At 40.4% G+C, this 144,179-nt stretch overlaps 3 protein-coding genes across 3 annotated transcripts in view; all 3 read right to left on the bottom strand.

The window, feature by feature from the left end:
• Positions 1-6,594, bottom strand: part of LOC309503287 (sacsin-like) — a 33,402-nt gene extending 26,808 nt beyond the window's left edge. Inside the window, 4 exon segments of the mRNA XM_082176012.1 lie at positions 4,569-4,680; positions 4,786-4,873; positions 5,127-5,180; positions 6,514-6,594. Of these exon segments, the coding sequence (XP_082032138.1) occupies positions 4,569-4,680; positions 4,786-4,873; positions 5,127-5,161 (235 nt within the window). The 5' untranslated portion in view covers positions 5,162-5,180; positions 6,514-6,594.
• Positions 6,595-12,259: 5,665 nt separating this feature from the next.
• Positions 12,260-46,482, bottom strand: LOC309503290 (sacsin-like). The gene is made up of 8 exons (XM_082176015.1): positions 46,232-46,482; positions 43,431-43,485; positions 41,895-41,982; positions 41,684-41,795; positions 33,877-34,023; positions 23,992-25,420; positions 23,803-23,891; positions 12,260-23,719 (listed from the first exon to the last, which is right to left on the bottom strand). The coding sequence occupies exons 2-8, from the start codon at positions 43,463-43,465 to the stop codon at positions 12,876-12,878; spliced, it is 12,744 nt and encodes a 4,247-aa protein (XP_082032141.1). The 5' UTR covers positions 43,466-43,485; positions 46,232-46,482; the 3' UTR covers positions 12,260-12,875.
• Positions 46,483-88,575: 42,093 nt separating this feature from the next.
• LOC309503286 (sacsin-like) lies at positions 88,576-132,065 on the bottom strand. Its single transcript, XM_082176011.1, has 8 exons — positions 132,047-132,065; positions 113,852-113,906; positions 112,128-112,215; positions 111,907-112,018; positions 107,184-107,330; positions 100,299-101,727; positions 100,125-100,213; positions 88,576-100,042 (listed from the first exon to the last, which is right to left on the bottom strand). Exons 2-8 carry the CDS (start codon positions 113,884-113,886, stop codon positions 89,049-89,051), a joined length of 12,894 nt encoding a protein of 4,297 aa, XP_082032137.1. The 5' UTR covers positions 113,887-113,906; positions 132,047-132,065; the 3' UTR covers positions 88,576-89,048.
• Between the last annotated feature and the right edge of the window lie 12,114 nt (positions 132,066-144,179).

The following is a 144,179-nucleotide window of genomic DNA, read 5'->3' as shown; positions in this document are numbered from 1 at the left end:
AAACTCTGACTGATTGCAATAGTGCGGCAGGCTACCCAGACAGCAACATAGTGTCGGCCCAGATCCGGCCCACATCTGGTACACTTGGATTCCACACGGTCCAGAACTGGGCCGGATCTGGGCCGATACTATTTTGCTGTCTGGGTACGCAATACTCGTTCCCTACTTTCAGGGAACCGAGGTTACTTTAGTAACAGAGTACGTTCCCTTTCGAGAACGGTCACTTCGTATTGCGCAGCAAATACGCAGTGGGGACGCAATGTAACACGCCGCACTATTAGCAACTGGCTCCATCCTACTGGAGCCTAGGGAAGCAACCCGAGGCTCACAGAAACAAGCCATGATAAAAAAACAACAACATAAGGGACAGGATAATTCCTGTCTGGTCTCATAATTAAGGGGGACTGGAGCACCTGAACCAGGCTCGCTCTTTAACATATAGTCCTAGGACAACTTGTGCTTATGGACAGTAAATATGTTAGACTGATAAGACCGGACACCGTCGGGTCTAATTATCATATTGAGAGGACTCGAGCCTGCAGGCAAGGAACCTCCATGTTATAAAATCTAACAAATGTGGACTGTGAGGACCAGCCGGCTGCCGCACGTCTTGAATCGGTACCCCACTAGACCAGGCCCATGAAGAGGCCATGCCTCTTGTAGAGTGGGCTCTAGCGCCTATGGGACAAGCCTGGCCCACCGAGGCGTATGCTAGAGAGATGGCGTCCACTATCCATCTAGTTAGTGCTAGCTAGCTATCCAAGGACTGTGGAGAGGTCCCAAGCCGGTATAGAAGGGGGCCTGGGAGGATTCATCCTCCTGGCTCCTTTGAGGAAACAAACGACGAGGTTGTTTCTCCCCAGTGAACGGCCAGCCACAGGAGCATGATAGGCTGCTATGGCTGCCACATATACTTTGAGCGTGGATGGGAAGCGACCCGCATCCAAGAGCTCTTGCAGGAAGGAGAGTACCACTGATACCTTGCATGACTGGGGTTCGAGGTCCCTAGCTGTGCACCAGCTTTTGAACACTGACCACTTCAGAGCATAGAGGTCCCTCCTCACTCACGCAGGCAAACGGGATGATCTGGCACCCTCGCCCCGACTTATGGGCCCTCCATGAAAAGGTCTTGAATACTATCACTGAGCCTAGAGCACTGAGGAGGTCCCTCCTCACTGGCACAGGGTAGGGGACTCTGTCCATCATCTGCGCCAGCTCTGGATACCACACCTGGGTTTTCCAGAGGGGGGCTACTAGGAGGACTGAGTATCCGCTCTCCCTGATCCGTTTGATGACCTGAGGGATCATTGAGACGGGAGGGAACGCATGTAGAGGGTGTCTGGGCCAGGGATGGGCCAGAGCGTCCCTGTTCTTCGAAAAGAACATTGCGCAATGAGTGTTGCTTTCCGAGGCAAAGAGGTCGACCTCTGCCTCGCCGAAAACACTCCATATCAGAAGAATCGTCTGTGGGTTGAGAGACCACTCGCCTGGGGGAGTGTTGTCTCGAGATAGCATGTCCGCACCCAAATTTTGGATGCCTGGGACATGAGCAGTTCTCAGAGAGCGCAGGTTGGCTTGTGCCCAAAGGAGGAGATTTCTGGCCATGACATACAGGTTGCCTGATCTGAAACCGCCCTGGCGATTTATGTAGGACACCACTGACATATTGTCCATGCGGACCAAGACGTGGTGTCCTCTGATGTCTGGCAGAAACGCTTTCAGGGCTAGGCAAACTGCTCTCATTCCCAGGCAGTTGATATGTAAGCTCTTCTCCGGGCTCAACCAGAGGCAGGAGACAGGCTTGCCCTCGAGCAGCGCCCCCCAACCTTAGTTGGAGGCGTCTGTGAAAACCACCTTCCTCCTGGAGGCCACACCCATGGTACCAACTGGTACCAGTTTTGGGCTTTTTTCAGGGAACCAGAGCTCTTATGCAGCTGTGGTTCACCGCAACGTGCAGGCGTCCTGACCGGCACGCATGGGCTGGCACACGACGCTTCAGCCAGTGCTGAAGGGGACGCATATGCAGTAATCCTAGATGGAGTACTGACGATGCCACGGCCATGAGACCGAGAAGCCTCTGAAGGAGGCTACCCTGCATGCACCTACCCTGAAGGAGGCTATCAGGCGGGGGCGGGGGGCTAATACTATCGCCCCTTTTGCTAGCAGATTTTGAACCTAGGTAAGAAGCACGTGAGTCACGTTGCTTCTCAACGAAGTCTCGACGACCACCTGAAATCGCGGGGGTCTGCAAGCGAATTGGAGTGAGTATCCTCGCTTTATAGTGTTCATAACTCAGTTCGACACATCGGGGATGGGGGCCAGGCCTCGGCCCTTGTGGCTAGGGTTTGAATTATAATTGGGGTTGAGCCGCCTAGCATAGGGGGACCTAATACCCGTGTGTTGTGTTTTGTGCACATATTCAGGCCCTGGCCCGGCTGGACAGAGATAGAGTGACAACTGGGGAGGGGCCGCTAGTGAAGGGGGGCCGAATACCCGGGGTTGTGTGTTTGAAACATACTCTTTGTGTGCTTTATTTGGGTCGCTGTAAAAACAGCATTTGTTTGTAGGGGAGCATGCAGTGCAACGGGCCCATTGACTACAGTAGAAAAATCTTCAGCCGCCTGAGCTAAACGGGGAGCTGGGAGACTTAGATGAGCTCTTTTCGAGGGTGGTCCGGCTGGAGCGAGACTCAGACCCTCTCTCTTTCCTCCTGCTGCTAGGAGGTCTTTGGTGGCTCAGGGTCCAACACAATGCTGGGTCGGGGGCCCTGGCACCGTGGCAGCTTGTAGTGCTTAGCTGGTCGCGAGCGACGATGGGTATCAGCTGCAGGGCAGGGCTGAGAAACCCGAGGAGCTAGTTTCGCTGGCTGAGAAGGCGGCGTGCTCTTGGGGCGGCTCGAAGCAGAACTGGAGCGTTTGGGCAAGAAGTGTCGCACAGCTTGGGACGACTTCTGCGCTTCATTTCTCGAGGAAAGGAGTTTCCCCACTGCGTATTAGCTACACAATATGAATTGACCGTTCTCGAAAGGGAACAAGATGTGTTTGACAAAATTACAAAAATATGCATGAATGATGTTTGACAGGAAATGCATCTCCACAGCGTTGTCACCGGCGTCAGTCACAAAATAAACATGTTTAGAAACCTAAAAGAACCTTTGTGAGGACAACTGGCAACATCAGGGGCCTATACCATGAAGCTGGTTCAGGTGGATAGCCAGGTATGTTTCAGTTTAGTTTTTGCCAACCCTGGGTTTTAGGCACCATGAAAGTGGTTTGGCTTTTAGCCGTGTTCATCGCCATAGTAACTTACGCTCCATGGCTAACCTGGTCCGGGACAGGTGATGTTCCAGGTAAGAGGTTGCAAACCAAACTTGGACCAATCAGCTATGAGCAAAGTGACACATGTCTGATGCGATAAAGTCACTCCACCTGTTTCTACTCCAAATTAAAGGTCACTACATAGCAAATGATTTTTAAAGACAAAATCGTCTGGCTTTTACTAATGCTTATTTAGAATAATAATTTTGTATGATTTAGATATTTTAATAATTATTAATCGATCACACATGTAAAATTTTAGTTGATCAATTATTATTACGCACAGTTTAAAGGAATACATATATAAAAGGTAATATAAATATGCTTTAGAATCAATAGATAAAGCTATAAAATGACTACATGTGAGCTTAAATGTTCAATTCTCTCTATAGCCTACCTCTATCAACTGTATAAACTAACTTCACGCTTACTTGCACTGATATAGCAAGACTTTTTTGTTGTTGTCGTGTTTCATATTTTCTTCTTGCTGTGTAAATTTGTTTAAATTCTTAATATTTTTCAATCTCGTAATATTCTGCAGAAGAGAGAAGTGAATCGCGCTGCTTCTCTCGCAATAAATGAATCTCAGTTTCACTCTTTCTCAGCATATGATTGGCTGTTCACTACTTATGTCACACTTAAACTCCTAAACTCAGGATCAAAGCCTGAGTTGACAGGGAAAGTTGATGATCAGCATCATGGTACCAACAAAGCCTGGTTGGATTGGTTTGGTTTTATCAACTCAAAACTAATCCTGTAACCCTGAGTTTGTTCAACTACCATCATGGTACAGGCCCCTGGTTCTTAAATTCTAAGATTAGAATCTTCAGACAACGACTGAGCACAAATAGAACCGACTCGGTGCGTTTGAGCTGATCAGCCGTCACGACCAAATTACACTCATAATCAGCCTGACAGTCGTGTAGTGTGTTCCCGGCTTACGCTTGAAAGACAATCTTTTTTAAATAATAATAATAATTTGTAAAATACATGCACATATCAGAATACATACTATATATAGAAACAAATATTGATCTCTGAAATAAGATTAATTGAAAAAATAAAACTCCTTCCCCATTTAAAAAACAGAAGGTAAGCAGCAAAACTCCTGAACTCTTCATGTGACATATGAATGAGGACAAATGCAAAACCCTAGACTGTAATATCCTTTGTTACGGGCTCTACAGTAATTTTATAAAGTTTAAGTCTAGTGTGATTTAAATCTGCTGTCAGTGTTAATGACACAAATACCTTGATACTTTCCGAGCTCTTCAGTCCACAGGCTCTGAGTCTCATAATGCCTCTCATCATGAATAAACACCACACGTGAAGCTCCTGCATCATCTGCATTCTGGATCAGCTCCTGGTACGTTACAGGATTAATATTAAACACAGATACAATGAGATATTTAAGATACCATTTAATAATGATGCAAAAGTATTCATGTTTAAACCTTTTTTAGCCTACCTTCAATATTTGTCCTCCATCTGGGTACCTTCTCAAAATTTCTTTCAAGTAATCAATGAATGGTGGAGATGTCGCACCAAATTTATTTCTGCATTAAACAATGTAAAGTTAATCACAAACTGCACAAAGCACATACAGAGCAAAATCAAGGTTCATTGTGTAATAGACTAAGAACAAAATTAGCTGAACTAATGCTAGAGTTTGCTTATTGGCTAATATTTTTTTTTTTCATTTTTTTTTTTCATAAATGTGCTTTATGTGATAACTCTCAATATAATTTACTAACATGCCACTCCATTATGGGCTTAAGCATAAAACATGCAGTGAATAAAACCACATACTTCTTTTTCTTCTTTTGCCTTGATGCTGAACTCATTATCCTTCTTTACATTCTCCTGTGTGGTAAAAAAAAGAAAAAAAAAGAATATATATATATATTTTTTTTTTTTTATTAATTTAGATTGAACTAAATGCTTATTTTCTGCTTTCTTTTCTTTCTTGAATTTCCTAATAGTGCACTCATTTCTGTTTTCTAAAAAAGTAGATTATACATGCATGTCAACTATAAACCATCAAATGAATGTCTATTTATTTAATGAATTTGAGTATAATTACTGAAGGTTAAAGGTTGCCCATTTTACCTGAATCCCACAGGCCCACTTTATCTAACACATTCAGCCAAAGTGGCTAACAAACATCATAAAATTTGGTTCTAGTTGTTGGAATTTAGTGATATAGTTAGATCTATGGCTGTGATTCTGTCTCCACCTCTCTCTCTCTCTCTCTCTCTCTCTCTCTCTCTCTCTCTCTCTCTCATCAATGGAGCTTGACTGTCCATCTACACCCTAAGCTCCACCCCTTAGATCCACAGAGCTCCACCCATTTGGCTCTGCCCCACTCACATACACACATTATTCAAATCATATGTTAGATCTCCTCGTTTTGAACAACTTTGCCTCAAGAACCACTGGTGTCTTTTTTATTTTATTTTATTTATTTATTTTATTTTAGATGTGGAAGTATTCATGTTTAAACCTTTTTTAGCCTACCTTCAATATTTGTCCTCCATCTGGGTACCTTCTCAAAATTTCTTTCAAGTAATCAATGAATGGTTGATGCCAATGAATGGTTTAAAAAAATACTAACTTTAGTGAACTAGTCTTCAGTACAAATCTTTTTAGAACTTTATAATGCATGTAAACATGCAAACACATGATAGTGCGATAGGTGGCGCTTTAACAGTTTTATAGTTTAAAAACGTTAATCTCTGATTTAGTGCTTATAGACTTCGCATCACTGATCTTCTGACATAATTCACACATCACCGACACGCATGCATATTTTACACGTCCCCTTTAAGGAGGAGTTAATGGGAGTTCGATTTTTCTGATGCATTTGGTTTAATAAAAAAACACAATTGTTGTTCTCACACTGCAATCCTGCCTCCGTGTACTTTTAATAGCGCTTGAACCCCTATGTGCAGCTTTGTTATATTTAATATTTTCCTTTTTTAAAGATGCTTTATAAAGAAATGTTTTCCAGAAGTAAAACTTAGAACAATTGTAGACTATAAAACATCTGTTATGTGAAATAGCTTAGTGCAAAATAAACTAAATTATTTTTATGATACATGCTATATAACAAAAAATGTATGTTATATTGTTAAGTTAAATTACATTGGTATTATATTTTATAAGTAACTTTAAAAACTTCTAAATTTCTACATACGGCTATCTCCTACCTTCAGTGGTCCCGATGCAGAGTGAACAGCGATCAGAATGAGTCTGATAATAAACCGCTCAGCGCGAGCAGATTCTCTAGGTTTCTGATAGAGTCTGATAAAGCCACCCATTGATTCTCTAGGTTTCTGTTCACTAGAAAGATCTTGTTTAGCGGAAACGAAACTTACACTCCTCCTTCACTCATTGTTCAAATCCATGAGTTGTCAAATAAACCAGTTTTCACTCAAAATAGCTCCGTTTTTAACTAAACCAGACACTTAAAGTAACTGCTGCAAACCAAAAACAGAAATAGGCCTAGTTAAGAGCTTAAACTGTTACGTACGTCACCATGGTACTGAGTTGTTAAAGTGTGTGCTTTTTAGGGGACACACTTTAACATTTAGGCTATCTTAAAGTTTTAGTTCACCTAAAAATGAAAATTCTTTTATCATTTACTCATCCTCATGAGTAAAAAAAAAAAAAAAAAAAAATATATATATATATATATATATATATAACACAAAACAAATTGATTTAAAAAAATAAATTCTGCTGCTCAATTTTACAGATGGGCCTAAAACAAATCATGGGCTTAACTCGAGCACCCACGGAAATGGCCACGCACCCATGTTCGTACCCACCATTGAGGTCCCCGAGGTCCAGACACACTAGGCACACCCTAAGAAAAATGTGGCTTGTCACTGCTCCCCTAGTGTCTGATTGCAGAAGAAATATGTTTTTCATTGAACATTGATGCAGATTTTGATACTACAAACAGATTTTGTGTGAAAATAAATCATAAAAGTGTTTTGTTTAAAAATCTTAGAAATGTATGAGGCGATGAGGGGATCTTCTACCCCACAGACACACGGGGTAAAACTAGCATTGATACCTTAGCTAAAACAATGTTTTTAATAATGTCTCAGTTAATACTTGTTCAAAACAATCACTGTTGCAAAGTTTGCACAATTTTCAGTTTATTTTGACAAAATAATATTTTTTTTTGTTCAATAAATAAACTGTCATTAAAATGTTTATTTTAAAAATACAGAAACAAAATTATTTAAAAAAGTAAAGATTCTTAAAAGCATTGAATGAGATCCCATAATAATTCAATAAAGCTTTACAGTAGTAACAAATAAATAATATTTTATTATAAATATATTTTTTAAATAGTTTCATCTTAAATATGGTGATTATCTCTAAGGTAGACACCCAACTGTGACGATATGCAGACTCAGAGAGAACAGATGTAAGTGAACAACGAGTTTATTTAAACAACACTGAGCAATGCAGGCCGGTGAATATAGAGGATGGCAATGCCATGGAGACCGGTGACCTAGGATGAATATGAACGTCTATTTCTGTCTTTCATAGAGCCAGTGAAGCAGACGGGAAGGATGGGCAGAAATATGGATAGCACACACCTCAATTGCCGGTGACAGGTGAGATCCACGGTGATATGGGATGTACACAGAGGCAGGGAGAGGAGGGAAAGGAACGCTGGAGAGAGGAGAGGAGAGGAGAGGAGAGGAGAGAACAGACAAAGACTGAGGCTGATGTGTGTGCTTATGTAGTGCATTGACTGGTGCGCTGATGGGTGGCAGGTGCAGGTGATCAGCTTCAAGGATCAGACACATTTTTCGGGGGTCCGAAAACCAGTCAGTGTCTGGTGTGACCACCATTTGCCTCACACAGTGCAACACATCTCCTTACATAGAGTTGATCAGATTGTTGGTCCACTCCTCTTCAATGGCTGCGTGAAGTTGCTGGATATTGGCAGGATCTGGAACACGCTGTCGTATACGCTGATCCAGAGCATCCCAAACATGCTCAATGGGTGACGTGTCCGGTGAGTATGCAGGCCATGCAAGAACTGGGATGTTTTCAGCTTCCAGGAATTGTGTACAGATCCTTGCAACATGGGGCTGTGCATTATCATGCTGCAACATGAGATGATGGTCGTGGATGAATGGCACAATGGGCCTCAGGATCTCGTAACCTACGCCTGCCCATACCATAACCCCACCATGGGCCACTCGATCCACAACGCTGACATCAGCAAACCGCTCACCCACACGACGCCATACACGCTGTCTGCCATCTGCCCTGTACAGTGAAAACCGGGATTCATCCGTGAAGAGAACACCTCTACAAAGTGCCAGACGCCATCGAATGTGAGCATTTGCCCACTCAAGTCGGTCGAGACTCCGATGAGGACGACAAGCATGCAGATGAGCTTCCCTGAGACGGTTTCTGACAGTTTGTGCAGAAATTCTTTGGTTATGCAAACCGATTGTTGCAGCAGCTGTCCGGGTGGCTGGTCTCAGACGATCTTGGAGGTGAAGATGCTGGATGTGGAGGTCCTGGGCTGGTGTGGTTACACGTCCTCTGCAGTTGTGAGGCCGGTTGGATGTACTGCCAAATTCTCTGAAACGCCTTTGGAGACGGCTTATGGTTTATGATTACCAGCTTATGATACCAAGTAATAAGTAAAGAAATATTATGACTTTTTAAAGGAGTAAAAAGCAACTTATTACACTTCCTGAGTAACCTGCCCAACACTGCCCAGGTGAAAAGGAAATATATTTAAATTGCACTTTTTTGGACATAAATTATACTATACTAAGTGCGTATTAAATGTATTATTTTGAAACTAATTCAGGTATATTAAGTGTATTTCAAGATATGCTTAAAATTTTTTTAAGCTATTTGCAATATATTTTAATATATTAAATTGTGCTAAAATGGAACCACTTCAAGTACATTTAGTGCATTTAAGCGTATTTCTTTACAGTTCATTTAACATATACTTTCATATGTCTTAAACTACAGTTAGAATTTATTTGAAGCTTCATTTTAACTTAATTCAAGAACATTTCAATAGTATTTCAGCTCATTAGAAATGTATTAGCATTACACTAATGGTTTATTATAAAGCTGTTTTATTCAGTATTCAAAATGGTATATTAAAAGTGCAAAAATAATTAAATATAATTGATGAAGGAACCGTATGTAAGATTGTGGCCAAAACTGGTACTGCAATCACTTTCAAATGACTGTAGAGCGGTGTATCCCCTCCCCCTCCCCCCCCTGACTCGAGGTTGCCAGATAGGCTGGCATTTTTTATCCGACACGTTTGTAGCTGCAGCTGTGGTAACTAGAGCAGAGCTGGCAACCCAGATGCCGAATCACTACTGACTTCGTGATTGGTAGATAGGTGGAGGGTGGAGCATCAGGCCAAAACACAACATGACAACATCAACATCAGTTGAGGGCTGCAACTTCACTTTTAAATGACAATATCCTGGCCGGACTACTGTTGTCAGTGATATAAGTATTTGAAATGAACATGATTTCTTAATGTCTAGTGACATATCAGGGCCATTTTATGATAAACTGAAATACATTTCTTACATACAGCTCCTTTAAGACAAACACTTTGAAATCAAGAAAACTTTAATATACTATCTTGTTGTGTACATTGCAAAATAAATACATAGGAGTACATTAAGCAGCATATATAATCTCTTGAACAAAATACATTATAATAAAGATCAGTGAAATGCCATGGCAGAGCTATATTTATATATTTTTTGTAGAACATTTCAGTTATACCTGTATTACTGAAAAGTACACTATGAATCTTTGGCTGAGTTGTTTACTTACTTTTTAATTAGTCTTCCCATTAAAGGCATCATTGTCTTCATTCAGGCCGATTCGAGAACGCGCATGAAAACAAGAGGCAAGATTTATCGCATGAACCAATCATACCCAATCATAACCGATCATATCCAATCAACGTGCAATGGAGGCATAGCCTCCTCTCCTGTGACTTTCCCCCATTCATTATCAATTACCCCCCCATAAACCACCGCACGCTTCACCGCCGCCTGTGGTGAAAATCCAGTTTTTAATGTTGTTTATGTGTCTATGTGGTGTTTTTAATATGCTTTAAGTCAAACCATGTGCAAATTCATAAGTCGACACCATTGCTGAGTATCAAAAAAACGGTCTGAACTCGCTGGTGTTTCTGACATCATAAACTACCTTGTAACCAATCAGATCAATGTGTGATCATCAATGAGTGGATCTCTGAGCTGCTGTGAGTGAGTGGAGGCGGGGCTCATAGAACCGCGCATACTAAATGAGGCAAGGGTGTCGAGTTACATTCAAGCTATTTTAAGGCATGAAGATTTTTTTTTCAAGGAAACAAATTTTAAATATGTAATTTAGGTGATAAAAGATGAGTTTTAAGGGATACAATTATTGACTACAGGAGGATTTTAAGTCAATGGAGCTCTGAGAAGGCAAGAGAGAAGACTCCCTCTGTAACTTCACCTGCGGTTGTCACTGTTGGACACTGTTACTTTATTAAAAACGAGTGACTTTTGGGCCCTATCATACACCCGGCACAATGCAGCCCCAGGCGCGACACAAGTGTTTTTTTTTGCTAGTTTCAGCCCAACGCAGTTATCATTTTCACGTCCTGCACCACGTTGTTTAAATAGCAAATGCATTTGCGCCCATCTGTTCACCCATGGGCTGCTGGTCTGAAAACGAGGTGTGTTCAGACGCATTGTTGGTGTGTTGCTATTTTGAGGAAACTGAAATAGACTGTGCCATTGACCAACTGAAACCTGGTCTAAAGTCAATGGCGCGGTCTTTTTTTTGTTATTTAAAGAGCGTGTTAGTAATAATGTGCACCTATAGGCAGGTCCACAAACAAACAAACTAGCCAAATATTGAAAATAAAAGGATTACAATGTAAGAGATTATTATTGTGTACATAAATAAATGGTGGAATCCAGCTTGTCCCGTAGATGGTCTATTTGCACGCTTTAACCTCGCGCACGAGCAGATCTGTTTCCTAGCCAGAGAAGCATTCAGTTTTTCCGCTTGCAAATTCCGCCATGTAAATAGCATCCGACATGGCGCGAGCGCAACTTGCTTTTAAAAGGAATGGGAGATGAGTCTATGGTTGGTTTATTTCACGTTACACCCAAAACACACCCATTACTCATTAAGAGAATAGGGACAACCCTTTTAGATCATGTGCCGGGTGCGCCGACCATTTTTCCTGTCGTAAACTAGCAAAAGTGGATTTGGATACTTGCGCCGTGCATTTTAGACCATGGGCTTAGATTGTTAAAATAGGGCCCTTACATTCCTTATTAAAATGTTTGATTCATGTGTGAGCTTTTAGACATGCAGGATAGAAATCAGGGTAATAACAGTGAATAGATGAAGAGTCTTATTCAGGTAACTGTATGGCCATTCATGACTAGTTAATCTTGTATTCCTGCAGAAGGTAACATTTCAGTCTCCTACATATTACTGATTCAAAATAAAAAAAATAAAAAATGTTTCCCTTACTTCGTTAAACATAACAGATGGGACCGGTATTTCAGGAAAAACTGACCACTGCAGATGAGGGCTTTTGATTTTTCTTTTCATTACTGTGTTAAAGAGTGATAATTGCTTGTATTTTCAGACGCACTGTACACTGCGTTGGCCAGCACTGTATAGACCACTTCTAACAATGCCAGCTTTCTTTTATTGCGCTCACTACGTAAACGATAGGCGATATGCCTGCTGTAATTATGTACAGAATTTGTTTAATAAGTTATTACTAAGACACCAGAAACATATGAATACGCTTGGCATGGTTTTTGCAGTGGCATGGAGGAAACCAGATGCTGCTCAAATCGAAGTTTCATTTCTTGATCAAACAGTAAGGAGAACAACATGAGTCACTATTCATGTAATATTATATATTGCAATAGACTCAAGAAATGGTTTTGCTGCAAAGATTGTAAAGCACATACAGCATCTGTATCGCAGGAGGATTGTGTGACTGGTAATGTTCATTTTATTTGTTTTTAATGTTTTTAATGTAATTTTATTTGCAGTTCTGTCATTTAGTGAATATTTAGTTTGACACAGCTTTTGACTTTTGTTAATATTTCTTTATAAAAACCATGCTTTTAAATGATTTACATTGAAATTTTATTCAAATGTCAATTATATTGCACATTTTGCAGACATGTTTATCTAAAGTAACTTACATTGCATTCAAGATATACATTAATTTGAATGCTTTCCTTGGGAATCAAACCCATAACATCGGCATTACTCTACTGTTTGCTTCAAGAATGCCCAGTATACAATAATATAAATGCTAAATATAACAGTAAGCAAGAAGAGAAGCAGACTTAGAATTATCAAAACATGATTACAAAGAGTTAAGAACTTTTGAGTGTGTATGGTAGCAGTACTAAACAGATTAAAAAAAGAATATCAGCATTGTTACTTGAAAAGATCCTCATGATCGTCTCAGTGGAACATAGTCTGTAATTTCAAGCTACTTCAAGAAATGTATTCCTCTATTTTTTCTAAAAGCTTTGTTGCAATATCCAGTGCACTTCTAGCATTACCGAAGCTGAACTGCTTGTTTGGAATGTGAGGAAGTGGGTGATAGTTCGGATACTGAGTTTTTTTGCCATCAGCACCAAGTTCAGTCAGTTGCCTCACAGTGTTTGGTAATGAAGTCAACTGTGGGCTGTAATGGGACACCTGCTGAGCAAGGCTAGTTATTGAGCAGTTGTTGGGATGCTCTCCACTTTTCCTGTACATTGCTGCTATCAGGGCTTTTTCCACAGCCTGATGCACCTTAAACAGACACCACTCTGAGCAATCTCCTCCAGTGTCATTGTGAGCTGCGCTGATGTCACATTGAGCCTGTTCATACCAGCGCTTTGCCTCTTCTGTGTTTGGCCTTGGTGTTTCTCTGTGGTATGACCAAAAGTTATAGTGTCTTCTAGAGTAGTTCTGATAGAACCTCTCGCGTCCCCTCCTGTGGCTTCGTGCCTCTGTGTTCCACGTGTCATAGAAATGTTGAAAGTCTCTACAGGTTGAGGATGTGCTATGTACAGTTTTCCCTTGTTGTAGTTCCTCAATTCTGTTTTGCAGGTATTTGAAAGCCTCATGGGCTAGTTCTTCGTTGCCTGGATTCTTGTCTGGATGCCACTGGAGGTAGAGACGTTTAAGGGCTTTTTGTTTGTCCTCATTTGACATATTCCAGATTTCATTTAAGCTTCTGTCAATTTCTCTTTTGATCTCTTCAAATGTCCCCAGAAAGACTCTTTTGGGTGGAGGCCTGGATGTCAAAAGACGTTCTATATCTGTGCAAGTGGACCCTGTTGACACAGTTGCCTTCTTTTCTCGTTTAAATTGGTAAAGGTCAAGAGAGCTTACTTCAATGAAGTCATCACTGCCAACTTGTATTTTATATCTTGCAGGACATTGTCTCAATTGTCCCAGTGAATTATCTAGTCGGTTGATAATAATGGCATAGAAATATTCACCAGATCCGTCCTTGCTGAAGCCAACATACTCTCCACTTTCAAAGTTGTTGAGGAAGTTCATATCAAGGCAGTCATGCCATTCTTCAGGTATGAGACATCCAGGTTTTGGTAAAGCACTGTGTCCTTCCTCGTGGCCACTGTTATGAATGCCATGATTTGCCAATTTTTTCTCAACATCCTCCATGTTATCACACAGAAGAAGATGCCCAAGGACTAGAAGGCTTGCGGTGGTCAGACAGTTCTTTAAAAGAGCATTGATTTCTGTAGTAAGACACACATTAACTTCATTGACTACTTTAGGGACCATGTCATCGTTGTGTTTCAAGAAGAAACTGCATCCATCTTTCTTTCTTTTTACATAAACATCTGTTTCAGCCTTACTACCTTCAAGTGGCTCATGGTTTAACAGAAGTTCAGTCTGAAGAGTTTTGCAACAGATAATTTGAATCTTAGAAAAGATTTCTTCACACTTTCTTGCAGCTTCAGACTGTGAAACCCCACCTTTGCTGTCTTCTCTGATGAGACAGACTAGACCATGAAGAAATGCAGCAGAAGACAAGTGTTTTTCAAACCAGCCCCTAAATTCACATCCCCCTTCATCACAATATTGGAAACTTGTTCCTTCCACATTTTCAGAAACTACATCCGAGAGAAATTTGGGGCGAACTTGCTGGGGAAGGAACTGCAACAATGTTTGATGTTCATAGTGATCATTTCCAAGATGACAGTGGTTTAATTTTTCCAGCAGTTTCAGCTTGGCTTCCAATGGACCCTCAAGTCTTGCAGGCTGGAAGACTGTGTCGTTGAAAAACAAAGTGATGGATTCATAGAGTCTTCCATCTGTTGATGGAAGATAAAGTGGGTTGTTTCGGAAACAGGTTTTGTTCTGTTCCTCTTTCAGCAGGCAAAACAGCTGTTGTACAACACGCTTCACAGCTTTCTGCTGATTTGCCTGAAGGCTTTCTTTGTCAGAGCTATCAGAATAGATTTCTTGAAGAACAGTGATATATTGATTGATGGTGGGCCTCTCCTTTACACCAATCTTCCTGAAGAAGTCTTCAAATTTCATATACTTTGATGGAATGCGGTACAAATAAGGCCTAAACTCAAGAGCATCATGTAGCACAAGTGCTGTCTGCTTTGACTTCACAAGTTTTGTCCCGTTTTCCACCAAGATAATGGGGAGGTCTGAGAACAGAGAGGCATCAAAATTTATTGACTGAAGGTATGCGTATGATTTGCTAAATACTGCGTTTCTTGTTTCCAACAATGTGTTAGTGTCACACTGAGACCTACAGATGTTTTTCAGATTAGCAGCTATTTGTCCAAGGGGTGGAGTCTCCAAGGCTCCGACATCCTTCATTTTCTTTATGAGATGTGAAGAGCAGAGTTCTGAAGGTAGGATTGGCATAGATGTCCATATCAGATAATGGTGATCAGTGTCTCTGTCAATCAATGATCCACTGATTGCAACAACCTCCCTCTCTTGAGCAAAGGCCTTGTGATAATCACAAAGTTTTTGCTGAATTTTCACTGGAAAGATGAATTTAATGTTAGCAACTCTGTTCAGTAATTTAGAGTTTTTGTCAATACTATTTGACAAAACAGTCCTAAACAGGAGATTTGATCTTTCCTCAAGAACATCCAGAGGACTGTTGCCTCTAGTTTCAGTTTCAATTTGTTTTGCAAACTGAATGATTTCCTCATCAGACACTTCATGTTTCAATCCAAGGTCATTTAAGAGACGATGTGCTTTAGTTTGTTTACCTTGGAAATTGTCCCAAAACTTTTCTGGCACAAATCTCTCTTTTGGAAGCATTACCCTGTAAAAGGATACACTGTCATCATAGAAGTATGAAGCCACCTGAAGAGAGCCATGGATGTCTCGAATAAATCTGACGTCTCTCAATGCAGAGACAATCCTGGGGTCCACTGATCTAAATTTCACTAACAATCGCATTAAATCAAGAAGCTTGGCCTCTTTCATCATGTGCACAGAAGGAAGAATAAACTGTACACAGAACTCCAGATCATCTAGAATCCGAATGCTTAGAATTTCTGACAATTCTAAGTTTATCCAGATGTGCTTGAGGAAAATACAGTCACATTCATCGACATGGTACAAGTTGGGAAAATCATTCTGATGTTTAGAATTTAGAATGAATATCATTCTGTGTAAGTCAATCCTTTCTCGTTTTCCAGTTATTGACTCAAACAGGGGCAAAGACTTGAGCATACCCACATGTCCACTCTTCTTTTTGGAATCTCTGATCCCATTCTGTAAGAAGCGTTGAAGATCTACACATTCATCTTTTGAGAGTTCCTCAAACTGGGAATGAGGTACATGATAAACCTGCCCCAAAACAGCACTGATGTCTCCTGTTTGCAGGAGCTCTGGATTCATATACTTTAAAAGTAAGTCTTTGAAATCAATGAAAAAGCTGATGTTTAATTTCATGAACCCCAGTTTTATGAGAATGGAAGCGATTTTTTCATCTGGCTTCAGAATCACTTTTGATATGTTTCCCAATATTTGTAAGAAATGTGTATTATTTTGACTGGGGCAAATGACTGGTAAAATAGGACTTTCATCAAAGTGCTTTTTTATCTCACTGTAGACATTCATCTTTTCATTTTGGTAGAATTTCTCTTGATCCTCAAAGAAGCTCCATAAAGTTTTCAGCCATTTGACCGTCTCTGTCTGCGCTTTGTACAGCTGACACCTTTGATCAGGTAATGACTGACTGAGCAGCTGCTCAAGTTCCGATTTCAAATATTCTGCTGCCATGGCAATTGTTAAGCCCTTAATAAACTTTCCCTTGAGTAAAATTTGAATGTGTTTTCCAATAACAGCAATATCTGCAAACTTTTCCTGGTTTCCTTGAAAAAGACTGCTAAATCTTGAAATCAGCTTTGGGCATTGAGAGTCAAAGACTCTTAACATCTGATCTTCTGTGAGAAGAAGAGGCAGTTCATTAAGGACATAAACATTTTTCTCATTGGCATTTGTCAAGCAGAAGCTCAAAAGTTGTGAACATCTTGTTTTGTTTTTGATCAAGGTCTGGTTGATGGGCAAAGGCAAACTACTAGTTGTCTGAGAAGGATCATTCAACGATCTTTGCTTCAAGAAGTCCATCACTGTTGAAGCGCTGACTTTTGTCACATTCACACCAGCTGATTTGAAATTCTCTTTTATTTCATTCATTTTCCAGGTGTTTGGCACTAATTTCATCCCGATGTCATCTAAAATTTGGAAAATTCCTTCATGGTCATCAGTTGAAAAATATGGACATTCTGCCGAATGTGGTTTAGATGGACTGCACCAGGTAACTGTGTATTTTTGTATTTTTGATGACTCAACAGAAACAGCGTGTACAGTGGGTATGACAGGAAGATCACGTTGGCTGATTGATCTATAGACCTCATGGATCATCTCATACCAGACTTTGTCTACTTTCTGTGAAATGCTTGGAAAGTAATTAAGGCAAGACGTCTCTAGCTGTGACTTGAGGAATACAAGAGCTGTAGGTGTATCCTTCTTTATGAATGAACACAGACATAACAGGAGATCTGCATAGAGAGGTGAAATTATGTTTACTTTTAGTGAATGGTTCCACTCTGTCTTCAGACTATCACCATCCTCTTTCCACAAGCCCCTTCTAGAAGAATCTACTTCAAAATTTGCATTCACATGAACTGGTAAACCAGTTTGTCCAGGTAAAGGTAAAGAACAAAATGTTCTGCCAGTAAATGTGTGGTTAAATGAGCTTTTACAACATGCAGCCAGAGCAGCTTGAGGAACTTGTAAATGTTCTTGCTTGGTTTTTCTCTCATGGATTTGTTTTGAGAAACCAAAGCACTCTGCAATGACCCACTGACTTTGTTCATTTTCAGATGAGATTTTCATGGTGTAGATGGTTTTGCAGGGTTCTGCTGTTCCTGACATCAGTGATTCTCGAACATGGCTGTTGAAGTTTTTCTTGCTTACCATGCTCATCTCTGTGTATGTCTTTTCAACTCCGAAAAGACATTTTGTTTGTGTTCCATCTTCACTTATTTCCAAGAACTGTATTTTTGTGACGTGTTTCAAGAAGAGAATTAGTCCTTCAGGATCTTCAATAAAGGCAGAGTAAAGTTCATTCATGTCACGGTCTGTGACTGTGTGTCTAGATATTTCAGATTTTTCTGCCATTTCCTCCGTCCTGAGAGGGAGCCTGAACATGGTTCCAGAATTGAGAGGAAACATTTCTGGAAGAAAGGTATGATAAACATCCTCAAAAGACTTTTTAAATTCATCTTCCATTGAATACATGCAGCCTGGGGACTGTTTTGTTACATTTTCCACGTATTTTAGATTTGGATCAAAAATGCAGAGCAATTTGTCCCCGGTCAGTAAAGATGGACAGTCTGTCAGATGATACACAGAATTGAAGCCAAGTCCATATTTTCCAGTTCTCCCTAAAGTGCCATGTTTTCCTCCTTTCCCCAGCTGCTGAATCCCCTGCAGATCATCATCAGAAAATGTTCTGTTGTTGTACACACAAAGAGCCGGGCCTTGAACCAGTTCCCATTCCTTTCCAAATATCTTTTCACTCTTATGTTTTCTTTTGTCCCACACAAAGTGTATTTCTGTTGCCTCTGCATCATCAGCATTTTGAATGAGCTCTTTCAGAATATCCTTTTTAGATGGATATGCATCAATTATATTTTTTATTCGGACAGTTAGTTTCTCAGTTTGTCCAAACTCTTTGGCATGAAGGGAAAACCCACGGACCAAATGATTCTTCAAAGTATGGTGTCTTGTTGTCATTACACCAAAATGACGGGCCACAGGCCGAGGTATCAGATCATGGACTAGCTTGACACCAGCTGAGACAGGCATCCATGGGCTGTCATTAAATCTCAGCTCTTTAGAAGATGTCAACACACCACTCTCATCAGGTATGAGACAGTTCGTAAGCTTTTCATCTTTGATTTTGTATAGCCCATTTATGAGTATTGCAACACACTTATGGAGGTCTGACATGGAAAGAGGATGAGATCCATTTAAAGCCTTGATTTCATCAAGTGCAGCAAGATATTGCTCTTTTGTGAATTGTTTGTTGACACCAAGGTAGTCCCAGAGCCTCTCAAATTTGGAGAAGAAGACTGGAAGCACATAGAGATATGGTTTCTCCTCAAAATGTTCACTTCTGGCCACTGACCTCACATTTACAAAGTGATCCTCAACAAAAATGAATGGAAACAATTTTGCATGACCAATAATAGGATTGGGATCTTTTTGTTCTAACAAGTAATTGTTGAAATATTTATAGCAAGACTGGGCAATCTTGAAGAGAGCCGTCTTTTTAATTGCATTTGATTGTTGGTGTGCTTTTAACAGCTGCTGAAGAACCGTCTCAACTGGTGGATTTGTCAGTACTCTCAATTTATGGAGAACTAGATCATAATTGTGTATTTGAAGGTTTGAATGATCAACTGTGAATTCTGTCATGCTTACTAAATTGTGAAAACTGTCACAGTAAATTTCTTCAGGTTTTTTAAGAACAGTGGCGTTCTTGTTTAGCTGAACTAAAGGAACTAAGGCAGGAAGGAATGGAATTTGAGACAGTGTGTGCCAGTGCAGAGAATTACCATCTTCTTTTATGGAGACTTTTATAAACTCCATGAGACACTGGAGACGTTTATAACATATAGATTGATCCTGTTGCCAAACACTGGATATCTTCCCTGCTCTTTCTATGATTTCCTCTAAAGGGAGGCGGTCACTCAGCATTCCCAAATCTGAAAGTCGTTGAATCCTTTTTGGTGAGAGAAAGTCATTTTCTGTTCCTTTAAGAAAGCGTCCTTCCTTAAGTCCATACAAACAAGCCATTTTACCTGTAGGATTTACAAGTTGCTTGATAAATTTAAGCTTCTTACAACTCTGTGTTGGAATACAAGGGTAACTTTTCAGTAGGTCATCAACAGCAGGATCATTCAAGTCAATGGCAGTCAGCACAAGAGTATTTCTGCTGTGTGTGTCCACAGAACTCAAGTTCTTCAAAACAATGTTGTAAAACTCAGGCCAGTTGATTGTTCTCTGTTTGATCTGTGGCTCAAAGCCACAATCAATGAAACTCTGTCTTACCCATGATGGGAGAGAAACAACACTGGAATATGAAGCTCCCAAGCTCAAGAACACTTTCATTGCAATGTCTCCAACTGTTTGGTTCTCCTCAATTTTTGGATTCAGAAATCTCACCTTGTCTATAGAACACCAATTTTGTCCATTGCTGAAAAGCTCCAGAGATTTGCCATTGGCATTCTGCACAACTGCTGAGTAGAATGACTCAACCATGGGTAAAAATGCTTTGCTTACTGTCTCTGTGTTAGGCCAGAATGTATGGAAGGAATAGTTTTGGATATGGCCATTTTGGGCCATTTTTTTCAGCTCAAGCAGTGTAGTGATGTAAGCAGAGGTTACTGCATCTATCAGTAAAGCTTTGTTCCACTCAGACTTCACTCCTTTTTCCCATAGACCTTTCCTATTTGATGTGACTGCAAAAGTTCCATTGACATGGACTGGAAGACCTGTCTCAATTGAGAGAGGAAGAAAGCAAAAAGCCTGGCCAAAGAGGCTTTCATCAGGAGACCATGCATTAGTTTTTGCCTCTCTATGCAAAGGAACAGCTATACCTCCAATTGGAAATGAAAACACAGGATCTTGTTCATTTCTTCTCTGGAACATTTGCAAAGACTCATGCATCCCAAAACATGAGTACAAAAGCCAGTATTGGGTGAAGGATTTCTCTGAGTGCTCCTGAACTATTTTAACAATGTGTGCTCTCTTGACATCAATCATTTTGGGGCATGTGATGTCATTATTTCTTAAGGTCTTCTCGATCTCTTGGAGAAGTGTGTCATTTGAGACAGGAAATGAATTCAAGACTTCTCTGGATATTTTGAGAGGAGTCTGAATCTGATCATTTTTTGGAGGAGTTAATGCGTTTTCAGCTACAGTTTGAAGGGACATAGATGTAATGCTCTTCAGAAATAGTAGGTGTGTTTGTGAATTGTCAGTCAAATGATTTTTAAAACTCCTAATTCGCTCTTCATTAAATACCTTTGAACTGATCTCTGACTTGTTGGCCTCCTCCTGAGTGCGAAATGGTAATTTAATCAAGGTGCCATTGTAAGCTTTCTTGCTGTTTTGCACTGACAAATCACAATCAAAAATTCCTTCATAAGATTTAAACTGTCCAGGAAACCTTTTGAACAGTCGTTCCTGGAATGGGTCAAGTCTAATTCCTGGGTTTCCTTTGCTGAGTATGTGCTTTTCCAAATGGGTGACATTTGGATCAAGTATGAGAAGGGTTTTCCCACTCAAAATCAAGGGAATATCACTCACATGGTAAACAGAATTAAATCCAAGCCCAAACTTTCCAATCATCTCAACTTTTTTTCCCTTTGATGCTGACCCCAGTTTGACAATGTTTCTCCAGTCTTCTTCTGTAAAAAGCTCGTTGTTGAAGATCCAAAGGCATGGTCCATTGCAGAGAGCCATTCCATGATCAAAGAGAGTTTCGGGGGGGTCTTTGTGTTTTCTGAAGTCAAGGAGGAATTTACATGTGGTTGCCCCAGCATCCTCAGCATTTTGTAGGAGTTCTTTGAAAATGTCACTTTCTTCATCATACTCTTTAAGAATGTTTTTAATTCTTTGAGTAATTGGTTCAGATTGCCCACATTGTTCTATACCAAATGACTCTTGCTCTGCTTGTATGAACTCTGGTTTTAAGATGCGAGTACTTAAGAATGGGACTTTCAACCATCTTGCAGTGATGGGTAAAACTTCTTCATGAATGACATAGAACTCCTCATTGTCTTGTTTCAGGTCATCAAGTCCTTCAGCACTGATGTCACAGAAGACTGTTTTGGACAAAGACTGCAGAGTAAAGTTTTGATTTTGTGCCATGACAGGCACAGGGGTACTGTCCTTTAAAAGCTTCCCATTCTTTCGCATCCAGTCAAGAATGGCAATTGACACTTTAAGTTCTGTCAAGTCTCTATAAGGAGGATACCTGCAGTCAATTCTTTGTTTTATGTCATGGAGTATGTCTTCAATCTCTTCATCGGACAGTGATTTCTTCACACCAAATTTTGATAGCAGGTTTTCATATTGCAAAAACTCTTCAGGCACTTTCTTGATGTAGGGGCTTAGATCCAATTCAGGTGGATAGGCTAAAACTATATCTCCTGGACAGACAAACTCACTTTTATTCCATATCCAGGGGATGCTTTTTGTGTCTATTAAATCTGTGAAATTTCTCATGTTGTCTTGCATGAATTTGTAAATACTGTGCAGCTCGGTTTTAAACTGAAAATCTGAATTTGGGTTGACCATTGATCTCAGTGCAGAGAGGTTCTCCAAGACTTTTTCAGCAGGAGGGGGTTCATAAAGTCCAAGATTTTTGCAGACATGTCCTGTTAGCTCAGAGGTAAGTGGCATTACATATCCAACAATTGAAGAATACTTTGAATCCCTTACTTCAGTCGGCTTATACAGACCTCTCTTAAGATTTCTACAAATTCTTCCATTCAAGAACTTTGGATTTTCACAGGGCACCCACTGCCTTTGCTTCAGCTCTTCTATCTGCGCCTTGGTGAATTTTGAAAGGAAATCATTCTCATTCAGGACTCGAACTAGAGTATGTGCTTTTTTGAATGCCTTATCAGGTGAGTGGACAAAAAGCTTTTCAGTATGATTTATGACTTGGAGTATGTTTTCTGTAGAAATTTCTTTTTGCTCTGTCTTTAGGCCAAGGCTTTTTAAACTTTGAAGCATTTCCTGGTTGTTTGCATAATAATGTGGGGGAAAGAATTCTGCCTCAAAAAGATCCTGAAATGTCCTATTTCTTGGATCAAAAACATCTGAGGCTTGTTTGTGTTCTCCATGAGTTGTCTCAATAAATTTGAGATTTTTAGTTTTCGTGAGCAGCTGCTTACTTTGTGTGAGTAGAATGCTACCATTATTCAATATCCAGATCATTACTGTCTGTTCCTCAGCTTTTTGGAAAGAGGCTGCCTCAATGCAGTCAACCAAATGAACAGCCACCTTAGCGGCATCCAAGAGTTCAATATTCAGAAGAGTCAAAAGTCTGCGATCAGCTTCATTTGCACACTGTACAATAGTCTCAGGCATTGGCAGATCATTTTGAATGGCTGGATTGGTAGTTGAAACAACTGCTTGCTTTGATTGAACTGCAACATATTTCCCAGACATCATTCTGAAGATTGGCAACATGGAAAGGAAGTTCTTTTCAGCATTTGATAAAGAGTCCAAAGAAGAGAGGTACACTTTCAACTCCTCTTTTTCCTGTGATGAAGCAGAGGCAATGCCTTTGATGACCTGATCTCTGTGTGAGTTCACAAAGACTTGTAGAACACTTCTTGGTAAAGCAGGAAGGACATACCTCTCAATGTCATGATGTCTAAGACACCCATCTCTTTTTATGACTGTACACCCCACCATCCTTAACACTTTCTGAACATGATCTGACAAGCTAGATGCTGTGCTACTCTGAAAAATCAAAGTTGTGTTAGTCTGCAACCTTGCTAACAATATAGAATTGCCTGAACTCTGTAGTGGCTCCAGTGGTATTAAAGGAATGTCAATAAAGTCATTTAACTCATTCCATTCAGTGCTAAGAAACTTCCAGAATTCAGACAACCAGCTCTTTGGTGGATGATGATCTTCTGCTATTTTCCATGTCACATAACCTTGGGTCACCTTCCAGTCCATGGGTAAGTGCTTCTTGGTGAGTGCAACAACATGATTTGCATTCAAATTGATTATGTTGTATGTGCCTGAAAAAATAGTGAGACCAAATTTCACAAACATTTATGATGTTAATGTCATATTATCATAAGCATATAAACAGATTTCTTACTCATTGTTGCTAGTTTCCTTAGCTGTTTAGTACAAACATGGCTCAGATCGTTGGGTATAAATCTTTCTTTACAAAATGGCAGCAATGTTCTAAACAAAGAAAAAAGAGATCATTAATACTTTGAAAACACAATATAAAAAAAATGAATAACAATTAAAGTAGGAAAGAGACAACTGTATCACACCTTACCTTGGAAACTTTCCACTGTCGATCAAAACAGTGTTCTGCCCTTCATTGCTAAATGAAGTGAAGGTTCCATCACTGAGAGGCAGAAGCTTAAGACCTTGTAGCTCTGTGTACTTCTCATCACTGAGAGCAAATTCAAGAAGAGAGTATTTGTCATCTTTACTGAGGTTTTCCTCCTCACATCTGTGAAGGACATCTCTAACATAAGATGGAGTCACCCATGTCAAGGTATCACTTTCAGGGAAGATTTCTTGAACATCATTCAAAATATTTTCTGGGACTGTGACCAGATTTTTTCCTTCAGTAATCAATAATCTTGACACTGCAGACATTGTGTCACTACATATATTGTTGACTGGAAAAACTGCATCTGAGGGGGACACCCAGATTTTCTCATCTCTGGCAAGGTGAAAGATCTTGTATTCAATTAGACCCCTCAGAGTATCTGTTGCAACTTCATGCCATCTGTCTTTATGTACAGTCTTGGATAGGTCAGGCCAAAGATTGTACACAGTGGCAGCAGGCAGGGTCGAGTTTCTGGATAACTGAATGGCATCCAGGATCATCATAAGATATACATGAGGAAGAATATCTTTTATAAGTAGCTCATTCCACTTTGCAGACTCGTCATTCTTCTGATCCTCCTCTTGCCACTTAATGAACCTCCGATTATCTGTCAGGCCAAAGCAAGCATTAATGTGAATGGGAAGCCCAGTTTTGTTTGATTCATTATTTGGAAGTGGCAGAAAGCAACTTAGTCGCCCATTGCAAAGTGATCTGTCTTCATCTATTCGAAAAGCTGCATCAACTTGAGGGTAGAAGCTCAGCTTACTGGCTAGAGAGTCAATCTCTGGTTTATATCCGTGTTTCAGAAGGCAAGGTGTCACAAGCCACTGGGACCTTGTTTCTTCCATTTTCTGGGAAATGTGTGATACCATTTTGAAACAAGTGTTTCTGTCAAATGATTCCTGCTTGACATGAGAAAGGTCAGTGTCAAATTGATTTGACGCTGAAACTTTTAACCTATTGTTGCAGAAACCATTGGTGTCAATATGCATCAAAGTAATGGATGACACATTTCTCAGGAAAAGAAGACTGATGTCTGCATCAGCAATGAAACTGTCAAAAAGCTGTGTAACTTTTGTGGAGTCATACATGTTATCGGAGATCTCAGAAGCCTCATTGCGCAGAGGGAAGCGGAAAAGCGTTCCTTTGAAATATTGCTCCTCGCTGATGACCTTCTCCCAGGAACAACTGATGACTTGACTGACTACATTTTGAAAGGACTGGAACTGATCTCTCAAGTTCAAAAGGCTCTCTCTGTCCTCTTCATCATCCAAAGACCATCGATAGCCTTCTTCATCATCTCCAAACATCTTCTTTTGAGGGTCAAAGATGGCTAGGTGTTCAGAACTGAATACACATGGCAAGTCTGTAAATAAACAATAATCATTTTAAATATTGTTATTCCAAATCCATGTCAGAATCCGACACACCAAGTACTAGGGATGCACTGATACCACTTTTTCCATAAGGAGGCTGCTACTTTTATTTTTGCCGATACCAATAATGATACCTTTATTTTCACTGCATTTGCCATTTTTAAATATATTAGGTAGAGAAACCAAAAGAATATGAATTATATTTGTTGAATATTCCCTTCAGTTATTTACATGCTTAATAATGCCTGTTAAAATGAATTGTACAAGCATCTGTTACTTTCACTGTTCATTCTAACGCTCTGTCATATTTTATCTTTCATTTAATAGCACAGGACATATTGAGAGCTGCTTCAGCATGGCTCAATGCTAAGGATTTTTTTCTACTGACCCGGTTGAGTCAGTAGTTTAAATGTTTAGATACCAGTGAAATATCACAATTCTCTATTTACAATTCTGATACTACAACAAAAACTACTAGCCTAATTAACGTAAATTAAAAAAAATATTAAAGACAAGTAAACAGTCAGTAATAAACAAATAATCCAATTACAAAAAACACAAATAAATACAACAGAACAAAGATACAAATGAAATAAACAGTGATTTTCAGGTAGTTCCCTTTCAGTTGTTTACGTTCTACGTAGTCGACGTTCGACTGAATGGGATCACGCTAGGGAGCCTGTCATCTTTGAGTACTATTGAATGAGTCAATGTAATTGGCGTGCGTGATTCGCATCACACACTCCACCCCCGCGGTGCGGGTATAAATATGGAAGTGGATGCACGCACTAGTTGCTTTTTGGTTCGGAGCCGATCGTTTTTGATGTCTCTGAAGAGTATTGTTGTATACAACGAGCGAGTGTGTCGGTGTTCTTCTAGGAAGACTCTCCCAGTTGCTGGTGGTTGTACAGCGCGTTGTACTTTATTTTCAACCAAAACTGATGGATGTTGTTTGGATTGTGATTAGTAATGTTGGGCTATATTATTGACTTAATGTTAAGCAAGAGGTGTTATGTTCCTGCAGTCTGCCATTTTTTGGCAAATAAAGAAAATGTTTGTCTGAAAACATTTCTTGCTGGGGTGCTGCAGTCACCAAACAATGTATCCCACTGGATTACCGATACCCTTTCTGAGGTGTGCGGGTTCTCTTTCAAACATTCGCTCGGTATCTCACTATGGGAAACGCCTCTGGGCATGACAGATCTGGAAGTACCAATTACACCACGTCTGTCAGTTGACAGACCAATCACGACAGTGATGCGGGAGTCCCCCTTCCCACATAAACCACTGCCAGTGGTCCCCACTTCATTCTTCGATCTCTTCCCTGTGAAGATCAAATTGGAAGCTATCCTTCAGTAGGACCTGTCTTGAAATAGTTGTTTAACGGTCAAGGTACGTCGCTGAACGCAGCTATTTTGTTAGCGGGTTTTTCTTTTTCCACTGTAACAGTGTTATTTGATTCTGGTATACTTTAAGAGAATTAACGTGTTACGGCGAATTCTCTTAGATATTCCTTTATTCTGAGTTGCACGTTGCGGTGAGCTTAGATACTATTATTATGGCAACTTCAAGTTCTGCGAATGGCGGACCGAAAGCAGAAACTTCTCGCCCGTGTGCGTGCGGCTCGATGATATCGGGCAAGGATCCTCATCCTTTATGCATCGCATGCCTGGGGGTGAGACTCGCTAACCCAGAGGGCTGTCCTCACTGTTCTCTCTTCCCGTCGAGGGTGTTAGAGAGAAGAGTGCGTGTCGCGGCCACTAATAAGGGAGATCCCTGCTTTTCTCCGCCACCCGCGGAGGAGGCTAAACAGCCTCCGGCGTCCTGCAGCTGGGGCGAATACATGGACGAATTCTCCCCGCAACTAACTCCCCTCTTTGGATCCGTAGGACTCACAGATGTGAGAGAGGAGGATGACGAGGACGACGAGGCCATCGCTCGTATGTTAGAGGACGATGGTGAGGATGATGACGAAGATGCGATCCTCCCGCCAAATCCACCCCGGCCAGACAGCGCGTTAAGCGAGGGTTCACCCTCCCCGGCTCAGGCGGAGCTCGACCTACTGGAAATGTGCCGGAGGGCGGCGGCAAAACTCTCCATAGACTGGCCGTCGCAGCAGACGGGCCAGGGGACGGAGAGAGATCTATATGACGGCAAGAGACTGCCGTCACGTGCCCCACCAGCTAAGCAGCTCATTCCAGCGGTCCCCGCATGCGTTTCGGAGATGAAACGTTTCTGGGATAAGCCATTTTCTCACAGAGTTCCCGTAAAGAGATTTTCTAGGCTGGATGTGGATAAAATGGAGGAGTTAGGGATGTCAAATTCCCCTCCTGTCGAGCTGTCGGTTGCACATCATCTCCACCCTAACCGCAGGACAGCTTTTTCCTCGGCTTCAGCTTCACTGCCAGGACGCACTGATCGCCTAACGGCCTCAGTGTTTCAGAAAATGTATCGCTCTTCTGCACTGGCAGTGAGAGCTCTTAATGCCACCTCTCTCCTCACTGCTTATCAGGCAGAGCTTATGGAAGAGATGGGGAGGCAAATGGATGCTGGGTCACCAAACCCAGCCCTCTGGGAAGAGATTTGTGTTATTGCAGATCTCAACCTGAGAACTTCCAGGGGTGCGGTCCAGAGCTGCGGCCGCAGCATGGGCTTGGCAGTGGTCGGCGAGCGAGCTCTCTGGCTGGGGCTGTCAGGGCTGTCAGACAGAGAGAAAGCAGACTTCTTGGATGCTCCAGTTGAGCCCAAAGCCCTTTTCGGGGCATCGGTCACTGCTATGAGAGAACGGTGCGATCAAAAGAAGCAGGAGGGTGAGGCTTTCCAGACTTGCCTCCCTCGCAGATCCACCGTTAGGGCTTCTCAACCACCACGGCCCAGGTTTGAAGCCCCACAAGGGAGTGGTCGGTCAGATTTCAGAAGCCCTAGACCTTCTCAGCCTCAGCGTTCTGAGCCACAGTCTAAGCCAGCTCAGCCAAGGGGTAAACCTTCCTTCGCAGCGGCTGCAGCCAGACACCGTCCAGCAAACCCTCAGGGAGGGAAGAAACGGCGAGCAACCTAGTATTTCGTCAGGTTCAGGACGAAGGGATGAGCAACAGCACTCACGGAGTATCTGTTGCTATCCTCCCTCAAAGAGAACGGTCATTTTCTCCCCCTCCTGCCAAGAGAAGGCATCAGACATGGGAATTGTTCACAAGTTATGTAATGACCAGTTCAGATGTGAAGTTTGCACCAGTTCCCCCAGTGCCTCACAGAAAAGTTTCCCTCCCTCCACCCACGGGGTTACAACAGAGGGCAGAGGGCTGTTTTCCAAAAGACATGTGTGCTATGGAAATAATAAACACGTTCCCTGTGCATCCAGGCAGTGGGCCAAGGGCACAGCTATGTTTGAAAATAAAAACACTCACAAAAACAAAATGGTCAAAATCAGAGCTGCAGTCCCGCGTCGCTAGTGGACGAGAGCTGCTGCGGTCCGCTCGCTGCTCAGGCGGGGAGCTGGCGCGCATGCGCGGTACACCCCTGGGTTTTATCCATAATAAGCCGGGGTTATCGTCTGCAATTTGCTGTAAAACCTCCACTTTTCAACAGTGTGTTAATGTCAGCAGCAGAGGGGGAGTCAGCTCAGGTTGTAGAGGAAGAAATAGCCTCTTTATTGGGCAAAAGAGCTATTCGAGTTGTGCCGCCGGAGGACAGCCATCAGGGTTTTTACTCCCGGTACTTCGTTATTCCCAAGAGAGAGGGGGGGGGGGGGGGGGGGTCTCCGTCCTATTCTGGATTTACGGAACCTCAACAAACACCTCAGGAAATACAAGTTCAAAATGTTGATCTTAAAGACGTTATCTCAAACTATTCGTCCCAAGGACTGGCTTACGTCAGTCGATCTGAAAGATGCATATTTTCACATAAGCATCTACCCAGCACACAGAAAATTCCTCAGGTTTGCCTATCGAGACACAGCCTACGAGTTTTTGACAGTCCCGTTCGGCTTGTCTTTAGCGCCCAGGGTTTTCTGCAAATGTGTGGAAGCAGCGCTCACACCGCTGAGAATAATGGGTCTGAGAGTGTCAGCATATTTGGACGATCTGCTGCTGTGCGCGCCGTCATGGCAACAGGCAGAGAGAGAGACAACAATGCTCGTGTCTCATTTGCAGAGCTTAGGTTTCAAGATAAACAAAACGAAAACCTGCTTGGTGCCTACACAAGAGATAATTTACCTGGGTCTCAGACTAAACTCAGACCTATATCGAGTTTTTCTGTCCGAGGAACGCATCAGGTCAATTCGCGGCTGTCTATCCCTTTTTCAGAAAGGAAACAGAGTTTCATTCAGACTGTGTTTACGTGTTCTAGGTCTGATGGCCTCGACAGTTTCTGTCATTCCCCTGGGACTGTTGCGAATGAGAGAGTTTCAGAACTGGACAGCGGCGCAGGGCTTGTGTCCAAAACGCCACCTCAACCGCAAAGTGATAGTGACGTCACGCGGCATGCACGCTCTCCGTCAATGGAGAGATCGCTCTTTTCTCGAGTCAGGGACTCCGCTGGGAACAGTTTCTCTGAGAAAGGTGGTTACGACGGATGCGTCGCTCACAGGTTGGGGTGCAGTGTGCGAGGGCAGGATAGCGAAGGGGAAATGGCCCGTCTCGCTACAAAACGCACACATAAACTTCCTGGAACTGTTAACAGTTTTTCTGGCTCTGAACCATTTTGTGCGGTTCCTAAGGAACCACCACATTTTGATCAGGTCGGACAACACAACGGCGGTGGCATACATAAACCGCCAGGGAGGCACACGTTCCCATCTGCTTCACAGTCTGGCACAGAAAATAATCTTGTGGGGTGTGAAGCATTTTCGTTCACTATGGGCAACCCACGTCCCGGGAATAATGAATGTAGGGGCGGATCTGTTGTCCAGGGGGAATCCTCTGTATGGAGAATGGACTCTCCACCCTCAGGTAGTGAGCCAGTTGTGAGAGAGGTTCGGCCGGGCTGCCGTAGATCTCTTCGCCTCGCACGAAAACACTCAGTGTCCTCTGTTCTTCTCTCTGGCAAGAAGCGGTGCGCCTATGGGTGTGGATGCTCTGGCGCACCCGTGGCCAAACGCACTACTGTACTGCTTCAACGCGCTCGGCATATGATCGGAAATGGGGCTGTGTTTGAGCGATGGTGCGCACACAGACATATTGTTCCTTTTCTCTGTTCTGTCGCGGATATGTTGTGTTTTCTGCAGGAACTTTTGGATAAGGGCAGAGCCTTTTCAACTGTTAAAGTTTATCTTGCCGCAATTTCTGCGTGTCATGTGGGGGTTGACAGAAACACTGTAGGTCAACACCCGCTTGTATGCAGGTTTATGAGAGGTGCACAGCGTTTGAACAGGGTTTCAAAGCCACTGATTCCGCCATGGGATCTGTCGGTGGTCCTTAACGCACTATCTCAGCCCCCTTTTGAGCCTATAGAGCAGGGGTGGGCAAACTACGGCCCGCGGGCCATAGGCTGTTTAATCCGGCCTGTCGAGTATTTAAAAAATTGTCTTAAGATCGCATTAATTTAGCCTTTTTCTTGCAATACTTTGCTTTATATATATATATATATTGCGTTGCATATATTTGACAATCGGAATATCAGATATTTCATGCCATAGCTAACAAATGTAAAAAAGGAAAAATGACATAAAAGCAGATCATCATTCATTCAGCGCTGTTGTGGCTGCGGTGTGTCACGTAACAAGCAATGACGCGTCACCATGGAAACCAAACAGACAGTGACTTAAGCGCATAGACTTGTTGCATGTTAATGTTTTTTCCTTTTTTGGAAACTCACAGAGAAAAAAAATGTTTGGTAACCGCTTGCACACCCGTTTAGTTTTTCCTTTGATTTGTCTGCTATTTAGTTTCTTTGCTCCTCTGGATTTGTGGATGTATCCTGACTGATTCCGTTTACCGACCTTTATCGCCCGGCTTTCGGCCGTGCTCCCCTGTCTGCCATGTACAGAACCCGGTTTTGTTCATGAAATGTTCTGATCTGCCTTTGCTTTTTATGTTTTATTTTAGTATACTTAAAAACAAATTTGTATATTCGTTTATTTCGTTTTTTCCACAAATGTATGACTTTTGGAAGTGCAAATTGATTGCCATATGCAGTTTTAATAAAGTTGAATTAATTTCTGTCATTTTTACTCTTCTAAGTGTACACTTGCAGGTGTTTTGTTTCTAATTTACTGCTAGGCCCATTAAATAATAATAAGGATAAACAATATTTAAAAAGTATAGGCTATAATTATCTAACATCTAACTAATTAAAAATTAACCTCAAAACATAACATGCTAAATGGGGGATATCTAGCATAAAAAAATGTATTGTCAGAATGTCGTCTCTCAGTTGTTGAATTTCGCGCAGACGTTGCCACAACGTAAATGTGTTTGCTCAGCCCGATCTTATGAAAGTGTGAATACCACGAATTGTATTTGTAGTAGCCTACTTATGATACGCAGTTTTCGCGTGCATATGATACGCACTTTATGGCGTGTAATAGGCACGCACTCCGCACCCCAATCCTAACCAAGGGGTTTACAGTGCGTAGCATATGCACGCAAAAAACATTCTTGGCGTATAAATGGCACAAGAAATAAAATTTGTGGTATAGATAGGCACTTTCATGAGATTGTGTTTCATAATCTGCTACTGGGCCGGCCCTATGTCAAATTTTAAAACCCAGTGTGGCCCTTGAGCCAAAAAGTTTGCCCACCCCTGCTATAGAGAGTGTTGAATTAAAGCTCCTTTCGCTAAAGGCTGCTTTATTATTGGCTCTTTCGACCGCTAAGCGGGTTAGTGAACTTCACGCATTGTCGGTGCATAACTCCTGTATGCAGTTCGCTATGGACTACTCGAGAGTAACTCTCAAAACTAATCCAGCGTTTGTCCCTAAAGTTAGCGAGTCAGCTCTCTCCTGTAAACAGGTGGATCTACTGGCTTTCCATCCGCAGCCTTTTCTCTCATCAGAGGATGCGCGGCTTCATTGCTTGTGCCCTGTCCGTGCGTTGCGTCACTATGTGGACAGAACAAGAGCGCTAAGGAAGAGTAATCAGTTGTTTGTTTCATGGGCTGATTCTCATAAAGGGAAACCTATTTCGCGTCAGCGCCTGTCCCACTCGGTAGTGGAAGCTATTATATTAGGTTATAATAGCAGTGGTCTCTGTCCTCCGGAAGGGCTGAGGGCTCATTCTATAACATGAGTGAGGTATCTCACCACACGTCCCTCCTTGCAGTGCACGGAGAAGAGATATGCAGAGAATGAAGTAGGGACCACTGGCAGTGGTATATATGTGGGAAGGGGGACTCTTGCATCACTGTCGTGATTGGTCTGTCAACTGACAGACGTGGTGTAATTGGTACTTCCAGATCTGTCACGCCCAGAGGCGTTTCCCATAGTGAGATACCTCACTCATGTTATCAGAGAACCGGGGTTACGTAAGTAACCTAAAGTTACTTTGTGGTAGAGTCAGTGGTCAGTGGCTTCTTCTACAACAGTATCTAAGGGTGATACTGACAACCCCCCTTAACAAGATCTTCTCTGCACACATTCATAAGGTTTTAAAGTCTGGATATGGATCACAACCCCAGGCTCACAGGTCCTTTATTGGTCCTCCATTGATCCATCCTCTTGAGCCTATTAGATCTGTGACTTGCGCTAATTGCTCCAGCCTTGTTGGGCAAGGCATATTCTCTTTCACAAGATGTGTGTTGCGGCAGGTCTTCTATTAGACAGTAGAATCTGATCACATAAAATGCCGTTTTATAGTCTTGATGACGTGCTACGCTACGTCAGCTGAACTCACAGGCGTCAAAGAACACACAAAGCATTCCCATAGTGTTTACAACATGACACAGCATCTCGTTCCATTCTCAGGGAACATAACAAACATAACGTAACCCACAGATGCTTTAAATGCTTTAAGTGAATTTAAGAATCAGAACAACATTACAATGTACAGTTTTGAGATTCGCAAAATATTATATTTAACAGTGTCATTAAATGTATGTTTTTTTGTGTTATTTTAAGATTAACTGTGTTAGATGATAGAAAGGATATCTAAATGTAAAAAAATGGTAAATAAACATGCACATTATAATATTAATAATAGACTAACCATTAAAAATATTTAACCATAATCTGCAACAGTATCTTTCTGTTGTGATACTTGCAGTAATAATACTGAAAACATAGCCTACCCTGTGACAAATGAACATCATAGAATTGAAAAAGAAAAAGAATTATTACAATATGAGCACATCATTCTACGAAGATTTGCTTTAGTAATAAAATACTGCTTAATTTATTCTTTATTTATGATGTTAACGCTACATAAATCAATAAGCGATATTGTAGTATTTCTAATCAGCAGGCACTTAGTAGAATACCTCAAAAAGTTATATGAGTTAATGTAATGTATTTCACCTGTAATATGATAAACAGAGTTGAAGCCGATCCCAAATCTCCCGACTTTTGTTGGGTCATCCTGCTTGATGCTTCTGCCAACTCTCTGGATTCCCTCCCAGTCTTCCTCTGTGAAGACTGCATCATTGAAGGCATAGAGAGCCGGTCCTGCCAGATCAAAGATGCAAACAGATGATCAAACACATAAAGAGTAGTCTTTTGACTATAATAAAGACTTTCAGTATTGTCAAAGACCGCTCCTAATGAATCATGTCTCCCATACTGTATATGTACTATATTCACGTATTTGATTTTGACCTAGATTTAGATATCTGAGATACAACAGTGGTGACTGGTGCTTTTCAAAAGAGGAAAACAGATGTCAGTTATTAATGGAAAAGTGTGTTTAATTTATTATTTTATTCCCCTATTATTTTAAGCTGGGGACACACTTAACGACTATAAACCTATAATCAAGCAGTAACGTAGACTGTTATTCTCAAATCAGGAATTAAAAATGAATTGGTTTGTTCTGAGCAAAAACTCTAGGATATTGTTTTCCAGTTTAGAGTAAGAAGAATGAAATAAAATACTGCTTAATTTATTCTTTATTTAAAATGTTATTTGTGTATTTTAATTGTATTAGTCTACAGTAAATGTACTATGCTCTCAATATGCAATTTAATGAGACTGCCAACACCAGAAACGTCTCGGGTTACGACTGTAACCCTTGTTCCCTGAGAAGGGAACGAGACACTGCGTCGACTTTGACACTTTGGGGAACGACCCCCAGTGTAGTGTCTTTGAAGCATTCGTGATTGGTGTTGCATCATGACGTAACTTGTGACTACAGCGTCAGCTTTCTGTTGTGCTCTCTGTTGACGTGTCTGACTTATTTTGTGTTGTCTGTCAAGTTCACAAAGCACTATATATATATATATATATATATGATGGCGAGTCAGAATTAAAAGCGGTGTGTGCATCCCTGCCCTTGTTACATCTCGGGTGGGGACACACACCAATTGTGTGTACACTGTTTACACTTGTTACATTTTTCAAATTTGAGCCTTAATATCTGCAAGTCTCTCTATACTGTATATTTCATTTACGATCCCTAGCCATTGATCCTTTGTTGGGGGGTCAACCTGCAACCATTTATGGGTTATTGCTTTCCTTCTGCATGCTAACAATATATTTTTTTTAAGTATTTATCCATGGCTATAACATTTTCTGGCATTTTACCTAAATATAATTTAGCGAACGAAAAATCAACCTGTACTCCCATTATTTTACCAATCTCTGCCACTACTTCTTGCCAAAATAATTTAATTTTTGGGCAGGCCCAGAAAATATGGTTATGAAAAAAAAAGATTAGCCATCGGGGTTTCATTCACATTGCCTCCAACAAAAGCCACGGCTCTGTGTGCCTGTATGGAGTGCTGTTAATTTGGGAGTTATGAAAAATCTTACTAAATTCTTCCATCCAAATTCCCTCCAGGATCTCGAGTTTGTGGTATTTGCCTGTATCTGTCATGAATCTGGTCACTGCACTTCTTGTTGGTCACCACCAGAGGTCGCCCACTCACAGCATGGACTCTTGCACTTCACTACAATCCCCATCATTCATTGCATTGATGACACACACAGCTGATTCCACTAATCACGCTCACACCTGAGAACTATCACACACTATCTCACACTCTTTATAAGCTTTGGACTTTCTCTCCCTGTTGTGTAGTATTGTATTGTGTTTAGCACTCCCCTAGTGTTAGCTACTTTACAGAGCATACAGTGATCTTAGTCTTGCCTTGTCCTTTGTGTTTTCCTGTGTCCTGATTCTTGCCTGTGTTTCCTGGATTAACCTTTAGCCCTTTGGACTCTGTTTGCACCACGTTTGGATCATTGCTGTTTACTTGGATTACCTCTCCTTGCCTTGCCTCTGTTGGATATTGTTCGCCGATCATCTACCCACGCTTGCACTAAGGTTTATTCTGTGTCATGCCTCTGCCATACCTGTTATTGACCCTGCCTGTATGATGACCATGTTTTGGAATAAAGCCTTGCATTTGGATCCGCACGTCTCACGTCTTGTTCACCCGTTACAGTATCACACATATAGCTACAGTATCTAGTCTTCATCTGTTATTTGTGAGTCAGACTCTTTCTCCCATTTTTGTTTAATGTATATTGATTAATGGTTCTTGGATGCTTGCATACTTCCATACCATTTTGAAACCAGCTTTTTGTTATCTTGTAATGTGTATGCATTTGAAAATATTGTAATCAAATTATAATCTTCTGTCAATGTACTCAATTTTTTTTGTTAAAATAATCTCTGACCTGCAAATATCTATAAAAATCCTGCTATCCAAATGTATTTGAAAGTGCCTGATAACTCTGTAATGTCCCATTAGAGATGACTGAACAGTGAGATGTGATACCTCTCCAACCCCATTGTTTAAATCACTCGTCTACCCTAGCCGGCTCAAAACCTGGGTCAAATGCTAACCAACTTAAAACTCCAGCTTGTTTCTATAATTGCAATTTCTTCAATACTCTAAACCATACCATCAATGAAAATACAGTCCAAGTACTCAATCTGTTATAGCTCCTTTCAGCTAGATTTTTATTTGCAAGAATCGACTGTATAGGTGTATCTATCTGTGAAACTTCTAGGGTTTTCCATCATGATTCATAGCTTGGTATACACCAACTTACTAAGGGTTTCAACTGAGCAGCATAATAATAGTCCTGAAGACATGGTGGAGCTCTCCCTCCCTTTTCTTTTGTCAACTGCAAAGTTTTAAACCTAAAGGCCCGTACACACCGGGACGAATTTCGCACGCGAAATTTTTTTTTAAACGCCTCGTTCGTTTTTTTGGTTTGACTCGCCGCGTCAAAAACTATCCGACCAATGAGATTGCCGCTTTTGCTCACGTGTCTGGAGCTTCTGAAGTTACAGTAGAACACAACTTGGGGGCGCTCAAACACAAAACGGTCTTGCCGAGCACACATACGTAACAGCGAAGAAGATATACGCCAAGTAGCGTCTCTGCCGGGAAGAAATGACGAGGAAGATGCAAGGCAAGATGAATGTAGAGCTGCTGGTCTCGTTGGTGTCGGAATAAAGAACTATATGACAAACGCGACAGCGACTACAAAAATCTTGTTAAAATAGAACTGTTATGGAGTGGTATTGCAGAGTATATACTGTTATGGAGTGGTATTGCAGAGTATATACTGTTATGGAGTGGTATTGCAGAGTATATACTGTTATGGAGTGGTATTGCAGAGTATATACTGTTATGGAGTGGTATTGCAGAGTATAGACTGTTATGGAGTGGTATTGCAGAGTATATAGCCTACTGTTATGGAGTGGTATTGCAGAGTATAGACTGTTATGGAGTGGTATTGCAGAGTATAGACTGTTATGGAGTGGTATTGCAGAGTATAGACTGTTATGGAGTGGTATTGCAGAGTATATAGCCTACTGTTATGGAGTGGTATTGCAGAGTATAGACTGTTATGGAGTGGTATTGCAGAGTATAGACTGTTATGGAGTGGTATTGTATTTCTGTTTTACATTAAGCGCCATCTAATGTCAGGGAATGAATTTGCATGTTCACTCGGCTCATCGTCAGCGAAAAACGCTTGGGTGTGAACACAAAAAACGCGTTGAAAAACGCTGGCGAATAACACGCGCCGATATTCGTCCCGGTGTGTACGGGCCTTTATTCTAAGTTTTCTACCATTCCAGACAAACCTTGAAATCATACCATCCCATTCATTTAATTGTTTTTGCAATACTTCCAGAGGCAGTGATTGAAAAAGATAATGCATCCGTGGTAGCATGTTCATTTTAATTATTTCTATTCGAGTACTCATATCTAATGGGAGCAGGGTCCATTTAGAGATATCCGATTTTACTTCCTTATTAATAGGACCATAATTACTTTCAAAGAGTTTCGGTATATACAGTATTTTGTTAGAGTTATCCCCAAATATTTTATTGACTGAGATTTCCAATTGAAATCATATTGTCGTCTTATATGCAGATTGGATCTAAAATTATAAATAAGGGTTTGAGTTTTTTGGATATTTATTTTATACCAAGAATATAAATTATATGTTTTAAAAGGGTCATCAATTTAGTAATACTAGACATTAAATTTGTCAGTAACAATAGGACATCATCTACATACATACAGATCTCATCTAATCGAGATCCCTTTTATCTCTGAGTCCTCTCTTATTGCTTGGACCAAAGGCTCAATGAACAGGGCAAAGAGAGCCGGACTTGTGTTCCTCTTTCCAAATGGATTGTTTCAGACAAGTGACCATTAACTTTTATCCTAACTACTGGTGAGGAGTTTAACGCTTTAATACATTGAATAAAATTATCATTAAACCCGAATCTTGCCAATACTTGATCCAAGTAATCCCATCCAACAGAGTCGAATGCTTTCTCAGCATCTAGACTCATCAACATTGCGCTTATATTTTCTGTTACAACATGACTCATTACTTGCAATGCTCTCCTTATATTATCCTGTGTTTGCATGTTTTGTATAAAGCCAGTTTGATCAAGATCCACCAACTCAGGGATGATAACCTCTAATCTCTTAGATAAGATTGAAGCAAACAATTTATAGTCCACATTTAGGACTGATAGTGGTCTATTATGAACTGCAGTCCTCCTTATCTTTCCCTTCCTTTGGAATAATTGAAATTACCACTTCTCTCCATAACTGTGGGGTTCCACCTGTTCTTAATATATGATTAAAGCAGTTAAGCAATATAGGGGTTACTTGGGGTCTAAATATTTTGTACCATTAAGACGGATAACCATCTGTGACTGGTGCCTTGTTTGCTTTCAGCTTTGATCTGGCACAATTGAATTCTTCTATTGTTATTTCAGCCCGCAGTATTTTATTCTGTTGTTCCCCTATTGATGGAACCGGATTGGTTCCAAAAATCTTTTTATAGTTGGAGTATCGGCCCTAATTGGTTGAGTATATAAATCTTTGTAGTATAATTCAAAAGATTTTTGAATATCTTTAATTCTATTACATACCTTTTGGGTTTTAAGGTTTCTAATTTTATAAATTTTATTTTTTTGCCTGTTGTTTCCTTATCCTCCAGGATAGAAGTTTCATTGCTTTAGGTCCAGTTTCATAATACCTTTGTTTAGCAAATTTGGATCTGTCTCTATATTTCCTCATCATAAATCCCATTTAGGTCTTGTTTAACTTTTCTTAATCAGTATCTGTGGGTCTTTCTGTTTGCTGTGTTTGATCTCCAAGTTTTTAATTTCCTTCTGTAAAGCTAATATATTTTTATTTTTACAAAAAACAGTTAGAGCAATAATTCTGTCTCGAATTACAGCCTTTGCGGCATCCCACAGGGTACTTGGAGATACTTCTCCATTATCATTGCACTGGAGATACATTTCAAATTCATTCTCAATCTGCTTCTGTATCGCTGTATCATTCAAGATACTCATATTAATTTTCCAAAGTGTATCTTTCTGTTGATTATCTAAGTGTAGAGTAAGGTATACCCCTGAGTGGTCTGATACATCCCTAGTACCAATATTATAATTTATAATTGTATGTCTATCTGAGTTATACACAAATAGATAATCAATTCTTGAGTACATAGAATGGCTTGCAGAATAAAATGTAAATTGTTTCTCCCTTGGGTGTAATTCTCTCCATATATCCATCAAACCCAGTTCTTTGAACCATTTTAGTAGTTGTGTTTTTCTTTTTGGAAGGATTAGTTGTATCCAGTCCAGGCTGAAGTTGCACATTTAAATCCCCGCCAAATATAAGGGTTCCATAGGATTCTGTGGCTATTAAATCAAATATTTTCTTAAAAAGGGGTTTAGTGTCCCCTGGTGGAGCATATACTTTAAATAACGTTACTTCTTTATTATCTAATTTGCCTTTAACTAAAATATATCTTCCCTCTTTATCTTTAATTTCAGACTTAAATTCAAAATTTACCGCATTAGAAATCAAGATAGCCACTCCCCTCCTACGTCCTGATTTATGGGATGAGAAATAAGTATTCTGAAAACCAAGTTTCTTTAGTTTCTCATGTTCTGGTGGAGATAAATGGGTCTCTTGCCAATAAATAACCTGTATTCTTTCTCGTTTCATTTTTGCAATAATTCTACTCCTTTTAATCGAATTATGTAGCCCACTGACATTAAGTGTAATTGTTTTATATTCCTGACTATGCATTTACTTGTTTCAATTCGCATAACTTTGTATAACGTTTCCCATGACAACCTAATGAACAGTTTATGAACAATCATAACAAAGAGAAAAAATATAAATAAAAAAAGACTTCCAAGTCCGAGGTTTAAAGTAGATCCTCAATTTGAGAGGAAATCCTTGTGACCGTCAAGGGTCTCTCATCAGTGCAAAAGAAGATACTCTTAAGATATTCGATGCACCGGCAATTTCTAAGCTATTCCCATTTAACCGGTTTTAAGATTCAACTCAGGCAGGCTCAGAATTTTTTTGGAATAATAATAGTAATAAAAATAATAATAACATTTAACCCATAGTAAACTAGAAAGGAGATAAATTAACTGGATATTGACCCTTTTATTTAAGACTCGTAAAAGTTTCTCGGGATTAGATGGTCTAAAAGAGCATTAGGGTCTACCCTAATATACTGCACAATATCGCTCATCAGGATGTCCTGTCTTAGAGGTTTATGGCTCCTGCCACAGACCTCCTGATCAAACAATCAATTTCCGACTATCACGCTGTATTACAATCTCCGTTTCCTTGAACAAAAGGCCAAGCTCCGACTTTATAAGCCTCGTCACAAACTTTATTAGGTTGCTTCCCTCGGATCCCTCCGGGACTCCGTAAATACGGAGGTTGATCCATCTAGAGCGAGCTTCTATGTCGGTTTACTTTGTTTGCAGAGCATCTTGATTCTCCAACACTTCAGGGAGTGCGTCACTTGCTGCTACATTCCATTCTTCCATGTCGGCTATGCGTTGTTCTGCTTCCCTCACTCTGGTGTTCGTGGTTTGTAGTTCGCCTGAGAAGTCTTTCAATTTCTGATTAATTTCTTCTCTAAAATCGTTCAGCTCATTCCGCATATCATCCCTAAGTGAGAGTCGAAATGCACCCATATCATTTTTGAAGTCTGCTCTAAACGCTCTTATTTCGTCTCTAATAGCCTGTAGACCAGAGCTAGCTACTGCTTTGTTTGCTTTTCCGGCATCGCCATTTCCATTTCCATTACCGTCCTTTTTCCTGTTTGGAGCCTGCTTTATTTTTAACCCTTTTTTGCTTCTCCCCTTCCATGTTAAACTTTAAGCTTGTTTTTAACTTCCCAAGTATATTTTCCAGGGGATTACAATCGACCGGTCTGGAGACATTATTTCAAGCAGCCATCTGCTTCAGCGCTACACTGGAAGTCCCTTTGCTGCTTATTCTGAAGTTTTACCAGAATGCAGTTTCACTTTTTTCTGCAGGATAAAATGAATAACCTCTCCACAGCATAGTCGCCGGTGTCAGTCACAAAGAAAAAATGTTTAGATAAATCTTTCTGAAATATTGATCTCTGAATTAAAAAAATATATTTACTATAAAAACATAAAACTACTCCCCTGTTTAAAAACAGAAGGTAAGCAGTGAAACTCCTGAACTCTTCATGGTTGTGACATACTGTACTGTATGAATGAGGACAAATGTAAAACCTTAAACTATAATATCTTTTGTTGCAGGCTCTACAGTAATTTTGAAATCTTAAGTCTAGCGTGATTTAAATCTGCTATCAGTTTTAATGACACAAATACCTTGATACTTTCCGAGCTCTTCAGTCCACAGGCTCTGAGTCTCATAATGCCTCTCATCATGAATAAACACCACACGTGAAGCTCCTGCATCATCTGCATTCTGGATCAGCTCCTGGTACGTTACAGGATTAATATTAAAGACAGATAAAATGTGATATTTAAGATACATACAATTTAACAATGATGCAAATAAAACCTTTTTTTAGCCTACCTTCAATATTTGTCCTCCATCTGGGTACCTTCTCAAAATTTCTTTCAAGTAATCAATGAATGGTGGAGATGTCGCACCAAATTTATTTCTGCATTGAACAATGTAAAGTTTATTACAAACTGCACAAAACACAGACAGAGCAAATTCAAGGTGCATTGTACAAAGTACAAAATCAGATGGAATTATTTGTAATCCAGCAGCCATATAACCCTGTAGCCCAAGACTGGTTGTCCACTGAAGCAAAGCAGGGCTGAGCCTGGTCAGTATCTGGATAGGAGACCTCCTGGGAAAACTAGGTTGCTGCTGGAAAAGGGGTTAGTAAGGCCAGCTGGGGATGCTCACTTACTGTCAAAGAGCACCATCCTTCAGATGAGAAGTTAAACCGAGGTCCTGACTCTATTACCCCTTTTCCACCAGAAAGAACCGGGTGCTAGTTCAGAGCCAGACCTATTGCCAGTTCGGAGTTGGTTCGACTGACAAGCTTTCTAAGAACCGGTTTGCCTTTCCACAGGCCAGAGAGCCGCTACAGAGCCAGATCTTACGTCACTGTATACATCTCATGTTGCACGGCAGCGCGAAAAACAAACACACCAGGCTTGTTTGAGATGGTTAGGCTTCCTGCAGACCGATCGGCGCATGACATCAAAGCACTGCGATCCAAAAGCATAAGGAGTCGTATGTTCTCCAAACATTCCCGCAGCTCCGATCGGCCCGCACCGCTCCGATGCATCAAGCCTTCCATCAACAATTGCGGTTGTTGCGTTACTATTGATGCTCATGGCTTTTACGAACCTACATTGGCATCTAAACAACATCCGTAACTTGCATAGACGGAGATTACAATGGAGCTGCTATTAGCTCGATTAGCTGCTATTTAAAAAATGGCGGTCACAAGTTTCTGTTCGTCTTGTTGGTCACGGTAACCCCCGCCCCCAGCCCCCGACGCAAGCGGTTCCTACTTCTAGCCCAGCAATGTTTTGGTGCTACTCAAGAACCACTTTTACTGGTTCAGAGCTGGTGCTTTGGGTGTCGAAAAACAAAGAACCGATTTGAAACTAGGCTCTGGCTCCGAACCAGCACCAGCACTGCCTTGGTGGAAAAGGGGTATGTGTGGTCATTAAAAACCCCACTTCTTGTAAAGAGTAGGAGTGTCCTGGCCATATTCCCTCCATTGGCCTCTGCCAATCATGGCCACCTAAAAATCCCTATAATCCGAATTGGCTCTATCACTCTCTCTCCTCTCTCCACCTATAGCTGGTGTGTGGTGAGCACACTGGCTACCGTTGCATCATCCAAGTGGATGCTGCACACTGGTGGTGGTTGAGGAGAGACCCCTGATATGATTGTAAAGCGCTTTGGGTGTACAGTAGTACATAGTAAAGCGCTATATAAAGGTCTCATTTAATTTAATTGGCTAATATGACTTTTTTTCATAAATGTGCTTTATCTGATGATTCTCAATGTACCAATGCACTCCACTCCATTCTATCAGTTATGGGATTATGCATAAAACATGCAGTGATTAAAACCACATACTTCTTTTTCTTCTTTTGCCTTGATGTTGAACTCATTATCCTTCTTTTACATTCTCCTGTTTAAAAATAAATAAAAAAATCACTTTCAAATCCTGCAGATGTTTTTTGTTTTGTTTATTTTACAGTTATTCCATGGTCATTGTATTAATAATACTGTAAATGTCTCTTTTTTCTTACAAATATAAGTGCTTTCTTGGGTCTCCTGTGGCCTAAAGCACAGTTCCTTGCGCTGCGTCGATTGGGAACACGCTGTGGGAACACTTTACGTGATTGTGTCGTGAAGCACGAGTGAAATCAGTCCAATGGTGTGACGACCAGGTTCACCAACCAGGAAACAATAAAGCCTGCCCAAACAGTGTAACACTAGCTTCTGTGTCTTCAGCAAGCACTCTATATGAATTGTGTGTCTTATTTGGTGTTGTCTGTCTTATACAGTATATATATATATATATATATATATATATATATATATATATATATATATATATATATATATTTTATGGCGAGCAAGCAGCAGTTCAGATTGTGTGTTTTTGTAACTCTTAACAAGAAGGAACTCTTGTTTTCACACTGAGGACAACAGAGGGACTCATATACAACTATTAGTAAAGCTGCAAACATTCACTGATGCTCAAGAAGGCTACACACCACACCAGGAGGCGCTATCGCATTTTACACAAGTTTAAATTATTGTATATTATGTGATAAGTCACACATACTTGCAAACACACTATAGTCTAGTCAATGTGTAACGAGATAAATATCATAGTTTGAGGGTTCTTTAAGTAAATCCTGCAGTAATGGGATCATGCTTCCTATTGGCTGCGCTGGTGGCGCTATAGCCTACTGAGTTTGAACGATCTGCAGCAGAGATAGAGAGGACTGCTGTGGGTGACTCGTTTCTGTCGTAGCTCCACGCTAAAAGTTAAAAATATAATTTTTTATCAAATGTTAGACACTGTATGAAAAGGATTGCACACAATAGACACTGATTGATTTTTAGAGTGTTTTTTTCTGTTCTTATTTATACGGGTAGTTTTATGTCCGTTTTGATGCACCTTATGATCTTTCCACGTGTGCCATTTTTCCATGTGCCTTTCTAATGAGGTGAAATGTATTTTGAATAGGTGGAGCTGTGACAACACTACATGAACTACTATCTTCTCTCTTTCACTGCACTGTGTGCAGGTAATTGCTTTTTATAACTTAGTTTTTACACATTTACTCTGTTCACATAGTTGTATTTTCTGTATTGTTAAGAAAATGTTTGGTACAAACTTTTTCATAAAGCACTTAATTCATGGTTTTACTAAAAATATGTTATTTCCATTAATTTCATACTACATTTAAGAGTTACAAAAAGTGGATGATGTAAGCTGTGTAATCTGTCTTATATTCAATATATTATATTTGCTCTTTGTTTTAAATGTTTTAAAAGATCACAAAGCAATACGTTTAAGAAGACAACATTGAATTGTTTAAAGTCTGTGTCATTTTCCTAGAGAGATTATTACAGATTTAAGTTTTATTTTTGTTTGCAGTACTTTTATTAAGTACAATATAATGTTAATGAGTAATGTTTACTGTTACATTGAGAGCAGCAGAGCTAGAGAGAACTGCTGTAGGTGGAAGACTTACTATCGTCTCTCTTTCACTGCTCTGTGTGCAGGCATCAAATAAAGGCCAATATCATCCACGTTCAGAGTATGTGTCCTGTCGAAGGCTGGGACAAATCGGGTCAGGAAATACAAAGGTCACAAATGCTTATGTTAGAGCTCCTCAATCTGAACAACTTTGACCCAAGAACCACTGGTGTCAATCAAAATGTTGTTGTTTTTTTATATTTGAGATTATTTAAAAAATGTAAACTTTAGTCAACTATAGATTTTGTATAAATCTTGCAACTTCCTACAGCAATAATTATTATAAAATAAAATCATTTAAAAAAAATGTAGCATCTGAATGGGTGTAAGAGAGGGCCATCCAAAAAATGTGACCAAGTGTTCCCAAATGCCTATACTAAATGAAACTTTAGAATTGTATAAAATTATGTAAACACATGCAAACATATAACGTGCGATAGGTGGTACTTTAAGTTTTATAGGCTGAAAACTTTGTTTCTTTGGAAAATTACCAAAAATGGCTGAAAATGGTCATTTTCATCCCGACATGTGCAATGACAATTTTCATCCCTTTATCAAGTTTCTTGTGCACATATTTTTTTTTTTAAGATATTTTTAAAATACTTTTTTTTTAAAGATAATTGAGATGATTTCCAAAAGACAAAATAAGAACAATTGTAAACTGTAAATGTGAAATGTGAAATAGCTTATTCAGTTTAGTGCTAACAAAAAAACTAAATGTGATTTTTATGATACATATATAATTATAGGTCTATAATTAAAAATGTTTTTATGTTAAGTTATATTACATTAGTATTATATTAGTAACATTGGTTCCACTTTATTTCGATAGTCCAAAGTAACTTTTCAACTACATGTCAACTAACTCTTGTTAGAGTATTAGTAGACTGTAGTAGACTGCCAGTAGACTGTTAGGTTATGGTTAGGGTTCGGGTTCGGGTTAGTAGTTGACTTGTAGTTGCCAAGTTACTTATAGTCAATAGAATATCTGTTGGGGAATTATCAAAATAAAGTGTTAGCAAATATTAAGCATACAGTCTACTAATACTCTAATGACAGTTAGTTGACATGTAGTTGCATAGTTACTTATAGTTAGTAGAATGTCTAAAGTGGACTATCGAAATAAAGTTTTACCGTAACATTTCATTTTCTCTCCTACCTTAAGTGTTCCTTCAGTGCTCTGATGCAGAGTGAATTCCAGCGATCAGGAGGAGACAGATAAAGCCACTCTAGGTTTCTGTTCTCTAGAAAGAGCCTGTTTAGCGAACATGAAACTTACACTCCTCCTTCGCTCATAGTTCAATAAATCAGTTGTCAAATAAATCAGTTTTCACTCAAAATAGCTTAATTTTTAACTAAGCCAGACACTTAAAGTAACTGTTGCAAACCTAAAACAGAAATACAAATGCCTACTTAAAAATAAAAAAAGTTATGTGCATGTTCAGGATACAGAGTTGTTAAAAAACAAAATTAACCTTTACAACAAACTTTGCTCTGTAGTTCAGCCAATCCTGACCAGTCTTTATTTACATGGGATAGGCTATTTACATACAGCTTACATAGTAAAATGAGGAAGCAAAAATAATCCTACTTGTAAAACAATTCCTTGTAAGGCAGTCATGGAAACTAAAGGAATGTAAGGTATGCCTACGCTTAATATTCAACAACATTTGTCCACAATCAGCTGAACAATCAGCTACCCGCAGGTCTCACTCACCTGAGTATTAACTCTTTCCCTGCCAGCGTACAAAAATAAATAAAAATTGGCAGCCACCAACAGCATTTTTTAAAATAATTTTAACAAAGGGTTCCCCAGAATATTTTGTAGTATGAGTATTGGAGCATACAATATATCAAAAGAAAGAGAAGAGCCTCTGCTTAGAAAAAAAAATAAAAAAAATACAAAGCTTCAAAGTCCTGTAGCTCGTCCTGGGTCAACATTTCATTCAGTAACATTAGGCAGTTTTGATTTAAATGCTGTTTAATGTTGATGATCGTGTTATTTTACATATGCACATGCTTACATATGCTATAGCTTGTTTCTGCTACTTCTTCACCTCTGTTTTGATCATAGACTGTAAAAAAATATGGACATAGTGTCCGTGATGTCACCCGTAGGTTTCTGAAGAGCATTTTTGAAGCCTAATGTGGGCGGAGCCGGTCGTCACCATCTTGACAGCGCATCACTCCCGGACAACAGAAAATTGGCAAAGAGGCGGTACGTGGGTGAAGCTGAGGAGCCTGGATGCTGAAACCATGCCCGCCTAGCTCGACATGATTGAGTTAGCTCAGGCTAAGGAGCTAATGCTAAATGCTACTGGCAGTACCGTTGCAAGTGCTGTGCCAAGTGTGCGACCGCACAGGGCCTCGCGCTAAAGTGACAGCTGACTTGATGATGTAAAGCCAATAGTTCATGTTTTTGCCCTTAGAAATACTATAATAGTTGAAAGATATAGCTAAAAGTGAGACTTTGTGTGTCGTAATGCTGTATTATTCTGCTAGTTGAAAATGTATTATACAGTAACTTACAATATTGATCTGAGTGTGTGTATGTGTGTGTGTGTGTGTGTGTGTGTCTGTGTGTGTGTGTGAGACAGTGATTCATGCGCATACATGTCAGTCAGCGCCGCATCGCACGTCAAGTTCATAGAAAGCTTTATTCAGTCCATTTTAAATTCAGATTTTGGCTGCCTCTCAAATGGGTCAAACCATAGATGTGACCTCAGAAGTTCAAGTAAATTTGCTAGAAATCTGCGCTCATTCAAGGATGTGCATGTATTGCATGGACGGAGAAAGCACTGACACCTGCAGGATTTCATCTGATGGTACTTTTTATTTACCACTAAAAAATTAAATAAGCATATCTAGTCCATCTGTTCCGTGAGAGCAACAGTACCGCGAACAAGTGTAGCCTCTATATCTATAGACATTTTTAAATCTGAAAACTCCAAAAAGCAATGAAATTGTCAGACATCCATGAGTGCATGTTCACAGAGGGAAACAACTGAAATACAGCGCTGTTTGTTCTGTCGATTCTCGACGACGACGGAGTCCAACGGCGTGGGCGAAAGTATAATGCGTGTACTAAATTGTATGAAATTATCCCGGAAAAAACAGAAACACGGCAGAGATGCCAAGTTCTGCAGCTGGAATTAGCTGAGGTGACGTGACGCTAACAGACAGCAGACAATCCACCTGTCACTCAAGTGGCCACGCCCTTAATTATGCAGAATTTAAGGCTTAATATAATTTAAACGGATTAGTTATAAAAAAATTCACCCCCCTCAGAGTTGCCATGAAGGGCAAAATTAGCTATATAGACCAAACCCAATTTTTGTTCCAGGCTGTAAACATATTTTTTTCTGCTGTAAAATTGGGCATTTTAACATGAGGAGATATGTGGAATTGACTCCCTTTTGGAGCCTGTCTCTAGAGGCCAGTCGATGAATTGCAGTTTAATTCACTTCCGTGTTGGCTTCACAAGAGAGACTGGAAGGTTGCCGCTCGGTTTTGATCAGATTCAGTTCTCTTTCAGAAGATGTGTAATAGCTCCCCCTACCGTCTTCTTCTTCTTCTTTACCATATCTCCATGCAGTTTATTACATTTCAACGTAGGCTCTCGCACGAGTCGACACTAAACGCCATCTGTCTCTATCTTGCGCAATTCTCAGTAGAACTTGTTGTCCAACTGTGTATCTCGCCAGCACTGATGACGCCGGAGACTCTACGATGCAATTACACATGCAGAGGGAGCATGTGAAACCCGAGGGAGGGGTTCTAGCAGACCAATCACAGCGCTTGCGTCCGTGTAGAATTGACGCATTGTTAAATTTTTGGAGAGGTGCACGTCAGGGTACGCCGAAGGGTACGCGTGTGATACACACAGCCTACGACATAGCTATGGTGGGAGTTCGACACAGAAGATTTTTTTCCAAAATCTGATCAGATGATCTTTAGACTGAGCCGCACAGAAATGACTAAACAGATTTTTGTTTATTAATTTCTGTTCAAAAGTTATGATGTCACAAGCTTTACGAGGTCGACCCAAAATTTGTTCAGAGGCTGTGTATCGGTATCGGCCAAACTTTGATTAATCGAAACGAAAATTGGTACGCTTCATCGGAACCATGATCTGAGGGGCCATGCCAAATTTGGGAACAGCACCACCTACAGGTCATGAGATCTGGAAAAAGGCTATTTTTGCTCATAACTTTTGAACAGTTAGTCAGAAAATTGAATATAAACTTGGTGTCTATGGATTCCTTGTGACTGTCCGCTATATTGAAGCAAATGAAAAACACTTTTTCTGCTACTCCTCCTACAAATTTTGGCCAATTTTGTCCAAAATCGACTCAAACTGACCTTTGCCGATTTTTGATATTCTCTGCCGTTCCCGAGATATTCGTCTCCAAATGTGACCTTGTCTGTATTTGTTGCCATATGCTAGTTAGCTTAGCATGCCAATCAAATAGGATGCTAATCAAAGGCTATTCTTTCTAATGTGAATTTTGACGATCAGGTTAAACATAATTTATGGTAGTGACCAAGTGATCTTAGATGTCTTGTTGCCATAGGGGCTTGGCTCTCCCAAATGGGAGAGCATTTTCACATTTGGCTCCAAAACTCTGGAATAGTCTTCCTGATACTGTTCGTTGCTCAGACTCGCTCTCCCAGTTTAAAACTAGATTAAAGTCGCATCTCTTCAGCCAGGCATTCATATAATATTTTTAATCTTACAGTTCAAACTACAATCCGGCCTCTAGCTCATAAATGCCAGAGGAGAACTGGCCCCCGACTGAGCCTGGGTTCTCCCAAGGTTTTTTCTCTCCATTAGGTCACCTGATGGAGTTTTAGGACACCATTAGGTCACTTGATGGAGTTTTAGGACACCATTAGGTCACTTGATGGAGTTTTTCGGTTCCTTGCCACTGTTGCCTTTGGCTTGCTCAGTTGGGGATATTTTGGGGATATTTAATTTAATTGTATCAATCAATAAATTCTACTAGAAACAAACCTTGTAATTTAATACTGTGAAGCTGCTTTGATACAATCTGTATTGTGAAAAGCGCTATACAAATATACTTGACTTGACTTGGCCCCCAATCGCTGCTTTTAGCTATATTTCTTGATGTTTTTGTATTTCCAGATCGCTCATAACTTTAAGGCTGTGGCTGTTCTTATTCTGATGTCTTTATTGCATTCACAGTTTGCAATCAGAGTCGTTCCAAAGATACTTGAATCTTTCCACGTGCTCCAATTCCTTCCCTCTGAGCAACAGTCCTAGTCCCAGTTTCTATTTTTCACGGTTAGCTCAGATTTTGTACTTTGTAGCATCCCCTCCGTTTTATAGTCACTTGTCATACAATCTCTTGCCCATACTTTGAGCTGACATTGTCGACTCTGTCCAAAAGCATGTCTAAGTAATTGTGTCAAGAGACCAATATCATCTGCAAAATGCAATTTGTTAACTGTTCTGCTGTTTACACATGCTCCGTGGCTCTCCAGACCAAGTGCCTCTCACATAATGTGTTCCAGATAGATGTTGAAGAGATCTGGAGACAAAATGCAGACGACTGTTTGCTAGAACTAATTTGTCACATCATTCCCGACTCTTATAGCACGTTGTGTATTCTAAATCAGACTGATCAGCTTGGGATGGATTCCATAGTGGTGTAGTACTTTCCAAAGGACTTGATGCCACACTCGATCAAAGGCTTTCTTGAAATCAATAAAGATCAAGTAAAGCTCTTTGTCTTGCAGAGCAAGGTACTTCTCTACTATCAATCTGAGTAAGAAAATCTGTTCGATAATGCCTCTACCTGGTCTGAATCTGGCTTGTTCCTCTGCCATTTGCGATTCAATATCGTTCTTCATCCTGCTCCTGATGATCTCAAGGATGATCTTACTTCAGTGGCAGATGAGGCTAATTATATGGTGATTTTTGTATTTAATTGTATCCCCTTTCTTTGAGATGGTAACCACCAGGGATTTCGTCCATAGCATAGGAAACTCACCAGTGGCCCAAAATTTGTTTTGCAAATCTTGTGCATGAGACAGACTACGGCTTCACCGCCACCTTTCATTAGCTCGCCTTCAATGCCATTAATACCAGGAGCCATCAAGACGAGCTAATCAAAGCCGCTACCGTTTAACAGTGAAAAAACGGAAAGCCGGAAATTTTCGTCAATGGTGGGGAAAGAGTTAATTAACATTGGACTACATTTTCCAAGAGCCCACCTGTTCCTCATCACTCAGACCCTCAGTTCACTCTTTGCGAAGTCTTGTTTGCCCCGGATACATTTCTGAGCATTATTTCCTGTGTTGTTTTGCTCTTGTTTGACTTCGCCTTTGATTACCTCAAATCTTTACTGCCTGCCTACCACTTGTGTTTTCTTGGACCATTTCTATTGCTGTTTGCTGCCTGCCCTGATCCTCTGCCTGTTATGACCACGTTTACTGCCCTGCCTCTGATATTGTTGTTTGCCCTGGTTACTCGACCCACACTGCCTGTACTCTGAACTTGCTGTGTTTTAAAAAACGCACATAGATCCCATTCAGCCGAAGTCCTCGTTACAATATTATTGATTTGACTGCACTGACAATATTGGATGAGAACTGAGCTGAGCTGGATGATGACATCACTGTTTTCTGCAGAACTGCTTTATAGATTAAATGAACTAAATTAATAATTGATGATCTTTACAATGGATCAACACTGAACTGACTTCAGCTGAAAAATGACACTGTTCTTTTAGAGTCTTTTATTGAACTGTTTGCATCCTTGAATCTTTTTCCTGTATCACTGTTATCACTATAAAGCAGTAGTTATCAACCAGATATGAACCTCATAAGTTATTCTGAATAGACACATAAACAACATATATTTAGAAAGATATATTTAGAAAACTCTCACTTGAGAGTTTACATTTCAAGACTCAGAATTACTCAGACTGTTAATTAATATTAATAATTAATAATTAATATGGAGATATACAGACCCTTTCCAAAAAATTTGAATATCATGGAAAAGTTAATTTTTTTCCATAATTCCATTCAAAACGTTAAACTTCCATAGATTGTGTGATTTCATGTAATGTTCAAATTTTTTAAAATCCTGTTTTCGTGAGTTTTATGAGCTGGAAGCCCAAATTATGTACAAATAAACAACTAAATACTTGAAATCGTTTAAGTTGTGGGCCCTGAATCTATAATCTATGGAAGTTTAACGTTTTGAATGGAATTATGGAAATAAATAAACTTTTCCATGATATTCTAATTTTTTGGAAAGGGTCTGTATAAGCTCAAACGTAAAAAAAAAAAAAAAAAAAAAAAAAATATTAAGAATATAATTTTTAAATGTATTAAAATATTATGTGAATGCCATGAACAAAAAGCATGAGAAGTTACAACAACTTATAACTACAATTAAAGTAAAGCCACAAGTGTGATCATGCTTCTTTTCAAATCTGAGGATGATTGTATGAACCATGCATGTTTCATACAGTGTCAAAATTATTGTAAAGTTTTGAATGAAGTGTTTCGTTTTGCAAAAGATCTGAGGTGTTCTGCTACCTGTGTGTGTGGATGTGTGAATTGTGTGTAGTGTTTTGACAAAATATGCCTCTCGTTTTTAAAATCATGCTTAAAGGAATAGTTCACTTAAAAATAAAAATTCTGTCATAATTTACTCGGCCTCAAGTTGTTTCAACCCTGTATGAGCTTCTTTCTTCTGCTGAATACAACAGAAGATATTTTGAAGAATGTCAGTAACCAAACAGTTAATGGACCCCATTGACTTCTTTAGTATTTTTTTTTCCTACTATAGAAGTCAATGGGGTATGAATGATGACAGAATTTACATTTTTAAGTGAACTATTCCTTTAACTCTCTGTGGTCATAAATAATCCCAGGATGTCCTTCGGAAAAAGAGTAGGGGTTTAACCCTGGCATCCTGGCCAAATTTGCCCATTGCCCTCTGACCATCATGGCCTCCTAAAAATCCCCATATACATGTACAGGTGCTGGTCATATAATTAGAATATCATGAAAAAGTTGATTTATTTCAGTAATTCCATTCAAAAAGTGAAACTTGTATAATGTATACATTCATTACACACAGACTGATATATTTCAAGTGTTTTTTTTTTTCTTTTAATTTTGATGATTATAACTGACAACTAATGAAAACCCCAAATTCAGTATCTCAGAAAATTTGAATATTGTGAAAAGGTTCAATATTGAAGACACCTGGTGCCACACTCTAATCAGCTAATTAACTCAAAACACCTGCAAAGGCCTTTAAATGGTCGCTCAGTCTAGTTCTGTAGGCTACACAATCATGGGGAAGACTGCTGACTTGACAGTTGTCCAAAAGACGACCATTGACACTTTGCACAAGGAGGGCAAGACACAAAAGGTCATTGCTAAAGAGGCTGGCTGTTCACAGAGCTCTGTGTCCAAGCACATTAATAGAGAGGCAAAGGGAAGGAAAAGATGTGGTAGAAAAAAGTGTACAAGCAATAGGGATAACCGCACCCTGGAGAGGATAGTGAAACAAAACCCATTCAAAAATGTGAGAGAGATTCACAAAGAGTGCACTGCAGCTGGAGTCAGTGCTTCAAGAGCCACCACGCACAGACGGATGCAAGACATGGGTTTCAGCTGTCGCATTCCTTGTGTCAAGCCACTCTTGAACAAGACACCGCATCAGAAGCATCTCGCCTGGGCTAAAGACAAAAAGGACTGAACTGCTGCTGAGTGGTCCAAAGTTATGTTCTCTGATGAAAGTAAATTATGCATTTCCTTTGGAAATCAAGGTCGCAGAGTCTGGAGGAAGAGAGGAGAGGCACAGAATCCACGTTGCTTGAAGTCCAGTGTAAAGTTTCCACAGTCAGTGATGGTTTGGGGTGCCATGTCATCTGCTGGTGTTGGTCCACTGTGTTTTCTGAGGTCCAAGGTCAACGCAGCCGTCTACCAGGAAGTTTTAGAGCACTTCATGCTTCCTTCAGCAGACAAGCTTTATGGAGATGCAGATTTCATTTTCCAACAGGACTTGGCACCTGCACACAGTGGTTTAAGGACCATGGTATCCCTGTTCTTAGTTGGCCAGCAAACTCGCCTGACCTTAACCCTATAGAAAATCTATGGGGTATTGTGAAGAGGAAGATGCGATATGCCAGACCCAACAATGCAGAAGAGCTGAAGGCCACTATCAGAGCAACCTGGGCTCTCATAACACCTGAGCAGTGCCACAGACTGATCGACTCCACGCCACGCCGCATTGCTGCAGTAATTCAGACAAAAGGAGCCCCAGCTAAGTATTGAGTGCTGTACATGCTCATACTTTTCATGTTCATACTTTTCAGTTGGTCAGCATTTCTAAAAATCCCTTTTTTGTATTGGTCTTACAACCCTGTAAGACCCAGATATAGAAAGAAATGAGCAAAAAAATGTTTGACCTCCCAGATATTGTTTTAGGTGGCCTCTGATGTAGAAATGAAAGAGTTTTCAGATTTTTTACGTACGTTTTTAGGAAAATGTTGTAAATTTGCAACATTGGGCATTGTTGGGAGCAGAATTTCTGTGTTTGTACTCACTTTGTCTGAACAGATATACAGAACATTTAAGCATTCATTTGCAGGGTTGATTGCTTACTTAGCCCCATAACAGTATATATCATGAGTAATAACCACACAACAATCATAGTTTTATGAAGAAGCATTTATTAATAAAAAATATTGGAAAAATATTTACGGTATTGGGACTGATCAAATCCTTTTTCAGCCAGCGAAACCTGTCCCGGGGCACAGTGTGTTTAATTGGTTGGGGCTTGATTTCCACATCATCATTGGCTGGGCAGTCAATGGGTTGGTGGTTTTCTTTGTCCATTTCACCTGCATCTTCATTCTCTGAGTCACTTGCATCAGTGTCGTCTGAGTCCATTTCAAAATCGCTCTCTCCATTTTGGACTGAAGCAATCACATCCTGCACACTGAATAAAAGACCTTTCTGTGCTGGTGGCATTCTGAAATGGAAAAAGTAAAAAATAATGAAGTTAAATATGTGAATAATACATATGGGTCTTACATTGTAGTAGATAAACTGAAAGAATAGACAGGGTGGTAGACCATGTGGGTAGAAATCTAAGTATTCCCATTAGCATGCCCATAAGTATTATAATTTCAATGAAGTGATAATCAACATTTCACTACATTCAAAAAATACTGTCTATTGCAGCCTATTATGCTCTCTACTTATCATACTAAAGGAACACATGCATCCCCCCAGAGCACTTACAGGTTCACATTCAAGACCATTCGCACCTGTCCCTGGACAATGCAACAGGCATCCCAAGAATCCCAGAACATTCAGAATCTGTTTTTCTATCTCCTAATGCTACTAACTGCTGCTTGGGCTACACTGAGAAAAAATGGCTCAGGATCATTTAGAAGTTAAAAAACAAACAAAAAAACTACAAAGATACAGGGAGTTTCAAATACTGCTATAGATGCTGAAGTTTCAAATATCCCATACAATTTATTCATGTGTTTAATAATGGTCTAAGCTAAACTAAGTAAAAAATTTACAGAAAAACACATTTAGAGCTTAGTTACAATGAATCATGTAACACTACATTTCTGCTACATTTTTTTTTTTCAATTTGTGATCATTTGAAAAGTGCAGTGTCCTTATGTAATGTGTAAGGTGCACAGGCTATTTTGACTACCACTCTGGACCAACGTTGTAGAATTACAACATAGACATAACAAGCTCTAAATCAAATTTGATGAAAGTTTTCCAAAATAACTAAATATGTACATGTTCTAGACATTGTAATAAACACCCAAAAAAATATTTAAGCAATTTTACTTACTTTAATTGATGAATCCAGTCTATTGAAACAAAGAGATGTTGTTCAAAGGAAGCCTTGAGGTGTTGTGTGAGTTCATGGCCATAAGGCGGGACTTATAAACAAATGTATGATCCAATAGCATTGTGAGACTGAACAATAGGACCCAATGACTATGTAAATGTGGTAAAAAAAAAAATATAAGGATGGTTAAATGTAACGTTGTAATTTTACAACAAGGGGTGTTACAGGGTAAGTAATATTCTAATTTTCTGAGATACTGAATTTGGGATTTTCATTAGTTGTCAGTTATAATCATCAAAATTAAAAGAAATAAACATTTGAAATATGTCAGTCTGTGTGTAATGAATGAATATAATATACAAGTTTCACTTTTTGAATGGAATTACTGAATTAAATCAACTTTTTTCATGATATTCTAATTATATGACCAGCACCTATTTATATATATCTCAGAGGTTGCTTTAACCGAATATTTTCCGTCATTGACAGATTTTTTTTAGTAGTGACTGAAAAATCTGAAGGCCATCCATCATTTTGACAGATTACGCTGAGGGTGATCTATTGTAATTTGTAACTGTAATTCTCAATCCTCTCCACTTGGTGGCGAGTGCGCATATTAATTGACAAATATCTTGTATTGTCTCGCCTTTGTCACCGCTGCATACAGTTGCAAAAATGTCACGGCAGCTGAGTGTGAAAAGTTTATTCCAACGGTCAAATAGATATGATCGTGTTAAAAAAGGTGAAAAAAGAGGAGCTGATGCAGTGGAGGATGATGGACAAATAGACAACATTTATCAGTCACCGACAGCTGTTACGGGGCAACCAAGTGGCAGTAAGGAGGTCAGGAGGGAGTAGTGCGTTCACGTGGCTGAGGAGGGAAGGTGGCAAAATGTTCTGCAACATCTTTAGAAAAGCTAACATGAGTAACGGATTTGTCCGAGGCTGCACGACGATGCAGAAATCAGCTTTAAATGACCACAAAAGTAGCCATAGTCACATCGAAGCTTCACGGGTGGTCAACAAGAGCGTGGCAATGGTCAAGAATGTCGAACAATCACAGGCTGCCTGTAACGAGGCATTAAAAACACAGTTCAAGGTTGTGTTACATATGGCAAATACAAACACCCCGAGCCACATTTATCCTAACCTAATACACCTCTTACAGTCTGCTGGGTGTCCAACCCTGAACAGTGCACACACGTACACCCACCACGAGACTGTCAGTCAGATGGAGGAGGCTATAGCAATGACCATAAATAGCGCTGTGGATGAGCGTATCACCAACTGCAGATACGATGGGATAATAGTTGATGAAATGACTAATAACACAGTTGAAAAAATGCTGATCACATACTTGACAATTCAGCAGAGAGGGGAGCCTGAAACTGTGTTCATTGGAAATCATGCAGTACCCTCTGGCACTACAAAATGCATAGCAGCAAAAATAAAAGATCGAAAAATAAAATATATATATTAGGTGTATAACAATATATTGTGTCACAATACAAAAATGCATCAATATGTATTGTGGATAGTGACAATATGTTTTGTGATCAATTCATCCAAAATAAAAATTTCTGTGTGAGAAAAAAAAATTAAGTTTACAGAGTTTTAGTGTCAGTACTACATTAAACTACTGCATTTACATTGCATTGTAAAGCGCTTTGAGTTTCCAGAAAAGCGCTATATAAATGTAACAAATTATTATTTTTAAAACTGACTTACGCCGACATGTGCAAACCAAGCAGTGTAGCCAAAATCTGAAACTGTCTGCACTCAGGATTCTGCAAGTTGGTCAAAATGTGCTTGCTAGATATTAAAGACAATCACACCCAAAGTAGCAAACCGGTACAATATTGTCTAAGACTGGATCTCTCACTTACACTGTACGAGTGGGAACTAACAGGGTTTGGCGTAGAAACATTGATCAGCTTTTGGACGAAACCGCAGCACAGGTTAACTCTTCTCAAAACACCGGAAACCTCCCAATGCTCGGACTAATATCCCCTTATGACACCAGAGGCTCCATCAACAGTCTCAGCTCACCATCTCTTCCCCAACATGTAGAGTCTCAGGCGAGACGTTATCCTGAGAGTGTTCGTAGACCGCCTTATAGGCTGGACTTGTTGTATACACACTGTAGATGCCATGAACAAAAAGCAAGAGAGGTTATATGAAAATAATGGTCATTATTGTTGACATAGCTCAATAAGCTGTTTTGTTGTCTTGTAGAAGAAAAGAAAGAGACTGTTCTGTATACCAGTGTTCTTTGTGTTCAAAGTAATTCTGTGCAAGTGAAGTGAGTACATCAAGGCTGGAGAACGGTTGTGTATTGAGACAGTTATCAAAAAGTTACTCTGTATTGGCGCGCTCTAGTGGAGACTGCTGTAATTGCAATTGTGCAGTAAAGACGTGTTCAAGTTAAGCTCTGATCTGAGTGACTGTCTTATTGTTGTGTAACTGTACAAACATAACAGAACTGTAAGCAAAATACAGAACAGACAACAGGGTTGACATTTTATCACATCACTTTATTAACAAATCAATTCCAACACATGAGATTTGGTGAAAATACCTTATTTTAAATAAGGAAAAACACTGAATACCTTCAAAAAGTCTTCTGCATAAAAGGATGTCTTGACGTGGTTAGGAAAACCTTCAGAAGCTTCAGAGCTTGATTTTCATAAAATGTTAATATTATAATGACACGTGCAAGTGTCTGACCATAGCTATATAAAGCCACAATACCAACTTCGATGACAGTGTTTGATTAAATACGAGGTTTTCGCCCGACAGCAATTTGTAAATTTGTTGTTTTATCATCAACAATATCATCATACTTATTGTGTTCCTGCCTGACTTACACTTTTACATTAAATGCGAGTACTACTTTTAATATAGCCTAATATCTAGATTTATATGCCACTTGAAGCAATGCGTGTTTGTGAAATTGTTATATTTTTATAAGTGGTGTGCCGTGGGATTTTTTTACTCATCAAAACTGTGCCGTGGCAAAAAAAGGTTGGGAAACACTGGTCTACAGCCAATATATATCCATAAGTAGACTCCATATGGCACGGAAATGGTTGTAACCAGGGACGTGCAGAGAGTTCTTCAGGGGCAGGGGGTAAAATGTAAAAAGGGGCAAAATGTAAAAAGGGGCATATATATATATATATACACTACCGTTCGAAAGTTTGGGGTCAGTTAGGGGCCGATCACACCTGACGCGTTTTTGGCAGTGCGAGGCGCCTATTTTCAATGGGTTTCCTATGGCAGCGAGCGTTCTGCGCACTGTTGAAGCGCCTGCTGCGCCTCGCGTTTTACCGCCTGCTGCGCCTCGCGTTTTACCGCCTGCTGCGCCTCGCGTTTTACCGCCTGCTGCGCCTCGCGTTTTACCGCCTGCTGCGCCTCGCGTTTTTGAAGTTGAAAAAAAAGCAACTCCAAGCGGAAAAAGCGCCCGACGTCATCGCGTTTTTTTCCACTGTCCAATCGAATGAATGGAGAGGCGGGATTTCCGTTTTAGTGATGAAAGCTACAGTTGCTTGAACGCCCGGAGAGTGCGATGATGGAGGATAAACTTGTGGTGCTCTCGCGGGTTACCAGGAGCTTAACGAGTTCACGAACCGTCACTACCACAATGTGAACAGAAAGTAAATAAAGTTAATAAAAGGCTGATTTGTCGTTTACTTGACTGACAGGACAGTTGTTTCAGTGGTTGCCTAGCAACATAAAAAACGCAGCGCACTGCTCGTTCTGTGTGATGGTAAGGCCGTGTGTCCACCAAAGCGTTTTTACTCGCGGCTGGCGTGCTTTTTCAATTGTTTTCAATGGGAGCGCCGCGTTTTTAAAACGCCATGAGCGTAGCGAGGCGCTGAGCGTCTTTTTCACGCTGAAGCGCCGAGCGTTCGGCGTTTTTTACAGGTCGCCAAGAGTTGAAGAATGTTCAACTTTGGGTAAAACGCAGCGCTCATCACTGTCACTTTTTACCCAACCTTCCAATCACAGTGGAGGAGGGGTGGGACTAAAACCACACCGACCAACTGTCACATTCTGCTTGTACAACGACATCAACCAGCAGAGCTAAACGGGAAAAAAAATTGATGGAAAATTTATATTGCTGGTCTCCGAACATAGTTGTCTTTACCAGATGAAATCCCCGGATTACCACAACGTCAATTTGAAAAAAAATGTTTAGACAAATTATATGCGACATCAGTTACAAGTAAACTGTGCCGCGGATACTGTGTATCATAGCAACGAAGCGTCTCAACTGAACAGCTGAGCGTTTTTAGCAGAGCGCCTAGCGTTTTCAGCTGGCTAAAAACGCTTTGGTGGACACACGGCCTAAGTGCTGTGTGCCTCGCGTTTTCGAACCTGAAAAACGCGTTAGGTGTGATCGGGGCCTAAGAATTTTAATTTTATTTTGGGGGGAAATAAATAAAATAAATCAATACTTTTATTCATCAAGGACGAGTTAAACTGATCAAAAGTTACAGTAAAGACATTTATAATGTTAGAAAATATTCTATTTTAAATAAATGCTGTTCTTTTGAACTTTCTATTCATCAAATAATTTTGAAAAAAATTTGTACACAACTGTCTTCAACATTGATAATAATAATTAATGTTTCTTGAGCATCAAATCATCATATTATAATGATTTCTGAAGGATCATGTGACACTGAAGACTGGAGTAATGATGCTGAAAATTCTGCTTTTATCACAGGAATAAATTACAGTTTAAAATATATAAAAATAGAAAACAGTCATTTTAAATGGTCATAATATTTCACAATATTACTGTTTTTTTTTTATTGTTTTTTTATCAAATAAATGCAGCCTTGGTGAGCAGAAGATACTTCTTTTAAAAACATTAAAAATCTTACTGACCCCAAACTTTTGAACGGTAGTGTGTGTATATATGTATGTATGTATATATATATATATATATATATATATATATATATATAAACAAATTGATTTTAAAAAAATTATTCTGCAGCTCAATTTTACAGATGGGCCTAAAACAAATCATGGGCTTAACTCGAGCACCCACGGAAATGGCCACGCACCCAGGGTCGTACCCACCATTGAGGTCCCCGAGGTCCAGACACACTAGGCACACCCTAAGAAAAATGTGGCTTGTCACTGCTCCCCTAGTGTCTGATTGCAGAAGAAATATGTTTTTCATTGAACATTGATGCAGATTTTGATACTACAAACAGATTTTGTGTGAAAATAAATCATAAAAGTGTTTTGTTTAAAAATCGTATAAATGTATGAGGCGATGAGGGGATCTTCTACCCCACAGACACACGGGGTAAAACCAGCATTGGACAAAAACACACATTATTGATACAATACTTTAGCTAAACAATGTTTTTAATAATGTCTCAGTAAATTTTTGTTCAATCACTGTTGCAAAGTTTGCACAATTTTCTGTTTATTTTGACAAAATAATATTTTTTTGTTCAATAAATATACTGTCATTAAAATGTTTATTTTAAAAATACAGACACAAAATTATTTAAAAAAGTAAAGAATCTGAAAGCATTGAATGAGATCCCATAATAATTCAATAAAGCTTTACAGTAGTAACAAATAAATAATATTGTATTATAAATATATTTTTTAAATAGTTTCATCTTAAATATGGTGATTATCTCTAAGGTAGACACCCAACTGTGACGATATGCAGACTCAGAGAGAACAGATGTAAGTGAACAACGAGTTTATTTAAACAACACTGTGCAATGCAGGCCGGTGAATATAGAGGATGGCAATGCCATGGAGACCGGTGACCTAGGATGAATATGAACGTCTATTTCTGTCTTTCATAGAGCCAGTGAAGCAGACGGGAAGGATGGGCAGAAATATATGGATAGCACACACCTCAATTGCCGGTGACAGGTGAGATCCACGGTGATATGGGATATACACAGAGGCAGGGAGAGGAGGGAAAGGAACGCTGGAGACAGGAGCTGGAGAGGAGAGGAGAGGAGAGGAGAGACAAAGACTGAGGCTGATGTGGCATTGACTGGTGCGCTGATGGGTGGCAGGTGCAGGTGATCAGCTTCAAGGATCAGCCAAATGTTTCGGGGTTCCGAAAACCGGTCAGTGTCTGGTGTGACCACCATTTGCCTCACACATTGCAACACATCTCCTTACATAGAGTTGATCAGATTTGGTCCACTCCTCTTCAATGGCTGTGTGAAGTTGCTGGATATTGGCAGGATCTGGAACACGCTGTCGTAACGCTGTGGGCAACAGCTCTGTAGGGATGGCTGACGCGAAACAGTCGTTCCGAAGCTTTGCGAGATCCCGAAGCGCAGATGTTTCGAAACACTGATCCGAAGCGTGATTCAAAACACCCATGTCACGTGACTATGGCCAAACGAAGCCTCGAAGTGTTTCACTAAGTGTTTCATCAGGTGTGGTCCGCCGAATCAGCGTTTGATTGACACGGTCGGGAACAGACCACACAATCACACATCTGTATAAAAGTGAAATCAACGCATATTGACCTCGTGGGTTTTTGTGAGAGGAGTTTGATTATAGCGGATTTTTGGTGATATAGTGACATAGTGCGATTTGATTAGTTATAGGCTATTTAGGCTTACATTTAAATTTACACAACACATTGACTGATAGGCTAGAGACAGACAGAGTATACATATAGTGACACATTAATAGATACATAGATATAAATATATATAGACAGCTAGATTAATAGATAGATACATATATAGATAGATAGATTATAGATACATATATAAATACATAGATTATAGATAGATACATATATAGATAGGTTATAGATACATATATAAATACATAGATTATAGATATATACATATATAGATAGATTATATCTAGATACATATAGGTACATATCTAGATACATATCTAGATACATAGATAGATTATACATATCTAGATACATAGATAGATTATAGATACATATCTAGATACATATCTAGATACATAGATAGATACATATCTAGATACATAGATAGATTCATATAGATAGATACATAGATAGATAGATTTGGATAGATCAGGGGTCGGCAACCCAAAATGTTTAAAGAGCCATTGGACCAAAAAAAAAATATATATATATCTGTCTGGAGCCGCAAAAAATTAAAGCCTTATATAATCCTTATAATGAAGGCAACACATGCTGTAAGTGTCTATATTAGCTTTATTAGCCCCCTAGTATCAAAATGATAAGTAGGCTACAAATACATAATGAGCATTCATGATTAAATGTTTATTTTCCCTGCAGCATCCTGGAGAGAATGACGCACCACGTGACTACTCTACGATGGTGCTTTAAGTTTAACTTCCATTATAATTTTAAATGTATTACGTTTTATTTATTTGTGTATTATTTTTACAACGTTGAAAAACTTTAACCCTTTCACACGTAAGTTTAAAATATTCTGACTGCCCCCCCAGCGTGAGTTTTTCAAGGCGACCGTTATTTAGAATGTGTCACTTTATGGTTTCCATGGTGACGCGTCATTGCTTGTCACGTGACACACCGCAGCAACAACAGAGCTGAATGAATGATGATCTGCTTTTATGTCATTTTTCCTTTTTTATTCAAAATATTCACAAATTTGTTAGATATGGCATGAAATATCTGATATTCCGATTGTCAAATATATGCAAGTGGAAGTGTTTTGTTGTTTAAACACCTTTATAACGATCGCGTTAGTTGAGCTGTATGCGCTGCCATCTTAGTTTGTGCCGCAGACGCAGTTCAGAGAATCGGATCTGTTGGATTTACAACACGTGAATTCATCCACTTCTCCCGAAATACATCAAAGTAAGTGGCTGGTGAACTGGGAGAAGAATAGAGTAAACTTTAAAGTTACTTACACAATGTATATCTGATATGAATAAAACGTGTCTAATTATAATGGAAAGGATTATTGCCTCTTAATCCTTTAACATCAGTGTGTATTTTACAAACTCTAAATGTATTGTTTTTTTTAGTACTTATATGTCTGAAACCTAAAATAAAAATTATGTGGTTGAAAACACTGAAAAGTTGTGATATATGACAGCCAAGGCCGCATTAATGCACGGGCTTACCTGGGCTGAAGCCCAGGGGCCTCCCAAGTTCAGGGGCCTCCCATGTTCAGGTTCATGATGAGCTGAAAAGGTCATATTGTTTTAACTTGTCAGATTTTGTCGCTGTATGTCGCTAGTCGCTTGTGGAAGTTGGTAGTGCTGTCGCTCTAATGTTATTGTTATGGTGCGTTCACACCAAACGCGAATAGCGCGTCAGGCGCGAGTGATTTCAATGTTAAGTCAATGCAAAGACGCGTTTACGCACGTCTAGAGGTCCCGCGGCGCGAATGAGGCGTGTCCACTACAGATCGCTGACATCATTGTAGAATATGCCAGTTGAAGTAAAGTTGAGAGCAGTACTTGTTATAATTAAATCAAGTAAGGTACATTTATTTTGCACTTTAGGATTTGGCCTGGTTGGTGCATTAATGAGTTGCACAAGGTTTAAGAAGTCATGAATTTTTTAAAAACAATTTGAGGTCCCTGAGAGCCAGTCCCAATTTAAAACACCTATAAGGATGAACTCAGTCATTTAACTCGTGTAAAAAATCTGAAAAGTCTTTGAGAGCATCCTTTGTGGCAGATGGGCATCTATAGCAGCCAACCACAGTAATATTAGAGACTTTTGAAAAACCCACTTTGATGGCCGAGACCTCAAACTGTTTAGCTCTAGTAATTGACAAAGTTACAGAGCTAACAAACTTAGATTTGACATAAATGGCCACTGCACCTCCTTTACCCACCCGATCAGTTCTGTAGACTTTATAGCCATCAATAAAAGTTAAATCATCATTTATCGATTTCTTAAGCCAGGTTTCAGAAAGAATGAATGTGCGCCCTATTTTAACGATCAAAGCACATGGTCTAAAGCGCACGGCACAAGTCGTATCCGAATCCACTTTTGCTAGTTTAAAACGGGAAAAATGGTCACTAGTTTAACAACGGGAAAATGGAAAATGGTTTGCTAGTTTGCTAGTTTAACAACAGGAAAAATGCGCCTGGTGCATGGTCTAAAAGGGTTGTCCCTATTCTCTTAATGAGTAATGGGTGTGTTTTGGGTGTAAAGGGCAATAAAGCAATCAGAGTCTCATCTCCCATTCCCTTAAAAAGCCAGTTGTGCTCACGCCATGGCGGATTCGCTATTTGCATGGCGGAATTTGATAGTGGAAAGACTGAACGTGTCTCCAGAGAGCAAACGGATCTGCTCGTGCGCAAGGTTATAGTGTGCGAGCAGACCATCTACGGGACAAGGCGGATTCCACCATATTTTTATGTACACAATAATAATTTTTACATTGTAATCCTTTTATTTTTCATATTTGGCATGTTTGTGTGCTGATGCGTGTCCCTGTGTGTAATAAGCAGAGTGTACGCGCGTTGTGGACCTGTCTATAGGAGCATATTACTAACGCGCTCTTTAAATAACAAAAAATAATAAAAAATTGCGCCACTAACTTTAGACCAGGTTTCAGTTGGTCAATGGCACAGTCTATTTCAGTTTCCTCAAAATAGCAACACACCTTGTTTCAGACCAGCATGCCCATGGGCGCACAAATGGGCGCAAATACATTTGCTATTCAAACAACGTGGCGCAGGACTTGAAAATTACGTCTGACTGGTGTATGATAGGACCCTATGTCAGCGTTTGTTGTATTTACCCAAATCTTCATCATATCCAATTTAGGGACCAAAATTTTAATGTATAAACCCAAGGCCTGTTCTACTTTTAAAATCTGAGGGAGTGGGTAAACAATGCATCTATGTAATAGGCCCAGGATTTGGCTGAACATTTCCAGATAACATCAATAAAAGCATTACCATACATCATAATTTTAGTTAAACAGAAAATGATTGATCAGGACCCCCATTAGCTGCAAACTGAAAAAAAAAAAGAGTGCTCAGTGCCGATAAAATAGTAATTTAACACCAAATTTTTCTAAAGATACAGGATCTCATTTACATACACTTGGAAGTAGAAAATATTACATTTATGAGTGGGCTGATTGACTGAACATACAACTTGAGATTTGTCTTAAGTGTAGCAAGTAGAACCAGGATTCACTCTCCTTATTGTGTTCATTTAATTCCTGATTGCAAAAAAATTGCATCAGAAATATAAGGAAATACATGATGCCAACTTATATGCTGATGTATTGAGGACAGATCAGGTAGCCGGGTGGGTTTTAGACTGAACAGTTGAAGAGGGGAGATCTATAGACCCGAAAAATCTCAGTCACTCTACCACACCCAGGGTCCACAGCTTTGACAGTAAATGTGCTACTGGGCCTGAGAAAAACTAGCAGCAAGATTGAATCCTTAATTCAGAAAATGTAAAAGCTATACACCAATAGGTGAATTAATTATGTGTGGCTTTGACAAATTATATCATGTTGCAGGCTAAAAGAGATGAGATGAGAACCTCCCCACAACTACCTGAGCAAATAGTATGATCATTTCATGTAATTTGATAATCGTCATTGTCAAAAACCTCTATTCTCCTATTTATATATGTTGAAGTAATTTGGAACAATAGGTAAGTAACAAAGCATGACTCTACCACGCATTCAACTGAAATCACCCCGAACACATGTGCATAAACGAAAACCTTACCCTTGGAAAATAATGGTGTCGTTGGAAGTTGAGAAAATAGTGTGAGCCTGGGCTAAATGTGTAAACATGCATTTCACTAAACATTTTCCCAGGGCCGCGATGCTTAGTCGCAGTGTTCTCACATAAATGGCTTGCTGCTGCTGTATAAACATAATATGTAATCGTTGCTGCGTATATGCTTGTAATTTACTACATCTTGTTATCTACATCGAATGCAAGACTGTAAAACATGAAGCTTAGTTTTAAAACTGTTTATACCGTTCCATTCACTTTAACGCTATAAACACTCCATTCTGCTGATTAGTTTATGGCATTACCGATATGAATGTGCCATTGGAGCAATAGGTGGATGAATGAACAGGAGGGCATGACTCTAAACTGGTGCGCAGCAAAGTCCCTTTAAGGCAGTACATTTAGCTTGGCAGCCACTTTAAAATGATTCTCGGCTCTTTATATAGCAACCAGCTTCTAACTGCAGTAACACAATGACATAACGGATCGCTGATTGACTCTTATTTAAAGGGCGGGACTATCCTGTCATATTGCGTGTTGCACTTTCTCCCATTAATAAGTAAAGTGATTGCGCAGTCTTCATATATTTGCCCCCAGTTTCACAGACAAGGCTTAAGCTAGTCCTAGACTCTCCTCTACATCCTACACTGATGAGTATTGCAGTCAGTTTAAGAATTGGCACATTCTGAAGTGAGTTGGAGGTGAGGGATCTCGGGCCAGTTGTTGACTACTTTACAAAATGGTGTCGGGAGACTGGTCTACATCTGAATGCTAATAAAACCAAAGATATGTGTATTGATTTCTGGCATAATCATATAACTGTAATGGGAAACCAGACTCGAATGTGAACCAGACAGGTATTTATTGCACAGATGATAAATGGTAGGAAACAGGTAAGCAATGCAGCTATAGTGACGTTTGCAGATGAGAATAGGTGAATAACCGAGTCCTTTACTCTCTTGACAGGTTTCTTGAGCATACACAAGTGTAACCCCTCACCCAGGTCCTTGATCACGGGTGTCTGGCGTGGGAGTCAGGCGCTCTAACAAGGAGGCTTAAGACTGCAGCCTCTACCGTCAGTTGCTAGAGCGCCTCTTGAGATCAGGGGAGTGAGGTTTTACTCGCACAGCAACTACTAGCTGGCCTCCGTTACACTCACCCCCCTAAACCTAACTCCCATTCGGGTCACGGCACCAATGTAACCCCTCACCCAGGTCCTACTCACCCCGCTCTGCGCGGGCCTCGATCCCGGGCCTCTGGCGTGGGAGTCAGGTGCTATAACAAGGAGGCTAAAGATTGCAGCTTCTCTCATTTGAGAGAGGTGTAAATCTCTCACACTCTTCTGCGGCTGACGAGGGTGAGCTGCTGGGCAAGGATGCGCTGTCAGATGCATCCTCTGGTCCAGCAGCCAGTGCTCTGCTAGCTTCGAGCCAAGACGAGCAGGAGGAGGCTGACGTGTAGCCTCACTGTTTTATTAACAGAGTAGTTGGCATTCTTAGCCTACTCCAGTTAATTAGAACGTAGTTAGGCCATTCCCTTAAAAAAAAAATCTGAGGGTTATTTGGCCTCCGTTACCCACATCCCCCGGCCTCCAAAAAGTGGTTTCTCTTTTATAAACTATTTGTGAAGTTCCTACAGGGACTCTGTCGCTACTTTGTCCCAGTATATTTGTCCCAATTTTTTTCTGACTCAGAGAAAACTTTCTATATTTTTATGGGTTAGTTTAATCCATGGGTTATAGTGGCAGAAGGTTGTAGCTGTATGCACTTTTGGTAGCCGTTGGCCCTCTCCGGGCCTCCTGTACAGTAAGCACCTCAGGTTGAGCGGTTGTATAAACCTCCTTACAGCAGTGTGTTAGAAGCTCCCTAGGGCTCTGAGTTCAGCATTGTGTGATGATGTTGTTTCCAAGACACGTAGATAGTACTCCCCTCGGCTAATAGGGTATTTCTACAGAGTGCTTCATTTCAGGGATAGCCGCCCGGTAACCATAGTACTCCCCTTGTTAGAAAGGGTTATTATGCAGAGTACTTCACCTCTGGTTGAATCATAGCAGGCCTTCACAGGGTTTGGGCCTCTATACTCCCAGCAGGCAGGACGTGTTAAGGTGACCGGCTTCCAGTGTAAAGACTCCCTCAAACGACCAGGCTGCCCCAGATACAGACTTTAGTACTCCCCTTTATTTTAGGGTTCTTATGCTGGGTACGTCGCCTGCGGCCACATTGCTAAGCTATATGGATGTTGTAGGCTTCCTCTCATCTGAAAGTCGTCATGCGGAGGCCTCCATCTTCCAGAGTTCCATGCAAATAGATTGTTCTTTGCAGAGGAAAGATGCCCCTCTCTCTTTATATCAGAGACTGAGGGTGTTTTTTAGGCCCCCTCGCTCCCTGAGCTCGGTGATATTTGAGCCTAGCTGTCCTCAAGCATGTGACAGGCCTCCTTTTCTTCAAGTCATTCTGCTGAGGCCTCCATGCCAACAGCTTTGCAGGTAGAGCTAGAGAAAAAGGCCCTCTCGATAACAGAGAGCCGTTCCTTAGGCCCCTTACTCCCTGAACTCTGTGCTCTGCATTAGAGTTCTCAACGGGCCTGAAAATTACAACCCGACCCGACCCGGCCCGTGGCTTTTAAAGCCCGGACTCGATGTAACCCGACACATCAACATGAATTATCTGGCCGAACCCGGCCCGCGGCCCGACGTCGCGTCAGAATTTTTTTTTCTCATACACGTATTATCATGACCAGCAGACGCGAATTCAAATCAACCTTTAATGTTCACGCCTTTTAACAATACAAACAACTGAAACAATAAACTTTAAATATATAAATAGGCTGTAGTAGCGACGGTGAATTCACCTGCGGCAAGTTTACTTTTCACCAACTCCATCTTCTTCTCCAGGCTAAAGGCGTGCACGCAGCGGCGTCTGCCCCCGCCCCTCTCCATGATGCACTTTGCTCGCAGCAGCCAGACTTTCTTTACGGTGAACAGCAGCGATGATTAATAAATGTTTTTTTTTTTTTACTGAGCGGAAAAGATTAAGCCCGAGGTCCGACCCGACCCGGGTCATTTGCTTATATTTTCGACCCGACCCGTTGAGAACTCTACTCTGCATATCTGAGCTGAGCTGTTTCCACCACACTGGTGTGAGTGTGACAGGCCTCCTCTTCTTCTAGAGTCATCCTGCTGAGGCCTCCGCTTCCAATAGCCCTGTGTTGGAGCTATTTATCTCTGGTTAGAGACGGTGGTCAGGATCATAAAACAAAAAAAAGAAGGAAATCACAGGTTGCTGGCTTCAGCTGATAAAGAATGATAGCCTCCCTGGTTTAGGGGTTGACACTGGTCCCCCTGAAAGTAGCAGGCTAGGGCCCAATGGGTCTGGGCCGTACTTCCTTAAAGGAACCCCCCTCTAAGTTGGGTTGTGGTGTCCAGGTCTTTTAGCTGGCTCTGGGGCAAATCCCTTGTGTAAGATCACAAAAGTGCTTCCTCAAAAAAAAAAAATACTATGGAAGTAAATGGGCACATCAACTGTTTGGTTACAGACACTTTTCAAAATATCTTCTTTTGTGTTCAGCAGAAAAAAGAAATTCATACAGGTTTGAAACAACTTGAGGGTGAGTAAATGATGACAGAATTTTCATTTTTGGGTGAACTATCCCTTTAAGAGTCCTTGCGTGCTGTAAGTCCCAATGTGTAAGTGTCCACCGGTGTATATACAATCCAACTGTAGTGATAATCCAATGAAAAGTGATGAGGTTTGCTGGAATGGAAAGTCCTTAAAAGAAACTCCTCGATCTATTTCCTGTTTCCTGTCATGTGATCAGTCACATGACAGGCAGACCCATAATCATTTAAAGACATACACACATAAAACAGATAAAAGGAATAAAATGGACTAAAATGACTAAGACAACATGTAAACCTATTAAAACTCCAATATACATAAAATCATTATAATATATAGAGTGGTTAACCCCCTGAGGTCTACGGTATCGCCGGCGATACCAGCTCGCTTTTTTTTTATCAATGTAAAAGAAACTCATAAATACTCTGTTGACTTTGATTTTCCATAGGAGTTTCATACATCAATCGATTCTGTTAAATGTGTATTATTTTTGTGTATACTTATACTCACAATAAAAACAAAGTGTTGTGCTTTTTGCCAAATAAAGAAAAATAAACACGAAGCGAGTTCTGCCTTCTCTCTGCCAGTGAAGTCCATTCTGAAACGCGTCCGAAAATGAACAATAACTCAGCGAATACTCAGTCAAACAGGCATACAGACACACAGGCATGAAGCTTGAATTCTCTTCTTTTAAATGAAGTAATTTATATAAAAAACAAATATTCTCATCTTGTGAAATCTGTATTAAAAGAGAGCGATTCCAGTCGAGCTCATCTCATTACGTTTTAATCGGCCCCGCCCACGGAGAGCGCGCGCTATTCAAACGCAAATGACTGAGACAATCCCATACAAACTGTGAACGCCCCCATATCAGCTCGAGAAAACACATCAAGTTTATTCAGATAAGTGTACTTGTCTACACTGTCTCGCAGCGCTGTGAGGAATAATAATAATGGAAAACTTACCTCAGAAGTGCTGGTATTTCGAGGAGCAACGGATGGAATACTGTAGTAAGTTTTTTTTTTCATTCTCAAGTAAATCGCGTTTCTGTGTGAATGAATGAACGCAGAGATGCGCTGTTTACCACAACTCGCAAAAAGAGGTTTAAATTTGAATTGCGTTTCTGTGTGTGAATGAATGATCTGCTTTTAGCAAACTATTTTGCTATACTGAGTAAAATCGATTGAAATATTTTGAAATAAAATGTATTTGTATAAGCAGCGTATTAAACTGCAAATTAACATTTATATTCCTTATAATAAAAACGAAAGACCTATTTTACAGACAAATGAAAGACAACATTTCGTTGATTAGTTTTGGATAGATTACACATTTTTACTGTAAAATATCTGCCACCTCAAATAAGCTTTTGTTTGCCAATTTTTGCTAATATGTTAAATATAGTATGTTTTGTCAATGTAGGCTATATTTGAAGTAATGAATCCTTAACTTTGAAATATGTATGATAAAATGTATACTTTAGTTTTTACAAAGAAAGATTACACTTCAATTGTTGTTGTAATTGTAACCTTTTTAATAAAAAATATATATTTACAAGGTAGATGTAAACAAATTTTAAAAGGTAAATATAAGCATTTTCTTTAAATAATTTTTATTGTGTTTTATTATTGACAAATTTGGGGAGAGGATACATATTCCAAAACTGAAAATACAGTATGAGAATTAACTGCACAATTAATAGACATGTTTTCCTTGGATATTATACAATTTGCAAGCAAAATTTGTGAAAAAAATTAAATAAAAATTGACATGCTTCCAACTGTGAACCAATTTGGTAGAATATATATATATATATATATATATATATATATATATATATATATACTGTATATATATTGCTCTTGCATTCTTTCTTGTGGCTATAGGTGACACACCTGAATGAATGGCTCATTAAGTATGCGGGCCCCATTGTCTCCTCAGGTGTGAACCACCACATATGCATGATGCTGTTGAATGGTTGACGCCCCTTGCGCATATTGCCTTTACAAACAAAAAGTGTTTTACAAGATTTAAATCAATGTATTGTGTTATGTGAATGATAAGGGCAGGATGATTTTCACATCATTTTGAAGAAAAAACTCTAGGCAAAGACATCAATTAGTCAAAAGTCTTATTGACACGTATTTAGAATGTGTTTTGTGGCCTTATTTCAGAAACTTTAGTTTTTAGTTTTTTCAATAACCATGCATAAACAATAGGTTACTGTCGTAACCCCGGTTCTCTGAAACATCGAGTGGAGAGATCCACCTATGGGAAGGGCATCCGTACCTGACCTCTGCAGAAGCATCCAATTGCACCAAGTCTGGCTAGACAGACAGAAGCGCGCAGCCAATGCCAGGTAAGGCCACACCCCCTTACCTAAGGCATATAGCTGTCAGGCGCACTGCTATTCCTCAGTAAGTATATTCGCTTCTCGTGCGGCAAGCGGGGCGAAGCTGGTGGATCTCTCCACTCGATGTTTCAGAGAACCGGGGTTACGACAGTAACCTATTGTTCTCTTTCATCATCTCGTTTCGAGATCCACCTATGGGAGAGACATGGACAGCTCCCCGATTGCCCAATACACTCACAGTGAGGTTCTGAAGGCCAGAGAAGGACGGTCACCTCAGAGAGGCGGTGCCTGACACGTCCCACAAACATGACCCTGCAAGGGTGACGCCACGCTAAACTGCTGTGGACAAGCAGGGCATGAAACATGCATGAGACCCATACATGATAATGACCCCCGCACCACCAATGCACATAGCTAAACCCAAGAAGGAATGCAAATGCTTGGTGACAGGAATGAACATGGCCAGCCGGCCCATTCACTCTTCGTTGGTTAACCCAACGGGGCTGTGGGAAAGGGCTAAGAGGACCCTACCCCTAGGACCGAATGTGCCACCGAGGTTCTGGTGACATCCAACCGGTAGTAACGCTCAAAGGTATGAGGAGAGGCCCAGCTGGCCGCGGAGCAGATGTCTTGCAGTGGCACTCCCCTGAACAAAGCCCAAGAGGCGGCTAAGCCCCTTGTAGAATGAGCTCTGATGCCCCCTGGGGGCTGCACTCCCTTTGCTTCATAAGCCATAGTATAGCGTCCACAAGCCAATGTGAGAGGCATTGCTTTGAAATGGGACTCCCCTTGTGCGGGGGAGCCCTTGAAACAAAGAGCTGGTCGCTCTTGCGGAAAGCACTGGTCCTGGTCATACATGCTTGCAGAGCGCGACCGGGACACAGAGCATTCAGCCCCTGATCCTCCGAGGAGGCAAAGGGTGGAGGGTGAAAAGCGGATAGCTCCAAAACCTCCGAAGTGAACACAGGGAAGCATTTCGGCATGAAGGCCGGGTTAGGCTTAAGGGAAACCTTATCTCCACTTAAGGAGAATTTGGCGCACGAGGGTTGAACCGAGAGTGCATGTAGCTCACTGACCCGTTTAGCAGATGCCAAGGCCGAGAGCAAAGCTGTCTTGAGGGACAGCAGCTTAAGGGAAATACTTCCCAGAGGCTCAAAAGGATAAAGAGACCGCGCTTCCAGCACCATGGAGAGGTCCTACCCTGGAACAGATCTCCTGATGACCGGCAAAGAGCGGCGTGCACCCTTCATAAAACTGCGGGTTAGAGGGTGCTGCCTGACGGTGGAGCCCTCAAAACCCACATGACAGGCTGAAAACGCAGCCAGGTAGACCTTAATGGTGGAAAAGGACCTGCCTCTTTCCATGAGGTCTTGCAGGAAACACAAAATATCAGGCACCGAGCACTGATAAGATGTGAGACCACGCCCATCACACCACCCTTCGAACACTTGCCACTTCCAGCCATATAGGGATCGTGTGGAAACGGCCCTGGCATTCTGAGTGGTGGCGATTACACGCGGCGGGAGCCCCAGTGCATTTAGGTTCGTCCTCTCAAAGGCCAGGCCCAGAGAGTCACCCTGTCCGGGTGGGGGTGGTAAATCTCCCCGTTGGCTTGGGACAGTATGTCCGTGCGAGGGGGGAGGCGCCATGGCTCGGCGTACAACAGAGGGATTATCTCTGCCAGCCACGGGGCTTTGAGCCACCTGGGTGCTATCAGAATGAGAGACAGGCCGTGCTCTCTCACCCTGGCCAGTGTGAAAATATCAGGCACAGGGGAGGAAAAGCATACAGCAGCACTTTGGGCCATGGGTGGGCCAGTGCGTCTGCCCTGAGGGGCGCGTCCACGTCCTTTAGTCGAGAAGAACATAGGACAATGGTGGTTTTCGCGCGAGGCGAAAAGATCTACGGCTGCCTGTCTAAATCTCATCCATAACATCTCCACTATCTGCGGGTGAAGACGCCAATCCCCTTAGATTGGGTTTCCCCTCGATAGCAGATCCGCGCCTCTGTTCAGAATGCTCGAACATGAGTCACGCGTAATGACAGAAAAACCCGTCTGCTCCACACCAACAGCCTGTAAGCTAGAGCGTGGAGTTTCGACGAGCGCATGCCGCCCTGACGGTTGATATAAGCCACTGCCGTGGTATTATCGCACCGTACTAGAACGGGATGTCCCTGCAGGCGAGGCAGAAAATGATTCAGAGCTTTCCAAATGGTAAAAGCTCTAAATAGTTAATGTGCGCTGAACGTAGTCTGCTCAGCCACAGACCGTTCACCATTCTGCCTTCCTGGGTGGTTCCCCAGCCTGTTAAGGACGCATCTGTCGTCACAACTTTCCGCATCGTAACCGTCCCAAGGGGGTTCCCCGAGCGTAAAGTTCTCGCTCTCCCAATGGCGCAGGGCCGCCGAGCAGGCGCGCGTCACTGTTACCGAGCGGCAGAGATCGCGAATCGGGCTGAAATGTAGTGACAAAACCCATTTCGTGAACGCTCTCATTCTCAGGAGACCCAACGGCACAACTTGGATAGATGAAGCCATGAGACCCTGCAGCCTGAGGCATGTGCGATATTGTACTCTCGCCCCTTCTCTGAACTGAGACAGAAAGTTCATCAGAGAGCGAACGCGCTCTTGAGAGAGACGCGCTCGCAAGGAGACTGAGTTCAATTCCAAGCCCAGGAAAAAGACATTCTGACTGGGAGTCAGATTGTTTTTGTTCGCATTCACCTTGAACACGAGGGATGTGATGTGCGCGAGCACCCGGCCGGTGTCCAGCGACACCTTCTCCTTCGATTTGGCTATGATGAACCAATCGTATATGTAATTCAGAATTCTCAGTCTCAGGGGCGCCACGCCCGCCTCCGCACACAGACAGAAAGTTCGGGGACTCAAATTTCGCCCGAACGGAAGAACTGTGAATTCGTAACAAATGCCTTGGTAGGCGAGACGAAGATATTTCCTGTGTGGAGGGTAGATACTTATGTGAAAGAAAGCATCTTTCAGATCGACTGATGTGAACCAGTCGTTCTGCTTTATGGCACGGGCGAGAGAGCCTTGTGTCACATTCTGAAATTGTATTTCCTCAAATGTTTGTTCAACATTCGAAGGTCCATATAGGGCGGGGGGCACCACGCCTTTTGGAAACATAAAAATACCAGGAATAAAAACCATGGTTTATAAGATTGGGTGGCACCATCTGAATCGCTCCCTTGTTTAGGAGGGAGGAAATTTCCTCTTTCAGAATGTGTGAGGCATTTTCTTCTGTGTGAGAAGAGAGAACGCCGTTGAAAAGTGGAGGTTTTATTGCAGGGGTTCGGAGGGATTTCCTCCCTCTGCAGTGAGAAGTTTTCTCTGCGGAGAGAGGTCTTCTCTCCAAAACGAATTCATTTGATTCGTAACTTTGTGTGTTTTGTGTTGGGCAAACACTGGGGCCGGAGCCTTTATTGACAGAGTGAGGGGGACATAGTGTGGTGTCCACTGTGCTAAACTTTCCCTCACAAGGCCTGAAAGTGGGCGGAAAACACACATATCTCCTGAACACATGAACTGGGCAGTCTTAAGTGCAGGCAGAAAAATAATATCCGCGGAGAGAGATATTCTCTCTGTAACGGATTTATTTAATTTGTATGTTTTAAAGTGTTATTTAGTTATGTGTGTGTTTTGTGTTGGGGAACACAGGGGCCGAAGCCTTCCACACACAACGTCCACTAAAAACACATGGCTGGGCAGCCGCAACTGAGCTGTGTGAGCCCAGCTAGTTGATTTGTGAGGCAATGGAGCCCTCTTGTGGACGGACTCAGGGCGACATGCATGGGATCAGAGAGATTTGCTCTCTATGTTGGCAGATATATAAATCTGCACGAATTCATTTGATTCGTTTGTTAAATGTGTTGTTTAGTAATGTGTGTGTTTTGTGTTGGGAAACACTGGGGCCGAAGCCTTTAATAACTGGGTGAGGGGAACCAAGTGCGTGCAGTGTGGTAACACTGCTACGTACTTTTCCTCACGACAGGGGTACACACACACAACGTCCACTAAACGTCCTCGTGGCCCGTGAACGCGGGCTCGATACTCCCAACGGTCGAACAACAGGCAGGCTGCTTGCGTTCGGGGCCGCCTTCCTAGGAAGGCATAAATTGAAAGCCTCAACACGTAATCGTAACACATCAAGGCCCGTGAGACCGTGTTAACAGTCTAGCGGGACGCTCCAGTTTTAAGAGTTGTTTCCTCAGACTGGGCGGTGGTCTCAGCGCTTACCCGTCGTAAATATTCCTATCCTGGTCGGTGGCGCTCTGTGGAGCTGGCCACACAATGTTGAGACGAACGGCCGCTCGCTCACAAACTTCCAGGAGGATGGACTGAGGCAAAGCCGCGTGAGCGCTAGCCTAGGGAACGCTAAAAGGACCGCGTCATCCCCGTCGCCGGAACCGGCCGGTTCGTCAACGAGAGTGAGGTTTTCCCGCGAAGATGTCCTCTTCAGGGAATGCGGATTGGGCTGATGTCAGCTCAAATATTTAGAGAGGTGGCGCTCCGGGAGTCCCCCGGTAGTGCGTCATCATCACCGTGTCCCCCATCCGAGTCAGAAAGGCCGAGCACGGCGCGCTGGGTCGTGCAACTAAAAGCCGGCTTAGTAAAAAGCTACATGTAATTACAATGAGCGCAATTCTCCGGGTTCTCCAAAGCTTCTTGAGCGTGTTAAGCTCAAGCAAACAGCGCAGAACGAGAGGGTCCTTAGCGGCGATTATTAGAGCACCACACGCGGCCGGGCAGGCTCGTCGTGATAGGCTGTTCCCCGGAGAAGCGGCTGTTTAGACGGTCATATAGCCATGGGTGGGCTAGCGGTGAAGAACTCGGAAAAATCTGTGGCGGGCAGCCATGTAAGGAGGAGCAGGTGAAGGACAGCGAGAGCGCGGGCGGCTCCGGATGCAAAAAACACAGCGGATAGGCTGAAGAAACGACTGTCACTCACGTCTGGCGGAGGCTGATCTGGCGATATGTCCTCCTGAAGACTCGAAAGTGAGCAGCGTAACGTTAATCCAACCGAACTGTGTCAGTGCAGAGATCGCGAGAAGCGAATGTCAACTGAGGAATAGCAGTGCGCCTGACAGCTATATGCCTTAGGTAAGGGGGTGTGGCCTTACCTGGCATTGGCTGCGCGCTTCTGTCTGTCTAGCCAGACTTGGTGCAATTGGATGCTTCTGCAGAGGTCAGGTACGGATGCCCTTCCCATAGGTGGATCTCGAAACGAGATGATGAAAGAGAACATTATTCTCTCAAAAATACAAACATGTACATGCATGTTGCTCACATATTATGGTAGCCCTGTTTGTGCTAAATAGAGTGTAATTATACCTTTGCCATTAATATGTTTATAAGCAACTGAAAAAAGCACAAATGTCAGGGCATGTCAGAACATCTCAAGGACACCAAAAACCCCTCAGACCTCAGAGGGTTAAAACATGTGTCATGTGTGACAGTGTCACAAACTAGAACATATTTTAATTTCCTCCAGATTAAAACAAACACAGTTCACAAGTACACAAGAGGTTTCACTTTATTCTTATTAATCTATGCTGATCTTGGATTAGCATTCCAACAGCATATGAATGTTAAGGGGATAGATACCCAAAAATAAAATTCTCACATATTTTACTCACCCTCATGCTGTCCCAGATGCATTTTACTTACGTTCTACAGATAAACACGAATAAAGATTGTAAGGAAAGTAATCCATCTCTGCGAGTCCTAAAGACGCTTTAAAAACCACACGCGTGATGGTAATCCATGCATGGATTCTCAGTGGATGAATCAATGCCTTCTGAAGTCAAACAATAGGCTAGATAAGAAAAATACTAATAATGTAAACTGTTTTAACTATTAAATGACTTCCGACCAACTGTCTTACGTACATGGGTTACAATCCACTTGTATTATATTGACTCACAGAGATGGATTATTTCCTTAAAAATCTTTGTTTATGTTTATGTGAAGAAGAAAGTCATATACATCTGGGATGGCATGAAGGTGAGTAAATGATGAGAGAATGCTCATTTTTTGGGTGGACTATCCTTGTACTGCTTGTATCCAGTCACTGCTTTGTTACTTGTACTGCAACAGGAACTGTTCAAAGAATCATTGCAACATTTAAAATGTATATGAATTTTAAATATGTATTCTGTATTTGTAATTGTGGATTTTGTATAGTAATGTATATCATGAGAATACTGTGCATTACATGTATAGTATGCACTTAATGTTTTGTGGATTCTGGTCTTTCCTGTCACAACATAATTGCATCCAAGACTTTCACTCTGATACTTGTGTATGCTTTAGTGACAATAAAAATGTACATTTATTTGAATTCATATTTTCAATTACATTCATTTAACTGGTTGTATAAGTCACAACTGAAACGGTTGATGTTTGTTAAAACATATTTACAATTTTAAATGTTAGAAGATAGTATGAATTAAATGAAATAACTAAATACAATTATATATATATATATAAAAAAATGGCAACAAGAACATTCTTTGTGTGACATATGTAATGAAATGCCCTTTGAGGTCTGTATCTGACAGCAGGCCACAATTGTAAATTTCATATTGTTTAAATTCCTCTTATTTAAGTGATCATTAATTTTGATGGTGTAAATGTATATCATGCTAACAATGAGTAGTGTGATGGCCATGGTTGCCAACCTTGATTACCTGGTTGAAGTGAAACTTTCTTGACGGCTGAATAGGCTATATCACACACGTTTGCTAATATTCTCTTTAAATTGTAACAGCTCAACCTAATCAGAGCCTAACATGCTAAATAATCATCAGGAATAAACAATTATTCTCCGAAAACTTTGGACACTATACAATATTTTAAGTATTATATACAGTACTTTAATGTACAATTACACCTGAATAGACTGAATAGATCTCTTGTGCTCCTAAAAGCTTCTGTCGACTAAGTAGTAGCAGCAGGTAAATACAGATAAAATTAAAAAACAAACATAACTTAATATCACTAAAATGAAACAGAAAGCTGCGCTTACAGACGCTCACATCCACACATAAACACACCACTGACGTCTTCACTTCCAGGTGAAGAAGCTGTCAATCAAAAACTCAGTAGCCAATGAGAACACACTGCTACTAGCCTCGCCCCCACGATAAAAATGTGTCAGAACGGTAAACGAAAACTTCAGAAGCGTAAATGAAAACTCTGTAAGTTCATTTGTAAGTTCAGATCAGCGAAAGAAATATGAGAAATAGTTTGCAAAACATGCAGTGTATTCAATATGGGTAACACTTTATAATAACGTTCAGTTGTAAGTCATTTATAAGTGGTTAGTTAATGTTGAACTAATCATTTACAAAACATTCATAAATGATTAGCAAGTGATATACTAACATTTTATGTATGTTTTGTAAGCTGTGTTACAAGTCATTTACAATTGATTAGATAATGATTAACTAATCATTTACAAAACATGACTATGCATTCATAAATGATTAATTAGTGATATGTTCATTATTTTATGTATGTTTTGTAGATTCAGTTATAAGTAATTTACAATTGATTAGTTAATGATTAACTAATCATTTACAAAACATGACTATGCGTTTCATAAATGTTTCATAAATTATGTTATTTTTTATTTTTTTTTTGCTCATATCAGGTGCACAGTTTTTAAAGACTCCATGTGTTTCAGAGAAGACAGCTGTCTATACCCTCACCAGTCAGCACTTACACTGCAGTGCACACTATAGTGTTCAAAACCTGTTATAGATGTGTAAACGCATGAATAAATCATTTACAACACTTTCTGCATCCCCTAATCTAAAGTGTAAACTAGTCATCACTTGTAAATGTGTTACACATCATTTGTAGATTACCACTTCAAGAATCAAAAAGGCATAAGGTCTATGAATGTTATCTACGAATGTATATGTAACACATTTACAAGTGATGAATAGTTTACACTTTAGATTAGGGGATGCAGAAAATGTTATAAATCATTTACAACACTTTCTGCATCCCCTAATATAAAGTGTAAACTATTCATCACTTGTAAATATGTTACACTTACCTGTTACAAATGATACTTACCCATTACAAATGATCTGTACGTGTATTCAAGGCATTTACAACACTTTCTGCACTCTCTAATTGCTACAAAAAAAAACAAAAGACATTATTTATTAAACATTTATGAAACGCATATTCATGTTTTGTAAATGATTAGTTAATAATTTACTAATCAATTGTAAATGACTTATAACTGAATCTACAAAACATACATACAATAATTAACATATCACTTATTAATCATTTATGAACGCATAGTCATGTTTCGTAAATAATTAGTTAATCATTTACTAATCACTAGTAAATGACTTGTAACGGAATTTACAAAACATACATAAAATGTTAGTATATCACTTGCTACTCATTTATGAATGTTCTGTAAATGATTAGTTCATCATTAACTAACCACTTATAAATGACTTACAACTGAACGTTATTATAAAGTGATACCATATGGGTATTAGTTTCTTGAAATGTTATGTTCATTATTATTGGCACAAAAGTAATTCCATACAATTGTTGCATGTGCAGACCTAAGATGTAATAAAAAGGTACGTTTGTTTATTGAGATGAGAAACATTACATACCCTACTTATTAGGGGATTCATAATTAACTAGATGTACCGCATCGCGGTACAAAATATGACCGCCGCTCAGGCCTGCACTGGCTTTCCACAAAAATAAATGACGTGGAGTAATTTGGCTGTATTGCGTGTTTATGTATATACCTAAAAAAAGTAATAGTATGTGCATGTCTGTCTGTGTGTGTGTGTGTGTGTGTGTGTGTGTGTATGTGTGTGTATTTGTGTATGTGTGTGTCTGTGTGTGTGTGTGTGTGTGTCTGTGCGTGTATGTATGTGTGCGTACATGTGTGCGCGTGTGTGTTTGTGTGTGTGTGTGTCTGTGCATGTGGATTTGTATGTGTGTGTATGGGTGTGTGTCTGTGCGTGTGGATGTCAGTGTGTGTGCATGCTTGCGTTTGTTTGTATTCCTGCATGTGTGTGTGTGACAGTATCATCCTAAACCAGCAACCCTTCGCTCAACAGCACCATCTACAGGCCGATGAGTGTACAGTCACTAAATGTGCACATAAATGAATTTATTTTATACCCCCCCATGGATGAAATTCGACAAAACTTAGCAGAGGATACCCCCAGAGGTTGTCAAGTTAATCATACACATGAAATATGGTGCAGTTCTGAACATCTCCACTGAAGATAGGGGCGATTAAAGCAGAATAATATTGCATTTTCATTTTTTATGGGAGGGGCGCAAATCACAAATGAGTGATTATGGTCTAGGTTGATGTGCCATAAAAATTTCTTCATCCTCGGTGCCACGGTTCAGGTAGTTATTTAGGAAAAACTGCATTTTTTTGGGTTTGGGGGGGCCCAGCGCGGGGGGGGGGTGGGGGGGGAGTGGCCCCCGGGGACCAAACGAAATTTTTCCTTAGAAGTCTAGTGGGGCTACATGCCCACCAAATTTCATGTTCCCTGGTGTTTCGGTGTCCCTGGTATGGTTGACGAAAAATTTACGGGGGCCCCAGCGCGGGGGGGGCAAGTGGCCCCCGGGGACCAAATGAAATTTTTCCGTAAAAGTCTAGTAGACCAACATACCACAAAAATGTCTTCATCCTCGGTGCCACGGTTCAGGTAGTTATTTAGGAAAAACTGCATTTTTTGGGGTTTCAGGGGGCCCAGCGCGGGGGGGAAGTGGCCCCCGAGGACCAAACGAAATTTTTCCTTAGAAGTCTAGTGGGGCTACATGCCCACCAAATTTCATGTTCCCCGGTGTTTCGGTGTCCCTGGTATCGTTGACGAAAAATTTAAGGGGGCCCCAGCGCGGGGGGGGAAGTGGCCCCCGGGGACCAAACGAAATTTTTCCGTAAAAGTCTAGTAGACCAACATACCATACAAATTTCTTCATCCTCGGTGCCACGGTTCAGGTAGTTATTTAGGAAAAACTGCATTTTTTGGGGTTTGGGGGGGGCCCAGCGCGGGGGGGGAGTGGCCCCCGGGGACCAAACGAAATTTTTCCTTAGAAGTCTAGTGGGGCTACATGCCCACCATATTTCATGTTCCCCGGTGTTTCGGTGTCCCTGGTATGGTTGACGAAAAATTTACGGGGGCCCCAGCGCGGGGGGGGGGAGTGGCCCCCGGGGACCAAATTAAATTTTTCCGTAAAAGTCTAGTAGACCAACATACCACAAACATTTCTTCATCCTCGGTGCCACGGTTCAGGTAGTTATTTAGGAAAAACTGCATTTTTTGGGGTTTGGGGGGGCCCAGCGCGGGGGTGGAGTGGCCCCCGGGGACCAAACGAAATTTTTCCTTAGAAGTCTAGTGGGGCTACATGCCCACCAAATTTCATGTTCCCCGGTGTTTCGGTGTCCCTGGTATCGTTGACGAAAAATTTACGGGGGCCCCAGCGCGGGGGGGGAAGTGGCCCCCGGGGACCAAACGAAATTTTTCCGTAAAAGTCTAGTAGACCAACATACCATAAAAATTTCTTCATCCTCGGTGCCACGGTTCAGGTAGTTATTTAGGAAAAACTGCATTTTTTTGGGTTTGGGGGGGCCCAGCGCGGGGGGGGAGTGGCCCCCGGGGACCAAACGAAATTTTTCCTTAGAAGTCTAGTGGGGCTACATGCCCACCAAATTTCATGTTCCCCGGTGTTTCGGTGTCCCTGGTATCGTTGACGAAAAATTTAAGGGGGCCCCAGCGCGGGGGGGGAAGTGGCCCCCGGGGACCAAACGAAATTTTTCCGTAAAAGTCTAGTAGACCAACATACCATAAAAATTTCTTCATCCTCGGTGCCACGGTTCAGGTAGTTATTTAGGAAAAACTGCATTTTTTTGGGTTTGGGGGGGCCCAGCGCGGGGGGGGAGTGGCCCCCGGGGACCAAACGAAATTTTTCCTTAGAAGTCTAGTGGGGCTACATGTCCACCAAATTTCATGTTCCCTGGTGTTTCGGTGTCCCTGGTATGGTTGACGAAAAATTTACGGGGGCCCCAGCGCGGGGGGGGCAAGTGGCCCCCGGGGACCAAATGAAATTTTTCCGTAAAAGTCTAGTAGACCAACATACCACAAAAATTTCTTCATCCTCGGTGCCACGGTTCAGGTAGTTATTTAGGAAAAACTGCATTTTTTTGGGTTTGGGGGGGCCCAGCGCGGGGGGGGAGTGGCCCCCGAGGACCAAACGAAATTTTTCCTTAGAAGTCTAGTGGGGCTACATGACCACCAAATTTCATGTTCCCCGGTGTTTCGGTGTCCCTGGTATCGTTGACGAAAAATTTACGGGGGCCCCAGCGCGGGGGGGGAAGTGGCCCCCGCGGACCAAACGAAATTTTTCCGTAAAAGTCTAGTAGACCAACATACCATAAAAATTTCTTCATCCTCGGTGCCACGGTTCAGGTAGTTATTTAGGAAAAACTGCATTTTTTTGGGTTTGGGGGGGCCCAGCGCGGGGGGGGAGTGGCCCCCGGGGACCAAACGAAATTTTTCCTTAGAAGTCTAGTGGGGCTACATGCCCACCAAATTTCATGTTCCCCGGTGTTTCGGTGTCCCTGGTATCGTTGACGAAAAATTTAAGGGGGCCCCAGCGCGGGGGGGGAAGTGGCCCCCGGGGACCAAACGAAATTTTTCCGTAAAAGTCTAGTAGACCAACATACCATAAAAATTTCTTCATCCTCGGTGCCACGGTTCAGGTAGTTATTTAGGAAAAACGGCATTTTTTGGGGTTTGGGGGGGCCCAGCGCGGGGGGGGAGTGGCCCCCGGGGACCAAACGAAATTTTTCCGTAGAAGTCTAGTGGGGCTACATGCCCACCAAATTTCATGTTCCCCGGTGCTTCGGTGTCCCTGGTATCGTTGACGAAAAATTTACGGGGGCCCCAGCGCGGGGAGGGGGGAGTGGCCCCCGGGGACCAAACGAAATTTTTCCGTAGAAGTCTAGTGGGGCTACATGCTCACCAAATTTCATGTTCCCCGGTGCTTCGGTGTCCCTGGTATCGTTGACGAAAAATTTACGGGGGCCCCAGCGCGGGGAGGGGGGAGTGGCCCCCGGGGACCAAACGAAATTTTTCCGTAAAAGTCTAGTAGACAAACATACCATAAAAATGTCTTCATCCTCGGTGCCACGGTTCAGGTAGTTATTTAGGAAAAACTGCTTTTTTTTGGGTTTGGGGGGGCCCAGCGCGGGGGGGGAGTGGCCCCCGGGGACCAAACGAAATTTTTCCGTAGAAGTCTAGTGGGGCTACATGCCCACCAAATTTCATGTTCCCCGGTGCTTCGGTGTCCCTGGTATCGTTGACGAAAAATTTACGGGGGCCCCAGCGCGGGGGGGGAAGTGGCCCCGGGGACCAAATGAAATTTTTCCGTAAAAGTCTAGTAGACCAACATACCATAAAAATGTCTTCATCCTCGGTGTCACGGTTCAGGTAGTTATTTAGGAAAAACGGCATTTTTTTGGGTTTGGGGGGGCCCAGCGCGGGGGGGGGGAGTGGCCCCCGGGGACCAAACGAAATTTTTCCTTAGAAGTCTAGTGGGGCTACATGCCCACCAAATTTCATGTTCCCTGGTGTTTCGGTGTCCCTGGTATGGTTGACGAAAAATTTACGGGGGCCCCAGCGCGGGGGGGGCAAGTGGCCCCCGGGGACCAAATGAAATTTTTCCGTAAAAGTCTAGTAGACCAACATACCACAAAAATTTCTTCATCCTCGGTGCCACGGTTCAGGTAGTTATTTAGGAAAAACTGCATTTTTTTGGGTTTCGGGGGGCCCAGCGCGGGGGGGGAGTGGCCCCCGAGGACCAAACGAAATTTTTCCTTAGAAGTCTAGTGGGGCTACATGCCCACCAAATTTCATGTTCCCCGGTGTTTCGGTGTCCCTGGTATCGTTGACGAAAAATTTACGGGGGCCCCAGCGCGGGGGGGGAAGTGGCCCCCGCGGACCAAACGAAATTTTTCCGTAAAAGTCTAGTAGACCAACATACCATAAAAATGTCTTCATCCTCGGTGCCACGGTTCAGGTAGTTATTTAGGAAAAACTGCATTTTTTTGGGTTTGGGGGGGCCCAGCGCGGGGGGGGAGTGGCCCCCGGGGACCAAACGAAATTTTTCCTTAGAAGTCTAGTGGGGCTACATGCCCACCAAATTTCATGTTCCCCGGTGTTTCGGTGTCCCTGGTATCGTTGACGAAAAATTTAAGGGGGCCCCAGCGCGGGGGGGGAAGTGGCCCCCGGGGACCAAACGAAATTTTTCCGTAAAAGTCTAGTAGACCAACATACCATAAAAATTTCTTCATCCTCGGTGCCACGGTTCAGGTAGTTATTTAGGAAAAACGGCATTTTTTGGGGTTTGGGGGGGCCCAGCGCGGGGGGGGAGTGGCCCCCGGGGACCAAACGAAATTTTTCCGTAGAAGTCTAGTGGGGCTACATGCCCACCAAATTTCATGTTCCCCGGTGCTTCGGTGTCCCTGGTATCGTTGACGAAAAATTTACGTGGGCCCCAGCGCGGGGGGGGAAGTGGCCCCGGGGACCAAACGAAATTTTTCCGTAAAAGTCTAGTAGACCAACATACCATAAAAATGTCTTCATCCTCGGTGTCACGGTTCAGGTAGTTATTTAGGAAAAACGGCATTTTTTTGGGTTTGGGGGGGCCCAGCGCGGGGGGGGGGAGTGGCCCCCGGGGACCAAACGAAATTTTTCCTTAGAAGTCTAGTGGGGCTACATGCCCACCAAATTTCATGTTCCCTGGTGTTTCGGTGTCCCTGGTATGGTTGACGAAAAATTTACGGGGGCCCCAGCGCGGGGGGGGCAAGTGGCCCCCGGGGACCAAATGAAATTTTTCCGTAAAAGTCTAGTAGACCAACATACCACAAAAATTTCTTCATCCTCGGTGCCACGGTTCAGGTAGTTATTTAGGAAAAACTGCATTTTTTGGGGTTTCGGGGGGCCCAGCGCGGGGGGGAAGTGGCCCCCGAGGACCAAACGAAATTTTTCCTTAGAAGTCTAGTGGGGCTACATGCCCACCAAATTTCATGTTCCCCGGTGTTTCGGTGTCCCTGGTATCGTTGACGAAAAATTTACGGGGGCCCCAGCGCGGGGGGGGAAGTGGCCCCCGCGGACCAAACGAAATTTTTCCGTAAAAGTCTAGTAGACCAACATACCATAAAAATTTCTTCATCCTCGGTGCCACGGTTCAGGTAGTTATTTAGGAAAAACTGCATTTTTTTGGGTTTGGGGGGGCCCAGCGCGGGGGGGGAGTGGCCCCCGGGGACCAAACGAAATTTTTCCTTAGAAGTCTAGTGGGGCTACATGCCCACCAAATTTCATGTTCCCCGGTGTTTCGGTGTCCCTGGTATCGTTGACGAAAAATTTAAGGGGGCCCCAGCGCGGGGGGGGAAGTGGCCCCCGGGGACCAAACGAAATTTTTCCGTAAAAGTCTAGTAGACCAACATACCATAAAAATTTCTTCATCCTCGGTGCCACGGTTCAGGTAGTTATTTAGGAAAAACTGCATTTTTGGGGGTTTGGGGGGGCCCAGCGCGGGGGGGGAGTGGCCCCCGGGGACCAAACGAAATTTTTCCGTAAAAGTCTAGTAGACCAACATACCATAAAAATGTCTTCATCCTCGGTGCCACGGTTCAGGTAGTTATTTAGGAAAAACTGCATTTTTTTGGGTTTGGGGGGGCCCAGCGCGGGGGGGGAGTGGCCCCCGGGGACCAAACGAAATTTTTCCTTAGAAGTCTAGTGGGGCTACATGCCCACCAAATTTCATGTTCCCCGGTGTTTCGGTGTCCCTGGTATCGTTGACGAAAAATTTAAGGGGGCCCCAGCGCTGGGGGGGAAGTGGCCCCCGGGGACCAAACGAAATTTTTCCGTAAAAGTCTAGTAGACCAACATACGATAAAAATTTCTTCATCCTCGGTGCCACGGTTCAGGTAGTTATTTAGGAAAAACTGCATTTTTTTGGGTTTGGGGGGGCCCAGCGCGGGGGGGGAGTGGCCCCCGGGGACCAAACGAAATTTTTCCTTAGAAGTCTAGTGGGGCTACATGCCCACCAAATTTCATGTTCCCCGGTGCTTCGGTGTCCCTGGTATCGTTGACGAAAAATTCAGTAAGGTGACGGGAAAAAAAAAAAAAAAAAACTTTGACAATCCCTATATGACCGGCTAGCTACGCTAGCGGCGGTCATAATTAAGTACATATTATTATAAAGAGTGTTCTTGCCATTAGGCTACTTTTATTTTGATAGCATGGCAGTGACCAGGCTGCTAACTGAATGGCTTTCACCAAAGAGAGAAACTGATTTCCCTTTGTTTACAGTATATGATATGTACCAGTGATAATATCGCTGTCAGGTGATGTGATTGTCATGGACCTTGTTTCTCTGGTGACCAATGTTGTTCTGGAAGAGCACTATCTCATAATCGGCGTTGTTGTGGTAGTGGACCCTGGAGTCATTCCTATCAACTCCAGAGGGGAGAAGCAGCGAATGCTCTTGCCGGACGGCTTCCTTGCTGACCAGTGGTTTTATTCATTCACACTCGTTCTGCGCATGCGTGTTGAATGTTCCCTGTGTGAGGAGGACTGGCCCAAATGGGCAGTGGAGTGCCTGATTGTCAAAAGCAGGATCCAGATTCCAGGACCATTGAATTTTCAAGGGCATGTGAAAATGTGTAATGCACTTCATTTCACAGCATTACAGCATGACCTTAAATATTTTCATATGCCTGTGGATTGTTTGTAATTTGTATTTTCATCACACAGCATTCATCCATATTTTATATTGCAATAGACTCAAAAAATGGTTTTGCTGCAAAGATTGTAAACCACATAAAGCACCTGTATCGCAGGATGATTGTGTGACTTAATATTCATTTTATTTGCAGTTCTGTCATTTAGTGAATATTTGGTTGACACAGCTTTTGACTTCTGTTAATATTTCTTAATAAAACCATGCTTTTAAATGATTGACATTGACATTTTAATTCTAATGTAATTTTGAATGCACATTTTACAAAAAAAAATTATCCAAAATAACTTACATTGCATCCAAGATATACATTTATTTCATGCTTTCCCTGGGAATCAAACTCATAACCTTGGCATTGCTCTACTGTTTGCTACAAGTATACCCAGTATAAAAAAATAGGCTAAATAGGCTATAATAGTAAGCAAGAAGAGAAGCAGACTTATAATTATCAAAACATGCTTACATAGAGTTAAGAAATTCAAGAATGCATGGTAGCAGTACTAAACAGATTTTTAAAAAAAGATCAGCATTGTTACTTGAATAGATCCTCATGATCGTCTCAGTGGAACATAGTCGATAGTTTCAAGCTACTTCAAGAAATGTATTCTTCTATTTTTTCTAAAAGCTTTGTTGCAATATCCAGTGCACTTCTAGCATTATCGAAGCTGAACTGCTTGTTTGGAATGTGAGGAAATTGGTGATAGTTCGGATACTGAGTTTTTTTGCCATCAACACCAAGTTCAGTCAGTTGCCTCACAGTGTTTGGTAATGAAGTCAACTGTGAGCTGTAATGGGACACCTGCTGAGCAAGGCTAGTTATTGAGCAGTTGTTGGGATGCTCTCCACTTCTCCTGTACATTGCTGCTTTCAGGGCTTTTTCCACAGCCTGATGCACCTTAAACAGACACCACTCTGAGCAATCTCCTCCAGTGTCATTGTGAGCTGCTCTGATGTCACATTGAGCCTGTTCATACCAGCGTTTTGCCTCTCCTGTGTTTGGCCTTGGTGTTTCTCTGTGGTATGACCAAAAGTTATAGTGGCTTCTAGAGTAGTTCTGATAGAACCTCTCACGTCCCCTCCTGTGTCTTCGTGCCTCTGTATTCCACGTGTCGTAGAAATCTCGAAAGTCTCTCCAGGTTGAGGATGTGCTATGTACAGTTTCCCCTTGTTGTAGTTCCTCAATTCTGTTTTGCAGGTATTTGAATGCCTCACTGGCAAGTTCTTCATTGCCTGGGTTTTTGTCTGGATGCCACTGGAGGTAGAGACGTTTAAGGGCTTTTTGTCTGTCCTCACTTGACATATTCCAGATTTCATTTAAGCTTTGGTCAATTTCTCTTTTGATTTCTTCAAATGTCCCTGGAAAGTCTGTGTTGGGTGGAGGCCCGGATGCCAAAAGACATTCTATATCTGTGCAAGTAGACCCTGTGTTGGGTGGAGGCCTGGACGTCAAAAGACGTTCTATATCTGTGCAAGTAGACCCTGTGTTGGGTGGAGGCCTGGATATCAAAAGACGTTCTATATCTGTGCAAGTGGACCCTGTTGACACAGTTGCCTTCTTTTCTCGTTTAAATTGGTAAAGGTCAAGAGAGCTTACTTCAATAATGTCATCACTGCCAACTTGTAGTTTATATCTGGCAGGAAAATGTCTCATTTGTCCCATTGAATCATCTAGTAGGTTGATAACAATGGCATAGAAATATTCACCGGATTCGTCCTTGCTGAAGCCAACATACTCTCCACTTTCAAAGTTGTTGAGGAAATTCATATCAAGGCAGTCATGCCATTCTTCAGGTATGCGACATCCAGGTTTCGGTAAGGCATTGTGTCCTTCCTCGTGGCCACTGTTATGAATGTTTTGCTTTGCCAAGGTTTTCTCAACATCCTCCATGTTATCACACAGCAGAAGTTGCCCAAGGACTAGAAGGCTTGAGGCGGTCAGACAGTTCTTAAGAAGAGCATTGATTTCTTTAGTAAGACACATATTAACTTCATTTACTACTTTGTGGGTCATGTCATCGTTGTGTTTCAAGTAGAAACTGCATCCATTTTGCTTTCTTTTTACATAAACATCTGTTTCAGCCTTACTACCTTCAAGTGGCTCATGGTTTAACAGAAGTTCAGTCTGAAGAGTTTTGCAACAGATAATCTGAATCTTAGAAAATATATCTTCACACTTTCCTACAGCTTCAGACTGTGAAACCCCACCTTTGCTGTCTTCTCTGATGAGACAGACTAGTCCATGAAGAAATTCAGCAGAAGACAAGTGTTTTTCAAACCAGCCACTAAATTCACACCCCCCTTCATCACAATATTGGACACTTGCTCTCTCCAGATTTTCAGAAACTACATCCGAGAGAAATTTGGGGCGAACTTGCTGAGGAAGGAACTGCAACAATGTTTGATGTTCATAGTGATCATTTCCAAGATGACAGCAGTTTAATTTTTCCAGCAGTTTCAGCTTGGTTTCCAAAGGACCTTCGAGTCTTGCAGGCTGGAAGACTGTGTCGTTGAAAAACAAAGTGATTGATTCATAGAGTCTTCCATCTGTTGATGGAAGATAAAGTAGGTCATTTTGGAAAGAGGTTTTGTTCTGTTCTTCTTTCAGCAGGCAAAACAGCTGTTGTACAACACGCTTCACAGCTTTCTGCTGGTTTGCCTGGAGGCTGTCTTTGTCAGAACTATCAGAATAGATTTCTTGAAGAACAGTGATATATTGATTGATGGTGGGCCTCTCATTTACACCAATCTTCCTGAAGAAGTCTTCACATTTTACATACTTTGAGGGAATGCAGTACAAATAAGGTCTAAACTCAAGATCATCACGTAGCACAAGTGCTGTCTGTTTGGCCTTTACAAGTTTTGTCCCGTTTTCCACCAAGATAATGGGGAGGTCTGAGAACAGAGAGGCACTAAAATTTATTGACTGCAGGTATGCATACAATTTGTTAAATACTGTTTCTCTTGTTTCCAGAAATCTGTCACTGTAGCACTGAGACCTACAGATGTTTTTCAGATTAGCAGCTATTTGTCCAAGGGTTGGAGTCTCCAAGGCTCCGACATCCTTCATTTTCTTTATGTGATGTGAAGAGCAGAGTTCTGAAGGTAGGATTGGCATAGATGTCCATATCAGATAATGGTGATCACTGTCTTTGTCAATAAGTGATCCACTGATTGCAACAACTTCCCTCTCTTGAGCAAAGGCCTTGTGATAATCACAAAGTTTTTGCTGAATTTTCACTGGAAATATGAATTTGATGTTAGAAACTCTGTTCAGTAATTTAGAGTTTTTGTCAATACTCTTTGACAAAATAGTACTAAACAGGAGATTTGATCTTTCCTTAAGAACATTTAGAGGACTGTTGCCTCTAGTTTCAGATTCAATTTGTTTTGCAAACTGAATGATTTGCTCATCAGACACTTCATGTTTCAATCCAAGGCCCTTCAAGAGACGATGTGCTTTAGTTTGTTTACCTTTTGATTCAGTACATTCATCTCTGAAAATCTCCCAAAATGTCTCTGGCACAAATCTCTCTTTTGGAAGCATTACCATGTAAAGGGGTACATTGTCATCATAGAAGTATGAAGCCACCTGAAGAGACCCATGGATGTCTCGAATAAATCTGACGTCTCTCAATGCAGAGACAATGCTGGGGTCCACTGGTCTAAATTTCATTAAAAACCGCATTAAATCAAGAAGCTTGGCCTCTGTCATCATGTGCACAGAAGGAAGAATAAACTGTACACAGAACTCCAAGTCATTTAGAATCTTAAGGTTTAGATGTTCTGCCAATTCTTGGTTCACCCAGGTGTACTTGAGGAAAATACTGTCACATCCATCGACATGGTACAAGTTTGGAAAGTCAATCTGATGCTCAGAATTTAGAATGAATATCATTCTGTGTAAATCAATCCTTTCTCGTTTTCCGGTTATTGACTCAAACAGGGGCAAGGACTTGAGCCATTTCTCATGTTGACTGTTATTGGAATCTTTGATCCCATGTTGTAAGAAGCATTGAAGATCTACACATTCCTCTTTAGACAGCGCCTCAAACTGTGAATGAGGTACATCACAAACCTGCCCCAAAACAGCACTGCTGTCTCCTGTTGGCAGGAGTTCTGGATTCATATACATGTGACAGAACTGTCTGAGATCACTGAAAAAGCTGGAGTCTAATTTCATGAACCCCAGTTTTATGAGAATGGACGCTATTTTTTCATTTGGATACTGAATCACTTTTGATATATTCCCCATTGTTTGTAATAAATGTGTGTTATTTTGACTAGGGCAGATTACTGGTAAGATAGGGCTGTTTTCAAAGTCCTTCTTTATGTCACTGAAGACATTTAGACGTTCATATTGGTATCTTTTACCTTGATCATCAAAGAAGCTCCATAATGTTTTCAGCAATTTGATCGTCCCTGTCTCCGCTTTGTACAGCTGGCACCATTGATCAGGTAATGACTGACTGAGCAGTTGATCAAGTTCTGGTTTCAAATACTTTGCTGCTATGTCAATTGTTAAGTCCTTAATAAACTTTACTTCTTGCAGAATTTGGAGATGGTCTATACTGACATCAATGTCTGCAAACATTTCCAGATGTCCTTGGAAAAGACTGCTAAATCTTGATATCAGCTTTGGGGATTTAGAGTCGAAGACTCTTAACATCTGATCTTCTGTGAGGAGAAGAGGCAGCCCATTGAGGTCATGGACATTTTTCTCATCAGCATTTGCCAAGCAGAAGCTCAGAAGTTTTGAACATCTTGTTTTGTCTTTGATCCATGTCTGGTTGATGGGCAAAGGCAATCCACTAGTTGTCTGGGAAGGATCATTCAACCATCTTTGCTTCAAGAAATTCATCACTGTTGAAGCGCTGACTTCTGTCACATTCACACCAGCTGATTTGAAGTTTGCTTTTATTTCATGCATTTTAAAAGTGTCTGGCACTAATTTCATCCCGGTGTCATCTAAAATTTCAAAAATTCCATCATTGTCGTTACTTGTAAAATATGGGCAATTTTCTGAATGTGGTTTAGATGGACTGCACCAGGTAACTGTGTATTTTTGTTGTGAAAGGTGTGATGACTCAACAGACACAGCATGTACAGTGGGTATGACAGGAAGATCACGTTGGCTGATTGATCTATAGACCTCATGGATCATCTCATGCCAGACTTTGTCTACTCCCGAAGAAATCCATGGAAAAGGATGCACGGTGCTGGGAAAGTACTTAAGGCAAGAAGTCTCTAGCTGTGACTTAAGGTCTTCAAGAGCTGTAGGTGTATCCTCCTTCATGACGGAACACAGATGTAACAGGAGGTCAGCATAGAGTGGTGAAATTATGTTTACTTTCAGTGACTGGTTCCACTCTGTCTTCAGACTATCGCCATCTTCTTTATACAAATCCCTTCTAGAAGAATCTATTTCAAAATGTGCATTCACATGGACTGGTAAACCAGTTTTTCCAGGTAAAGGCAAAGAGCAAAATGCCTTGCCAGTAAATGTGTGGTCAAATGAGCTTTTCCAACATGCAGCCAGAGCAGCTTGAGGAACTTTAAAATGCTTTTTTTTTTGCTCATAGTTTTGTTTTGAAAAGCCAAAGCACTCTGCAATCATCCAATGACTTTGTTTATTTCCAGATGAGATTTGGATGTCATAGATGGTTTTGCAGGGTTCAGCTGTTCCTGACATCAGGGTTTCTCGAATATGTCTGTGGAAGTTTTCCATGCTTACCATGCTCTTTTCTGTGTATTTCTTTTCAATAAGGAAAGGAACTTTTTTCCCTTTTCCATCTTCACTGATCTCCATGAACTGTATTTTTGTGATGTGTTTCAAGAAGAGAATTAGTACTTCAGGATCTTCAGTCAAGGCAGTATAAAGTTCATTCATGTCACGGTCTGTGACTGTGTGTCTAGATATTTCAGATTGTTTTGCCATTTCCTCTGTCCTGAGAGGGAGCCTGAACATGGTTCCAGAACTGAGTGCAAACATTTCTGGAAGAAAGGTATGATAAACATCCTTAAAAGACTTTTTTAATTCATCATCAACTGAAAACATGCAGCCTGGGGACTGTTTTGTTATGCCTTCCACATATTTTAGATTTGGATCAGAAATGCAGAGCCATTTGTCACCGGTCAGGATAGATGGACAATCTGTCAGATGATACACAGAATTGAAGCCAAGTCCATATTTTCCAGTTCTCCCTAAAGTGCCATGTTTTCCTCCTTCCCCCAGCTGCTGAATCCCCTGCAGATCATCATCAGAAAATGTTCTGTTGTTGTACACACAAAGAGCCGGGCCTTGAACCAGTTCCCATTCCTTTCCAAATATCTTTTCTGTCTTATGTTTTCTTTTGTCCCACACAAAGTGAATTTCTGTTGCCTCTGCATCATCAGCATTTTGAATGAGCTCTTTCAGAATATCCATTTTAGATGGATATGCATCAATTATATTTTTTATTCGGATAGGAAGTTTCTCAGTTTGTCCAAACTCTTTGGCATGAAGGGAAAACTCACTGACTAAATGATTCTTCAGAGTATGGTGTCTTGTTGTTGTTACACCAAAATGACAGGCCACAGGCCGAGATATCAGATCATGGACGAGCTTGACACCAGCTGTGACAGGCATCCATGGGCTGTCATTAAATCTCAGCTCTTTTGAAGATGTCAACACACCTCTCTTATCAGGTATGAGACAATTTGTAAGCTTTTCTTCTTTGATTTTGTATAGCCCATTTATGAGTATTGCGACATACTTATTGAGGTCTGACGTGGAAAGAGGTTGAGATTTATTTAAATTCTCAATTTTATTAAGTGCAGCAACAAATTGCTCTTTTGTAAATTGTTTGTTGACACCAAGGCATTCCCAGAGCCTCTCAAATTTGGAGAAGATTACTGGAAGTACATAGAGATATGGTTTCTCCTCAAATTCTGTATCTCTGGCCACTGACCTCACATTTACAAATTGATCCTCAATGAAAATGAATGGAAATGATTTTGCATGCTCAATAATGGGATTGGGATCTTTCTGTTCAAACAAGTAATTATTGAGATATTCATAGCAAGACTGGGCAATGTTGAAGAGAGATGTCTTTTCAAATGTATCACAGTGTTGGTGTGCTTTTAACAGCTGCTGAAGCACTGTCTCAACTGGTGGATTTGTCAGTACTCTCAATTTTTGGAGAACTGGATCATAATTGTGTACTTGAAGGTTTGAATGATCAACTGTGAATCCTGTCATGCTTACTAAATTGAGACAACTGTCACTGTAAACTTCACAGGGTTTTTTAAGAATGGTGGCCTTCTTGTTTTGCTGAACTAAAGGAACTAAGGCAGGAAGGAATGGTATTTGAGACAGTGTGTGCCAGTGCAGAGAATTCACATCTTCTGAGGAGTCTTTCATTGACTCCACAAGGCACTGAAGACCTTTGCGACATTCAGATTGATCCTGTTGCCAAACACTGGATATCTTCCCTGCTCTTTCTATGATTTCCTCTAAAGGGAGGCGGTCACTCAGCATTCCCAGATCTGAAAGTCGTTGAAACCTTTTTGGAAAGAGAAAGTCATTTTCTGTTCCTTCAAGAAAGTGTCCTTCCTTAAGTTCATACAAACAAGCCATTTTGCCAGAAGGATTCACAAGTCGCTTGATTAATTGAAGCTTCTTACAACTCTGTGTTGGAATACAAGGGTAGCTTTTCAGTAGGTCATCAACAGCAGGATCATTCAAGTCAATGGCATTCAGCACAAGAGTATTTCTGCTGTGTGTGTCCACAGAACTCAAGTTCTCAAAAACAATGTTGTAAAACTCAGGCCAGTTGATTGTTCTTTGTTTGATCTCTGGCTCAAATCCACAATCGATGAAACTCTGTCTTACCCATGATGGGAGAGAAACAACACTGGAATATGAAGCTCCCAAGCTCAAGAACACTTTCATGGCAATGTCTCCAATTACTTGGTTCTCCTCAATTTTTGGATTCAGAAATCTCACTTTGTCCATAGAATACCAATTATGTCCATTGCTGAAAAACTCCAGAGATTTGCCATTGGCATTCTGCACAACTGCTGAGTAGAAAGACTCAACCATGGGTAAAAATGCTTTGCTTACTGTCTCTGTGTTAGGCCAGAATGTATGGAAGGAATAGTTCTGGATATGTCCATTTTGGGCCATTTTTTTCAGCTCAAGCAGTGTAGTGATGTAAGCAGAGGTTACAGCATCTTTCAGTAAAGCTTTGTTCCATTCAGACTTCACTCCTTTTTCCCATAGACTTTTCCTATTAGATGTCACTGCAAAAGTTCCATTGACATGGACTGGAAGACCTGTCTCAATTGAGAGAGGAAGAAAGCAAAAAGCCTGGCCAAAGAGGCTTTCATTGGGGGACCATGCATTAGTTTTTTCCTCTCTATACAATGGTACAGCTATACCTCCAATTGGAAAAGAAAAAACATGTTCTTGTTCATTTCTTCTCTGGAACATTTGCAAAGAATCATGCGTCCCAAAACATGAGTACAAAAGCCAGTACTGAGTGAGGGATTTATCTAAGTTCTCCTGAACTATTTTAACAATGTGTGCTTTGTTGACATCAGTTATGTTGTGGCATTTGATATCACTATTTCTGAAGGTGTTCGCGATCTCTTGGAGACGTGTGTCATTCGAGACAGCAAATGGATTTATGACTTCTCTGGATATTTTGAGAGGAGTCTGGATCTGATCATTCCATGGAGGAGTAGATGCGTTTTCAGGGACAATTTGAAGGGACATAGATTCAATGCTCTTCAGAAATAGTAGGTGTGTTTGTGAATTGTCAGTCAAATGATTTTTAAAACTCATAATTCGCTCTTCATCATATACCTTTGAACTGATCTCTGACTTGTTGGCCTCCTCCTGAGTGCGAAATGGTAATTTAATCAAAGTGCCATTGTAAGCTTTCTTGCTGTTTTGCACTGATAAATCACAATAAAAAATTCCTTCATAAGATTTTAACTGTCCAGGAAACCATTTGAACAGTCGTTCCTGGAATGGGTCAAGTTTAATTCCTGGGTTTCCTTTGCTGAGTATGTACTTTTCCAAATGGGTGACATTTGGATCAAGAATGAGAAGGGTTTTCCCACTCAAAATCGAGGGAATATCACTCACATGGTAAACAGTATTAAATCCAAGCCCAAATTTTCCAATCATCTCAACTTTTTTTTCCTTTGATGCTGACCCCACTTTGACAATGTTTCTCCAGTCTTCTTGAGAAAAAAGCTTGTTGTTGAAGATCCAAAGGCATGGTCCATTGCAGAGAGCCATTCCATGATCAAAGAGAGTTTCCGGGGGGTCTTTGTGTTTTCTGAAGTCAAGGAGGAATTTACATGTGGTTGCCCCAGCATCCTCAGCATTTTGTAGCATTTCTTTGAAAATGTCACTTTCTTCATCATACTCTTTCAGAATGTTTTTAATTCTTTGAGTAATTGGTTCAGATTGTCCACATTGTTCTATACCAAATGACTCTTGCTCTGCTTGAATGAACTGTGGTTTTAAGATGCGAGTACTTAAGAATGGGACTTTCAACCATTTTGCAGTGATGGGTAGAACTTCTTCATGAATGACATAGAACTCCTCATTGTCTTGTTTCAGGTCATCCAGTCCTTCAGCACTGATGTCACAGAAGACTGTTTTGGACAAAGACTGCAGAGTAAAGTTTTGATTTTGTGCCATGACAGGCACAGGGGTACTGTCCTTTAAAAGCTTCTCATTCTTTCGCATCCAGTCAAGAATGGCAATTGACACTTTACGTTCTGTCAAGTCTCCATGAGGAGGATACCTGCAGTCAATTCTTTGTTTTATGTCATGGAGTATGTCTTCAATCTCTTCATCGGACAGAGTTTTCTTCACCCCAAATTTTGTTAGCAGGTTTTCATATTGCAAAAACTCTTCAGGCACTTTTTTGATGTAGGGGCTTAGATCCAATTCAGGTGGATAGGCTAAAACTATATCTCCTGGACAGACAAACTCACTTTTATTCCAAATCCAGGGGATTCTTTTTGTGTCTATTAAATCTGTGAAATTTCTCATGTTGTCTTGCATGAATTTGTAAATACTGTGCAGCTCGGTTTTAAACGGAAAATCTGAATTTGGGTTGACCATTGATCTCAGTGCAGAGAGGTTCTCCAAGACTTTTTCAACAGGAGGGGGTTCATAAAGTCCAAGATTTTTGCAGACATGTCCTGTTAGCTCAGAGGTAAGTGGCATTACATATCCAACAATTGAAGAATACTTTGAATCCCTTACTTCAGTCGGCTTATACAGACCTCTCTTAAGATTTCTACAAACGCTTCCATTCAAGAACTTTGGATTTTCACAGGGCACCCACTGCCTTTGCTTCAGCTCTTCTATCTGTGCCTTGGTGAATTTTGAAAGGAAATCATTCTCATTCAGGACTCGAACAAGAGTATGTGCTTTTTTATATGCCTTATCTGGTGAGTGGACACAAAGCTTTTCAATATGATTTATGACTTGGAGTATATTTTCTGTAGATATTTCTTTTTGCTCTGTCTTTAGGCCAAGGCTTTTTAAACTTTGAAGCATTTCCTGGTTGTTTGCATAAGAAGGTGGGGGAAATAGTTCTGCCTCGAAAAGATCCTGAAATGTCCTGTTTCTTGGATCAAAAACATCTGAGGCGTGTTTGTGTTCTCCATGAGTTGTCTCAATAAATTTGAGATTTTTAGTTTTCGTGAGCAGCTGCTCACTTTGTGAGAGTAGAAGGCTACCATTATTCAGTATCCAGGTCATTACTGTCTGTTCCTCACCTTTTTGGAAAGAGGCTGCCTCAATGCAGTCAACCAAACAAACAGCCAACTTAGCGGCATCCAAGAGTTCAATATTCAGAAGAGTCAAAAGTCTGCGATCAGCTTCATTTGCACACTGTACAATGGTCTCAGGCATTGGCAGATCATTTGGAATGGCTGGTTTGGTGGTTGAAACAACTGCTTGCTTTGATTGAACTGCAACATCTTTCCCAGACATCATTCTGAAGATTGGCAACATGGAAAGCAAGTTCTTTTCAGCATTTGAGAGAGAATCCAAAGAAGAGAGGTACACTTTCAACTCCTCTTTTTCCTGTGATGAAGCAGAGGCAATGCCTTTGATGACCTTATCTCTGTGTGAGTTCACAAAGACTTGTAGAACACTTCTTGGTGAAGCGGGAAGAACATACCTCTCAATGTCATGATGTCTAAGACACACATCTCTTTTTATGACTGTACACCCCACCATCCTTAACACTTTCTGAACATGATCTGACAAGATAGATCCTGTGCTACTCTGAAAAATCAAAGTTGTGTTACTCTGCAACCTTGCTAACAGTACAGAATTGCCTGAACTCTGTAGAGGCTCCAGTGGTATTAAAGGCATGTCAATAAAGTGATTTAACTCGTTCCATTCAGTGCTAAGAAACTTCCAGAATTCAGCCAGCCAGCTCTTTGGTGGATGATGATCTTCTGCTGTTTTCCATGTCACATAACCTTGGGTCACCTTCCAGTCCATGGGTAAGTGCTTCTTGGTGAGTGCAACAACATGATTTGCATCCAATTCGATTATGTTGTATGTGCCTGAAAAAATAGTGAGACCAGTTTCACAAACATTTATGATGTTAATGTCATATTATCATAAGCATATAAACAGATTTCTTACTCATTGTTGCTACTTTCCTTAGCTGCATAGTACAAACATGGCTCAGATCGTTGGGTATAAATCTTTCTTTACAAAATGGCAGCAATGTTCTAAACAAAGAAAAAAGATCATTAATACTTTGAAAACACAATATAAACACACTAAACAATTAAAGCAGGAAAGAGACAACTTTACCGTGAAAACTTTTCATTGTCGATCAAAACAGTGTTCTGCCTTTCATTGCTAAATGAAGTGAAGGTTCCATCACTGAGAGGCAGAAGCTTAAGACCTTGTAGCTCTGTGTACTTCTCATCACTGAGAGCAAATTCAAGAAGAGAGTATTTGTCATCTTTACTGAGGTTTTCCTCCTCACATCTGTGAAGGACATCTCTAACATAAGATGGAGTCACCCATGTCAAGGTATCATTTTCAGGGAAGATTTCTTGAACATCATTCAAAATATTTTCTGGGACTGTGACCAGATTCTCTCCTTCAACAATCAATAATCTTGATATCGCAGACATTGTGTCACTACATATATTGTTGACTGGAAAAACTGCATCTGAGGGACACACCCAGATTTTCTCATCTTTGGCAAGGTGAAAGATCTCGTATTCAATTAGACCCTTCAGAGTGTCTGTTGCAACTTCATGCCATCTGTCTTTATGTACAGTCTTGGATAGGTCAGGCCAAATATTGTACACAGTGGCAGCAGGCAGGGTCGAGTTTCTGGATAAGTGAATGGCATCCAGGATCATCATAAGATATACATGAGGAAGAATATATTTTATAAGTAGCTCATTCCACTTTGCAGACTCGTCATTCTTCTGATCCTCCTCTTGCCACTTAATGAACCTCCGATTATCTGTCAGGCCAAAGCAAGCATTGATGTGAATGGGAAGCCCAGTTTTGTTTGAGTCATTATTTGGAAGTGGCAGAAAGCAACTTAGTCGCCCATTGCAAAGTGATCTGTCTTCATCTATTCGAAAAGCTGCATCAACTTGAGGGTAGAAGCTCAGCTTACTGGCTAGAAAGTCAATCTCTGGTTTATATCTGTGTTTCAGAAGGCAAGTTGTCACAAGCCACTGGGACTTAGTTTCTTCCATTTGATGGGAAATGTGCGATACCGTTTTCAAACAAGTTTTTCTGTCAAACGATTCCTGCTTGACATGAGAAAGGTCAGTGTAAAATTGATTTGACGCTGAAACGTTTAGCCTTTTTTTGCAGAAACCATTGGTGTTAATATGCATCAAAGCAATGGATGACACATTTCTCAGGAAAAGAAGACTGATGTCTGCATCAGCAATGAAACTGTCAAAAAGCTGTGTAACTTTTGTGGAGTCATACAAGTTATCTGAGATCTCAGAAGCCTCATTACGCAGAGGGAAGCGGAAAAGCGTTCCTTTGAAGTATTGCTCCTCACTGATGACCTTCTCCCAGGAACAACTGTTGACATGACTGACTACATTATGAAAGGGCTGGAACTGATCTCTCAAGTTCAAAAGGCTCTCTCTGTCCTCTTCGTCATTTAAAGACCATCGATAGCCTTCTTCATCATCTCCAAACATCTTCTTTTGTGGGTCAAAAATGGCCAGGTGTTCAGAACTGAATACACATGGCAAGTCTGTAAATAAACAATAATAATAATTATAAATATTGTTAGCGTCGCCAGTGTTACATGTCAGAATCCGACAGCACAAGTACCCTGAGGGGCATTTATTTGTAAAAACTGATGTTGCAGCTGATTAGTGGTGTCATTGATAAAACTGTGTGTAGGATCCTTACTAAAAGTGTGCGTGGTCCCGAAAGCCAAAAATGGCATACCAAAAAATATTTAGACTTATAAAACTCCCTTTATAAAGCCCAGTGTTTAACGGTACAAGACATTAGGAATATGTGATATACGGATGTGCCATCACATTCCATTGCTAAAAATCATTTAGTAGCCTATATCTTTGCTTTGTTTTTGAATAAATAAATCAAAATTGTATAAAATAAATTTTTAGAGAAAGTTTTTCCTCAATATTTTCCACTGGGCAAATAGTATTTTTTATATATTTAATGCAAACAAATAGGCCTTATTCTGCATTATTGATTATTAGTTGTACAAAAATATTTTCTCAGACCATGAGTTCTGCTATTATCATGCGCTTAGCAATCCTCGCTGTAGTTAACACATTAAAACACAGCATGCCACAGGAAAAGTGATCAAAAGCATTGCATCCCTTACAAATATTTATTAGAATATATATATTTTTTTTTTTACTTCTCGTTAATGATTGCATGTAATTTAAGTTCTTAACTCCATTAATAAGAATGGCATATTTAATCTAAATGTGCTTATCAGATGTAAAACATAGTTGAGGATTTAAAGTGGGTTTCCTTCATCTGCCGTCAGTCCCTCAGCTCACCATCGGTGTCTCCAAAATGTGCATACTCATGGCTAAGAGTTTACTTACAGGTACACTTATGGCGCTTTTCCACTGCATGGTATGGTACGGCACGGTTCGGTACGGCTCACTTTGTGGCACTTTTCCACTGCATGGTACGGTACGGTACGGCTCGCTTCGGCTTGCTTTAAATGGTACCACCTCTGTTGAGGTTCCAAGCGTACCGTACCGATACTAAAATGTGACGTGAAAACACTGCAGATCACCGATTGGTCAGACAGAATCGTCACTACCAGCGTCATTGTATTTGCGATTTGCACCTATTTTTAAACTACTTGCTTGACTTTCTTGAAGAAAAAAGAAAAAAAAAACTTCAAAAAAAGAAATGGCTGAATTGTGGTCAGTGGACGAAGTGCAGACGTTCCTCTCGTTGGTTGCCGCAACAATAACGATCAGTCTATAATCCCACCCACTTTGAAGCGGTACTAACTGCAGTGGAAAAGCAAACCGAGCTAAAGCGAACCGAACCATGCCGAGCCGAGTCGTACCATGCAGTGGAAAAGCGAAGCGAGCCGTACCGTGCCGCACCGAGCCGAACCGTACCGAGCCGTACCATGCAGTGGAAAAGCGCAATTACATTCTACCATCAAGTTTTTTTAATAGATCACAACCTTTGTGATCTATTAAACGCACGTTTCCAGCCCCATTTTGTGCATATGCCATGTTTATAAATGAGACCCCTGGGGCCTGTACCATGAAGGTAGCTGAACAAACTCGAGGTTACAGGATTAGTTTTGAGTTGACAAAACCAAACCGATGCAATCAGGCTTTATTGGTACCATGATGCAGCTCATCAACTTTCTCTGTCAACTCAGGCTTTGATCCTCAAGCTATGATTACTCCACGCGCGCGTGCACATAAAAGAGTGACGTCGACGCTGAACAACCAATCGCGGGTAGAGCGAGAGCGATATATTTTCCCGCGGAAAAGCAAGAGATAATCATTCAGAATTACGATGAATTTAAATATGTATTTCAAGCTCGAAACAATACGGTCTCTGCTGCCAAAGCAAGAGAAGATTGTTGGAGAAAGATGGCTGATTGTTAATGTGTAAGTTAAACAAATACGTTCTATATTTATGTAAAATTATGTATGTATGTGTAGCCTATATGTGTAATATAGCCTATAGCCTATTTTTATAATATATAAAAAATGATACATGCACATTTTTTATATATTATAAAAATAGGCTATTGGCTATATTACACATAGGCTACACATACATAATTTTACATAAATATAGAACGTATTTGTACTACTAAGAAATCTAGGGAATCCTATCATAAGATTAACAGAATAATAATAAAGATTTAAAATAATTCTTAACATGTATTATATTGTATAGTACATTTGTGCAATTTGCTTTTTTTTTTTTTTATAAAAAAATGTGTTCATGTGATGTCACCCTATCAATATATCTTACCGGCAATTTTATAAAAGCCCTCTTTTATGGACATGGCCGATAAATGTGCGGGGAACACTATTAATGAAACTATTCATGTACTCCTGCAGAGCGAGGACCACCTTACGAATGGTTCGACAAACCGTGTTTTCCCCTATAGCTTCTGTGCGTCACCCACCGTACAAGAATGTACCACTTGCAACAAAAAAAAACGCAACACAATATTTGCGGTACAGTAAGTGCATGAATTCGACGTGTTAAATTCTTTATGTGCGGCTCAAGAAGTTCGCAAAGATAAGACATTCCTTCCGCGGAAAATCTGTATCTTTCATACAAGTAACTATCAGGGAAGGCAAGGGGATTTTGTCTGGCTAAAAACTCTTTCTCTACGAAGTGCTTGTCAAACAATTTGCGCTGAGATGTCCACCGGATTTGGAAGAAAAGGTGAAGTCATTGCAACAGACACTGGGAATAAGTTACGTCACCTATATGTTTCTTTTGCTCTCAGCTGATTGGTCAAACTTCAGTCTGAGATCTTGAATCCAGAACATAACCTGCCCCGGAGCAGGTTAGCCGTGCAACGTAAGATACCACGGCAACGAACACCGATTAAAGCCAAGCTACTTTCATAGTACCTAAAACCCAGGGTTGGCGGAAACTAAACTGAAACATAGCTGGCTAGCCACCTAAACCGGCTTCATGGTACAGGCCCCAGGTCAGTCAATGACGTCATTAGTAAACAATTAACTGAGTGCTGATAATTAAGGATGCACCAATTATTAAAATGTTGCCCAATACAACAAGTCAAAATAAATTTTTTCCCCGCCATTGACAGAATTTTCTGGCTTTTTGTGTTTTCTCTGTTATACAGTAGGGGGCGTTATGACAGATCTCAACTATACAGAATCTAGAGATCATAACACAGGAAAAAAGGAGCAGAAACAAACGATAAGCATTGCATGTGCACGTTGTATTCTTAGATTTTTTATTTAATGAAACTTACCCACATTCAAGTGATGATAAAAAAGAATGAATGAAGCTAGAATAAAACTGTATTTTAAAGCAGAGACTCTGTTCTTTCTTTTGATATATAGTATTGAATGTTCAAATATTCATGACAAAATGTTCTGGGCGCCATGAACTTTTTGTAAAAAAAAAATCAAAAACGCTGGTGGTGGCTGGCGGTGGGTGGTCATAAATGACATACCCAAAATAAAAAGGTTGCTGCTCACAAGTCATTCTGAATAGACACACAACTAACATATATTTAGAAAGCCAACACTTGAGAGTTTACCGTTCAAGACTAATAATATAGAGATATATAATGTTAAAAGTTAACAATATTTATTTAAAATGTATAAAAAATTATGTGGCTGTACTAGTGTAGTAACTTACAAACACAATGAAGCTGAAGCCACAAGTTAATTTAAACTAAATTAATAACTTTAAAAAAGAAAAAAAAAGAACCTTCACTGATCTTACTTAAGCTGGACTATGATGCTATTTCCCTCTAAAATAAAACATTGTTGCATTATTTTCCTGTTATCTCTGTAAAGCTGCTTTGAAACAATCTGTATTGTAAAAAGCGCTATATAAATATAGGTGACTTGATTTGACAAGTGTGGTCATGCTTCATTTAAAATCTGAGAATGTTAGCTCTAAAACTATGAATTTTATGAAACATTTTCTAATACCCTGTCATGTGTTTTTTTAGAAAAGGCAAATAAAAAAAGTGCCCCTGTAAGCTATGGTCTATGTCTGGTGTGGTGAACTGTCCCATTCATGTTCCTATTGTTCTCACTTGACAAACTGTTCTCACGTCTGCAGGGTATGAGACCTAATCTTCATTATTCTTCTATCATTATTCTTTTGTTTTTTATTCTTTTGTGTTCCTTTATTCTGGCATTACCCGGCTTGCCCATCCACATCACTTTGAATCCAATATACATTTATCCACCTATTATAAAGTCTTTCTAGAAAACAATTTTTTTCTTATGAACTTATGTAAATTCTTTTGACAAAATACATCATGAAATATAACTGCACCTGTGCAGCCGGCATTAGAGCTACAACTAGCATCAAGCTACATAAGACAATTTATATGATTAATCATATGTTTTTACTCGCTTAAAACCACCAATAACCACATGAGTGTTTGCATTAACTTTCTATTGCGATCTAATGTGGGGTTTGGTCATGTTATGTTGTTGAAATGTGTTATTTATAACCTTTTATTAGAATCGCTGCACCTGCTTAGAATTTCATGTAATCCCAGTCTTAATTGTGTGTTTATTAGCTTCATGTTTCATGTGTAGAAGCATTTTTCTGTGTTTGTTGTGTACAGAACTGACCGTGGAAGTGTAATGGAAGTTTGTCATCGGGAGAGACAGGACGGGTTATGAATGCTTAATATGAGTGTCATATGTGCAGCAAATGATCATAACTGCGATCGGGGAAGAGAAAACACAGGCAGACAGCGCTGGAAGCCGCTGACGCTCATCAGATCGCATAAATCAGTAGAAAATTCATCGAAATTATGATTGTGTAAATGTATAAATATATCAATATTTCCAGATTTGAGCACTTTTGGACTAAAAGCCCTGATGAACACTATTCAGTGAAGCTATGTCTACACAAATAAACAGGAGCAGACGCGACTGACCTTTGAATGTGTTGTTATTCTATTCAAAATATTTAAAAAAATGACAGATTGATTATTTTGCACTCCTGAAATAAATTAGGACATTAATGTCACTGTAACCTAGTTTTATCATAAACAGTGGTGAATATTGAAGCTGGAGCCTTAAATATGTCTAATGATGCTCAGTTTGTCCAGATCAAGTAAGAGTGTGATAGTTTAATATGCAGTGAATGTTGAACAACAATAATCTGCCGTCCTCTGCGATCTTTGTGTATTAAGTTTTTTTTTTTTTTTTTTTTTATGCCGGCAGAGAAAGAGTCAAATTTATGTTTATATAATTATATTATTATATAATATTACATTTATATATTTTATGTTATTTTAGTTTTATTTAAAGATTAACTTTAAGCGAGTGTTAGATGATGGAAAAGAAAATCTAAATGTAAAAAAAAGGGAAATAAGCATATACATTTTACTATTAATAATAGACTAGCCAATAAACAAGGTTACTGTATTCTGTAACAGTCTCTTTCTGTACATCATTCTATGAAGGTTTCCGTTTCTAGTAACTTGTTAGTCTAGTTCACCTGTAATATGATAAACAGAGTTGAAGCCGATCCCAAATCTCCCGACTTTTGTTGGGTCATCCTGCTTGATGCTTCTGCCAACTCTCTGGATTCCCTCCCAGTCTTCCTCTGTGAAGGCTGCATCATTGAAGGCATAGAGAGCCGGTCCTGCCATCAAAGATACAAACAGATGATCAAACAAACATGACCAAACAACTTTGAAAATAACACACTTTGCCTATAGCGCAGTAAAGACTTTCAGTATCTGGACAAATACTGGTCATGACAGAGAAGAATGAGTTATGTCTCTCATACTCTATGTACTTTATGCTCTTATTTTCAGCTCATTTTATTTTATTTTGGGACGAAACTGTGATTTTGACCTGGTTTTGAGATACAAAGAGTTTTGAGACACAATACTGATGACCAGAGCTTTTCAAGAGAGAAGCACAGATGTCAGTTATTAATGGCAAAGTGGGTCTAATTTATTATTTTGGTTGCTCCTAAATCAGCTAAGCTGCCAATTATCATCAATGTCCAATCAACAATCAGATCATTTTTCCCATGCAAATAGTTCTCATGATCCTCACAACATTTACAGAGCTTCAGTTGAGCTTCAATCCACTCCTACTGATATAGTCACATAGAATAAAGCTTATACTTACAGTACATGTCAAAAGTTTGGAAACATTCCTATTTTTAATGTTTTTGAAAGAAGTTTCTTCTGCTCATCAAGCCTGCATTTATTTGATCAAAAATACAGAAAAAAAAGTAATATTTATTATACTTTAAATTATCATTTATTTCTGTGATGCAAAGCTGAATTTTCAGGATCATTACTCCAGTCTATCACATGATCCTTTAGAAATCATTCTAATATGATGATTCATTATCAAAGTTGGAAACAGTTCTGCTGCTTAATATTTTTTCATAACCTGTGATACTTTTTTAGGATACTTTGATGAATAAAAAGTTCTAAAAAAAGTTAAAAAAATAAATAAAAAGAAGCAATTTAAAAAAATATATAAATCTTTTGTAACAACAATATACACTACTGGTCAGTCATTTGAGGTCAGTAATTTTTTTTCTTCTTTTTTTGAAATAAATCAATACTTTTATTCAGCAAGGATGTGATAAATTGATAAAAAGTGATAGTAAAGAAGATTTACATTATTAGAAAATATTTTTTTATTTTGAATACATGCAGTTTTTCTTTAACCTTTTATTCATCAAATATATTAGGCAGCAGAACTGTGTCCAACACTCATAATAAATCAGAATATTAGAATGATTTCTAAAGGATCATGTGATAGACTGGATGTCACATGTGACACTGAAGACTGGAGTAATGATCCTGAAAATTCAGCTTTGCATCACAGGAATAAATTATTTTTTAAAGTATATTCAAATAGAAAACTATTATTTTAAGTTGTAATAATATTTCACAATATTACAGTTTTTTTTCTTCTTTTTTTTTTTTAATCAAATAAACGCAGCCTTGATAAGCATTAGAGACTTCAAAAAAAAAAAAAAAAAAAACGTAATGTTTCCAAACTTTTGACCTGTACTGTATACTTAAACACTTATACTGTTATTCACTAAACTGAAAGATAAGCAAATAGCCCATCTTGTCTATTTACACTAACTCCGCCCACTGACGTCTGGTTGGGCCAGACCAGAGCCATAGAGAGAGAGAGTTGCGACACTCCCATAGACCTCCGTTGTAAATAATGGCGGCGCTTTTAACCGCCTACTTCCGGGATATGAAGATCGGAATAGTTCCAAACACTGTCATTTGGGCGTTGGACACCATTCACTTACATTGCTGCGCGTCGAGTTGTTCCAGAGTTAAGTTGCTGAAATTTCGACCTCTTTTGAATTGTCTACTGGCTATATCAGAGGCCCTTTGCGATGCTTATACTGGTCTTCATTTGTACATGCACAGCGTAATTATTTATATTTTATGTTGGTTGTTTCAACCAATTTTCAAGCACTGCCTGCTAGCTAACGTTAGTTAGCTAGCGCGACTTCGTCAGCTAAGAGTTCGGTAATGAATCGCTACCACCTTTATAGCAACTTTTATTTAATTTAATTTTTGGGGATATACTAACTTTTCATTATGTTTTGTTGTCTTGAGTGAAGCGGCTTGTGAGAACAATTGCTGGACCTCTAGGATTGTTATGGCCATCACCAGTCCTGGGCTGCGTTTCCCAAAAGCATCGTAAGCCTAAGTTGATCGTAAAAACGATCGTACGACTGATCTTAATATTACGGTCTGTTTCCCAAAAGCATCGTAGCTTAAGTAGCACTTGAAAATCTTCGTAGAACTACGAGTGCTCTGGAGTAATCGTACATCCCCAAGTGCATCGTAAGAAGACAGATTTATGAGGACACCTGCAGGACAACCGGCAGATTACACTTTTATCTAGATTTAACAGATTACACTGCAAAGTGAGTACAAATATAAGGTTTTGATTGTACTTTTTTATTGTACACTTTATTGTACTTTTTTTTTAATGAATGTATAAATTAAATAATAAAAAAGGGAAGAAAAAATACACATCTAAATTAAATTAATGAACAAAATAAAATCATAAAAGAACGAAGCAATGTGGGAAATATACTTCAAAGACTGGGCAAAATATGGATGAATAATAAATAAAAAAATCGGTCAATGACTTGCTGACGTGCACGAAAACCAGCCATGTATTGGGCATTTCTTGCGGACCTCCTTCCTTGATCTTTGAACACCCCGGGTTGCAGTTAGTTTGCAATGTCCACCCAGATGTTTTGTTTTTCCTTATTTGTATGGTGTCCTTTAAATCTGTTAAAAATAACATCTTTGTTTCGCCTCTAAAATTAGGCCTACATTAATTTAATCTTTTTTGAAAGGTATCTTTTCTTGTTTGTCTTTTTGTTCATACATTTTGTCAGTAGGCTATCTCTGCCTGAATGTAGACTTTAGACTTGTCTTGATTGCTAATCCACAGATGATGATTATTAGGTTAAACCTAATAATTAAGGCTAAACGTTCAGAATACGATTCCATATAAGGTTGTATTTCAGCACTTCGCGAATGGACAGCGACTCTTAAGTAGCACGTAAAACGCGTTCTCGCGCGTTCATGTTAAGTGCACTTTTGGGAAACGCTCGTGGAATTGCTGCGAGCGTTCGTAACCTTGCACGTAGAAAGCGCTCTTAAGAGCTAAGATACATCGTTATCGGGAAACCCGGCCCTGTCTGTTTCATGGATCACCTGCCCCTGGTTTTTGTTTTTCTTGTTCACACACACCCACACAAGCACACATTTTTGTTGTCTGTCATTGTTTAATAAAAAATATTTTATTTGAAAACCTTCATTTGTCTTCAAGTGTTTTGTTAGTTAATTGCTTAAGTTACTTAAAAGCGTAAATTCGTTTTTAATCTGTTATAGTTTTGATAATATGTGTATGGCTTAATCTTAAAATAATATTCTTAGTCTTAACATGATCATGTTTCACGTTATGGTCCTGGGGGTGGCCACTTTCATCAGAAGAAGTGAGCTAGCTTCTAAGCGAATTCTGAACGGACCGCCACGGCAGAACTCTTTGCGTGATCACGAAGGTAGGCTAATGGCTGAATCGGAATTTATAAGTAAAATCACGGGAATCAATAGCCTAATACGCCCAGTTTGTGCTAAAATAAATATCATGAGACGTCCATCATCAGATGAATGATATGGAAAAGTTAAGTTAGAGCCGCTAAAGCCAGTGATACTACCCATGCGAACATGAACACTAAGCTTTTCCCTCCAAAAATATAGCCTAAAACTTATCTCCAAATGCAAAACTGACATTAACAAAATGCAATAATGCAATAACAGCTGAAAAAGTACTTGGGTGTGTGTTTTATTTTATATTTACCGTTCAATAATGCAATCGCTGCTGTCTGTCCCATAGAAGAACATGACAGCCAGCGTACGTTTTGGAAGTATTGGGGCTTACATGAACCATGTGACAGCCATAGCGGCGACATCAAAGAGTGTCACAACTCTTCCTCTCTATGGCTCTGGACCAGACTAAATCACTGCATTATTAACAGTAGCAATAGTGTAGGGGTGAAGTGTGTGGCAGAAAGTTTTGAGGCAAATTGACCTGAAATCACAATCCGCCTTTTGCTGAACTCGCTCTACTTCCTTTTCCCATCGCATATCAGATCGGAAAGGCATGTATTTTCAATAAAAATTAAGACAACATTCAAAAAGTGGAAATAAAGTGTCTAACTTGTGTTTAATAATAAAGTGTTTAGGGTTAGGGGTCGGTGTAGGGACGGCTTTATTGTCCCAATGAGGCAGCATCCATTTAATAATTTTAATAAATACTGTATAATAATTTACACTCTATGTTATAATTGCATACCGTGTAACTACTATTTACACTTATTGTAGTGTAATTAGAATCTATTGCCACTTGCACGGTGTAAATATCATCTATCGCTAAGAAAATATGCAATTTTAACTCAGTGCAAAAAGCCGCTGCCAAAAAGCTGGATTAGAAAATAAAAACATACTGTAAATTTCAGAGCTCAAAACTCGCTTCCCATTAAAAAAAGGCAGAAGGTGTAGTTGCAAAACTCTTCATGGTTGTGACATATGAATGAGGACACATTTAAAACCCTATACTGTAATATCCTTTGTTACGGGCTCTACAGTAATTTTATAAAGTTTAAGTCTAGTGTGATTTAAATCTGTTTGCAACACAAATACCTTGATACTTTCCGAGCTCTTCAGTCCACAGGCTCTGAGTCTCATAATGCCTCTCATCATGAATAAACACCACACGTGAAGCTCCTGCATCATCTGCATTCTGGATCAGCTCCTGGTACGTTACAGGATTAATATTAAACACAGATACGATGAGATATTTAAGATACATACCATTTAACAATGATGTGAAGGTATTCATGTTTAAACCTCTTTTAGCCTACCTTCAATATTTGTCCTCCATCTGGGTACCTTCTCAAAATTTCTTTCAGGTAATCAATGAATGGTGGAGATGTCGCACCAAATTTATTTCTGCATTGAACAATGTAAAGTTTATTACAAACTGCACAAAACACAGACAGCAAATTCAAGATGCATGTAATTGTCATGTCTAATCAGTTTTGTTAGTTCTTAGTTTCTGTTTTCCCAGACTTTTAGTTTGTTTTCATCATTCACATGTGTTTCTTTGTCTCAGTTTCCCGCCAGTTATCAGTTGTCATGGACACTCATCTAATCATCTCACCTGTTCATTATCATCTCTTTATCGTGTGTATTTAAGGCCTTGTCCACACAGAGACGCGTTTAGTTGTATACATACACATTTTGTCTGTTGAAGCTCCGCCCCCTGTGCCGGGAGCAGCAGCTCATTTGCATTTAAAGGGACAGACACAAAACTGTGCGTTTTTGCTCACCCTCAAAATGTGACAATTTTAACATGCTATATAAAAATATCTGAGGGGTATTTTGAGCTAAAACTTCACATGCACACTCTGGGGACATCAGAGACTTATTTTACATCTTGTGAAAAGGGCATTATACCACCCCTTTAACCTCACACAGACATGCACTGAAAATTTCAAAAAGTTTTAGCCTTTTATGTTCAGACCGGAATCAGACAATGATGGAGAGACTCAAGAAGAAGTGACAACATGTAGAAGCAACAGGACATTTCTGAATGGTTAGTTGGTGAGTTTATGAAGCTGATGTGTAGTTATCTTCTAGTCATTGATTAGCATGTTCTGTCATGATAATCTGTAAATCATGTTTCGGGGGCGGGGTTTATGTAAATTCTAGGGTTGGTGATGTCACTAACCCGGGAGGAATGTGGTGTAGTCTCTACCAGCCGTTTGTTGTAGTCCTTAAAAAACGATTTCTTTAAAAGCAAATATCTCCCTTTGCTTTGAACTTTGAGCGTCGTAACTTTGCAGATGTTGTTTATGCTCAAACAGCAACATTACACACTAACTAAAGTTAGAAAAGTGAAATCATAATCAACCACCCCCCTTTAAGTTAATCATCAATTACTAGTGTGTTTGTGCAATTTGCATTTAGAAGATATAAGCATTCAAAACAATGATTTTGATGACATCACTGCACTTCAGCTTCATCAGATTTTCTGTCCAATCAAATGCTCTCTAGAATCTGAAGCTCCGCCCCCTACACTATAAATAGATGCTGAAGCTGCAGCACATAGTGCATTCAGACAATGTAAATTTGCTTTCCATTGGGGCGAATGAAGAGTCGGCACAAACCAGAAAACTTATCAGACCCATTTGAATTCTGTACAGAATGCTGTATTTTAAAGCGATATAGAGGAGAAACGGTTAGAGATTAGGAGGAAACTGTGGCTTTACCGAACTCAACGGCTCTGGCCGAGCTGTGATTTAAACTAAACACTATTGGCTATTTAAAAAGGGGAGGAGCTGATCGATAGGCCCCGCCCTGTCTTCCTGATTCAGTGGACATTACGTCAACACATTGAATAATGCCGTGCGTTTCAAGGCACTCAGTGGGACTTTAAATGCATACAGGGCTAATTAACATAACCAGGAACACGTGTGAACTCAATAAAAAAATGTGGAGACAAACTAGCAAGGGGAACACAGGCAAACAGGAACAAAACTGGACATAATCGTTACAAGAACATGTAGTGAATAAAACCACATACTTCTTTTTCTTCTTTTGCCTCGATGCTGAACTCATTGTTCTTCTTTTATATTCTCCTCTGTGGTAAAAAAAAAAAAAAAAAAAAACTGTTTAAAAAACAATTAACTTTAAAATTCTCCAAATTCTTAAAAGAAGCCAACTTTTCGAACAGTTATTCCATGGAAACTGTTACAATACTGTAAATGTAATCTCAATAAAAATTTAAAATATAATGCTTATAAGATTACACACACCTCGCAGAATCTGCTAAAGATTTCCCTTTATTTTGTACTGCCCTGAATAGGCTAAACAGCATAGCAGATTTTTCCATATAATCCACAAGAGAAAATAATAACTGAATTTACACAACTGAACCAGTTCAGAAGTTCACATTCTGCACACTTGAATCTTATACTGTGTGTTGTTGGTTGATCTACGACTGTTTTCATGTTTTGTGATGGTTGTTCATGAGTCTAGCTGTGAAACTGTCCGCTGTTCTTCAGAAAAATCCTCCTGCACATTCTTTCCCAGCCAACACGTTTATGTGGGGCCCATATGGGTTACAAATGGGCTACAGGGGTACAGAGTGGGCATGGGCTCAAAATGGGCATCTTATCTGGGGCCCACTTGGGTCAACTAAGTAGGTCCAACATGGGCAAACCCAGGTGGGCTCCCCATGTGGGACCTAGTTAGTTCACTAATGGGAAATTAGTACATGGGTTGAAAATGGGCTACACTGGGGACTAATTCAGTTGCCAAGAAGAAGTGCAAACAATCAATCCCAAAGGTTGATTACATGGGTAGATAGTACACAAATATGCAGCTTTGAAATTATTTTTATTGTTATTTTGACACTTTAACATGTGACTTCAATCTATTAAAAATCTACAAATGCCAACACAATTGCAATTTTACCCAATTTTCTGCCATTTAAAAGAATCAAGACCCTGCGGACACTGTCACGGTGTGGTGCAGAAGAAGAGGAGTCAAAAGTTCCAATGCAAACTTTTACTCACAATATAATTCAAACAGGTACAGAGAAGACGGGCAGTACACACACTTAATACAACGGTGACAGATACAGAGGAAAAAAGGCCACACAAAAAACAAAAACAAAAAGTTGACAACATTTTTGCAGGATGGACCTCGCGAGATTTCATTCAGCAAATCCCACCCCCCACGCCCTGATCATAGACTGTCAAAAAATATGGACGTAGTGTCCGTGACGTCACCCGTAGGTTTCTGAAGACCGTTTTTGAAGCCTAAAGTGGGCGTGGCCGACCGTCGCCATCTTGGCAGCGCGTCACTCCCGAATTTATTTATTTCTACAGTCAGACAATGAGCTGAGGTAACGTGACGGCTAACAGACAGCAGACAAACGGCTAATGATGACTAATGACCACAGCAGCGGGAATCCACCTGTCACTCAAAAGTGGACACACCCTTAATTATGCAGAACTTTAAGGCTTAATATAATGTAAACGGATGAGTTATAAAAAAAATTCACCCCCCTCACAGTTGTCATAAAGGGAAAAATAAGCTATATAGACCAAAGCCACTTTTTACACTAGGCTGTAAACATGTTTTTTTCTGCTGTAAAGTTGGGTATTTTAACATGAGGAGATACAGATTTGACTCACTTCTGCAGCCAGCCTCAAGCGGGTGTAACATTCTTGTTTTTATTTTTTTTTATTGTTAATACACAAACTGTGTATTATAACAAATTGATTGGAGTCGAGACTTCAGCTTTATAATTTTTCCACAGTTTTACGATATAAATCTCACAATGGCAGCAACTTTTTAATTTGTATAAGATGTGCACATCAAACACCCAAAATGAAAGCAGGACTTATTAATTTTTCGAATGCAATTACGAGACACGCCTGTTTAATCGTGTGATTTATTTTGTGATCACAGAACAGCGCCATACAGCGACCATTTTAGCTTTTATTCTAAACGTGTGCACATGAAATATTTGCATTCTCAAAAGTTGAATTTTAAATAAATCTTTAATAAATGTCTATTTCGTCACAGAACAACTAGTATCCACTGAATGATGAGATCTGAGAAGCTTTAACACCATCTCCGCACCCCTCGGATTCCTGTGCTCTTTTTCCCTTTATTTATTTAGTTCAAATAACAAATGCACAAAACATACCCAATATAGTTACACTTTAGAATACTGTTCCAAATATTTAGTAATTCCTTCTGATGGACTTGGTAACACTTGAGTCATTACTACCATGATCTTTACAATTAAGTATACATTATGAACCTGTATATAGTAGTTCTCTGGGAGGTATGAAAAAAAATAGCAGTTATTGATTAGTTAATAGTGAACTACCACATTCAACAAGAGTGCTATTACTTATTATTTCATTAATCAGAGCTCCTTGTTAGTTAATAGTAGTTACTATGTTAATAGTGTGTTAGTGTGTGACAGAACAGTATTCTAATGTGTTACTCAAAATATTATTAATAATAATAATTATAAAAATTTAAATAATTAGAAAATTAGAAAAATGTTTGTTCGTTTAATAAACATTTGCAGCTAAAATGTTGTGTATGACAGAATATTATATCCTATAGCATTATTGTATTTCCTGAAAAATGTCAAGGTGGAGATATCTGCTTTGTTGCAAAGGCTCAAATATGGAATTTAATCTCACTCTAATGCTCTTTATGTATTTTACAGGAAGCTTGAAAAGAAATGCCCTTACAAACCAAATTACCAGAGAGGCTGAAAAGGTCAAAGTGGCTAATCGGTGCCGGGGACAGGGGAGGAAACCGTACTGCGAGGGCACGTGGTGGAGAGCAAGATGGGTAAAAGTTTTAAGATATGCTTGTTTTTATGCGGAAATACAAACTTTAAAAAAGACAAAAATGATAGTGCAAATCAATGCAAATTCATAGCATAATCAGCGCTCAAAAGCACACATAAAGCTTGCCACAGCACACTGGCAAACATAATGATTATGAGTGTCGTGAAAAACAGGAGACTGTCTAAACATTTTAATAATTTATTGATAATGTTTTCTGTGTTTTCGGCTGCAGAATTTAAGTTGACGATGCTGACTCGTCGCATCCATAATAATCCATAATCTGAGAATATTTATTTTCCACTTGAATCGGTTCGTTTAAAAGTTATTAGTTATTCAAATTTAACTAAGAGCCAATGCATATGTTGTAAAAGAGGAGAAATATGTTCTGTAACATTAGAGCGAGCAGATTTTGTAAAGTTGCTACTACTTTCATGTTTCAAGTGATAAGCAATATTTGAGTTGAATGAATGATGGGCAAATGTTTGGTTTTCTAACTTGTCCTGGGAACCCTCAGTACTGCACACCCACTTCAGATCTTGCAGTTTCTATTAATGAGCTAATGTGATGAATCAGGTGTATTAGATGAGGGAAACATACAAAGTCTGCATCTGAAAACTTAGGAAGCTGACTCATTGCCTCGCTGCCCTATCAGGCAACGACTTAGCAGGCAGCGTTTACACACTAAGGTGCCTCACAAAACTGATTTCAGACAGACTTATGAGGCAGCATAACGGTTTAATGATCTACAACACTAATTTCTAGAAATGACTTTAAAAGTGGTAAAAGTTGGTCAAAATGTACATTTTGTGCCTCCAATATGTGCAGTGCAGGGGTGTTCCAGGACAGGTTTGCAAACCCCTTATCTAGATAAACTTGATGTGGGGCAACAAAAGGCTAACCTGACACATCTGTTTGAACTGTGAAAAGGAATTAAAAAAGTGGCATAATGGTTAATTCATTTATTTTCTCTTTTCAAAGGACCTTATAAATAGGTCTATCGGCTAAAAAAATAGAGAGGAAACTTAACTCTGAGCTTAGTAATGAGGACAGTGAGAAAGCCTAATTTCATGTTTTTTAGCAGAAGTTTTCTGTGGGTAGAGATTTAACTGTTTCTTTTTATGTTTTTTCCTTAAGTATGTATCATGTTAATATTACTACTTTAAATCTGACACATACTGATCCTAATAATGCTGCTTATTGGGCAGTAGAATGGAATGGGATTGCTGTTTTAAGTCTTAATACTTCACTCAGTGCAGGAGTTGCTATTCTTTTTGCTAAGAATTTCAGCCCACACTCTTATCAAGTTGAAGAGGTTATCAAAGGTAGTCTTTTGAAAGTAAGAGCCTCTATTGAAAATGTTGTATTTGTTTTTATTTGTGTGTATATACCAACTTCAGTTGTTGAAAGAATGTCATGTTTAAATACTTTGTGTTCGGTTTTACAAAATGTTGATGAGCATTTATTCTTGGGTGGTGATTTTAATAGCACAGAGTCCAACTCAAGCCCAATTTATACGTCTGCGTCGAACTCACGCCATAGCTACGCCGTAGGCTGTGTGTAGCGTGAGTACCCTTATTTTTGGAGAGGCGCCTTTCCAAAAATGTAACAACGTGTCAATTCTACACGGACGCAAGCGCTGTGATTGGTCTGCTAGAACCCCTCCCTCAGGTTTCACATGCTCCCTCTGCATGTGTAATTGCGCGTCAATGCGGACAACAACGCAGAAGTATAAATGAAAGCCTCTACGCTGTAGGCTACGCTTTGGTTAACTCTGAAGGACTCTAAGGTCCAATGCAGAAGTATCAATATCACATTGAACCTCATTTACCTTCATGTCAACGTCTTGTTCAGCTAATAAAAACGGTATTGGGAGACAGCTCAATGGAGAACAAAAAACTATACACAATAAACATGATTTCATTGGTAGGGGTGGGAATCTCTAGGCACCTCACGATTCGATTACGATTCAGAGGGCTTCGATGCATCTTTTTTTGTGTGTGACTGTTTGGTACTTTTAAGGCAAAGTATTTATAATGACCCATAAAGAATTTACTTCCAATATATTTTATTAATAAAACAAATGGAAGTGATTTTGCGAGTCAACTGTAAGGTTACATTTGCCAGCATATGTCCCAACATTGCAAAGAACCAACAGGAATAGCCTGTACTATCAGCATACTTGTAGTAAATGAATACAAACTTCAGCATATTCTGAATCTCTAATATAAAATAATAGACTTCTAACCAACATCCTCCTGTAATGTGCAATGAGCAATATAATCCTTCAGACAAAAATAAAATAAAAAATAGAATCACAAGAATAAAATCACAAACAGCTTTCATACAAAAATATAGAATTATGTACCAGCAGCTCTCATACAAAAATATAGAATTATGTACCAGCAGCTCTCATACAAAAAATAATACTTGTGGACTTACGCATTTTCTGAATAATTAGTGACATACAAAGCTGGCCAGTAAAAATTGAATCTAGGACTTTTGACTTGAAATTGTTGCTGTATACCACAATCAAAAACAGCTTATGCAAAAAAACAAAAACAAAAACAAAAAAAGTACATGATCATCTGTAGAGAGCACAGTCAAAATTTTACTTTTTGTGACTGGCATTGCACTGATACACACTGTGACTGTGGAGGGCAGTACAGTAAACCTACGTATAAACGTACGTATAACAGATATTTTTACAGCATATTGATGTGAAAACTAAACAATAAAGAAAGCAGCACTTCCGCGCTTCAGAGTTCCGCCTTTTACATTTTACTTCTTTTTTTTTTTTACCCCTATTCATTGGCAAGACTGGATAGGTTTTATGTTTTTAAACATTATGGTAGTTCTGTCAGGACCACTATCATCAAATACGATTGACAATTAGCATACAGTTTGGATTGGCAGTGTGGTTTCTGTTCTGGGCAAGAATTCCCTGCGCACCCATGCAGCCTAGCGTGGATAAGAGCAGGGAGAGAAGCAATAACCCCCCTTAGGGTAAACAGAACAGAACCAACCTGAATGTATTGCAGATATCATTGATTCAAGATTTTAAAATACAACATAATTCGAGAATTTATTCTGATTCAAAGGGCACTCAGAAGGCCAAATCCTGACTGACGAGAGGAAGAGCTGGGGAGGGAGGAGGGTAATGAACTGCTGAGAAACGCTATAGCTGCTGATAATACTGAAGGAGCTTATATATGTATACAGTGATAGGCGTCTTATTCCTATAGGTAGACGTGGATCAGCTGATGCAACTCGAGCTTGACTAATGTGACCTGCCAGAACTGACGCTACGCTTAATTATTGTTGAGAGTTGTTTTATTACTCCATCATGTCTTTCAGATCATAGTATGGTGCAGTGTCATATCTTTTTAAACTATTAAGCCAGAGAGTGCTTATTGGCATTTAAATACCACTTGATTGGGTGATAAGTGTTTCAAAGAAAGTTTTACATTTTTGGGGGGATATTTTTAAAACTACAAAGAATTATTTTAGAACACTGCAGCACTGGTGGGATTTCGGGAAATTCCGGATAAAGCAGTTTTGTCAACAACACTCTCAGAATGTCACTAGAGAGGTAACTCAGAGATTGAACACCTTAGAGACTGATACTTTTAAAACTACAAGAATTGGCTTACTTGCCTGGAAATCAAAGCGATGTGGATTCTCTCATGAAAAATAAGACAACTCAGTTATCTGACCTTTTAGGGGTTAAAACACAAGGTACTCTGGTCAGGTCACGATTTTTAAGTGTACAGTAAATGTGATGGATGCACAGTCAAGGTTTTTTTTTTTTCAGTTTGGAAAGAAAAAATGAACAGAACAGGGTCATTCATGCTTTATGTTCTGAATCTGGAGCATTATTAACTGACCCCAAAGACATTCATAAGAGAGCAGTCATTTTCTGTGAGTCTTTATATAAAAATGAGCTTGGTCCAGATTATTTAGTGTTTTTTGTTGTTGTTGTTTTTTTATTGTCATCCTCAAGTGTCAGAGGAAGTCAACGCAAGGATTTCATGTGCTTTGACTATGGGGAACTGTGTAAAGCCCTCCAAGGTATGGAGCTGGGAAAAGCACCAGGGATTGACGGTCTGCCAGTTGACTTTTATAAGTCATTTTGGCCGGAGCTTGGAGAAGACTTGCTGGAGGTACTGAATGACAGTTTAGCCGGAGGGCTACTGCCGTTGAGTTGCCGAAGAGCAGTCTTGACTCTCCTACCCAAAAAGGGTGATCTGACAGACATCAAGTGCTGGTGGCCGATCTCCCTCCTCTGCAGTGACTATAAGCTAGTATAAGGACTTAGAATACACATATGACCAGAGAGCGGGATGCATATGGAAAACTCAGAGGTACCCAGCCCGCAGGGTGGAATGTTTCAACCTCGAGATGGCAAGAGGGGTCTTGCCGAGGGAAAACACGTGCTCGGAAGAGACTTACCGTGGAAATAAACATGTGGGGGTTGCCCAACAGGGGAACCATGCACAGGAGGAACCATGCACATTGAGCACCTAGCCAATCACGAGGGCTGACCAACTGGGCATGCACTCTGGTGACGGCATCAACAGTGCCGGAGGAACTCAGGGTCTAAGGAGAACTCATCTGAGTGAAATAGTGCACATATACAGTCCGTGGAGTGGAATGGCGCAGCAAGCAATGACACAGAGCAGGTCCTACTTACTGGCTAGTGGAAGCGAGTAAATGAGAGGACACTGGCTCTACGCAGAGATTACAGAATCTCGTGAAAGTGTTGGGTGTCACCCAGCCTGCAGCTCTGCAGCTCTGTAGATGTATGTTAGCAAGGCATCATGCGCTAGAGCCCAGGAGGAAGCCACACTCCTGGTGGAGTGTGCCTTCACCCCTGGGGGACATGGTCGACCCTGCGTCTGGTAAGCCAAGACAATGGCGTCCACTATCCAGTGAGACAACCTTTGCTTGGAGAGAGCTTTTCCCTTCAGCTTCCCACCATAACAGAAAAAGAGCTGGTCTGAGGTCCTGAAACACTGCGTTCTGTCTATGTAAGCACGGAGGGCGCGTACTGCCTCCTCCAAGGGCAGCGCTTGCAGGTTCACCACCTGATCCCTGAAAGGAGTGGTGGGAACCTTGGCCACGTATCCAGGCTGGGGTCAAAATTCTAGGCACGCTTCGTCAACAGAAAATGCCTGCAGGTCCCCTACCCTCTTGATGGAGGCCAAAGCGACCAGGAGCGGTGTCTTCATAGACAGAAACTTAAACTCCACTGATTGCAATGGCTCAAAGGGAGCTCTCTTCAGGGCTGATAAGACCACTGCGAGGTCTCAAGAGGGTATAAGGTCGTGGTGCACAGAAATGGCAGTCACGTAAACCTTCAGGGTGGAAGGAGACAGCCTTCGTTCCATGAAGAAAGGAGAGCACGGACAGTCGATTTTCTGGGGTATTCTCCGCAAGAACACCAGGTGATGAAGAGGTTCCACTTCAACACATAGGCGTGTCTCGTAGGCAGGGCCCTAGTGGAAGTGATGGTAGCCACCACCTGAGGTGGTAGGGTACTCAAACCTGACGCGTCCCGTCCAGAACCCACACATGCGGGTTCCACAGATCGGGACGTAGGTGCCAGAGGGTGCCCCGTCTCTGAGAAAGGAGGTCCTTCCTCAGAGGAACTGGCCAGGGAGGGGCTGTCGCGAGGAGCACCAGTTCGGAGATCCAAGTCCGGTTGGGCCAGTGAGGCACAACCTAAAGGACCTGCTCCTCGTCCTCCCTGATCTTGCACAAGACGTGTGCAAGAAGGCTCACTGGGGGAAACGCATACTTGCGGAGGATCCGCGGCCAGCTGTGCGCTAGTGCATCCGTGCCGAGGGTCCCCTCAGTCAGGGAATAAAACAAGCGGCAATGTGAAGAGTCTAGGGAGGCAAACATATCTACCTGTGCGTCGACGAACTGTTCCCAAAAAACAAAAACATAATGCGAGATTGCCGCGCTGCTCCTTTTATACCCACGCAGTGGGGCGGAGTTGCGCGATTGCAAATTCCGCAGACCCACGGCATTTCCCTTGCCATTGGCTCGTTTTGTAAGAATTCGAAGGTGATAGGCTTATAAGCGAAACCCCCATTTCGTCATTCACTGACGTAACTCGTAGTGACTGAACAAAAGGGAACAATAAAATGATGGATGTTTCTATTTTATCTGTTGGGTTTTCAGATCACCATTTGATATATGCTTTGAATATGTAAGAACTGATTTTCCTGCTAAGACAAAAGCTGAGATAAAACTCACCCTGCAATAAAGCAATAAAACACACCATGGACAGAATATCGCAAAGAAAGAGCATAGGACATTGTCTTGCCCAAACTTATCTCCTTGTTTATATATGCATTCCCCCTCTCCCTACTCCCCTCCTTTTCCCCTTATTCAAGTCACTAAACGTTCACTAAGAATGTCTATATATCACATATGATGTATCTTGTGAATCTATTGTTTTCCCTTTAATGTTTGGTATCATTTTAAATGTCTCAGTGCGATTGGTAAAATGGTCTTAATTTCATTACAGTCATTGGTATTATGAGAAAGATTGAGAACTTGGGAAATTCCTGTTCTCCTCTTTGGGTGATGTCTCTTCAAGATATCTCCCCTCTCTCCCGAAACCAGGTGTTACCCCCTTGGGTACATGAATTGACCCAAAACAACTCTAAAAAATAGAGTTGCTCTTTTGCTCTGGTCTGGGTATTTAAGGGTAAGTGGCAGAGCATTCTTGAGGAACCTGTAACCAGGAAAACCCCCATATAGAATCTGGGAGTTGGATACGAGAGCAAGTTTTGTTTTTCAACCCAATAATTCAGACAAGACTTTTGTCATCTGCAAGCGTGTGTGCATGTTTACAAAGACATGGCATTCTGAAGCTGGGGCAACTTTTAAATAATGACTGATGGAAATCCGTGGAAACCTTGAAAGAAGTAACAGGTTTAAAGTCCTCGCACTTGACGGAAAAGCTGGTGGAAGAAATTGTTAATGCATTACCAAGCGACTATAGGAAAAATATTGGACAAGAATTTCCATCAGAAATGAGAGTTGCTCTCAAGAAATGAGAGTTGATGTTGTCGTCGGCGAAAGACGAGGATGAATCAGCAGGTTCAATTTTGTCTTTTAAAACTCCACAGCTGGACTTGTTTGAAACGACATCAAAGAATAGATCAAAAAGAGATCATTAAAGAAATATATCACTGAGCGAAACTTGATGCAAAACTTTAACTGCAGAGGGCAAAAGATCTCAAGGTGGCCAGTTTTGTTGAAGCCAGAATTTCTCGTAAGAGATCTTCAACGGGGAATTATTCAATAGCTACAGACGGAGAAGAAGAGAATTTAGAACATTTGTTTTTAAAATGTAAAAGATTGGACGGTCTTTTTGATGTTCTTAATTGAATATATAATTTTTCAAAAAGAAGGAAGTTGTGTCTGTTAAATTATTTAATAGGAACTGCGAAATTGGCAATATGGAAAACCAGAAAAAAATCAAGGGTTACAGCTTAATAGTATTAATGTTGAAGTAATGTTAATGAAATTAGTAGCTGATAGACTAAAATGTATATATGTGTGAATTGTTGAAGTGTTGTTTTTTAAATAAAGTTCCCTTTCGGAAAGGGAACTCCCGCTGCATCGATACTCGATACTTTGGGGAATGCCCTCGGCATAACGCGTCTGAAGTCTGTAATGGAACTATTCCAATCTTGATTGGTGCTCGTCACTCGTGACGTTGCATGTGACGGTGATCCGGAAGCTATAAAAGGGCAACGGAACATAGCCGTATCAGCTTTCTGTCTTCAGCAAGCGTTCTGTGTGACTGTATTGTCTTATTTGGTGTTGTTTGTCTATCTAGCAATATATATATGGCGAATATAGAGAAACGACTCAGGCGGTGTGCGTCCCCTTGCTCGCGCTATTTGAGCGAGGGTGACACGCACTCGTTTTGTGTTGTTTGTCTGGGAGTGGAGCATGCACGGGCAGTGCTCGAGGGCGCTGTCTGTGCAAACTGTTTTCAGCTATCTATGAGAGAGCTCCGCTCCCGTTTGAGCTTGTTCGATCAATCAGATCAGGCTCGCGTTTCCAGTGCATCAGGCCCCGCGTCTGTTGAGGCAGCGCGCCGCTTGTATGCATGGGATTCGCACGTGGAGCTGGCAGATAACACTGAGACGGTTGCGACCCTTTCTCAGTGTTTATTAACCAGCTCCACTGGTCTCGCGCACGGTTCGGAAGCCCGCGCTGCGGCTTCTTCCGACCGTGTTAAAGACACAGCGTTTGATTTATCTGGCTCCGAGGGGTTAGATATTATCAACACTGAATCACATAAATATGGGGATTCGCCACCCCATATTCCCGTTATTGAGGAATTGCTGGAGGTTGTGACCAGGGCAGTGGTTAAATTAAACGTTGAATGGCCATATAATAAGCAGGAAGCGACTAAGAAAAATAAAATGGATGAGCGCTTCCTGCAGACCCAGTCACAATCTTTGTGTCAGAGCCTTCCCTTTTTCACTGATCTTCATACTGAGGTATCGAGATCGTGGGAAAATCCATGTTCATCTCAATTATTTTCCCCCCATGTATATATTTACTCATCTATTAGGGAATCTAATGAGAATGGTTATGGGGTGATGCCTCGGGTTGAGGAATATTTTGCGAAATATTTTCTCCCTGACGTTGCGTCACCCCTGATAGCTCAGACACTTCCCTCCAAATCTCGTACATCGAATTTGTTAGGGAAAGCTTATATGGCGGTGGGTCGAGCCGGTGCATGCCTACACACGATGGGGTTATTACAGGCATACCAGGCTGACCTCCTCAAAGAGGTGGATGATAACTGGGAGGTCTCACTCAACGGTATTACTGAATTTCGTAGAGTAGCTGACTTATCTCTCCGTATTATTAAGGAGACGGCTCGTGCTATTGGCCGTTCTATGGCAGCAATAGTCGTCACAGAGAGACATTTATGGCTTAATCGCTTGGGGATCGAGGAGAAGGACAGGGCTTTCCTTCTCGATGCCCCCCTTTCACCTTCTGGCCTCTTTGGCGACGCGGCGAGAACCGTTGTCGAAAGGTTTCAGGAGGCAGAGCGACAATCAGCTATCCCCAGTTGTCAATCTAGGTCTCATGGGGTTGCTGCCAGGGGGCAGCCTCAGGGGACAGCCGCCAGTTCAACATATTTTGAGAAGGTTTCCTCTCGTGCCCCCCCGTATAAGGCTTGGGGCCAGAAGAGACATTCTCGTATGAAGCCCTCTATATCGAGGACAGGTCTGAGGACTGTCTCTCGGGCTAAGATGGCTTCAACTAAGAGGTCTTGTCGTAACACGCAGACCCTTATGGCCGTTCCCCCAGGAGAGCGAGTACAGGAGTCTCGCCCCCTTATACAGCCCTTAGGAAATCGATGTTTACTTCCCGCCGCCGATGGCGCTTCGGGACACATCGGCTTCCAGCGAACACAAATCGCAGTATCTGCCCGGAAACGTTGCGGCCCTGTCGAGTTCGCCGCCTCTCAGGAGGTCTGTAGAGAGCATATTTCGGTTAGTTCCTGCCAGTTAGCTGCTTCAGGTCACCGAAACCATTTGAACATTTTTAGCCAAGGCCAGTCTCGAGGGACTGGTCCCCATAATAGCATATTTAGACACCCCGAGGGGTCTTCAAAATATAGCCTGGAGGGTCCTGCTTACAGCGGAGCTAATATAAAAATATGATCTACTAAGGGTGGTTCACATGTCTGCCAGCCCCGAGCAGGGTTGGTTCTTGGAACAGGAAGTCAAGTCTCTCTTAACAAAGGAAACCTCAAGGTGAGCTCTTCCTCGGTTTCGGGAGCCCGGGTTCTACAGCCGGTACTTCATAGTTCCTGTGAGGGAAGGGGAGTAAGGCCTTGTTTCGGATCTCAGGGTAATGGATCAACCTCCGAGGGGGTTCAGATTCAAGATTCCGACTGTCAGTCAGACCAGCTCCGAGGACTGGTCTGTCGTGATAGATCCACAAGGCCCTTAACTCCTCATTCCCTTCTAACCCCATCACGGGAAGTTTCCGAGATCTGCTTTTGGGGGAAAAGCACATCAGTTCCGGATTCTTCCATTCGGCCTAGTATTGTATCCCCGCACCTCCTCGGAATGCATGGTCACTGTCCTAGCTCCATGGAGTCTTCAGGGCATCCTCATTCCTGTCCATTGACTACTAGAGCAGACGGTTCAACACCGAGGTGTTGTTTCGAGTCTCGTGAGGTGCTAGGGAATATGGCTCAGAGTCTAGGAAAAATCACCAGTGCCTCTTCAGAGAAACCGATTCCTGGGGGCGGTGTAGGTTATAGTCATGATGCAGGCACAATTGTCTCCAGCTCAGACACTCATCTTCCTTACCATAGTCATGAATATCAAGCTAGGCCAGGCCACCACTACGTGACCTTATTAACCCTCTGAGGTCTGAGGGGTTTTTGGGGTCCTTGAGATGTTCTGACATGCCCTGACATTTGTGCTTTTTTCAGTTGCTTATAAACATATTAATGGCAAAGGTATAATTACACTCTATTTAGCACAAACAGGGCTACCATAATATGTGAGCAACATGCATGTACATGTTTGTATTTTTGAGAGAATAATGTTTATGCATGGTTATTGAAAAAACTAAAAACTAAAGTTTCTGAAATAAGGCCACAAAACACATACTAAATACGTGTCAATAAGACTTTTGACTAATTGATGTCTTTGCCTAGAATTTTTTCTTCAAAATGATGTGAAAATCATCCTGCCCTTATCATTCACATAACACAATACATTGATTTAAATCTTGTAAAACACTTTTTGTTTGTAAAGGCAATATGCGCAAGGGGCGTCAACCATTCAACAGCATCATGCATATGTAGTGGTTCACACCTCAGGAGACAATGGGGCCCGCATACTTAATGAGCCATTCATTCAGGTGTGTCACCTATAGCCACAAGAAAGAATGCAAGAGCAATATATATACAGTATATATATATATATATATATATATATATATATATATATATTCTACCAAATTGGTTCACAGTTGGAAGCATGTCAATTTTTTTTTTTTTCACAAATTTTGCTTGCAAATTGTATAATATCCAAGGAAAACATGTCTATTAATTGTGCAGTTAATTCTCATACTGTATTTTCAGTTTTGGAATATGTATCCTCTCCCCAAATTTGTCAATAATAAAACACAATAAAAATTATTTAAAGAAAATGCTTATATTTACCTTTTAAAATTTGTTTACATCTACCTTGTAAATATATATTTTTTTATTAAAAAGGTTACAATTACAACAACAATTGAAGTGTAATCTTTCTTTGTAAAAACTAAAGTATACATTTTATCATACATATTTCAAACTTCGAATATAGCCTACATTGACAAAACATACTATATTTAACATATTAGCAAAAATTGGCAAACAAAAGCTTATTTGAGGTGGCAGATATTTTACAGTAAAAATGTGTAATCTATCCAAAACTAATCAACGAAATGTTGTCTTTCATATGTCTGTAACATAGGTCTTTCGTTTTTATTATAAGGAATATAAATGTTAATTTGCAGTTTAATACGTTGCTTATACAAATACATTTTATTTCAACATATTTCAATCGATTTTACTCAGTATAGCTAAATAGTTTGCTAAAAGCAGATCATTTATTCACACACAGAAACGCAATTCAAATTTAAACCGTCTTTTTGCGAGTTGTGGTAAACAGCGCATCTCTTTCGTTCATTCATTCACACAGAAACGCGATTTACTTGAGAATGAAAAAAAAAACTTACTACATTATTCCATCCGTTGCTCCTCGAAATACCAGCACTTCTGAGGTAAGTTTTCCATTATTATTATTCCTCACAGCGCTGCGAGACAGTGTAGACACTTATCTACACTTATCTGAATAAACTTGATGTGTTTTCTCGAGCTGATATGGGGGCGTTCACAGTTTGTATGGGATCGTCTCAGTCATTTGCGTTTGAATAGCGCGCGCTCTCCGTGGGCGGGGCCGATTATAACGTAATGAGATGAGATGAGCTCGACTGGAATCGCTCTCTTTTAATACAGATTTCACAAGATTAGAATATTTGTTTTTTATATAAATTACTTCATTTAAAAGAAGAAAATTCAAGCTTCATGCCTGTGTGTCTGTATGCCTGTTTGACTGAGTATTCGCTCAGTTATTGTTCATTTTCGGACGCGTTTCAGAATGGACTTCACTGGCAGAGAGAAGGCAGAACTCGCTTCGTGTTTATTTTTCTTTATTTGGCAAAAAGCACAACACTTTGTTTTTATTGTGAGTATACACAAAAATAATACACATTTAACAGAATCGATTGATGTATGAAACTCCTATGGAAAATCAAAGTCAACAGAGTATTTATGAGTTTCTTTTACATTGACAAAAAAAAAGCGAGCTGGTATCGCCGGCGATACCGTAGACCTCAGGGGGTTAAAGAGTGGGCTCGCTGGCAGCAGTGTTCAACATACTATTCTTTGGCCTGCTGTACATGGGGGCCCTGTAGTAGTGGCTCAGGACCAATGGGTTTTCCCCGAGAGGGAACCCACTCCGCATGACCAGAGTTACGCGCACATGCCCTCGTTTTCTGATCATGGGGAGGAAGTTATGGTTCCTGCTCCTAGTACCTGTGTTGGAAACACAGGGTCTGAGGAAACTTCAGAGAGACCATTAGGTTCTATTTTTGACAGACACTATGTCGATGGTCTCTCTGATCAAAGAGGGGGCAGTCATCCTGTCGAGGCAGGGGCTGCAGCCCGGGGATTTCGAACTCCACCCCAAGTTGGCTTTAGCCGGGATGGAGGTCGGTTTGTCAGAGGTGCTCCTGTTTCCCCTTTATGTGGACGGCCACCTTCTGCGCCACCTCTCCCATGCTCTTCCAGCTCTGCTGGGTTTGGATATCATGATACAGACATGGTTGAGGTCATGTCTGTGTATACTTTCCCCGATTGTTCTGCCCCCGGGGGTTCTAGAGTACAAGAGGGTTCAGCAGTACGGGATCAGCTTACTCTTAGTGGCCTGTACTGACAGGCCCAAATATGGCTTCCAAACATCTGGGCCCTTCTGGCAGGCCTTCCGCGGTGAATCCGGATCAGGATGGTCCTCCCTCTTCAGCCCAAGGTCATGATATTTCACCCTTGGCGGTAGCCCAGGAAGCTACTGGATTGGCCCCTGAGGGGGACCAATTCATAAATTCTGGTCTCTCAACCGAGGTTGTTGAGACCATTGTAAACTCTAGAGCCCCCTCCACGAGGAAACTTTATGCATTTAAATGGAAAACATCAGTTGGACCCAGTTAACTGCCCAGTGGCTTCAGTACTGGAGTTCCTCCAGAATCGTTTCTCTGACGGGCTCTCCCCGTCCACGCTTAAGGTCTATGTGGCGGCTATATCAGCCTTCCACACGCCTTTAGGGGTGGGCACGCTGGGGACACACCCACTCATAATTCGTTTCCTTCGTGGAGCCAGGAGGATGAGGCCTGCTATCCAGCCTAGGGTCCCCACGTGGGACCTGGCAGTGGTCCTCGAAGGTTTATCCCTGGCACCCTTCGAACCCCTGGATAAGGTGTCTGAGAAATTTTTATCCTTTAAGGTAGCCTTCCTGCTCGCTATTACTTCCCTGAAACGAGTTGGCGACCTGCAGGCGCTATCTGTGGCTCCCTCTTGCCTCGAGTTCTCTCCTGGCAGAGTGAGAGCCATTCTCCACCCTAGACCTGGCTACGTGCCTAAGGTGCCCACAAATGTGGCACGGTCTATAATCCTTCCGGCCTTTCATCCTCCACCGCATGTGTCGGCTGATCAAGCTAAGTTACACTTGTTATGCCCGGTCCGAGCTCTTGAGGCCTATGTACATAGGACCTCGGGCTGGAGGAAGTCGGACCAGCTGTTTGTGTGTTTTGGGTTATCCAAGAAGGGCTCCCCGGTCTCCAAGCAGACTATTAGCAAGTGGATAGTAGAGGCTATTTCTTCAGCTTACGAGGTGCGCAATCTGCCTTCACCTCTCCTGATAAAAGCTCACTCAACCAGAGGAGTGGTATCCTCTAGAGCCTTGCTAGCAGGGGTTTCTCTTCAAGAGGTCTGTGATGCCGCTGGCTGGGCCTCCCCACACACCTTCATCAAACATTACAGTCTGGATCTGTCCTCTACACCAGGTTCACAAGTTCTCATGTCTTGAGTGTGCCAGATTGCTTCACACCAGGGCAGGGTCTCTCAGTGTGGCGGCGTGGGTATTCGTTCCCCAAAGTATCGAGTATCGATGCAGCGGGAGTTCCCTTTACGAAAGGGAACGTCTCGGGTTACGTATGTAACCCTCGTTCCCTGAGTAGGGAACGAGACGCTGCATCTCTCGGCCACACTTTTCGTGCTCCTGAGAACGACTTGCTTCGACCCTTTAAAAGCTGATACGGCTATGTTCCGTTGCCCTTTTATAGCTTCCGGATCACCGTCACATGCAACGTCACGAGTGACGAGCACCAATCAAGATTGGAATAGTTCCATTACAGACTTCAGACGCGTTATGCCGAGGGCATTCCCCAAAGTATCGAGTATCGATGCAGCGTCTCGTTCCCTACTCAGGGAACGAGGGTTACATACGTAACCCGAGACGTTTTGTAAAGTCTCTCTCTCTCTCTCTCTCTCTCTCTCTCTCTCTCTCTCTCTCTCTCTCTCTCTCTCTCTGTGGACCTAATCAGTGGAGCTAGAAGCTCCAACAACACCCTACGCTCCACCCCTTAGATCCACAGAGCTCCCCTTTGGCTCTGCACCACTTGCATACACACATTCAATGTTCAAATCATATGTTAGATCTCATTCTGAACAACTTTCCCTCAAGAACCAGTGGTGTCAATCAAAATTTGAAATAAATATTTGAAATTATATATATTTTTAAATATAACAACCAGTGTTGAAAAAAATCGTTAGCCTATATTTTCTATATTTCTATAAATCAGCCTATCTGAAATTGCTAAAAAAAATAAAAAAACATTCATTTAAATCATGCTTAATGGTTTCATCATTATAAATAATACATTATATTTGTATGCATGCACTTAAAGGTCTTAATGCGCTTGAACCTCGACAACTGGTATTAAATACATTTTAAAGATTGTTTGTAAAGACATGTTTTTCAGAAGACAAAATAAGAACAATTGTGGACTATATATAAAAATCTGTTCTGTAAAATGGCTTATTTATATTTGTGCTAAATAAAAACAACAACAACAACAATTATGATCCCTCTTTTTACTTTTTAAAGAAAAATACATATTATTAATGTTATGTTGTTGAGTTATATTATAGTCTATTACATTATAGTATTATATTATATTAATAACATTTAAAAAACGTGGTACTTCTACATGCGGTTATCTCCTACCTTCAGTGGTCCTGATGCAGAGTGAGTGCAGAGTGATGCGATCAGGAGGAGACTGATAAAGCCTCTCTAGGTTTCTGTTCACTGGAAAGATTCTGTTTAGCACAAACGAAACTTAACACTCCTCCTTCACTCATAGTTCAATCAATGACTTGTCAAATAAACCAGTTTTCATTCAAAATAGCACAGTTTTTAACTAAACCAGACACCTAAAGTAACTGTTGCAAACCAAAAACAGGATACTTGAAAATCATGGTTAATTTGTGGTTACCATGGTTCCCTTTTCAGTCCCTGATGGTAATTATAGGTGTGCACAATGTCATTTTACAAATAAATGTCATACTTTTAGCCATCCCCATTCTGGGAAACAGTTAAAAATTAAGGGAATAATTTCGTGTAACACCAAAAATGTATTTATATGATTAAATGCCCGTGTGGTTTAGCATACATAGGTAAAACTCAGCGTTGTTTGAAAACGCGCATTGCAGAACATAGAAGCAACATACGTTTGAATGACCAAAAGAATCCCATTGCTGTCTATTTCAATGCCTTTAAACACAATCTGTCGACAATCTGGTATATAACTAGTAAGAGTACCCAGAAGGGGTGGTGACATTAATAAGATCTTACTTCAGAGGGAAGCTTTTTATATACATACACTTAATACTCTTTCTCCAAAAGGTTTAAATATGGAGTTTGACTTGAAAATCTTCTTGTGAATATCTTGTGTGTTTTGTGTGTGTTTTTTTCCCCCTCTTTCTTTCAATCATGTTGGTTCATGATCATGTATCAAGTGGTTACAGTATCTGTGTGTGATTACTGCACAGAATGATTGAGTAATTAGTTCATTAATGAGGTCAGGTGTGATGGTTCACACTGATATAAATTGTATCTGTCTATGATTGTTAATTTATTATGATTTACCTTGCAAAAAATACTGTAATAAATGTAACATGCTGGAATCTTTACTCTAGGGGATATTTCATGGTGCCATATTCTACATCCATATCTGTTCATCTGTGGTGAATTAGCTTATCTCACCATAAGTCTGCATCTTGTGCACTGAATAATGTAACGAGATACTCTGTAAAGCTTCAGTTCAGGGAGTGATGATGTTCTGTGAGGAAACTGTGGTGAAAGCGGTGAGTCTGCATTTTTGTATTCTTGGATGTTGCGTCATCACGAACAGGGTGAAATTAGGAAATTATATATTCTTCTGCTGAATACAAAAGAAGATATTTTGAAGAATGTCAGTAACCAAACAGCTGATGGACCCCATTGACTTCCATAGTATTTTTTCACTCTCTGTGGTCATAAAAAATCCCAGGATGTCCTTCGGAAAAAGAGTAGGAGTGTAACCCTGGCATCCTGACCAAATTTGCCCATTGCCCTCTGACCATCATGGCCTCCTAATCATCCCAGAATATATATATATATATATATATATATATATATATATATATATATATATATATATATATATATATATGTACATTAGCGGTGTAACAATATATTGTGTCACAATATATTGCAATACAAAAATGTATCGTGGATAATGACTATGTATTGTGATTAATTCACCCAAAAAGTTTGCAGAGTTTTAGTGTCAGTACTACATTAAACTACTATATATAATATTGAATATGATGTATAATAATGCAACGGGGGAATATTTGTGGGTCCTGATAATGCCAAATATCTTATATTACCAGTAAAAAGTGTCCTACATTATTTAAATATATCTAGTCAGTGACAGAGAACAAGCATATTCATATAAAATAATTCTGTTGTTTTTTTTTAGCTTCAGAATCATTAATAGTTTAATTCTGTTGTCACCATTGTCCTGTGCATTGGGTATATTGCATTGCATTATAAAGCGCTTTGAGTACCGAAACTGTCAGCACTCAGGACTCTGCAAGTTGGTCAAAATGTGCTTTTTAGATATTAAAGACAATCACACCCAAAGTAGCAAACCGGTACAATATTGTCTAAGACTGGATCTCTCACTTACACTGTACGAGTGGGAACTAACAGGGTTTGGCGTAGAAACATTGATCAGCTTTTGGACGAAACCGCAGCACAGGTTAACTCTTCTCAAAACACCACAGAGAGTGCAGAAACCTCCCAGTCCTCGGACGAGTATTCCCTTATGACACCAGAGGCTCCATCAACAGTCTCAGCTCACCATCTCTTCCCCAACATGTAGAGTCTCAGGCCAGACGTTATCCTGAGAGTGTTCGTAGACCGCCTTATAGGCTGGACTTGTTGTATACACACTGTAGATGCCATGAACAAAAAGCAAGAGAGGTTATATGAAAATAATGGTCATAATTGTTGACATAGCTCAATAAGCTGTTTTGTTGTCTTGTAGAAGAAAAGAAAGATACTTTTCTGTATACCAGTGTTCTTTGTGTTTGTAACGACTGCGAGTATGAACCAAACACCGACTAATCTTCTTCCAGAAGATGAATTCAAACTCTCTGCTTCTCGCGAATGAAGGGGGAAGATTTGTTCAGAACGTCTCATGATCATCATCAATCTTGCCATCGGATCCGGCATCGTCTGACTATTTAGAAGAGCCCCCAGCACTAACGAAATAACTGGTCAATGCTAGCTTTGTTGCCGAATACTGATTGGTTAAGAGAAAGACAGAGACCAAGGTCTCACACAAGAATCCTCACATTCCAGATTCAAATTACCCAACCCAGAGCCATGAATCATTCACAGTCTCCAGAAAGTCTGCGGACCAACGACTTTTATTGGTCAACTTTGATAGTTTGCAAGACGGATCGATACCAGCAGATGTTGCTGAAACCCCCACAACATTCCAGACCCCCTCCTCCTTAAGGACCTCTGAATGAACAAACCAGAATTCTTTTCTCTCTAAACCAGAAAACTGAGATTCTTCCTACAGTATACATAAAACTCATTCAGTAACAGGACTTATAAACATAATACATCATTCTATGTGTTTCTACGATATATGTGTCCATTTAATATGCCTTGATCCCATATAATTCATGTAATTGTTATAACTATTATAGGTGTGTGACTGAAAGTGTGTACTGTTTCATATCAATGCTATCTTACGAACACCACTAGTAAGTTGGCCGGAATGAAATCTGTGTAATATGTTTTGATCTTCTTTTAATTAGAAATCATGTCTAAACTGTGGCCTCTGTTCTCTCTGCTTAAGAGCGAGAGAACAGACAACCCCCCAGATAAGATAATTTACGATCAGAACAGAAAAGAACGCCACCTCCTAAATTTAGCCAGTGTCTAATTGGCCAGAACTCATCCTGGAGGTTGGACAAACTTTGAGTTTAAAATCTTAGACCCGAAACAAAGCTCCCTCTCTGCTCTCTAACTCTGTGTGCTCTATCTCTGTGCTCTTGCTCTCTGGGTTCACCCTCAAGAAACACTCTGCTACCACTCTCAAAAGATGAAGATCTCAATCAGACTACCTCTGCGTAACCATGTAAACGCAGAGACAAAGAACCCAAATTAAGATCAGAAGAACGGGTTCAACAGCTTTATTCAAGCCATCTTACTACTCTCGTCTAAGTTGTCTTTTCTTTTCTAAGTTTTCCTTTATTTTCCGTTGTGAGTCTCGGTTCTAAGTTAAGTTTTGCGGCAAAGTTTCGGTCCCGATTCGACGGCAAAACCAGCTTCAGACAAAGACTTGTATAAATTTAATAACCTGTCTAAGAAACGATAGAAGGGTTTAATTAATGATTGATGGTTCGTTCCAGGTCACGTCTTATAGGTGCATATAGAAACTTGGGATCAGGGCCGGCCCGCGGCATAGGCGGTATAGGCAAATGCTAGGGGCGCCACTCATCCATAGGGGCGCCAGAATGAGTGAACGAGTGATTTTTTTTTTTTTTTTACAATTTTTTTTTTTTTTATATATATATAATACTATTTTAAAACCATTAATTCGAAATACTACCAAAAAAAAAAAAAAAAAAAGTCCGGCTCACCAATCGTCCCCCGCCCATCGAGTGCTTGAAGTGCGTCAGAAACAGAGCGCGCGCGCGATCAGTTGTTGGTAATTTGTTGTGTAGCGTGCGCGACTCCGCATCCAATGTAGACAACACTGCTTTTGTTAACACACAGCTCGTAGAAACGGGCCTGGCAGCTCGCGCCAGTTCTAGACGCGGTGAAAGTTTCCTGATTGTGACGGAAGGCCGAATTTACATGACACATTATAAATGGCATAGTCTGCGATAGATACAGTGCCAAAAAGAAGAGAAGAGGATAAAAGGGGATAAAGACAGAGGTAAAGTGATGTAGTGAATGAACAATTTATGGCATAGGAGTAAGATACTATAATTTCATGGCAGTTATTTTTACCTTAAACTTAATGTTAGCAGTTGTTCTGAGTTCTGAGTCCCCAGACTGTGTGGTTTTGTAACAATCATGTCAGTTTTAAGACGCATTTTTTATTATCACTTTTTTATTAATGTTTTACTCTACAGTTGTGCAGTTGTGGGGATACAGTACAGGCCAAAAGTTTGGAAACATTACTATTTTTAATGTTTTTGAAAAAAGTTTCTTCTGCTCATCAAGCCTGCATTTATTTGATCAAAAATACAGAAAAAATAATAAATATTGTGATATATTATTACAATTTAAAATAATTGGTTTTCAATTTATTATACTTTAAATTATCATTTATTTCTGTGATGCAAAGCTGAATTTTCAGCATCATTACTCCAGTCTTCAGTGTCACATGTGACATCCAGTCTATCACATGATCCTTTAGAAATAATTTTAATATTCTGATTTATTATGAGTGTTGGAAACAGTTCTGCCGCCTAATATATTTGATGAATAAAATGTTAAAAAGAACTGCATTTATTTAAAATAAAATAAAAATATTTTCTAATTATATAAATCATCTTTACGATCACTTTTTATCAATTTAACACATCCTTGCTGAATAAAAGTATTGATTTATTTCAACCAAAAAAACAAAAACAAAAAAACAACTGACCCCAAATTACTGACCAGTAGTGTATATTGTTGTTACAAAAGATTTCTATTTTTAAAACATTTAAAAAAAAATTTTTTTTACTATTTATTTATCGAAGTATCCTAAAAAAGTATCACAGGTTATGAAAAAATATTAAGCAGCAGAACTGTTTCCAACTTTGATAATGAATCATCATATTATAATGATTTCTAAAGGATCATGTGATAGACCGGATGTCACATGTGACACTGAAGACTGGAGTAATGATGCTGAAAATTCAGCTTTGCATCACAGAAATAAATGATAATTTAAAGTATAATAAATTGAAAACCAATTATTTTAAATTGTAATAATATATCACAATATTAAATTGTTTTCTGTATTTTTGATCAAATAAATGCAGGCTTGATGAGCAGAAGAAATTTCTTTCAAAAACATTAAAAATAGTAATGTTTCCAAACTTTTGGCCTGTACATTTTATGGCATAGTAATGATATTTATTTACAGGTTTATTCAAAATAGCAAAGTTCACATTAAATCTTTATTGTAAATCGTGCTATAAAAGATAATGGGGACTTGACTTGAATGCTATGTAATGCTCTTGGTATTTGTGTTTAGGCTGTAATGTGTGTGTGTGTGTGTGTGTGTGTGTGACTGTGTGTATATAGGCCTATATATATATATATATATATATATATATATATATATATATATATATATATATATATATATATGCTAAATCATGAACACAATGACGGGGTGAAATGGGCTGTGATGCATGGGGCGCCAGGTAAAATCTTGCCTAGGGCAGCAAATTGGTCAGGGCCGGCCCTGCTTGGGATTTCATCATCTCACTCTTTAACTCACTTCTTTCATTCTATCATTCTTCTTTCTTGGCCTGGAAGATATTATATTTCCTAGAGTTAATAACTGTTTATGCTTTCTGTTCATTGGATGAACTGATAGACTAATCATACTATTGATTCTGCTACAGTAAATTCTGAAAATAATTAAATTATTAATTATTGATCATAATTCGTTATGAATAATAATTAATTAGATTTATACGTGGGCGTATAAACGCTACATGTTCAAAGTAATTCTGTGAACTTTGAAGTGAGTACATCAAGGCTGGAGAATGGTTGTGTATTGAGACAGTAATCAAAAAGTTACTCTGTATTGGCGCGCTCTAGTGGAGACTGCTGTAATTGCAATTGTGCAGTAAAGACGTGTTCAAGTTAAGCTCTGATCTGAGTGACTGTCTTATTGTTGTGTAACTGTACAAACATAACAGAACTGTAAGCAAAATACAGAACAGACAACAGGGTTGACATTTTATCACATCACTTTATTAACAAATCAATTCCAACACATGAGATTTGGTGAAAATACCTTATTTTAAATAAGGAAAAACGCTGAATACCTTCAAAAAGTCTTCTGCATAAAAGGATGTCTTGACGTGGTTAGGAAAACCTTCAGAAGCTTCAGAGCTTGATTTTCATAAAATGTTAATATTATAATGACACGTGCAAGTGTCTGACCATAGCTATATAAAGCCACAATACCAACTTCGATGACAGTGTTTGATTAAATACGAGGTTTTCGCCCGACAGCAATTTGTAAATTTGTTGTTTTATCATCAACAATATCATCATACTTATTGTGTTCCTGCCTGACTTACACTTTTACATTAAATACGAGTACTACTTTTAATATAGCCTAATATCTAGATTTATATGCCACTTGAAGCAATGCGTGTTTGTGAAATTGTTATAGCCTATTTCTATAAGTGGTGTGCCGTGGGATTACTTATCAAAACTGTCCCGTGGCAAAAAAAGGTTGGGAAACACTGGTCTACAGCCAATATATATCCATAAGTAGACTCCATATATATGGCACGGAAATGGTTGTAACCAGGGACGTGCAGAGAGTTCTTCAGGGGCAGGGGGTAAAATGTAAAAAGGGGCATATTTATATATATATATATATATATATACTATATATATATATATATATATATATATATATATATATATATATATATATATATATATATATATATACACTACCGTTCAAAAGTTTGGGGTCAGTAAGAATTTTAATTTTATTTTTGGGGGAAATAAATAAAATAAATCAATACTTTTATTCATCAAGGATGAGTTAAACTGATCAAAAGTTACAGTAAAGACATTTATAATGTTAGAAAATATTCTATTTTAAATAAATGCTGTTCTTTTGAACTTTCTATTCATCAAATAATTTTGAAAAAAATTTGTACACAACTGTTTTCAACATTGATAATAATAATGTTTCTTGAGCATCAAATCATCATATTAAAATGATTTCTGAAGGATCATGTGACACTGAAGACTGGAGTAATGATGCTGAAAATTCAGCTTTGATCACAGGAATAAATTACAGTTTAAAATATATTAAAATAGAAAACAGTCATTTTAAATTGTCATATTTCACAATATTACTGTTTTTTTTTATTGTTTTTTTTTATCAAATAAATGCAGCCTTGGTGAGCAGAAGAGACTTCTTTTAAAAACATTAATAATCTTACTGACCCCAAACTTTTGAACTTACACCTAAATGCTAAATCTAAATGTTAAATCTAAATCTAAATCTTAATGTTAAATCTAAATATTAAATCTAAATCTAAATGTTAAATCTAAATGTTAAATCTAAATCTAAATCTAAATCTAAATCTAAATCTAAATGTTGAATCTAAATGTTTCGGGTGAAACTAAATATTTAACTAATATGCAAATTCAAAATGCCGGTAACCGGATTTAGATTCAACATTTAGATTTAGATTTAGATTTAACATTTAGATTCAACATTTAGATTTAGATTTAGATTTAACATTTAGATTGAACATTTAGATTTAACATTTAGATTTAGATTTAACATTTAGATTTAGATTTAGATTTAACATTTAGATTTAACATTTAGATTTAGATTTAACATTTAGATTTAACATTTAGATTTAGATTTAATATTTAGATTTAACATTTAGATTAGATTTAACATTTAGATTTAACATTTAGATTTAGATTTAACATTTAGATTTAACATTTAACATTTAGGTGTAACATTTAATATTTAGATTTAACTATTTAAAGTATCTCCAAGTGGACAAATATTGTTGTAAATGTGCTAAAAAGTGGCCGTCAAAAATTCATACCAGTTTTTTAAATGATGTTTGAAGCTAAATGTGACAAAATGTTGCTGTTATTTTCAGCGTGAACCGCTTTACAAACGCGCCCCATAGTACTGAACTTACAAATGTACTTCCAGAGTTTTCATTTACGCTTCTGAAGTTTTTGTTTATGCTCCCTGAGTTTTCGTTTGCTGTTCTGACACATTTCTCTCGTGGGGGCGGGGCTAGCAGCAGTGTGTTCTCATTGGCTACTGAGTTTTTGATTGACAGCTTCTTGACCTGGAAGTGAAGACGTCAGTGGTGTGTTTATGTGTGGATGTGAGTGTCTGTAAGCGCAGGTTTCCAGTTCATTTTAGTGATATTAACAGTAGCGGTTTTTGGCACGGGCGAACCGGGCAATCGCCCGGGGCGGCATTTTTGGGGGGGGCGGCGCCGCCGGCATGAGCAGAAAAAAAAAATAAAAATCTGCGCCGCGAAGCGGTTTTCTATTATCTATCATTTCACTGCTGCGCGTCTGTGTTATACGTCATAACGCATCACACACATGACCAACGTCGGCCAATAGTGAGCCTACGTGGTGACGTGTAACACAGACGCGCTGCGCTAAAACACTACGAGGCCCAGAGAGAAGGAAATGAATAGTGGAATAAAGTCGCTATTTTTGTTTGTTTTTGCGCACAAAAAGTATTCTCGTCGCTTGATATACTTAAGATTGAGCCACTGCAGTCACTTGGACTATATTAACGATCTCTTTAATAACTTTTCTGGGCCAGCAAGTTTGGGCCACCTAGCAGCCTATGGAGAAGTGATCCAGCACTCAGATTTCATCAAAAATATCTTAATTTGTGTTCCGAAGATGAACGAAGGTCTTACGCGGTTGGAACAACATGAGGGTGAGTAATTACTGACAGAATTTTCATTTTTGGGTGAACTAACCCTTTAATTAACACTATCTTCAAACATTTAAAATTGTAAATATATTTTAACAATCATCAACCATTTCAGTTGTGACTTATACAACCAGTAAAATGAATGTAATTGAAAATATAAATTCAAATAAATTGACATTCTTTATTGTCACTAAAGCATATACACACGTATCAAAGTGAAAGTCTTGGATGCAATTATGTTGTGACAGGAAAGACCAGAATCCACAAAACATTAACTGCATACTATACATGTAATGCACAGTATTCTCATGATATACATTACTATACAAAATGCACAATTAAAAATACAGAATACATTTTAAAAATTCATATACATTTTAAATGTTGCAATGATTCTTTGAGCAGTTCCTGTTGCAGTACAAGTAGCAAAGCAGTGACTGGATACAAGCAGTACAAGGATAGTCCACCCAAAAACATGAGGATTCTCTCATCATTTACTCACCTTCATGCCATCCCAGATGTATATGACTTTCTTCTTCACATAAACATAGACAAAGATTTTTAAGGAAATAATCCATCTCTGTGAGTCCATAATACAAGTGGATTGTAACCCACATACGTAAGACAGTTGGTCGGAAGTGATTTTTAATAGTTAAAACAGTTTATATTATTAGTATTTCTTTTATCTAGCCTATTGTTTGACTTAAGAGGGCATTGATTCATTCACTGAGGTCGCATGGATTACCATCACAGTCACTGTAGAAAGAAAGTAAAATGCATCTGGGACAGCATGAGGGTGAGTAAATAAGAGAGAATTTTATTTTTGGGTGAACTATGCCTTTAACATTCATATGCTGTTGGTATGCTAATCCAAGATCAGCATAGATTAATAAGAATAAAGTGCAACCTCTTGTGTACTTGTGAACTGTTTTTGTTTTAATCTAGAGGAAATTAAAATATTTGCTAGTTTTTATTAAAATAAAATAAATCAGGTGTCTGAAGATCAAGATCCCAGTCATTCAAAGCTGATGTGTCTGAACAAAGTAAGATTATTGTCTGATAGGGACAGTGGATCTCTGGTACTATCACTCCATCCTCAGCATCAGAATTTGGTTCATGGAAAAGTTGCTCCACTCCCTGGAAAATGAGAGAGGAAATGTATTATAATCTAACCACACAAACTGCTTTGAACTCCCACATACAGTAACAAGTTGCAGACTTAAAATATTGATTATATATATATATATATATATATATATTTAAGGTAGCCTGGTTAAAACGTACTCGGTTACTAACGTAACCTCGGTTCTCTCTAGAAGAGGGAACGAGTACTGCGTAAGATATCTTACGCTAGGGGAAAATCCTTTTTCCGCGAGATATTGAAGCCAAAAATTATCCTTAATTTTGTAATAATGCAAAACGCGTTGCGGCAGCATGCAGACATAGGCGAGGCAGCTCGCGCGCCTATTGGCTGCTCTGCGGCAACTGCAGCAGCCTATCGAGCGAGGCCTGGCGTGACACCAGACCCAATCAGGGCACTTCGCGCCCGCTGCGTCACGTCCCGCCGAAATGGGCGTGGTCTAGGCCTATAAATACCGCTCGCAGGCAGCTATTATCTGGTTTTTCATCATCGAAGCAACCAGAGCGTGTGCATGCACGGCAAGATACGCAGTACTCGTTCCCTCTTCTAGAGAGAACCGAGGTTACGTTAGTAACCGAGTACGTTCTCTTACGAGAGGTCTCTCGTACTGCGTAAGATATCTTACGCTAGGGGACCCAATGCAAAACGCTGTGCATGCTGAGATCTGACACCAAAGACCCAAGGGCGAAAGCCCGGGGTACATATAGTGCACAATCACTCAGGGAACTCACAGGGAGTCCGGGAAGAGGGAGGGGCGAAGCCGCACTCTTCCACATATGGCAGCATCGCTTAGACGCGAATTTCATCATACAGACAGGGCGGGGTACGGCCTGAACTGATGGGGGAATGTGGGTCTTACACAGTTTGCCCAGGCACATCTCGTGCTGCTACTTTTCACTGTCGAACATTGAGCTGTGCTCAGTAGACGCAGCATTCTGAGCTGATAGCATCAGGTCAGATAATACTGGTAAACTTAGACCGACAGCAGCCTGGCCTGCAGGGCGGGAACCTCTAGGTTATAGAACCTTATAAATGTAGACGGGGAGGCCCAGCCTGCCGCCATACAAATATCTTGCAAGGCAATCCCACTTGACCAGGCCCACGAAGAGGCCATGCCTCTCGTGGAGTGCGCTCTGACACCCAACGGGCACTGCATGCCCTTGGAGGCGTATGCCAGCGCTATAGCATCAACTATCCATCTGGATAGGCTCTGTTTCGACGCGGCTAGTCCCTTAGAACATCCGCTAAACGAAACAAAGAGCTGCTCCGTCTGTCTGAAAACAGACGAGCGAGACACATAAGCTCGTAATGCCCTGACTGGGCAAAGGAGGCTCGCGTCTCTTTCCTCATCAGGGACCGGTAGGGCTGACAGGGAGATAACCTGCGCCCTAAACGGTGTGTTGAGGGATTTTGGAACATAACGTGCTTAGGTTTGAGTATAACTTTTGAGTCATTAGGCCCAAATTCCATGCACGCCGCGCTCACAGAGAGCGCGTGTAGGTCCCCTATGCGCTTCACTGAAGCGAGAGCCAGCAGAAACACAGTCTTGAAAGACAGGTGTTTCAAATCAATTGACTGTAAAGGCTCAAATGGCGCACCTTTCATGGCTTCCAGAACCGTAGAAAGGTCCCATACGGGGACTGAGGGAGGTCTGGGAGGATTCAGTCTCTTAGCCCCTCTAAGGAAGCGGATGACTAAATCGTTCCTTCCTATTGACTGACCAAGCGTTGTTCCTGAGAACGCTGCTATAGCCGCCACATAAACTTTGAGCGTGGAGGGGGCCCTGCCCTTATCCAACAGCTCTTGTAGGAAGGAAAGCACCTCCGTCACACCACAGTCTGTGGGTGACACACCACGGGCTGTGCACCAGCCCGAAAACACTGACCATTTCGAGGAGTAGAGCCGTCTCGTAGACGGAGCTCTAGCCTGCGTGATCGTGTTTAATACTCCTTTAGGGAGTC

Source organism: Leuciscus leuciscus (genome assembly GCF_965113295.1).
Source record: "Leuciscus leuciscus genome assembly, chromosome: 7".
Taxonomy (NCBI): Eukaryota; Metazoa; Chordata; class Actinopteri; order Cypriniformes; family Leuciscidae; genus Leuciscus; species Leuciscus leuciscus.
This window is presented reverse-complemented; position numbering and strand designations above follow the sequence as displayed.

Coding starts and splice junctions, on each gene's coding strand:
- LOC309503290 (XM_082176015.1), bottom strand. CDS start 43,465: ATGAGTTCAACATCAAGGCAAAAGAAGAAAAAGAA. Junction 41,983..43,430: donor AGGCAAAAGAAGAAAAAGAA/GTATGTGGTTTT, acceptor TGTTCAATGCAG/AAATAAATTTGGTGCGACAT. Junction 34,024..41,683: donor AGAGCTCGGAAAGTATCAAG/GTATTTGTGTCA, acceptor TTGATCTGGCAG/GACCGGCTCTCTATGCCTTC.
- LOC309503286 (XM_082176011.1), bottom strand. CDS start 113,886: ATGAGTTCAGCATCGAGGCAAAAGAAGAAAAAGAA. Junction 112,216..113,851: donor AGGCAAAAGAAGAAAAAGAA/GTATGTGGTTTT, acceptor TGTTCAATGCAG/AAATAAATTTGGTGCGACAT. Junction 100,214..100,298: donor GACAATGAAAAGTTTTCACG/GTAAAGTTGTCT, acceptor TTCTTTGTTTAG/AACATTGCTGCCATTTTGTA.